At 44.2% G+C, this 144,179-nt stretch overlaps 3 protein-coding genes across 3 annotated transcripts in view; 2 read left to right on the forward strand and 1 right to left on the reverse strand.

The window, feature by feature from the left end:
- Window positions 1-1,326: 1,326 nt before the first annotated feature.
- On the forward strand, window positions 1,327-30,508 carry GDI2 (GDP dissociation inhibitor 2). Its single transcript, XM_044228902.1, has 11 exons — window positions 1,327-1,596; window positions 9,901-10,008; window positions 11,612-11,711; window positions 15,017-15,151; window positions 20,225-20,423; window positions 20,614-20,745; window positions 26,412-26,511; window positions 27,806-27,977; window positions 29,142-29,286; window positions 29,464-29,518; window positions 29,614-30,508. Exons 1-11 carry the CDS (start codon window positions 1,552-1,554, stop codon window positions 29,758-29,760), a joined length of 1,338 nt encoding a protein of 445 aa, XP_044084837.1. The 5' UTR covers window positions 1,327-1,551; the 3' UTR covers window positions 29,761-30,508.
- A 910-nt stretch (window positions 30,509-31,418) lies between these two features.
- Window positions 31,419-111,539, reverse strand: TASOR2 (transcription activation suppressor family member 2). The gene is made up of 23 exons (XM_044228900.1): window positions 111,075-111,539; window positions 84,517-84,650; window positions 80,430-80,575; window positions 80,051-80,146; window positions 78,942-79,014; window positions 75,267-75,358; window positions 73,261-73,398; window positions 72,988-73,112; window positions 72,889-72,908; window positions 72,699-72,798; window positions 69,538-69,638; window positions 68,531-68,634; window positions 65,114-65,186; window positions 64,956-65,018; window positions 60,537-61,256; window positions 52,306-53,185; window positions 50,263-50,692; window positions 43,010-46,825; window positions 36,968-37,093; window positions 36,225-36,378; window positions 35,421-35,526; window positions 33,014-33,195; window positions 31,419-32,598 (listed from the first exon to the last, which is right to left on the reverse strand). The coding sequence occupies exons 8-23, from the start codon at window positions 73,011-73,013 to the stop codon at window positions 32,480-32,482; spliced, it is 7,020 nt and encodes a 2,339-aa protein (XP_044084835.1). The 5' UTR covers window positions 73,014-73,112; window positions 73,261-73,398; window positions 75,267-75,358; window positions 78,942-79,014; window positions 80,051-80,146; window positions 80,430-80,575; window positions 84,517-84,650; window positions 111,075-111,539; the 3' UTR covers window positions 31,419-32,479.
- A 29,102-nt stretch (window positions 111,540-140,641) lies between these two features.
- The window catches only part of ASB13 (ankyrin repeat and SOCS box containing 13), a 17,469-nt gene continuing 13,931 nt past the window's right edge, over window positions 140,642-144,179 (forward strand). The window contains exon 1 of the mRNA XM_044226968.1: window positions 140,642-140,698. Coding sequence (XP_044082903.1) covers window positions 140,656-140,698 — 43 coding nt within the window. The 5' untranslated portion in view covers window positions 140,642-140,655. The remainder of the gene's footprint in view (window positions 140,699-144,179) is intronic.

Consider the following 144,179-nt stretch of genomic DNA (forward strand, 5'->3'; position numbering starts at 1 on the left):
AACACCTTCTTTAACTCTTTCTGGGGTGAAAAAACGTTGTACAACACTGTTACATTATTTCCGGAATCTGAGCGATTTAAATATGAAGGAAGTTCTGGCTACCGAGATTCACTTCGAATAGTCCTTCTCTAGCTGTTTCAGAGTAACTCCAGAAGGAAACACCAACTCTGGTCTGAGCGCGGCGCACCTTACAGGCTGCAGACCCCGCTGCCCGGGGCTTTGCGGGGACCCCTTGCCCAGATCGCCTCTATAGGGTCCCCTCTCTTTGGTTGAGAACACAAGCCTCTCCTTACATCCATCTCTTTACCCAAAGTGGAGATTCCAGTAGGAATCCTAAAAAGGCGGGTGGGTGGGAGCGGGCAGGAGCAGGGGAGAAGGAAGGCGCACACCGTTGCTCCCACCTGCGGGCCTAACCGCACGTCTGCGGCCCTAACCGCACGCCTGCGGCCAGCTACGATCTCTAGAGCCGCCAAGCTGCGGCGCTCAGAAGGCGCAGACCTGCTTCCACATCAGATCCAGCCTTCCCTTTCGTTTGGGCGAAGGGGTAGTTTTTTAGAAGGTTTTTTTTTTTCTTTTTTTTTTTCCTTTTTATTAAATTCATTCGGGCCGCACAGGGGGCGAGGCGGCAAGCACGACCCAGGGCGGGAAATACGATAAAGCCCGCGACCTCCGGCCGGCTCCGCGGGCGGCGGGGGCTCCCTGCGCTCAGAAAAAGGAGGCCGGATGGGAGGAAACACAAAGCCAGCCGCCAGCGACAGGGGCGGGCGCGGTCGCGCTGGACGCCGGCCCCGGCCTGCATTGCGCTCGGGCCGCAGCCGGAGTCGGGCCACGAGACGAGCCCCGCCGCTGCGAGGCGCGGAGTGCGGGGCCCGAGGCGGCTGCCCGCGTCCCCAGCGCACCCCGCGCCAGCGGCTCAGGCGCACGTGGCCGCCACGGGCTCAAAGTCCAAGGGCGGCGGGAGGTCCCGGGGCCCCGGGCGCGCCTCGGTTCCCCACCACGGCGGGAGGAACGAAGCCGACCGCCGTGCTCCGGCCACCCGCGCGCTGCCACCCCAAGGAAGGCCCTCAGGGGCCCGCGCCCGGCCGCCTCCTCCGCCCCCAACCACGGTGGCAGCAAGCCGGGCGGGGAACCGGAACCGCCGGCGGAACGGCCCGCCCTCCTCTCGCGAGAGGCGGGAAAGGACGCAGGTTGGTCGGGCGACGGGGGCGCAGCCAATGAGCGGGCGGGAAGGCTGTGACAGACGGCCCTCCGAGCGCCGTCTCTAAGCCCCGCCCCGGCTGCGGAGGCCCGGGTCGCCGCCCGCCTTTCCTTGCCCTCCCCGTCTTCCCTCCCCTCCCCGCCCCGCTCTTCTCTTCCCGTCTGAGGTGGCGGCCGGCCTCCCTCCTCTCCAGCTCCGTTCCGGCTCCAGCCCTGGCTCCCCGTTCCCGTCGGGCCCCGACACCGGCCTGAGCGCTTCCCCCGTGGCTCCAGGGCGGCCGCATCGCCGCTGGCCCCGCCAGTCCCCGCCGCGCTTGTGCTCTCCCTGGGCCTCGGTCCTCGCCGCCCCCCGCCATGAATGAGGAGTACGACGTGATCGTGCTGGGCACCGGCCTGACGGTGAGTCCCCTCCCCCCGCCGCGCGCGCCGCGGGAGGCCCGGGCCGCCGCGCGGGGCCGCTCCGTGCCGGCCGGCGTCCCCGTGCGCGCGGGCGGGTGTCGTCGTGGGAGGGGGGTGCGCTGCGACCGGCGGGGGGCGCGACCCGGGGCGCCGGGGGCCTGCGGCGGAGCGGAGCCGGCCGCGCGGGCGGGGGCTGGGGGCCCCGGCTCGGCCCCGGACGTGCAAGGACAGACCCGGGGCCGGCGAGCCCGGTCCGGGGGGCGGCCTGATGCCGGGCGACCGGGAAGCAGAAGTGGGTGGGGAGCGAGGGCAGCCGCCCGCTGGGCGTGTGGGGGCCCCTCCGCCGCCGCCGCGGCTGGACGGCCTCTCCCGGTTGGAAACGGAAAAGCACCAGGCGGGGTGGGGGAGGGCGGGAGCGCTCGCAGCTGCGCTTCCTCCTTCGGCCCCAGCCGCGGCGCGTGGGTCTCGGCCTGCCGGAGCGGGGCGCGAGATTTTGTGACAAGTCCTTGGAGAAGCACCGTCCTGTAACTGCTGCAGCTCAGTGAACTTAGAGAAAATGAGCTTTTTACCCGCCCCCCCCCAACTTCAGAGGAGGAGCTTGCACATTCCTTGGAACGCTCCCATCCCAATTCCTGAGCATCTGCAGAGAATTGGAAACGAGTGTCCTCAGAGCCTGTCCGTCGGCGGCCTTCTCCGCTGACCGTTGCCATCGTCTCCCCTGGGGGCTTTCCCCTGAGAAGTGGACCCTGCTGGGCCGCTGGAGGCCGGGTTCCCTCCTACGGGGAGTCCGAAGCCGACCTGTGCCTGGCTAGGAAGTAGTACCGAACGGATGAGGTCACTTACCTAGAAAACTAGTCATTTTGAATGCAAGGGATTTGGTCGAATTTCTTTTTAGGTGGTGAGTTGGCAAACGGTTGGGTGCCTAAATGAACAGGCCTGCCAGCTGCGGGGCTGGTTTCCCTCAGTGAGCGTTTTTAATTAGGTGTCTGATTGGGGTTCTGAGCTTCGTAGTCCGTGCGGGGTTGCCCCCGTTGAAATGGGCCCGGTTGCTGCCAGGGTGTTGTAAGAGTCAGTTGTGTGTTTTCTATGGTTCTTGCTGGTCTTTCAGATTTGCTCTTGCTTAGGTCAGTTGGACGTGGACAAAGGAGCGCAGATCTGTCCTGCAGGTTTCTACAGGGTTGGTACAGAAGCATCGCTTTGTGTCGAAGATCAGCATACTCTTGCTCTGTAACAACCAAGTGAAGAAAATGCACTTTATTCAAGTATTCATTTGGGTTAATTGTGACCTTTTTGATGAGCATTAGGCACATAACTGGAAATCAGACCAGTTTCTGCTCTCACTTTGCAGCTGTGATAACTTTAATCCCTATGAGCCTTCTCATAAAGCTGCTGTTTGAGAATTCTGTCCATGCAGAGCATCCACAGCCTTCCCATCATTGATAGGAGTAGTGATGGCAGGAGGATTGGGTAGTGCTGAAGGTGTAGCCTCCTTTCTCGTGACGCAGACTGCTCACCGTTAAGATCAGCAAAGTTAAAAACCCTCAAGTCAGAATTGACCATTTCAAGTGAATATACTACTTCATTTTCTTAATGTTTGACTTACAAATACCTAGTTCCAGAGAGTCAAGAACCTAAAAACAGGCACAATCTACCAGTTATGGGTGCAAACTATTAGAGGATGGCTGTAGGTACTTGTAGTACTATTAACTTGTTACTTTTAAAGAAGTGTAGTGTCGGAGTTACTTTGTTGCCTGAAGTGGGCACTGTTCTGTATCTAAAATGAAGGTCGGGTGATCCACAAATGTTAATTGTAATTTAAATAAATAAGACATAAAACGTGTAACCTGGAACAAAATCATTCTCTATCCGGGAGAAATGGAATATTCTGTATAATTGAATTTTCTAAGGAATTGAGGATTATCACTTTAAAGAACCACCAGTTTCTGGGGGAAAAAAAACCAAAACTTTCCTATTGATATCACAACTTCTTTACCAAACTAAGTAACATAATTTGCTTGATTAGTAAGACTTCACTTCAGGAGGAGTAGTTATTGTGTTGATGCTTTAACAATGAAACTGCTGAGACACCTGGTAAATACTCTCAGCCTGCATCCTTTGTGAGTTAGTTCTTCCGTCTGCTCCTCATTTTCTCCTCCTCCTCTTGCTGTTAGGCTGGTGATTTTACTTTTCTTTGATTTCAGCGTGAACAGACAACATCTGACCACCTAATACACTGCTTCTAATTGACTTTGGGATTGGCAATAAATTCTTCAATCTTCTAAAAATAGTGTAAAAAAAAAAAGAGGGTAACTAGTTCCACAGCTTATTTGTGGCTAGCAGGTATTTGTGTTGTTTTGTTCTACATAGTAATTCTGGTCCAGAATTACAAATAGAAACATGTACTTTAGTGAGAGTTAACCGGTATTCCCAGTATTAAGATGTTTGGAAATTATTTTACATCCCAGACATAAAATTTTACCCTTTTTCTTTATTAAAACTTTGTGATTTAAAAGAGTTTTTAATATCTGATTTAAAAATCTTAAATTGCCTCTCAGATTTGCTCCTTGAAAATCCTGGCCATTGCTATGTTAGAGTTTTGTAGGTGAAGGACTTTCTATCCACCACAGTAGTGATCATAGGGCCAATATGTACAAATGTCTTATTTTTGGAAGGTATAAATGTCTTGTTGGCAGTCTGTATTTTAAATCAATTTCAAGCATACTGGCCCCTTAGGATAGAAGTAAAATCAGACACATTTTTAGCATCTAGAAGTAGTAGTGAGATAAACCACTAACTAGTGAAAAACCACTAACTAAATGTTTTTACTCACATCCATGAAAATTAGCAGTCCCCTGTATCTTCCTTCCCCTTATTCCTGATTAAAGGCTCTTCCTGGACTTCTGGCTTATCCAGTTTCAGTTATTTAAACTGTGACTGTTGTGATCAGTTAATGGACATTACATCTGCATGAAGGATGGAGCTCGTGAGTTACGGTGAGGAGGTACTAGGTGCTGTAGTGGGCTGCCCGCACGAGAATTCAGACAGGGCAATCAGGGAAACCTTCACAAAGAAGGTGTGTAAGCTGGATTTTAAAAATATTGGTAAGCTTTGAGCAGGAGGCATGATTTTCTGGGCAGAGTGAGCAGGGTGGATTGGTATTGAGAACAGGATGTACATAATGGGGAGTTTTTGCCTGAAACAGAAGGTATGAAGAGGCAGATTGGGAAATTGAGTTGGAGAGAGGGCTTTCACTAATGTTGAATGCTAAGAAATTTTAACTTTATCTTTCAGGCAGTGGGAAAGGATTTTGAGCAGGAAAGATAGAATTAGAGCCAATTTCAAGAAAAATGATCTTTTTTTTTTTTTAAAGATTTTATTTATTTATTTGACAGAGAGATAACACAAGCAGATGGAGAGGCAGGCAGAGAGAGAGAGAGAGAGAGAGAGAGAGAGAAGCAGGCTCCCCGCTGAGCAGAGAGCCCGATGCGGGACTTGATCCCAGGACCCTGAGATCATGACCTGAGCCGAAGGCAGCGGCTTAACCCACTGAGCCACCCAGGCGCCCAAGAAAAATGATCTTTTGACAGCATTTAATCACATGCATTCAAGGGACAGATACTTAAAAGAACATTCTGCTGAAAACAATTATTTTTACTGTGTTGTTGCTGACATATAAAACAGATTAACTGATTTTAAAATGTTCTTGTTAATGCATTTTCCCCATAGTTCTAGGTAAGTAGCTTTCAAAAGTCATTTTTCTTTAGTATTAGTGTTCAGGTACCTTGTTTTCTTTATCACATTTTTGTGGGCATTTATTTCCTGTTTGGGTTTTTTGTTGTTGTTGTCATTTATATTTTGTTTTTCCTTGTAACTTTGTAATTCAGTTGGATTTAGAGTTCCGGTGGGTGCTTAGTTTGGTCACTTGGAGGCTCTATCGGAACACTGTACTCAGGCTCTGTTCTCTTCAATTCCTGCTCTCGAAGGAATCTCTGAGACCAGGGTAGTGTCTCGTACCACTGACCTGGGAAGTACTGTGTAGGTTGATCACAGTTCGCACACATAAAGGAACACCGTGCACGCCCCTTCGGGACTTTAGAGGTATTTTGCCTTAATGTATTTAGGTGCTTTCCAAGTAAGTTACGCTGATTATTGCAACTCTGGTGATACGTGCAGGGTGCTGAAGGGAAGTGACCTTCACACCACTGGTCGGGCCCTTCCTCACTCCCACATGTCTATCCTTGCTAGGACTTGGCTGCCACTGACCTTTAAACTATTTGATCTGGTTACCTCTTTTTATGTAGGAGAACATGAAATGCCAGGTAAGTGGCAGATGCCATTATCCTAAAGAAGTTGTATTCTGAAGATGGTTTTATCAGTTACTCTGGGTATGAGTTTGTGTTCTCTCCTGCTCAGGTAATTTGTGGGTGAGTTTGAATTAAATGTGGTGTACTCTAATCTGGTAGATTTAAAACTAATATGTTGGTTAATATTCACTAATAAATAGATTTTTTTCTGGTCAGAGTTATCAGTATTATTGATATATATGATGGGTGGACAGGGCTTTCTAGTGCAAAAAAAGGAAATTCATTTAGAGTATTTTTTCTGGCTTTAATGTGCTTTGCTTGTTATTCTTTATTCATCAGATAGGTAGCAGTACTGGATTTTAATTTCGAGTTAATTTTGTAAGATATTAAAATTTAAGGATCATTAATGTGTACCCGATGCCCAGATATGATTGACAGATTTTATCAGCAAATTAGTTCATCCCATGCTTTAAAGCAAAATGTAAAGTATTACACTGTGCTACTATGTATTTTATTCTTTTGGCAATGGAAAAGCAATCTTTTATAGATGGGCTTAGGAGAACCCATGAACCTGCAGATTTAACTAGCTTTTCTCAACATTTATTCCAAACGGTGCCTCTAAAGGTGGTTTTGTTAGCAGCTCTTTGGACTTCAGTGAATCTTTAAATTACTGAGCCTTTCACTTTAGGCCTCCATCTTTATTACTTGCTTTAGAGCCGTTGCCCAGTGAGTGGATCATGCTTATTTGCAGGGAAGCGTGGAAAGTTATACATAGAAGATATGCAACACTCAGAGTTGCTTGCTGTGATTTTGCTTCCAAAAGTTGGACTCTGGAGTCTACCTTTGTTGGCTGGACACAGGACTGTTTCATCTTCTCTCTTTATGTCCTAATCTGTTTTTATGAAGGCAGATTTTTTTTTTTTACCTTTGCGTAATATGTTGAACCATATATGTCGGTGCTTCTTTGGATTTTTTTTTTTTTTTTTGACAAGTGAATTGCTTTTGAAAAGATTAGGGTTGATTTTTGTAATTATAAAATGCCTTCAGTTCTCTTTATCAAGACACTGTTAAGAAAGTGGACAGGCAAGCAAGCCATGGAATGGGAGAAGTTTGCAGTGCACAGAACCAGTAAGGCACTTTTCTCTATCCAGAATATAAAAAGAACTTTAATATTGCTATAAGAAAAAGAAACCCATTTTTTAAAAAGGGCAAATAATTTGAATAGGCATTTATCAAAAGAAGATACCATAATTATCAGTAGACTATAAACTAAAAAAGTGCTCAACCTCCTTAGTTGTCAGGAAATGCAAATTAAACCACATCCTAACTACACAATGGCTAAAATTAAAAAGACACAAGTGTTGGGCAAGGATTTGAAACAACAGGAACTTTCATACCCTTCTGGGACGGAAGAATAAATTAGTACAAGCCCTTTGGAAAGCAGTTTGGGAGTTACTTGCTGAAGTTGAACATAATGGTGCTTTCCTTGATATATATCCAACAAACGCATAATAAAAGCAGGTTGAGAATATTCATAGAGCATTGTTTATAAGAGTCAAAAACTGGCAACTGATCCAGATGTCCATTAATAGTAGGAGGGATAAATGATTGTGTAGTCATGTGGTGTAGTCATTCAAGTAAAGCCTCCACCACTTTGTTATACAAACCTTCGTTCTTGAATCAACTGCTTTGAAGCAATACCTGAGAACTTACTAGAACTGCAGAAGGTTAGGGCTCACGCTGAGTATACTGAATCAAAATCAGATCCCCAGTTTTTTGTTTTGTTTTGAAGTAGGCTCTGAGTTCAGTGGTGGGGCCTGAACTCGCATGATCCAGTGATCACGAGTGCCGTGCTCTAGCGACGGAGCCAGCCACGACCCCTAGCGTGACCCCCAGTTGATTCTTAGTAACGTTGGAGCAGCGCTGCTTTAGTAATGATTCTTGAAATTGGTCCTGGACCAGCCTCATTAACATCGCCTGGGAAATCATGAGAAAAACGAATTCTCAGCCCCGACCCGGTTCTGTGGGTGTGAGTTCCACAGTCTGTTTTAAGGAGACCTCTGGGTGATGGGGATGCAGAGTGAAGTTTGAGAATCTGCTCAGAATTGACATTTCAAACACGCTCACAGGTGGCACTGAATTGGGAAGCACCCCTTGAGATCCAGCCACTGCTTGCAGGGTCAGACAGACCTTCTAGAAAGGTCCATGTAGGAAACTACCTACATGGTACAACTACCCTTCCACTGTAGTACGGTGAAAACAAATGTGGACAATATATAAATGAATGGGGATGGGTGTTTACCAATAAATCTTTATTTGTGAAATCACATGTCCACTGGAGTTGGCCCCTGTACTTTGGGGACCCCTGCCCGGTAGCAGTAAGAATCAGTACATCTCAGGAATGCACAAAACAGAATTTGGATGAGTCTTGTAAACATAATGTTGAATAAACATGATGTATAAACAGGATATAGTGCATGATGCCATTTATTCAGAGTTTAAAAACAGCAGATCTGCACTTTTAGAAATCATGAGGGGGGGCGTTGGGGGTGTGGTTAGGACTGGAATAGGCCATGAAGTGGTCTTCTGGAGCGCTCCTGGTGTTTGGTGTCTTGATATAAATAAGAAATGACACATCTTCCTAGAGTAAAATTTGACATTATACTAAAATGAATAGATACATTTTGGAGTAAGATTAGAAATAATGAATTTTAAAAATAAAGGTATCAAATCAGACTTCTAGGGGAGTGGGATTGTTCTCTCTTACCTGGGCTCTTTGGGGTAAATTTGAAACCCCCTAAGGATTAATGAGGATACGTGGAATTTCCGTTTTCTTTTAAAAACAATAAAGCCTTGGGCGCCTGGGTGGCTCAGTGGGTTAAGCCGCTGCCTTCGGCTCAGGTCATGATCTCGGAGTCCTGGGATCAAGTCCCACATCGGGCTCTCTGCTCAGCAGGGAGCCTGCTTCCTCCTCTCTCTCTGCCTGCCTCTCTGCCTACTTGTAATCTCTTTCTGTCAAATAAATAAATAAAATCTTTAAAAAAAAAAAAGCCTTGATCACCAAAACCCTGTTTGAGTTTTGAATGAATATGTATCCCATCTCTGTGATAATTCTCACATAAAACAATACTCATATTCTTTTTTGATTTTCCTCCCTCTATCTTGATAGAGTATATCTTAGTATATACATGTTTTATCTACCTTTTTCCTGAGACTGGACATTTATAATCTATTTATGGTTGTCCTGGATGCTTCCTTTAGAGCTCTTGTTCTCAGACTCTTTGGCTTTGGGATATATTCTTAAAAAGTAAGGACCTTGAAGAGTTTTGTTTAGAGGGTATATATATATATATTTATCAATCATTAGAAATCAACACTGAAAATTTTTAAAAATTACTAATTAACTTAATGATAAACCCATTATATGTTAACATGAATAAGCTTTACAAAGTGTAATTGTATCTTACAAAGTGAAAATATTGTGAGAAGAGTATCATTGTTTTACATTTTTAAAAAGATTTATTTATTTTTAAAGATTTTATTTAATTTAGAAAGTGGGCATGTGCAAGTGGGGGTGGGCAGAGGAGAGGGAAAGTCTTTTTTTTTTTTTTTTTCTTAAAGATTTTATGTATTTGAGAGGGAGAGTGAAGGGGGGGGAGAGAGAGAGAGAGAGAACCCAAGCAGGAAGGGAGAGGGAGAAGCAGACTCCCCGCTGAGCAGGCGGCCCGATGTAGGGCCAAAGGCAGACGCATAACCAACGGAGCCACCCAGGCACCCTGAGGGAGAGTCTTAGTTAAGCAGACTCCTTGCTGAGCACGGACCATGCCACAGAACTCGATCTCACAGCCCTGGGATCACAACTTGAGCCAGAACCAAGAGTGTGATGCTGGAGGGACTGAGTTGCCCAGGTGCCCTTAAGAGGGGCTTTTTATAAAAAAGTATCTGTTTGAAACGTGGTAATACTTCACTTCTTTTGAAGATGCTTATGCTTTCCCTGTAGGAATGTATCCTCTCAGGTATAATGTCAGTGAACGGGAAGAAAGTTCTTCACATGGATAGAAACCCGTATTATGGAGGAGAAAGTGCATCTATAACACCTCTGGAAGATGTAAGTATTAGAGCAAATTAGGATGCCTTGCATTCTTTGAAGCTTTTACTTGTGAATCTCCACTCTACTCCTTGTAGATAGGTTTAATTTTGTTTTATTAACTAGATTATCTCTAGCATCCTATTTTTTCCGGGACTGTGGGTTTTAAGGCGTGTGGACGTTCGAGTTGTGATGGTACTGCCATCTGGAGCAGTTACCTGTGATCTCTCCACGGGAAGGGTGTAGACTCAGTGGAGGTCTAACATAGGCCAAGCTCCCCAGCTGGTTTCGCTCAGTGACTCAGAGTTTTATCCCCAGTTTCCAGATGACAAAGTAGTCTGTTGTTAAAATCACAGGGTTGTGAACCAGATTGTCAGACTCTAGAGCTTTGGCTCTTTTTGGTCTACTCCGTTGCTTCCTGCGTTTTTAGACTAGATGCACGAAGCATTTCCAATATATCAGTATTTATCATTTTGCTGTTTTGCTGAATCTTTCTCTGAGGTTTGTTCAGCATCCAGATGCATGGCCGCGAGCTGTGCTGTGTTATTGGGGATGCACGGGCATCGTCAATTGCTGTCCATCGTGACTGCTTAAATGGACTTCATCTTTTTTCCAAATTTGTTTTGTATTCAGGCCTGTAGAAAAGTTGAAAGAATAATACCAGTGGGTCAACCTTCCATCTGGATTTAGCAGTTAACATTTTGCAGTACTTGCTTTATGTCTTTTTTTGTTACTGGTTTGAATCCTTGAAAGTAACAGACATCATGATACTGGACCCAAATATTTCAGCATCCACTGGCTAAGAATAACATTCTCCTACGTGATCATAGTATCATTTTTACCACATTTAAGGAAATTAACAGTAATATCCAGACCACAGTCAAATTTCCCAGTGATGCCAAGAATGTCTTACATTGGGTGCGGTGGCAGTGTTTTTCTTTTCTTTCTTTTTTTTTTTTAAACTACTTTAAACATTGTCTTTGGTGTTTCTCTTTATTCTTTTAATCTACAGAAATCTCCCCACTTTTTTTTCTTTTGAAAAGTCCAAGTTAGCGTCTAATAAGAAAGCATCATTGTGTAGTTCATACTGCATCACGTCAGGAAGCATATTCCCAAATTTTAGACCATAAGCTTCTTTTTATCCAGAGCTCCTACTCGATTCACATAAATTTTAAATTAGCTGGAGCTAACTTTTTTTTCATTTGAAGAATCCAGAATTTATTTTTGACTCCTTATATAACTACGGAAGCAAAATTGCTTTAGCTAGTAAAGTTAGCTTTTTACCCAGGAGAGAGTGAGTTTAAATGATTTCTACAAATGGTGTATCTGCAGAGTAGTGTATCATTGACAAATTGTTATATAGTCTTGCTTATCTGTTAGCAAAAAATACTACCTCTGTAATACTTACTTTAGCATTCATTAGTCTAGTAGTGTATTTAACTTAGATGTATATTGGAATTTCTCTAAAAATTATATCTAATTAAAAATGAAATGTCGCTGTTATGCTTTACCTCATCTGCTGGTGGTCAGTTACTACGCCGGCACCAGGTCTTGGACGAATAGGTGCATAGCATAACGAAGAGTAGATTTTGTTACATTATGGTAATCTTTGTTTTGGTCCTAGTTATACAAAAGATTTAAAATACCAGGAGCACCACCAGCATCCATGGGAAGAGGAAGAGACTGGAATGTGGACTTAATCCCTAAGTTCCTCATGGCCAACGGTAAAGCCTTCTCACATTTTTGGTGGTACATTGAATCCGATTTAAAAGTAGACTCTAGCTCTTGACACAGTGTTAGTCCAGGGATGTGAAAGTAGATTTTGTTGATGGCAACAGTTGGGTGAGTAGACTGTGGCCATTAGAGGTGTCTGGAGTCAGTAAGAATGGAGGTGGGGTGCCTCCTTCCCAATTGGTTCTGGAGACATCAAGCTAGGACATGGCACAGTGTGTATGGAAACTGGAAATGTCTACAACCTCTTCTCTCGGGGCTTCCCTGACAGTCTGATATCTGGGTCTTTAGAAGCAGCGTTTTCCCTAGTTTGGAGGCTTTTAAATTTATTTTTTCACATTTTTCTCCTTTTTAATTAGGGGAGCTAAACTGCTGTGATATTAATGCCTTTTTCTGAAATTACATTAAAAATTAGGTTGTTGGTATGAAGTCTGTTTATGTCCCATCAATTAAAGTATGAACTACCCTTTGCCATTTTTGAGTTTTGTTTGTTTCTTCGTTTTGAGTTTATATTCTAGTTTCTTTTAGTGGAAAGATCTTATTTGCATTTTCTCTGAAATTTGTTTATTTAAAAAGATTTTATTTATGTGAGAGAGAGAGCACAAACGGGGAGCAGCAGGCAGAGGGAGAAGCGGACTCCATGCTGAGCAGGGAGCCTGTTGTGGGACTGCATCCCGGGAACCCGGGATCATGACCCGAACCGAAGACCGATGCTTAACCGACTGAGCCACCCAGGCTAGGCTGTGTGTGTGTTGAATCTCCCCACACCCCCCAGACATGTATTGAGGGGAGAGAGGCAGTGAGTTTTTAAGGCTTTTGTTTTCTGTTGCCTGATCTGACTCTTGCCAATAGCCCCTTTCCCACCGCCTTTACTAAATCTGAGTATTCTTCATTTTAATTAAAAAACAAATTTATTTATTTGAGAGAAAGAGGGTGCCTGCACACAAGCTGGGAGAGTGGAGAGGAGGAGGGAGAGAGGATCTGAAGCAGACCCCCGCCCAGCTGAGCACAGAACGGATGCAAGGCTTGATCTCATGGCTCTGGGATCATAACTTGAGCCAAAACCGAGAGTTGGATGCTTAACCTACGGAGGCACCCCGGCACCCCGTCTTCATTTTAATTTTTGTCACTTTGCCATACCTGAAGCCAAAATAATAGATTGATTATTTTTAAGTTGGCTCCATGCTCAACGTGGGGCTTGGACTCATGAGCCAAGATGAAGAGTCGCGTGCTGCAAGCCCTGAGCCAGCCGGTGCCCGTGGAGTTTGTAACAGTATCTGTTTGTTAGAGAGAGAAATGATTTCTCAATGTTCATTGCCTTTCGTATTGGCCAGCCTTGGGCTTTATACGTTTTTCTTTTGAGGTTTTTACATTTTCCCTTATCGATATGAAAGAGTTCTTTATAAAGACTGTGAAATAAATACTCTTAATGTATTTGAAGATACCTTTTCCAGTCTGTGATTGGCTTTATAAGTAGCTGTGCTGTATTTTTCTTTCAAACATAAGCTTTTACTTTTCATGTAGCTATATAGATTGATTTTTCTTCTTTTTATTTTTGATTTGGAAGGCTATGCTTAATTTTCATCTTTACCTCAAGGTTATAAAAATACTAATATTTGCTGTTAATGGTTTTATAGTTTAATTTTTTCATTGTAAAAATAAATTCACCTGTTTTACTGTGTAAGTTGATTTATTTGTTATCCTGTCTGAGGCTAAATATCTTTAGTTTTTTTGTTTGTTTGTTTTTAAGATTTTATTTATTTAATAGAGATCACAAGTAGGCAGAGAGGCAGGCAGAGAGTGCGGGTGGGAAGCAGGCTCTCACCTGAGCAGGGAGCCCGATGCGGGGCTCGAGTCGATCCCAGGACCTGAGATCATGACCTGAGCTGAGGGCAGAGGCTTTAACCCAGTGAGCAGCCCAGGTGCCCCTGTTGTTGTTTTTAAAGTAATCTCTGCACCCAGCATGGGGCTCAAATTTAGGACCTGAGATCGAGAGTCACAAGCTCTTTCAACCGTGTCAGCCAGGTGCCCCCTCTGTTAACCTGTTTGAGAAGTACACATTGAGATTTAATTTTTCAGAATGGTTACTCAGTTGTTCCTCAGCACCATTTATCTTTTCCACTTTGGTTTGAACTTTTATAAATATATTAAGTTCTTAGACATGGGTCTCTTTTTTTCCCCACTAATTTGGTTGATTAATCAGTATAACTGTATAATTTAGTACCTGGCTGGGTAAAGCTCTCTTCATTATTTTTTGTTTTCAAAAAATTTTTTTAGAGGTGCCTGGGTGGCTCAATCGATTTAAATGTCTGACTTTAGCTGACGTCATGATCTCAGGGTCCTGGGACCAAGCCCCACATCGGGCTCTGAGTTTAGTGGGGCATCTGCTTGTCCTTCTCCCTCTGCCCCCACCCACTTGCTTGTGTGTGCAATCTCTCACTCTAAATAAATAAATCTTATATATATATATATAATTTTTTTTTTTTGCCCTAGTGTTTCTGTCCTTTCAAATGAGCTTTAAAGTAATTTTGTTTAGTTTCTCAAAAAGTTTTCTATTAAAAAAGAAAGTTTCCTATTTTAGTATACCAAATTTCTTGGCTTATAGGCAGATAATATTTTTAATTATATACCTGAAATTCATCTGAAATTAATGTTCATTTTATTTTTTATTTATTTTTCAAAAGGTTTATTTATTTATTTTAGGGAGGGAGGGGGTTGGGGAGAGGGAAAGAGAGAATCCCAGGCAGGCTCCATGCAGAGCTTGGATCCTGTGGTGGGGCTTGATCTCATGCCCCTGAGATCATGACCTGAGCTGAAATCAAGAGTCAGACGCTCAAGTGAGTGAGCCACCCAGGTGCCCATGAAATTAATATTCATTTTAAGTAGTACAGGTTGAATAATATAAACTGAATAGCACAAATTCTTGAAAATTTTTGCCTATTAGTTGCTTCTCTTTACAATAGTAACTTAACGGAAACTCAAGCCCATTTTCAATAGTACTATAATTCTAAACTTCATACCTCTAATAATAATTAACATAGATTTTAGAAAAGCAAGTTGATAAAGTTATTACTCTTGAAGTTGTAACATTAAAAAAGCGCTTCTAAAGATGTTCCGCAGTAGGTGTGCATTCTGATTGTGCCATTTAGAACATAGGATTCAAGAGTTTTTGGAAGGGGTTGGACAATGTTAGAAAAAACTGGGAAGTGATGAATACAAGTCAACAATGAATGTATTTCTGCTGGTTTTTGAAGATACTAAGACTTAAGTTTCAGTTTGGAGTGTTGGACTTTTTTAGGTCAGCTGGTGAAGATGCTGCTTTATACAGAGGTCACTCGCTATCTGGATTTCAAAGTGACTGAAGGGAGCTTTGTCTATAAGGGTGGAAAGATCTACAAGGTTCCATCCACTGAAGCAGAAGCTCTGGCATCTAGTAAGTCATTTTATTTTATTTTCTCAGAACCCTGAGATTTCATAATGGAAGGGAATCTTAGAGACCACATTTAATGTCCCTGTCCTGCCAGCCGTCACTCCTCCAGTCGGCACTATTCACCGAGTGTCTGTTGCTTGCCAGACCCCGAGAGGACATCAGTGAAGAGAATGTTCAAAAACCCCTGCCTCTGAAGCTGGGAGAGGCTTCAAGTGGCTTGTCTCCCCCCATGGAACTCGGTCCTGGTGTGGGTCAGGCAGTGCTCTTGTCGTGCTAGTAAGAATTCGTAAGAGCCGTTGTTCGGCCGGGGGATGGGGGTTTCTGTGTGCTAGGCTCTGTGCAAAACACTTCCACATTCATTGTCTTATTTGACGTTGGAAACAGCTTTACAGGGTAGGATTTCCATTTTATAGATGAGGGAACTCTGGCCTGAATTCACGTAGGTAAGTGGCAAGACGAGTGGAAACTGGTATTACCACTGTAGCGCCCGTGGACATAATCCGTGCGCTGAGCGGGCCACCGACCCAGCTTAGCCATCCTGCCAAAGAAGAAACTCTGTTCTGGCGAAACCTTATCTTTTAATTGATGCTGTTGTCATTGTCTGCAGTCTCTGATTTTAGGAATTTCTGGTGAGTAGGGAGTGATTTTATTCTTTGCCCCAAAAGATTTCCTCTCGGCTCAAGCTAAGGTTCCTGGTTAACATTTTCTTTTTCTTTTTCTTTTTTTTTTTTTAAAGCTTTTATTTATTTATTTGACAGAGCTCACAAGTAGGCAGAGAGGCAGGCAGAGAGAGAGGGAGAGGGAAGCAGGCTCCCTGCTGAGCAGAGAACCTGATGTGGGACTCGATCCCAGGACCCTGAGATCATGACCTGAGCTGAAGGCAGAGGCTTAACCCACTGAGCCACCCAGGCGCCCCTGGTTAACATTTTCTATTCCTACCTCTTTTCAAGAGCAAACATCCCTGAAAAAGACCTTCTGTCCTTGAAGGTGTTTGAGTTACTGCGCAGAGCAGTTTGAGAAAGGGTGAATTTGGAGTGCTCACTGGTGGATGAGTTTTCCGCAGTACAGGCTCCAGGAGGAGCTTAGGAGAGGGAGCTGTTTGGATTGGGCACAGAGACGTGCCAGTAGATTCTCAGAATTGTTTTGGCGGGAGAGTGGGAAAGTTCCCTCACCTTAAAATGTAATTTGAATTACTTTGGCAGCTTCTCTAACTCCATTTATTTCCTTCTTGCTATGGGGAGAAAATGTTGAAGGCACTCTAGCCAGAAAGAAAGAAGTCAGCACAGAGATTTGTGGCTAAGTTAGGGTTAACAACCAGAAAGGGAATGGAATGGCTCATACTTAAATTGAGGGCGTTAGTGGTATAATCATGGGTTAGAAATTATTTTAAATGACAACATAAATTTTATTCCAAAGAAATAAGAGTTCAGCAGTTTGAAGACAATCTTTTACAACAGAGTTTGTGTTCTAAACTTTGGTTTACACTCTGCGCTCTTACCTATGTTAATAGCTTCGCTTCCTGCCTCCATTAAACAAAAATTTAAGGATGTACCTCGTAACAGTTTTATTTTCCCTTTCTGATTTAATTTTTTCAAATATGTAGAACATTTACATGACTGGAAAGTCAACATTGTATCAAAAGACGCTCTCGTCCTCATTCTCGTTTCACTTGATTGTGTTTGTTTCCGGTTTGTCCTTCTCATGGTCCCCTATCCCCCAAGTAAGCAAGTATGTTTATGTATCTGTTTTTATGGTTAGGTTTATTGAGGTATAATTTAGATAGAGTAGAATTTACCTGTTTTAGTACACACTTGTATGAATTTTTACCAGATCCTTACCTTCTCAGCAGCTGTTTTCCTGTTAATGAATAGGATCTCGAAGTCCGAAGGCAGGCAGGAAAACCCTCGGCAGAATGAACGGGATAAGGGAAGGTGTAGAAGTGGAGAAGTTCATGTGCAACCTCAGGGTTCCAGTAAATATTTGTTGATTGGTCAAGTGTTACTTGAATCACATCAGTGAGAAGGATCTTTGGTCTCTAAAGTCATGTTGAACATAGATAAGTTCAGGAATGTTTCGAGAAGTTTTCATGAATGGCTTGGAAATGGGTCCAGCAAAATCTTCTGTCTTAATTTAAATCTCTCGCTTGTGTATTTGTTCTGACCCTGAACTGCCGCGAGCCCCGTGTTCACACAGGCCACCTTTGCCATCAGCGAGGGCGTCCCCTTTCCTGGTGCAGAGCGGCGAGACCTCCGGGCCGCCGGCCGGGAGCAGCCGGAGTGAGGTCTGGGCGCACCGGCAGCGGGTGTACCGCGTGCTCTCCTTCAGGAATGTTCTTTGACATTGATCTCCACTCTCACTTTTTTTTTTTTATGCTACGGTCAAAAGTTTGTTCTGTTTTTTCCCCCTTAATTGAAGCATGGTTGACACACACGGCTACATTAGTTTCGGGCGTGGAACACGGTGACTCAGCACGTCTCTGCCCTCCGCGCTGCCAAGTGGGGCTGCCGGCTGCCGCCCCGCGCTGGTGCAGCTCTTGGGCCCACACCTCCCGCTGCCCTTCACCCGTTATCCCAGCCTCCACCCCGGCGCCCGTCCGTTTGTGTTCTGTATCTGTGGGTCTGCTGCTGCTTTTTTAGGTTTGTTCATCCATTTATTCTGTTTTTATGTTCCACTTGGAAGTGAAATCCTATATTTTTCTTTTTCTTACTTCACTTAACATAATACCCTCTGGGTCCCTCCGCGTTGTCACAGATGGCAAGATGGCTTTGCAGTCTTGATTTGCATTTCCCTGATGACGGCCAGTGATGGGGGCAGCTTCTCTTGTGTCTGTCTATCTTCTGAAGTAGAAGTTCTGTTGAGCTCCTCTGCCCATTTTTGATCAGATTATTACTTTTTGAGTGTGCTGAGTTGTGTAAGTTAAGTTCTTTATGTATTTTGGATTTAGCCCCTTCTCAAATACATCATTTGCGCGTACTTTCTCTCATTCCGTAGGCTGCCTTTTTGCTTCGTTAATGGTTTCCTTTCCTGGGCAGAAGCTGTCTGTGTTGGTATGGCCCAGCATGTAGAGGACTGTTGCTATGGCCAGTGTCCGAGAAGTCCCTGCCTGTCTTTTCTTCTAGATGTTCTGTGGTTTCCTGTGTGCATTTTTTTGTGTGTGGTGTGCATGTGGCTGTCCCATGTTCCCGGAAGCATGTGTTGAAGAGACCGTCTTTTCCCCACTGGATACCCTTGCCTCCTTTGTCACGGATTAATTGCTTGCACAGGTGTGGCTCTATTTTGGGGCTCTCTGTGCGGATGCGCCGATCTGTGGGTCTCTTCGTGCCAGTACCAGACTGTTTTGATCATTACAGTTTTGTCATAAATCTTGAAACCTGGGATTGTGTGATAGTGTCCGCTTTCTTCTTTCTCACGGTCGCTCCGGCTGTTCAGGGTCTCTGTGGTTCTGTACCAGTTTTAGTATTTTATTCTAGTTCTGTGAAAAATGTGTTTGGTATTTTGGTAGGGATCCCATTGAACCTGTAGATTGTTTTGGGTAAGTATGGGCATTTTAAGTGTTCTTCCCATTCTCTGTGGTCAGATCTTAAACCTGTTGGAAACTTTCATTTATTCTCTCCATGAAACTGCTCTGGATTTTGTCACTTTTAATGTTTTAAATGTCTTGACGTAAGGTTTTTGTTTTTGTTTTTGTTCTCTAAATAAACCTCAGTGTGCAAGTGAATGAAGGAAGGTGAAATATTTGAAATGATGTTAAGGTACTACTCAGGAAACCAAGTAACTTGGAAAAAGATTTTTTTCTAACCCTTTTATGATATAGTTGAACATTTTTCTTTCCAAATTGTATATCCAGTACGTGAGTAATTCGACTTCTTTTACAGTTGCTTGCATCAGACCGTATACGAGTTGAATGCGGAGCACATGTTACGTGCCACGCACTCTTCTAGGTTTGGGGCAGGGAGGCTTCAGCAGAAGGGGAAAGCAAACAACCAGCCTCAATTAGTGGGAGACAGGCCATGAAAAAGGAAGAGTTCATCAGATGGTGATAATGCTGTGCGGACAGAGGGAGGAAGGGGCACAGTTTCACATAGGGTGATCAGGAAAGGCATCATCAGAGAGAAGTAGCTAAAAATTGAACTGTTTTCTCTCGGCGATCTTATTTTTACCCTGACAACTAAATGTAAGTTCGTGCTTGTGAGGTCATAGAATATATTTTTTTAGCCTTATACCATTACTGTGTATGCATTCTGTCCCATTTTTTTGTTTTTTAATTTTTTAAAAATTATTTTTTCATTCATGTAAAAGCTAGCTCCATATCCAGTGTGGGGCTTGAACTTAAGACCCTGAGATCAAGAGTCCCAGGCTCTACTGACTGCACCCAGGGGCCCCATCCCATTTTTTAAAATTAGGTTGTAAATACAGTTTAAACATGTTAAATGTAGTCAGCTCTCATTAATGGCCTCACGATCATTTTAATTTTCAGTTTTGTTGATTTCATCTGTAGTCTTGGGGGAAGTAATATCCAAAATACCAAAACAGTACACTGTTCTGTGAGAGGGTTGTTTTTAAAACCGTCGTACGGTTTAGGGAGATCAAGCCAGAACGGTGTTTTCCTTTGGCCTTGTCTCTCTAGCAGCTGGGCACTCCAGGAGGACTCCTGACTAGTAAGAGAACGGAGCGTTTATAAAGTAGTCTGTACCTGTCTACTCAGCTTTTTTTAGTATAAAAAGCGGTTAACTGATTAGCTAGAACTTTATTAAAGTAAGAGACTGGCAGCATAATCCTCCTTTCCTGAAATGCCGGAGTGAACGTTAGCATACCGAGAAGGGAGGAGCGTTCAGAATTTTCGGCAGTTGGCGGGTACAGAGCAGACTCGTCAGAAGAACGTCAGGTGGGCGCCCTCGCGGCTCAGTCTTCCAAGGTCACGTTCTCCTTGTATCACGCGGTTGGTGTGGAAGCGCGGGGACGGCAGGAGCGGCGGGAGAGGGGCCTCGGAGCCGGCCTGGCGTGTTGAACCTGGCCTCTCTCGCTCTTTTCCTCAGTGTCCTCGTGTGAATGTTTGCTTTCTGACCAATTCTTTAGGCTTAATGGGCCTGTTTGAAAAACGTCGCTTCAGAAAATTCCTAGTGTACGTTGCCAACTTCGATGAAAACGATGCCCGAACTTTTGAGGGCGTCGATCCTAAGAAGACCGCCATGCGAGAGGTGTACAAGAAATTCGACTTGGGACAAGATGTCATAGACTTTACCGGCCACGCCCTGGCTCTCTACAGAACCGATGAGTAAGTCTTCCGCGGTGCAGATTTCTGTTTTTCTTGGGACCGTCCCTGAATTTCTCAGTTCTCTAAAAAGGAAGTTCTGACAAAATGAGTAGTTAGAACCTTTTAGGTAAAATACGAAAGTAGTGAAATAAAATGATTAGAGAAAAACACTTAAATACTTATTTTCTAATATTTATTTCCTTTATTTTAGCTATCTAGATCAGCCATGTTGTGAAACCATTAATAGGATCAAACTTTACAGTGAGTCTCTGGCAAGATATGGCAAAAGCCCGTACCTTTACCCCCTCTATGGCCTTGGAGAGCTGCCCCAGGGATTTGCAAGGTCAGTGCCCGTCGCTAACGTGGTCCCCCCTTCTGCAGGAAGACGGGTGCGCCGTTGGGAGGGGTGAGAGGTCTGTGAGCTGTGAGGTGCTTTTCTTTTTATTGGAATAAACTTTATATAACGAAACCACAGAGGTACTGTAAGAAGTTCAGTTTGGGTGTACAGACGTGTGTGACCAACACGACACTCAAGAGAAGCAAACGTGGAGTCCGGGAAGCTTGCTTGTGTCCCCTCATGAGTGTCCCCCCCCCCGCGGCCGCTCTGTCTGTGACTTCTTTCTCCTCCGTCCCCCCGTTTAGTTCTTCCTGCACCATTCCTGAGAAGACTTTTCCAGTTGTGTTGGTGCCTTTGTGGCGAGTCATTTGGCCACAGATACGTACAGAGCTGTTCTGTTCCATCACTTTTCTTAAGATTTTATTTATTTAGTTGAGAGGGGGAGCACCAGCCAGGGGTGGGGGTGCAGGGTGTGGGGGGCAGAGAGAGAGGGAGAAGCCGACTCACTGCTGAGCAGGGAGCCCGCCGCAGGGCTCCATCCCGGGTCTGAGCCGAACGAAGGCGGAGGCTTCACCCACTGAGCCACCCAGGTGCCCTTCAAGACCATTTTTATTTTTAAGTAATCTCTACACCCAGCCTGGGCCTCAAACTCCAAACCCGCAGATCAGGAGTCGCCTGCTGCACGGACGGAGCCAGCCAGGCTCCCCCGGATTATTCTAGGTTTACATTGAGTTGTAAAAGCAAGTAATGAAAATCCGCTCCATTTTTTTTTTTTTTTTCCCAAAATTGTTTTGGCTCTTCTAGGTCCTTTGCATTTCCCTATACATTTTGGGACAGCTTGTCAATTTCTAGGCAAACAGTGCTGGGATTTTACTGGGATTGAATTTAAATGTACAGGCCAGCTGGGGCTGACGTTAGCTTACTACCGTTTTCCAACCCCCGAAGGTGCTGCTCGCTCTGTGGACTTAGGTGTCGTCTCAGCAGTGTTCTGAGGCTTTCATTGTAGGGATCTAGCACCTAGTTCACGGTGGTTCATAAGTATTTTATGTTACTTAAATGCTGCTGTTAATGAAACTGTCTCAATTTTATTGTCAAGTTGTTTGCTGTTGAGAATGAACATTCCTGCTTTATTACTAAATTTTTTTTATAGGGTTTTTGTCGATGGCTTTGTCAATGAATTCCTTCTTACTCTTGGCTGGCTGGGAGTTTTCTTAAGAGTGGGTGTTGACATTAAGTTAATAATGCACATTTTCTTTATGCATTACTGTGCTGAACTGTGGATTGATTTTGGGATGTTAAACTGGCCTTGCATTCCCAGGGTAAACAACACTTACTCATGATGTATTTTCCTTTTAATTTATCGTTGGATGTAATTTGCGTGCATGTGCGTACACACACATGAATTAGAAATCGGGCTACTCAGATGTCCCATTCAGTTCATCTCTTGTGTTTTACAAGAAATTTGACCATTTCAGGGCACCGGGGTGGCTCACTGGGTTAAGCCTCTGCCTTCGGCTTAGGTCATGATCTCAGGGTCCTGGGATTGAGCCCCGCATCGGGCTCTCTGCTCAGCGGGGAGCCTGCTCCCCCGCCCCCCGCCTGCCTCTCTGCCTGCTTGTGATCTCTGTCTCTCTGCGTCAAATAAAAAAATCTTAAAAAAAAAAAAAAAAAAAAAGAAATTTGACCATTTCACGTAAGTTCTTGAATTTTCTGTTGTCCATAATAGATGTATGTATTTTAAAGATTTTATTTGAGAACAAGAAGACACAGGCATGGGGAGGGGCAGAGGCAGAGGGAGAAGCAGGCTTCCCACTTAGGAAGGAGCCTGACACCACGCCAGACTCGATCCCACAGCCCTGGAATCATGACTTGGGCTGAAGACAGACATTTAACTCACTGAGCCACCCAGCCGCTCCATAATATATATATATATATTTTTTTTTTTTTTTTTAAAGATTTTATTTATTTATTTGACAGAGAGAAATCACAAGTAGATGGAGAGGCAGGCAGAGAGAGAGAGGGAAGCAGGCTTCCTGCTGAGCAGAGAGCCCAATGCGGGCCTCGATCCCAGGACCCTGAGATCATGACCTGAGCCGAAGGCAGCGGCTTAACCCACCGAGCCACCCAGGCGCCCTCCATAATATATTTTTAATTATCCTTTCAGTGTCTACGATCTGTAGTGAAGTTCCCACCTTCCATTGTTGTGATTGGTCATTTGTATTTTCTTCTTTTTTGGTAGGATTTTATCAGCTATGAATCCTTTCAAAGTACCAGATTCTTAGTTTTATTATTTATTTCTTCTGTGGCTTATTTTCGATTTTATTTTGTTCTTAATTTCTTTTCCCTTCATAGGTTTAATTTTCTTTTAGTTTTCTAGAGTTGAAACACGTCATTGGTTATACTTAGTCTCTAACATGAGGATTTAAAAGGTTTAAAATTTCTCTCTAAATATGTATCATTCATTATGGTACCCTGTTTCTTCTTCTTCTTTTTTTTTTTTTTGCTTTAATCCTTGGGTTTTTTTTTGAAGGTGTAGTGTTTAATTGCTAAACATTTGGAGATGTTTCTAAATATCATATTGTTACGGACATCTAATTTTAATTCCATTATGATCAGAGAACAAACTTGTAAGATTTTAATTTTTGAAATCAAGGCATAATTTTTGGTCAGTTTTTTTTTTTTTTTTAATTTTATTTATTTATCTGACAGAGATCACAGGTAGGCAGAGAAGCAGGCAGAGAGAGAGAGCGGGGAAGCAGGTTCCCTGCTGAGCAGGGAGACCGATGCAGGGCTCGATCCCATGAATCTGAGATCATGACCTGAGCCGAAGGCAGAGGCTTAACCCACTGAGCACCCAGGCGCCCCTATGGTCAGATTTTTAAAAATGGTTTTTAAAAGATTATTTTAGAGAATGTGTGCAGAGATGGGGCAAGGGCAGAGAGGGGTAGAGGGGACTCGCACAGACTCCCCGTTGAACGTGGAGCCCACTGCAGGGTTCGCTTTTGCAACCCTCGTAAGCAGCCGAGCCATCCAGGGGCCCCAGCGTCGGCGGTCACGTCAGTGACCTGTTTTGGGGAGTGAATGAGCCGTTGCGGGGAGCTCGCGGCCTGCAGGTGTCACGCAGCGTGCAGTAGCAGGAGCCCATGGAGCAGCTCGCGTGTGTCCGCGCTGGTGGTGTGTCCCGTTCGGTGGGTGTGTCTCCCGCCGGAGCAGGAGCTCCCGTTCCTCGGTGCAGGCCCATCCGCGCAAAGCTTTTTTGCCAGCTGATGCTCCTTTCCACTGTTAGACGGTAAATACCACCTTACCCGTTTGCTTTTCCTTTTGTATTTTTTGTCACTCTTTTACTTTCGGACGCTTGTCTAGCTAAGTGAGTCTCTTGTAGAAGCAGATAGCTGAATATTGCTTTTTTACCCGGTGCGACAACTCTGGCCTTTAACGGGATTGTTTAGCTCATTTATGTTTAGTACAATTACTGGTATTGTCGGGATTAGATCTGTTGTCTTGTTCATTGTCTTTTTCTCCCCCCATTTCTGTTCCTCTTTCTTTGGATTCATCACTTTTTCATCATTTTTTATGATTCTAGACTAACTCCTGTAGTGGCTTTGTGGCCTTGCCTTTTTATTTGTCATAGTTCTGTGCTCCGCACACTCTGGCGTGCATCCTGTCGGCTTCTTTGCAGTCAACGCCGTGCTCAGCACCGTGCGCGCAGTCGGAGCAGGCTGCAGCCTCCTCTGCGCTGTCGCGGTCACGGCCGCGGTCACGTCTCTGCGCTCAGGTCACTGGCACGGCTCAGCCCCTGGTCTGGCGGTGCCGTTTCTGCCCTGAATGTCACTGAAGGAAGTGACGAGGGAAGGAAAAGGAACCATTTTCCCACGTTACCGTGTTTGCTGCTCTTCTTTCTTAAAAATCCTGATTTCTGTCTCGTGACATTTGTCTTCAGCCCGCTGTGGCGTGCTTGTAGTCGAAGGGCTGCTGGTGCCGGGTTCCGTCACCTTCACTTCTGCAGGACTTTCCCTGGCCTGAGAGGTTTCCAGGCAGCACGTCCCAGCCACCGCCCGTCACTTGCGTCCCGCGCCGCTGTCGCACTGTCCCACGCATGGAGACGTTGCGGCTTTCCCTCCAGCTGCTTTCCGAGAATCCCTTCCCTTTCGGGCAGTGTCCCGAGGCTCTGCCTCTGTGGTTTTGCTCGGGCCTTGCTGAGCTGCTCAGATGCGTGCGTTCGTGTCAGATCGGGAATTTCAAAATCCATTATCCGCCTCAGACGTTTCTTTCCGTTTCCTCTGCCCTCTCCCTCTGGGACGGTTCTGTCGCGCGGGATGCCGGGTAGTATCCGTCGCCGCTGCAGAGCTTTTCTTTCCTATTTCGTCTTTTGGTTTCTCCATGCTTCATATCAGATGATGCCTGTTGATGAGTCTTCAAGTTCACGGACTCCTTTTTCTGTTTCCCAAGACTGTTAATCCCATTCAGTGAGTTTTAACTTTTTTTTTCCTGGTACTGGACTTTCTGCATGTAGAACTTCAAGTTTGTAAAGCACATTGTTTTTGAGATTGTTTACTTACTATGGCCCCACTGAATATATTTGTAATAACGTGTTCTTGAACGCGGGTGTCTGTCTGTCCTCGAAGAGATCTGTAATAGCTGCCTTTAGTCCCCTTCGTATCACAGCATCCGGAATCTGGGTACCAGTTTGTCCCGACAGCTTTTCCTAAATCTACTTTGAATCCCGTTTCTTGCTTCCTCACTTGGCTAGTGTCGTGTGTGTACATGTGTGTACATGTGTGTACAGGGCCTGGTGACTGGCACACTCTAGAGAGGCCGGGCTCGCTCTCTGGGGGGTGATTCTGTTGGAGTCCGCGGGGAAATCATCGGCCCCTCACCTGGGACTTGGGGAAGTTTGACCTGACCCCTTACTGGGCGGGGAGGGCTGTGTTTGTTCGGGCGGAGTCCTCTGCCAGGCAGTGGGCTGTGCGGCTCCGGGGCCGGAGGGGCCGCTCCCGGCGGGAACCGGCTGTCAGACGCGAGCGTTAGCGCCGCGGGCCCTCGGCTCGCCTGTGCTCGGCTGCGGCCCCGCTCAGCTGTTGCTCCTTGCTGCGTTCCTTGCGCTCTTGCTGAGCCCTTCTGCAGTTAGTTACGGATTTGAAGAGATTTTATAGATTTGGTTGCTCCCCTTTTTGTGGTATCCCCCCCCCCCCAGCTTTCTTCTACTGTCCTGCGGCACCTTGAATCCGCAGGACCGCGGCTTCCTGCTCCTGCTGGAGGCGCTCCTGCTACAGGGACCGGGGTGGTTCCTTCGGGGCAGGCGCCCCAGAAGCCACGCACCCAGCTGCCTCGCTCCTTCGGTCTCTTCTCCAGTGTCTGCTGCTTTGACTCCCTCTCCACGGACTCCGCATTGGTGTTATTTTATTATTTTATTTCTGTGCAGGAAGATCAGACCGACATGAGCTGTTTCCCCATCACTGGTCAATGCTTTTTTTGGACTTGGTATTCCGAACTGTGAATGGGAGACTTCGTTTCTGGTTCTCACGCTCTCCTGTAATCGTAGCTTTAATGACATTTAAGTGAACACCTTCTGGAAGGAAATTGAGCAAATATACATTGCCTATAACTCAAGATCTAAGAAAAACTTTAGTAGTTGACACAGTTAAAAATTGTCACCTCTAACATTTTTTTAGGCTAAGTGCCATTTATGGTGGTACATACATGCTCAATAAACCCATTGAAGAAATCATCGTGCAGGATGGAAAAGTGATTGGTGTGAAATCTGAAGGAGAGGTAAGTAGCGTTTTCGTAATTTAAAAAATACTATGTTCTTGTGAAGAAAATGTGGGCTGATGTAGTGTGGTTTGGGCATCAATGCTGGATTTCACTTTTTATGGTTTGTTATACTAAGGACGAGCTAAAGATGCAGTTTTATTATTTTTTTTATCTTACTACTTTCTATAATGTTGATTATTGCTTAAGACTGAGAAATACAGTATGGATAAAGTCTTAGTGGTACATGTTCTGTGTTTATGTAGTGTGGGTTGGTGCCTGTCTCCTGGATTTTCATTTAAATTTAGCTTTATTTATACCATTTAAAATTTATTGGTTGAATTTGGGGTTGATGGTTACTGAGCATTTTATTATTTAATAAGGGTTTTAGCTGTGGGGCTGGCCAGGTGGAGTTTCAAGTAGCATTTCCCAGATGCAAAGTGAGTATCGATGAACTCACAACTCTTACAGATAGTTAGAGCTGCTCCAGAGCTATGGCTAGAAAAATATTGGTGTCCCTGAACAGTATTCCATGGGTTAGGTCCACGTAGCCTGTACTCACTGGTTGGCCCTCTGAGCGAACCTTCATTACTGCGATCTTTTGTAACTCCCTCGTGCGTCCGGCCGGATGGGTGTTAGGGAACAGGGACCTGTCGGGAGGAGTCCGTCTGTACCTGAGGACTTCTCAGTGCAGCGGCATCCCATTTTGTTTCCCACACCTCTTCCTCTCTGGCGATCAAAGAATTTTTTTCCTAGGCGCAGTCACATATGACAATGGCCCTTAAATAGAGTATTTCATTGAATCCTAACAATGACGTTTGAGGTTAGGGACAGCCAGCATTTGAAAGCTGTCTGCCTGATTCTGAAACCTGTAACTTCGTAACACTGTGCACGGTTCCCTCACACCTGAGCAGGGCTCCGAATCCATGGATCTTTCCCAGGAGAGTTTGTTGGGATTGTTGGCAAAACTAGTTTTAGGTTACCTGTAGTTCAAGAATAACTTCCGGTTAGGGGCGCCTGGGTGGCTCAGTGGGTTAAAGCCGCTGCCTTCGGCTCAGGTTGTGACCTCAGGGTCCTGGGATCGAGCCCCACATCAGGCTCTCTGCTCGGCGGGGAGCCTGCTTCCTCCCTCTCTCTCTGCCTGCCTCTCTGCCTACTTGTGATCTCTGTCTGTCAAATAAAAAAAAAAAAAAAAAACTTCCGGTTAACCTTATGAAGGTGACAGATGGTATTAAAAGGGACAGTGGCACTAGTATTCTATCTAGAAACTTTGGACACTGATTATTGTCAATGGGACCTCAATGTTTCGGTACAGGTTGCTCGCTGTAAGCAGCTCATCTGTGACCCCAGCTATGTCAAAGACCGGGTCGAGAAGGTGGGCCAGGTGATCAGAGTCATCTGCATCCTCAGCCACCCGATCAAGAACACCAACGACGCCAACTCCTGCCAGATCATCATTCCCCAGAACCAGGTCAATCGGAAGTCAGGTGAGTTTGGAAGAGCAGCAGATGTTTGTAGGAGAGTTCCTTAGAATTTGCTGTGTGTTTCATCCCGGATTTTTAATTTTGTTTGCTCTGTGAAGAGACCCGTGGGAAACAAGATGTGATGGATTTAGCTCAGAGAGATCCTAAGTCCTCCCCATGAAAGGCACACACGAGTCCTGGAGCCCTGCCTCGCCCTCCCTAGTCCCTCATCGTGGACCTCCAGTCTCTCGTTCTAGAAGGATGAACTCAGGCTGGACTGGATGAGCTCGCAGTGTCTCCTGGCCCGAGCACTGGCCTGCGGGGGTTTCTTGCTTATGAGGTGACCCAGTCCCACTGTGGTTTTGAGCCAGTGACTGTGCTTTTAGGTCATTATTTGTCGAGCTCATACTTAAATTTGAGTTTAGCAGTGTGCCGGCAAACAGCTTCCTCTGGTTGGAATCGGGACTGACTTCTAAAACTGTAATTCCTCATCTCTTTGCGTTGAGCGGTTATTTTCGTCTCCCCTACCTTTTCCCACCATTCTTTCAGGCGGAAGCCTAACTTTTTTATTTATTGAAGATTAAACTAAAAAGGGTTATCAGCTTTTAAACCGAGCTGTCTGTATTTATTTTTCCATGTAAGAAACCAGAGTCACCTAAGATTAGGATTGCAACGAAGGGATGTTCAGGGGCCCAGGCAGACCCCAGGGTTGAGGAGAAGCCTCGAGAGAGGAGGAGCTGGCGGCGCCCTTCCAAGGGGGGTGGGGGTGAGGCTCTTACTGAGCCGCGCGCGGACAGGGAGAACCCGTGGGACCCAAGAACATCCTGTGCTGATCTGCGGGTTGCTTGAGAAACTTGGTCCTTTATGTAAATCCCTTCTTAGCTGTTGGAAAGCCTTTCTAGATGCTGGCCTTGGGGAGGAAGACTCCAGAGCAGTCAGGTTTGGGCGGCGTCTGGGTAGCGGTCCATGCCCAGCAGCTCCCGGCTTGGGAGAGCCGTGGCCCGCCGTCGGCGAGAAGCGGCTGGATCCCGGCATACTTCCCGGAGGGCCCCGCCGGCCTCCGCCTGTCCCTGCAGCTGAAGGCTCGGCTCGATGGAATCGGCCGGGCGGGAGGCTGGGGCCGGGCGGGAGGCTGGGGCCGGGCGGGAGGCTGGGGCCGGGCGGTGAGGTGGCCTTTCTCGCCCGCAGATATCTACGTCTGCATGATCTCCTCCGCGCACAACGTGGCCGCGCAGGGCAAGTACATCGCCATAGTCAGCACCACCGTGGAGACCAAGGAGCCCGAGAAGGAAATCAGACCAGCTTTGGAGCTTTTGGAACCCATCGAGCAGAAGTGAGGGACGGCTTTCCGGAGATGGGCTCCGACGCCACACGGGTTCCGACTCGGCGGCAGCGTGAGCCCGGGCGGCTGCTGGGCCGCCGGCCGCGTGCGGGGAGTTGGGAATTGCGGGCGGGGCCGACGGTGGACTTGGCAGTCGGCTCACGCGCGGCCTCCGTGTCCTCCCTCCAGGTTTGTGAGCATCAGTGACCTCCTCGTACCGAAAGACCTGGGCACGGAGAGCCAGGTGAGTGTGCGGGCTGGGGCGGGCGCTGGGCACGGCTGTCGCGGGCCTGTCGTCGGGCTGTCGTCGCCACGTCCGTGTCTCCGATGTCACTTCAGATCTTTATTTCCCGCACCTACGACGCGACCACTCACTTCGAGACCACCTGTGACGACATCAAGGACATCTACAAGAGGATGACCGGGTCTGAGTTCGACTTTGAGGAAATGAAGCGCAAGAAAAACGACATCTACGGGGAAGACTAAGCGATGAGCGCGCCCGTCTGACAGACGCAGGTGGCGCGGGCCGCGCACCGTCCGCAGTGGCTGTTGTGTCCCAGTCCGTACTCCTCCCCTTCCTAATATCATGTATTAACTCGTTCTCACGGCCTGGCTCCTCCGAATTGGCAGGTTACCGCATTCTGTTCAGTTTAACCGATACTGGCTTTTTTCTTAGTGAAGGATCAGTTTGAAGACGACCCTGTGACCCTGACACAGAGCACCGATACAGTATTTGTATCTTTTAATCAGTGTAGCCTCCGCGGTCGTGTGCTTCTGCCGCTTGAGAGCCGGAGCGGCCCCATTCACGTGCCATCTGTCCCACTGGCATTGCGAGGCCCACCAGATAGTCCGTGACTTGGGACAGCATCCCTGCGTGGCCCCGCCCCTCTACGTCTGTGTCCCGTCAGCTGTTAGGACAGGGCCACGGAACACAGCCACAGGTGGGGGTCACGCGGGCCCACAATTCTAACCCAACTCCAGACCCGAGCGTCATTCCGAGGGAAGCCTCTGTGCGGTGTTTTCACCTGGTAAAATTGGTAAGAGCAAAGGGGAAAGAAATCTGTGGTACAGCAGGTAAACGTAGAAGCTTCTTTTGTACCCCAGGTGTGGCTTCCTCAACGGACCAAGCTGCGACGCAGTATTGATTTGACAGAGCCTCCGCTTCAGGGATGTCTGTCTCAGACGGCTCCAGATGATTTCTGTACTGCAAAATAAAGCCAAACTCTGGAAACCACTTCCTTCTCGGGTGCTCTGTTTGCGTCCTGGTGTTAAGAGTGTGAGTATCGTCCTGGCCCTGGCCTGGTGGCTCGCGGCCCCCTATCCCGCCCCGCGTGGCTGACGGACACCGCATGGGCGGCTGCGCTCCATCTCCGACCACAGGGGGAGGCGCAAGTCTAGACGGATCCGAACAGCCTTGCGTGCTGTCTGGCTTGGCTGTGAGTAGACCCCAAATGACGTTCTTGACACAGCTCTTGAGGCACAGAGCGGCCCCAGTGGAGAAACCTCTGCTTTTACTGACAGGATCTGTAACCCCAGCAAGCCTCTCTTTCCCTTAATTCTTCAAGCCGTCAGCCTGGGATGTAGGCAGAGGCGCACGCCGGGCCACAAGTACAAAGAAAAAATAGCAGGAGCTCTCCAGTCCTGTCCCACGCGTCTTGAACACCTGTGCTGCTCAGGTACCAGGCCGTGGGGAGCAGGGAGGGCGAGGGCGTCGGGAAGAGCCGACGGTGCAGAGAGCTACACTCTGGCGTGGTTAGTGTAAAAATGGGAAAAGGGGCTGTGGACACAGAGCCTTGGGCCTTGTTGGAGGGTCTTTGGCAAGAGGGAGAGTAGACCCGAGGCGCCATCGAAAGATGAGCCAGCAGCAGGTGCTTACGTCCCTTGTCCATCATTTCCGGTTCAGCACGCCCCGTCCGGTCACCGTCCTCTCATCAGATAAAGTGACCGGGCTTCCAAGCCAGAAACAATCACGTGGGCACCACTTGGCTAGCGGGTAGAGAGCCGGCGAAAGGCTTGCAAAAACCTGTGCATCCCGGCTCAGCGCTCCTGCTCCTGGAGGAAACAGTCCGTTCCGTTAAATGGCCGACAGAGGGCCACAGCATTCCCCACAAACTCAAATTTTGCTTTAAAGAAATCCCAGAGGGTTGATTTTTTTAGTTGTCTTTATTTTAAAAAATGAAACAAATTAGTTACAAAAATTTGTTCCAAATAGATACTATGTATCTACTTTTTTTTGCTTGGTTTTGAGTTCAAAGATTATGGTAGAAATTATTTAATACCATAAATAAAAGATTTTCTTCCTTAGAGGGTTGATTTTTGTAGTGCAATATTTACAAAACGTGAGTAAGTGGAAACTGACAATTTATAGATCTGTAACAGAACTTACTGTAGTGTTGCTAGAACACCCGCGTGTGCACCGCGCGAGATCCCAGCTTGTCGAGGGCGGTGAAGCCTGGAACACAAACTGTAACATGCGCTACCTACGCCTTTCAGACAGGAACATGCAAAAACAAAGCTATCTGTTAAAATAGACTTATTTTTGCTACAACTAAGTAAACGTGTTTGTAAAATTCTTTTTAACAGTGAGCTTAATTAAGTTTTGAAGGCTCTCTGTAAAAATGGAAAATAATTTAAACCAGTATGACCACTGCAGCCGAACGCTCGTGGACAGCTGGCGTCCCGCTGTGAACGAAGGCCAAGATTTTACAAGGTATAAAGAAACGAAGGAAAACTCTCAAGTTGGAGAACAGTGATTTTTCAAATATGAGAAAACTGCTGTTTATCGAAAAAGTTTTCAAGTAAAAGGAAACGGAATTGGTTGGTGGCAGCGGTGTGCTCCAGGCCCGCTGATCACCTGGACAAATACAAAATTGATGATTTCATCTTTAAATAGAACAGTCAAGAAAGGTTTTTAGAAACAGGAGGCCGTCTCACGGGGACTTATGCGTGTTCTCTTCCGTCCTGGGAACAAGGTGAACTGCAGGCGACGACTGGGGTCCTTAAGAAAAAACGGGCTCCTCTGAAGCACGTGGCTCCTTCCGAAATTCCCACTTAGGCCAAACCGACAGCAATTCCGCCCCTAACAGACCGAAAATTTACAGCATGATGTGGAAGGTGAAGAGCAGTTCGCCAACAGCAGCTTTCCTCAGACACGAATGTCAGCGTCTGTCATGCCCCGTAAACAGGAGAGTTCTGGAAGGCGTTCTTACCAATAGCTGCTCTTAAACGGAGCTGCTATTTTGGGCACGTTTTCAATGAAGTTATTTACATCCGTAACAAGGATGCCACTATTTTCAAAGACTTCTCTGGAGACAGTTGGCTTTTCTGTGAAGAGAAGAAGAAAACCTTTTTTGGTGAAAAATTCTTTGACGTATACTTCTGAAGCATCAGAGCTTTTATTTAAAAAAAACAGTAACAAACTTCCATGGAACTGCATTTAACCCGTGGAGGGAGAGGAGGGAGGAGGGAGGAGGGCCCCAGGGAGGAAGGTGCGCGGCTTTGCGAGCAGGCGCCGGGGTGGGGCCGGGGAGGCCGAGCAGCTGCGGAACCAACCGCCCTCCGGAGCCGAGAAGCTGCGTCACTGTCCCCGGGAACCGTCAGTACGCACGGGGGGCTGCACGCTCCCACCGCAGCGTCTACGCGAACACGGCAGGCAAACACTGGGTGGACACGGATCTCCGGCCTCCGAGCCCCGTGTGCAGACGATTCTAGAGTCGCCAGCCGAAGGCCGTGCGTCTACCTGTTAGGAAGACCGCGAAGCGGGTGTGGACGTGCTGGATTTGCAGGTTTAGCAGGCATTTGAAATGTTCGGCTTTCGGGGGTGCTCGGCAGTCACACTGGTGGTAAGGAAGCGGCTCGATGAGCCCTGCGCTCTGACAGGATTTCAGGGTCAAGTTCTTCCTGCGAGCGACCGGGTCCACCCTGCCACAGACACGGAAACGCACACCAAATTCAGGTTCAGTGTGAACTTGCGGTTTACTTTTCCCCGTATCTTAGTTTTTAGCTGTTTTACTCCTCCACGTCCTGCCTTCACCGTACTTCACAGTTCGACCTCTTCCCCTTAAAGCCCTCCGCACTCCCGCGCTGCTGCTAACCTCGGTTCTTCCCCACGACACACCTGGCCTCGCAGACGTCACCGCGGTCCTGTCCGCTTCCCTCAGAACACTGTATGCTCGCTGACTCCCCTGGCGACGCAGGTTTTTACGGAGTACAAGCCTCGTGCCGAGCAAGAGGGACGTGGACCTGTTCGTGCAGCCACGCGGCTTGGCCAGCCTTGGGCCGTTCCTACTGGGCCTCTGGCCGCACGCCGTACCCTACGCCAACGCCTCCAGACCCTGTTCTGTGGTGGCCGCGCTCTTAGATCAACAGCTAAACTAAGGAAATTCCCACTGCTACATAACTGTCATTTCTCCCCTCCCTTAAAAAAAAGATGTTAAGATTCTTTTTAGAACTCGTGCATGCATGCGCCGGTGCCAGGGGCAGCAGGAGGGAGAGAGAAACTTGAACAGAATCTGTGCTCAGCACAGACCCCAAGGTGGGGCTCGATCTCCGGACCCTGAGATCACAACCAGACCTGAAATCGAGTCAGACGTTTAACCGACTGAGCCGCGCAGATGCCCTATGACCTCCCTTAGAATGTTGCAACTACCTCTTTTCTTCCTCTTTTAGTGGAAAATACCTAACCTGTAAATGTCTCTCCATCTGCTCTCCTGTCCTCTGTCCGTCTCTCCTGCCCACTGAAGGAAAGCAAACTCCCCCAGGTCCCCGCACTCCAGGGACAAGCACTGTCTGGGTCACTGGGCTGCATTTTCCCCTTCGTACACGCAGATTTATGTGACTGGCATCACACCGCATGCTTTTATAAATATATTTTGCATTTGTTTTAAAATTATATACGTATGGAATCCCTGTATCTGTCGCATTTGCCTAGAAATAGATCTGAGGATGGTTTTGTAGTCACTGATAATCACCCATGGCTATAAATATCTTTTAGAAACAGCAGTTTCTAAAAGCTAGGTGTGTTTTTGGTTTTAAGTTTTAGATAAATGTCTCCAGAGGCCACAGGACATGTTGTTTTTGGATGAGTTCCTACTACACTCGCTCTCAAATGTGAGTCTGGTACCATCTGGAGGGCCTGTTAACGGGGCCAGCAGCAGCGTCCCTATTCGTTTACCTCAAGTCCTCTGAATGTGAAATTAATGGATACTTGCCAGTTTTATAGGTGTACCGTGGTACCTCGGAGCTTGATTCGTGAACTTGAACCTTTCCTCTGAAGTGCTGGCTAGCCACCTCAAACTCCCAGTTGGCCTCTGCCCCTCCCCCCAGCTCCACCCGGGCAAATCCCTCCCAGCCGTGACAGCATCAGCTCTGAGGTCCACTCAGACCTCCTGGCTGGCTTTTTCTCCCACACTGGTTCTAGGTATTGCCTCTCCCAGACCTCTGCTCTTGGCCACGTCCCTTTTGAGATCTCAGGGTCAGGCTTACGTTTGTCCTTGGGAGGGAGATAGGAGAGAGCAGTCATGTTAGAGGTGAACATTCTGGGCTCAGAGCCCAGCGTCACAACTCCTTGTCTGACCTGGATCAGCTCTGTTGTCCCCATACTTCAAGTTCCCCATCGTGACGGTGGGTTTTTACTGTCCGTCTACGCTGTAGGAGGCCAGGCGGGGGCTGCCTGACGGGGGCTGCCACTCGCTTCACGGGCGGCTTGTCGATCTCGCGGCCCCACACCACGTCCGCTCCCGTCCCCGCCTCACTGCAGCCCGGGGCACCCACACACCCCGGGTCTCTGCAGCCAGGCAATCGATTAAAAAATACTTAGGCAAAATGCAGCTGTACATTGCTTCCTGAGGGGTAAAACATTCTGATCTCAACGTTTCCATCCCTGTGACTGTGGCAGCCTGGTATCCGCACAAGCCAGCCCCCGCCGCAGGTCTAGTGTTGCGTTCCCGCGGGTTCGCGCTAGGAGAGCAGAGCTTCCGCGGACCGACACGTCGGGACTCGGCACGGGCCTCAGACTGGCAGGGGCCGCTCCAGCCCACACGCCTTCCCCGTCAGCCCCGCGGCAGCAAAGGCTGGAACCCACCTGTGCACCTGCCCCCAGGCCCCCGGGGGAAGCCCGAAGGCAGCCCCGCGCCCCGAGGCCTCACCTGGCGTCTTCTCTTAGCTTCTTGTTTTCCCTGTGGTGAAGCAGCCACTTCCACCTCCCGTTTCTGTTCAGCTTCTCCAGGGTCCTGACCACGTCCTTCAGCTGAGCTGCAGACAGAAGAGACGAGGTCGGTTGGAGGCCGGGAACGGGGACTCGCAGGGAGGCAGAACGCACCAGCCCTGCTGCCCGTCCGCCGCCCCAACCCGGGACACCTGTCGCGTTCATGTGACCAGCGGGAAGTCCAGCGGCAACAGAAGACACTGGTCTAGCTTGCAAAACCCGTCCACTCTGGTCTCCACACGGAACTCACGCTTGTGGGGTCCACACGCCTTCTCTGAGCCAGGCGCGGCGTGCGCAGGGGCCGCCCGCGACATCAGCGCGGCAGGTGTCGCTCACTGGCCCAGGGCTGCGCTACCCTCCCTCTGCCGAACCGCTGCCCGCAGAGAAGGGAACTAGGAGTGTTCGGCACGTAACTGAGCCTTGTTTCTGATTTCCAGAACATCACCAAGGCGGCAGCGGCGAGGGCTGCGGGGCAGGCGCACGAGCGGAGGCGCAGAGGAGCGGGTGGGAGCCGCGGGTGATCCCGGGACACCGGGAGGCTCAGGGCACGGGCCCGGGGATGCATGACGCAATCCAGACGCAAACTGCTTAGCCGGGCCGCAGCAAGAATGAGGGCCTCAAAAGGTGGTGGCTGATACTACGTTTGAGTTCATTTCTCTTTGAGATGAAGTAGTACTTGGGCCACTGGGTGAAGGATGTACTAGATTTCAGAGACAGAAACAAGGAAGGGAAATAAAAGACCGACCTAATGTCACGGTTTCTAGGATCTTGTCGTCCGAGACCACGAAGCCGCCCGTCTGGAGGAGCTCCTGGTAGGTGTGCTTCAGCACGTCCTCGGGGCCGTCCACTCCGGCGAAGAGGACGCTGGGGAAGTGCTTCAGCTTCAGCAGGAAGGGGATCTGCAAACACGACAGGACCCGCGGGGAGCGGGGGTTGCTGGGGTCCCTTTTAGCCAAGGGCTCCAAGGTTCAGTTAGCCGGGATGACTGCAGATTCTGCGACCCCTGCCCAGAGCCCAGCAGCACCTCCAGGAACCTGGACTCCGCAAACTCCCTAGAACTCGTGCGTGACCAGCGGCCTCTCGAACCCAGGCTGGAGACCCTGAGCGAGGGCAGAGCGCCGCTCAGCCGCGGGGCCCGTGACGCGGGAAGCAGGGGACGGGCTCCGCTCCCGCCCCGTGGGCGCCGGCCTGGGCCTCGGGGGAGGCGTCCCCTTTTATTCAACATCAATATCCTCACGCCAACTTCAGAAACCCTTCACAAGGCCTTTTAGAGCAAGATGTGCTGCCGTTAGGTGTGAAGAGCTGCAGGGTTATACCTGGGCCGAGGAAATGTCCCGACTCCCTCTTCGTGGCTCGTCCCCAGCTCGGAGCCGTGCCGTGCCCCACAAATGCCTCGCTATGTACACTGGCCTGCGGGACGCCCCCTCGGGACACCCCAGAAAATGCCGGGGACACCCTTCTTCGTTAGAAACGGACGGCCGGACGTACCTGGTGCAGGCGCGACGCCGTATCCTCGTTTCTGATGATGACCAGGAGCGTGTCGTTCTCTCTGTGGACGGCCTGACAGAAATGCTGAGGTTCAATTTCCGTGTGGCCCCCTTTCCGCAGGACGCTCTGGAAGAGGTGCGGACGGCGTTACTGCGGGAGGCGCCGGCGCACAGGCCCTCCCCGTCCCCTCGGCAGGCACATCCCGTCCGCTCAGCGGTCCCAGCGGGCGGCGCCGGGGCAGCCGGTCCTGCTTCCAAGTGAGCTTTCACGTGTCGAACACGTGGCCCCTGGCACTGCCACCAGCTGACTGAGCGGTCGTGTCAAAGGCAAAGCACTTTGTAACCGACCTGTATGCCCACGAAGTGGCCGAGGCGGACTCCCCAAGGCACAGACACGGGGCTCCCGTCCGGCCTGTGGCAGCGAGGTACCTGCGGACGCACATTCACTCTAGAAACACCACCTCCGGTCACACAGTTTCTAGCACTTTTGGAAACCAAGTGACAGCTCTGTGTCACGTGGAGTGCCGTGACAGCTGTGGCGCGAGCCCCTGGGGGCGGCGGGGAGAGGCGACTGGCCGCCCACCTGTCGCCAGCCTGACTGGCGGCCTCAGCACGTCTGCTGACAGACAGTCCTTCCCTCTGTCCCCCTTGGCGATGCCGCCGCTGTTTCTGTCTGAAGGGTTCTGGAGGTTTCCCCCACACTCTCTGACGTTCCTCCTTGCCGGGGGCACATGGACTCAGACCACACTTGTCACTCCCTTTGTGGAAGTACCGTGTCACCTCCCCTGGACGCAACATGACTCAAACCTGATTATTTCGCTTCTTCGCTCAAAACACACGGCAACGTATCTTCAAAGAAACTCCTCCAGATCTTTCATCAAAGAGCCCGCTGAAACATTTTAAGTATAAATCTTCAGCTCTGACTTAATTTAGCAATCAACTACGTGAATGAATACATTTTCTGAGACGGTCAACACCCTCGCCACGTGCCTCGGAGTCCGGGCTAGTCTGTCACCACCCGGCAGGCCTGCAGTCACAGCGGCAGAGTCACACACACCTCCCGCAGCGTCATCTCACGGAGCGGTGGGGCCCGACTTCCCGTCTCCCCTGAATGCCTCCGGCTTCTCCGGGACGCAAACCTTCTGCAGGGTGGTTCTCTAGATTACCTGGCTAGTACTTTATTCCGAAGCTGATTTTATACCGGGTCCCCTTCTCACTTGAAGATTACTTTTTTTTTTTTTAAACATTTTATTTATTTGACAGACAGAGATCACAAATAGGCAGAAACAGGAGGAAGCGGGCTCCCCGCCGAGCAGAGAGCCCGATGCGGGGCTCGATCCCAGGACCCTGAGATCATGACCAAAACTGAAGGCAGAGGCTTAACCCACTGAGCCGCCAGGCACCCCCTGAAGTGACTTTCATCTTTGCACAAACTTCGTTATTTTCTGTCGTAAGCAGCAGCCACAGGATAAACAGGGTCGCGAGGCACGTGTGCGCTGGAAGGCCGCGCGGCACCCCAGGTCCCGCCGCTGTGCGAACGGGGCCCGGCGACCCCGCTCCCTGTCCCGCGCGGGAGCCCGCACCCCCTCGCTCTGTCGGGGCGTGAACGGCTCCGAAACACCGGGCATCTCACTCACTGTGGCTTGATGCTACGGAGTCGGCCCCGGACGCATTTCAGCGCCAGTCAAGGCACAGTACATGTCATCAGCCAAACAAAATTAACTTCAGTTCAAGGCAAAAAAAACCCCAATTCATTTTAAGTGACTTTCAGAGGCCAAGCACCTAAAACCACGCTTCACTGTTTCCAACTACACGGCGTACCACAGCGACACGGAGACTGGAACAAAGACCAACCTTGGAAAACCAAAGGATCCTTGATGGGGAGTAAGAATCTGACTCTTTAAATAATCTAAAATCATTTAAATGGCACAAAAGAGGAGCCACGGGCCACCTCAGAGCAGGCGACGTGTCTGGCCGCAGCGCCCCGCGCCTGCCCGGCAGCGGCCACGTCTCCAGCCCTTCCCCGCGCTGCAGCCCGAGTTCGCTCCCCGACACCAACAGGACGTTGTTTTCCCGTAACAAGTCTTGTTCGCGGCCTCCCCACCGACCTCAGGCGGGGCCCAGGGCTTCGGGACCTGCAGCCCGTGCACACCTCCAGCCGCAGCTCCGGACACGGGCGTGATGCCCCCCGCACCCCCGCCTGCCCCACAAAGGCCCGCAGGGCCACCAGGCAGCTGCCACCAGGTGGCCTTCCAGAGCTTCACACCCGCAGAACGGGCCTCCCCTACCGCGCCCTGCCACAGTGACGGTCACAAACACCTTCCGACGTTTACTGTTAGCAGCTCAACATGCGTGGGTTTGCCAAGCGACGCGTGCGACGGATACGCCGGACTCCCCGGAGGTGCTGGCATAAGCGAACTCTGAAACAAAGCTGGGCCAATGTTTAGGACGACGACACGTAGGGAGTCTGGCTGTCCACACCTCGTTCCAGAGGTCAGTGTCGCCTCCTTAAGAAAGAGGCCCGACCTTCCTGACGAGGCCTCTGGCCCCACATCCGCGCTCGAGCCCTTGCCCTGGCCGAGGCCCGGCCCGGCCTGCTGACCTGGCACTGATCCGGCTGCTTTTATCGGTGTTCGGCAGCTTTCCTCAGTTTACACGACGGTTTACACTGGCTGCAGGGATCACGACGGGCACGCGCGGATGTCCGTCCCCCACACGCCGGGACTCGAGAGCGTGTCCGAAGGTTTCTGCCGTCCGCTGAGCCAGCTTCTGCTGCGAGCGAGCAGGGCTGAGGGAGGCGGCGTGTTTGGGGAGCGCTTTGGGTGGGTGCCCCAGGCCGTGAGGAGGGGGCGACGTGCGGGTCGGAGCGGGGTGACGCCGCAGGGTGGCGGATGTGTCTGGGATGACGGGAGCGGCTGTGACCCGGGGGGAGAGCTGCTCCTCGGCAAAGGGAGCCAGGACAAGCCTCCTGGAGCTGGCCTGGCCCCCGGGGATGCAGGTGCGCGCGTTTCAGTTTTGTGAACACATCCACAGCTTTCCTGCTGCTGCGAGGGCCGAGCGGCAGTGACACCCAGTGCCACGGGGTTCCCCCAGGGCCCAGCTACTGAGTCCAGATGCTGTTCCTCCCGTAAAAGAATCCACACTCCGTAGGGAAATGGCAGACGTTAAGGCTGGGGCAAGGCAGGCAGGAGGGCAATCTGAACATGGAGTCGTACCACAAAGGAAGAAAGGATAAAGATCCAAACAATGATGGGGACTTGCCGGAAGGACACAGAAGTCCCTGTGAAGGGCTCCCACTGGCTGGATCTGGGGCAATCTGGCATTTCCATAACTAGTGAAGGACCCAAACAAATACTGTTAAAATGTCCATACGACCTAAAGCCATCTACACATTTACTTCAATCCTTATCAAAATACCAACCGCATTGCTCCCAGAACTCCAACCAAGAACCACGGAGCCACAGGAGACCCGGAATAGCCAAAAGCGATCTTGAAAAGGAAAAACAAAGCTGGAGGCGTCACAATTCCAGATTTCAAGTTACATTACTAAACAGCAGTGATTAAAACAACAGAGCACTGGCACAAAAACAGACACACAGATCAACGGAACAGAATAGAAAACCCAGAAATAAACCCACAACTATATAACCAATCAATCTTTGACAAAGCAGGAAAGAATATTTAGTGGGAAAAAGACTCTTCAACAAATGGTGCTGGGAAAACTGGACAGCCACACGCAGAAGAATGAACCGGACCACTTTCTTACACCACACACAAAAACACATTCCACGTGGATTAAAGACCTAACTAAATGTGAGACCTAAATGTGAGAAAAAAGAAAACCTAGAAGCAAGCACAGGCAGTAACCTTTTTCACATCAGTCATAACAACTTCATAGACACATCTCCTGAGTCACGGGAAACAAAAGCAAAAACAAACTATTTTGACTACCTCAAGATAAAAAGCTTCTGGACAATGAAGGAAACAATCAACGAAACTAAAAGGCAACCTACTCAATGGGAGAAAATACTTGCAAATGACATCTCTGACATAGGGTTAGTATCCAAAATATATAAAGAACTTACCAAACTCAACACTCCAAAAAAACAAATAATCCAAGTATAAAATGGTCAGAAAGCACGAACAATAATTTCCCCAAAGACATACACAGAGCCAACAGACCCATGAAAAGATGCTCAACATCACCCACCAGCAGGGAAAGGCAAATCAGAATGACAAGGAGATACCCCCTCACACACGTCAGAATGGCTGGACCCAACAACACAAGAGGGGTGACTGGCTGGCTCAGCAGGAGGACTGTGCAACTCCTGACCTTGGGGTTGTGAGTTTGAACCCCATATTGGGTGTTGAGATTAATGAAATTAATAATAATAAAAACCTTAAAAAATAACCCCACAAGAAAAAAGTGCTGGCAAGGATGTGGAGAAAGGGGAGTCCTCGTGCCCTGCTGGTGGGAACGCAAACTGGTGGAGCAGCCACTCCGGAAGACAGTAAGGAGGCTCCGTAGAAAGTTCGAACTAGGACTGCCCTCCGATCCAGCAATCTCACTACTGGGTATTAACCTACAGAACACAAAAGCACTAAATCAAAGGGACACGTGCACCCTATGTTTACTGTACCATTATCTCCAACAGCCAAATTACAAAGCAGTGCAAGCATCCGGGGACGGGTGAACGGGTGTGTGGACACACGTGCACACGGGGTATGACTCCGCCATGAAATCTGGCCACGGTCCTGATGCGGGGGAGCCTGAGGGGATCACGCCGAGTGAAGCACATCCGTCCTAGAAGGAGAAGTAGCTCAGGATCTCACTCACATGTGGGTTTAAGAAACAAAACAAACACGGAAAGGAAAAAAAAGAAACAAACCAGCTAACAGACTCTGAGCTGCAGGGAACACACTCCTGGTCGCTGGGGGGGGAAGGCTGGGAGGCGGGGTTAGGGAGCACACCTGCGACACCTGCGACACCTGCGACACCTACGACACCTGCGACGAACACACACAAGGGCCTGGACGGTAACTCTGAGTAAACGAACATGGAGCGGGTCCACGGGGTATAAATAAGCAAGTGGGGGAGACGGGAAAGCTCTCCCTTGCACACCGCCTCTAATAAACGTGCGAGGAAGATGGAATTTGACCCCCCACCATATTAGCAGCTGCTTTAGGCAAGAATCGTCAATGGATATTAACCCGGGGGAGGGGGGCGAAAGTCTGATGAAGAATAGGGTATTTATGGGGCGCCTGGGTGGCTCAGTGGGTTAAGCCGCTGCCTTCGGCTCAGGTCATGATCTCAGGGTCCTGGGATCGAGCCCCGCATCGGGCTCTCTGCTCGGCGGGGAGCCTGCTTCCTCCTCTCTCTCTGCCTGCCTCTCTGCCTACTTGTGATCTGTCAAATAAATAAATAAAATCTTAAAAAAAAAAAAAGAATAGGGTATTTATATATATCCTAGTCTACCTCCCCACTCACAAATAATCATTAATAATTATGAATAAATGATAAATTTATATTATATCAATATACTATGAATAATTCCTTTATAATAATAAGTTAATTAGTGTAAAGTTATTTATGAGCTTTACATTGGAGGCGGAGGAACCCGGCAGAAACCATGTTCACACAAAGGCCACGACTACACCGCGACGGGCCGCCTCCTACGACGCACTCAGGAGAACAGCGGCCGTGGCTGTTCTCCCCCCAAATGCGTAAATCCCGCGGCAACAGGAGGTGCCCTGAACCGACGCCAACTCTCGCGTCCCCGGCCCACACTCCTCCACGCTGTGCAGGGCAGCCAAGGTCACACGGAAAACGGACACACGACAAGCACAGGTGGCGCGGGCGCCGGGCCCACGCGGGGCCGTGACCTCCGCGGCGGAGCGGCCGGTGTGCGGGGAAGACGCGGCTGTCGGACCCCGAGGCCCCCTCCCGTCGCTGCTCTCTGGAGCCAAGCAGGGGGACCCGAGAGCTCGGAGCCCGCCACCGACGGCGACGGGGTCGCGCGCGCTCGAGGCGGCGGGCACGTACCTTTGTTCTCGCAGAGAACGACGGGTCGTCGGTGTCCACGAGGTAGAAGCGGCAGGGGCTGCGACAGGCCTGGCTGACCACGCTCAGCAGGCGCGCGCGCAGGCCGGCGCACAGGTCCGCCACCAGGTCCTCGTAGGAGGCCGCCCGCGGGAAGGCCTCCCCGGGGGCCCCGCCGCGCCCCCCGTCCGGGCCAAGCGCCGGCCTGCTGGTCGCCACCACCGTGTTGAATTCGGCGCATTCGCCGAGGAGAAGTGGGATGTCGTTCCGCGATTCTCTGAAACTGGAGCTGTACCTCAGCCTGTTGAGGTGGCGCGAAGCCGCCCGCTTTCTCTCGGAGTCCGCCCGCGGAGCTCCACCGCGGCCGCCGCTCTCCCTCCGCGAGGAGGAGCCGTCCCAGCTGCCGGCCGCGTGGCCTCTCCCGCGCGGGCTCTGCCGCCGCGCGCCCGACTGCACCACCGTTACCACCAGGGGACTCCGGCTCCGGGACGCGGGCGGCAGAGCCGGGGACGCGCGGCCGCTGGTCAGGGGGAGAGCCCCCGGCGCGGTCTGGAGCGGGGCCTCCTTTGCAAAGACACCGGTGGAGGAGGCACAAGGCCGAGAACCTCCCTTCCTCACAGTTTGTTTTAGCTTATGTGCAAAACGCAGATACTCCAGATCCAAAGTGCTCTGGGTGAGGTCATCTGCCACCTGCCAGGTGTTGGTCCAGGAGCTGAGCAAGCCACACTTCGCAGTGAAATTGGGGTGCCGCCTCAGGCTGTGCAAAGTTCTCGTGGTATCCGTCAGCTCTTTCGTTACGGTGAAATTAGCGTAAGTCCTGGGGATGCCGTGGAGGTCTCGGATCTGGATATACGAGGGCACATACCTGTCTTCTTTCTTGAACCCAACGAGCCAGCGTCTGGGAGCAGTGCCCGTCTCCAGCCCTGGGGCAGGGGGAGAGTAGCCCCACTCTTCATTATCACTGTTATTTAGGCTCGGGAAAGAGTCATAATCATCTTTCGAAGTATCTTCTTCTTTCTTGGTTTGACTACACCTCAAAGGGCAGGAACTCTCTACCTCTGATTTGGGATTTCTACAGCCCCCGCAAGAGTCCTGATCAGACTCTCCAGAAAGCGGCTCATACTGGATCTCAGAATTCACACGGACCTCCACGTCTCTACCCACGGTCCCCGAGTCCTCCTCGGCTCTGAGCCCCTCACCAGAGGCCTGACTTGCTGTCTGCTCTTCGGAGACTCCACAAACAAGAGGGGCACAAGGCTCTCTACTGGTATTTTCACCAGTGATGGCTGTTTTATGGTATGAATCCGCAGGTACACACATGGGGAAAAGCCCAGCGTCCAGCAGATCTTTGGTTTCACACACTGCCCGATCTTGCAGCACATGAACTGTGTCTGGTTTGTCTTCCGGACATGTGGCGCTTGACTGGGAGTCAACACCTCCTAGATCTGTGGCTTCTTCATGGAACGTGGCCTCAGCATCACTATTCTTAAGCAAACTGGCCATTTTGACCACTGAGATTTCCTGTGTCTGGACCCCGGTCTCTGTGTCCGTGGGTCTGGGACAGCGGGCTAAGGCAGCCCCATCTGAGGGAAAAGCCAGTCTGGGGCTCTCTGAGTGCCCACGCGTCTGTGTATCAGCCCCGCCGGCTGAGCAAGAGCTCAAGGACTGAGCCTGCAGGTAGAGGCCTTCATCTGTCTTCACACCACCGCTGAAGAGATGATTCCCGATACTTTCAGGGCTGGTCTGCTCTTTTACTGCCACATTCACTGTACCACTTGGAGCAGTTGTAGAAACAAATGTGTCCACTAAAGACTTATTTTCAATCATCTTTGTAGGACTCCATGGAGGCTCATTGGTCTCCAAGACAAGAGAACTGAAATTCCTGTTTTGGATGCTAATAGGCTGCAGTGGGTTTCCTGATGGCACCGGTTGTTCTGGAGAAAGCTTGACATCCTCTCTGTATCTGGCAGCCACGGCTGGCTGGCCCAGCTCCGCAGCACGGAACGGCAGCTTTTCTGAGACAGAGAAACCCTCGCCATGCTCCCCGGGGCCAGTCTCCTCAGTTAGCTCACCAGGCAGGGTCAGACAGCCGTCTCTTCTTTCTGGATGCTTACTTCCTAGGACAGGCATCTCAGCACAGAGCTGCGTCTGTTGTACTCCACGTAGGTTACCTTGTTCCACCGGATAAGTAGGACCAACAAAAGAATGTTCTTTCTCCGTCAAGGCCAAGTTTACAGACTCCATCCGGGAGAATCTGTCCTTTCCCTCACCCAGTGTACTGGCCAGCTGCAGACCACACAGAGACAAGGCCTGAGGTGGATGTGCTGCTTCGACCGGATCCTGGCGGTCAGGACTGGAAGCTGGTGACACTTCCTCAATTAAAGAAGCAAAAGGAAAGTCTGAGGTGACATTCACTTCCTCTGCGATCTCAAGGGCGCAAGTTTCTTTAGAAAGTATTAAGGTAACGGTTTGTAAACTATCACCTTTCCTCTCCTTACTTTCTAACGACTTCTCAGGCATCGCAGGGAACATGGAGGTATAATTCGCAGAATCTACCTCTGGGTCTTCTAGGAGAGTCACCGCTTCTGGCCCAATGATCTCTTCAGTCGCGTCCTGAAGTTCCAGACTTGCCGCGGGGGTCTGCCCCGGTCCCCCGGCCGGCACCCCTCCTCTGGGGCTGGTGGGCGGCGATATCGTGAGACTGAGGTCGATGTCGGAATCCTCGTCCGAGAACTCCAGGCTGGCCTCCTCTCTGCTCCCTGAGAGGCCGGTTTGTTCGGTTTGTTTGGTACAAGCGGTACGAAAGGATTCCAAGTTCCTCTGCTCACTCTTCAGCCCGCGCCCGCCCCGCACGGGCTCCGAGGAGCCGTCTGCGGCGCCACCCGCCGGCGGAGCGCGGCCGCGCGCGGGACCGTGTCCCAGGGCGGCAGAGGCGGCGGGCGAGACCGCGTCTTTCACCTGGGACGGCTCTATGATCTCTTCCGCAGATATGCCAAGGAGACTCGGGGTGTGCAGGAAAAGCTCTGGAGAGGGCTTCGTCTCTTCTCCGGCTGCCGGGTCATGAGAACCTTCAAAGGACGACAACGCCTCCGCCACCACCAAGCGGCCGGATGGAACCGGAAGCCCTTTGCGCAGCGCACACATTTCTTCCGCGGGCCCCTCTTCGCTGAGTGAGGCGACACAAAGGTACTTAGTACCTTTCTGCGTGGACACTGTGGGAGAGGGACCGTTCCTAAGGCCTTGTGTTTGTGCCTTTTCAAAAGCAGACACAGGACGCCTCAGACTCCCGGCAGGTGACACCGGTGTAATCCACTCCGGATGAAAGGCTGTCGGTTCGCCGCCTGTATTTACAACGTCCGTCTGCACTGGGACGTCTGTCTGTACTGGGACGTAGGTATTTTTTTCAAAAGTGAAGGTAACTGGTTCCAGATTAATCATCACATACTCTGGGTCATCCTTCCTCTCCAGGGCTGGCTGACAGTGTCCGCTCAGGGGGCCGCTCTGCCGGATGAGGCCCTGGAGAGCACTGGGTTCTGCTTGCGCCGCTGCGTGGAAGACATCCCCCGCGCTGTCAAGGGCGCCGTATACAGATTTCTGACAGATCACCAGCGGATCGCCGAGCCCATCGTAAGTCCGGCTGAATGTGGTCTGTGTGACAGTATCGTTGTAAGTCGCTCCTGTGCTATCAAGTGGCTCAAAGGTTTTGTCTTCGCCGGGAATGGCAGGTCCATTAGCCTGGGTACTTCCAATACTAGCAAGAACAAGATCGGAAGTCTCCAGCTTATCTGATGGGCCTCGTTCAGCTTCTTCCCCAATGATCTGAAATGACAAAAAGAAAAATCAAGAGTCAAACACACTCTTTTTCACGTTTACATGTGGAGAAGAACAGAGTGGACAAGAATCAGTGTCAGTTTGCTCTTTCGAATCTTCTAATTTTAAAGACTATCACAGGGTAGAAATCAAGCAAACTGCTCTTTTTTTAGATACTTACAACAGCCCCAAATAGGAATTTTTCTATAAATAAATATACACACAAATGAGAGCTTCAAACCTTCAACTGCATAGCCTTCCTTTTTTTTTTTTTTTTTAATTGCCCTTTGGGAAGAAAAGCGGCCAGACCAATGACGATACAAAGACCTGAAAGTGCAGCCTGTTTGCTAACCACACTGCCTGATGCAGAAATGCAGTACTAGAGAAAAAAGGACTCAGTTTTAAGTGCTTCTTTTTAAGATTAAAAGATAGTTTTTAAAGCCAAGAACAACTTAAACACCAGCTTTCTTTTTTTTTTTTTTTAAAGGATTTATTTATTTGACAGAGAAAGATCACAAGTAGGCAGAGAGGCAGGCAGAGAGAGAGGAGGAAGCAGGCTCCCCGCTGAGCAGAGAGCCCGACGCGGGACTTGATCCCAGGACCCTGAGATCATGACCTGAGCCGAAGGCAGTGGCTTAACTCACTGAGCCACCCAGGCACCCTAAACACCAGCTTTCAATCAGAATAAAATACACTGCCATTTGGAACTTTCCCATGAGGAAAGAGTAAATTAGGATCCCTTGTATGAAGTAGGACTGATCGGCAGTTCTTCCGAGTTGTCAACCTCCGTTCTGGTAAATAAAGATCTACTCCTTAGCCTTCTTCTTTGCTTGTAACTGGAGGTCAAGTCTCGTTTTAGTGCCTCCTACTCAACAGAACAACAGAAAACAATGCAGCCTGCATTGCCGAACTGAACCAAAAGGACTGCAGGAAGGATTTAGGTTAAACATCAGCAGAAAATCTCTGGACATTCCGATGACCTCATCGGAATGGGTCTGTTTTAAGGCTGTTTTAAGGCTGAAGCATGGTCTTGTCCAGAATATGGTAAAATGGACTGATCATCACTGTCCATACACCTGTAATTTTTGGAACATGATTGGTCACAGATTTCCTGCCACGCCTTCAGACGATCATGCTGAAAGTCAAGATCTGGGCTTCAAGTCTGTTAAAAAGACCTTCTGTCTTACAGAAAGGCACTGACCCATATACATGGCAGGGTAGAGCGAAGACTCCATTTTAAGAGGAACTGACTGACCAGACACAAAGCACAGGAAAGTCTTGATGGTAAGAGTCATTCTGAAACCTTCCCGTGACCCTTCAGTCACAACGTGGCTGCCAATCTCACCGTGCCTGCAGACTTAGTGAAATGCAAATTGTCACCAGCTTCCTGTGTGCGTACGGACACTATTTAAAAAGATTTTATTTATTTATTTGACAAAGATCACAAGGAGGCAGAGAGGCAGGCAGAGAGAGAGAGGAGGAAGCGGACTCCCTGTTGAGCAGAGAGCCCAATGTGGGGCTCAATCCCAGGACCCTGAGATCATGACCTGAGCTGAAGCCAGAGGCTCAACCCAGTGAGGCATCCAGTGCCCCGATACTTCCTTTTTTTAACCATTGGTGAAGTATAATGTGTTTAAACATAAAGAACTTTTTATTTTATTTGGTTCTTTTTATTCACACACAAAATCAAACACATGACTATGAGCAACATGTCAACGGTTTCTCACGCCTGTGGTGCTGGGGTGTTTGACACACCTAGTGCGCCCACGTGGGGAAGGAACAGGGGATAGTGCCTGTGCGCACGCCCTTCAAGTACAGGCGTAGCAACCAAGGAGATGATGGGAAAAAACTCCAGTATGTGCCACAGAAATGAATTTTAATGCTCTTTCTACTTCTTAATTCTTGGTTTCACATTTGCAAAAACATCATTTTTAGAATTAGTAATGATGATAGCTAATTACAGATTAAAACAACAAAAAATACTTCATCGGGTAGTAAACAGTCTTCTAAACTTTATTTTCTTATTCTAAGGTAGAGACTCTTTTTTTTATTTTTTTCAAAGACTTTATTTATTTATTTACTTATTTATTTGACAGAGACAAAGAGATCACAAGCAGGCAGAGAAAGAGGGGGAAGCAGGCTCCCCACAGAGCAGGTAGCCTGACCTGGGGCTAAATCCCAGGACCCTGGGATCATGACCTGAGCCAAAGGCAGAAGCTTAACCCACTGAGCCCCCCAGGCGCCCCAAGATTCTTTTTTTAAAAAGATATATTTATTTATTCATTTCAGAGAGCGAGCACAAGCGGGGGAAGGGGCAGGGGGTGAGAGAGCAGCAGACTTAGTCTCCTCGATCTGTGAGAGAGGGGCGCGGCCCTCTTGCCTCCGGCTGTGTGAGACTGAGCTCCCGGGAGCAGAAGGCGCAGACCAGTGTGGGGCTCGTTTCATTTCCACACAGACAAGCATGGCTCTCTGAGGCTTGCCCCTTGACCCGCAATTCCCCAAGTAATCCCAAGTACAGAAATGCGGCCGACTCAATGTTAAACCAGGCACTGCAGGGCCCAAACCACGGCAAAAATATTCTGGAAGAGAGGGACACTGAGACCTTAAAGAGGCCCATGTTTTGTTTCCTTACAGACTTTTGATACAACTCTTTTATCTGCTCCAGTTAAAATGTGATGATCTGCTGTTGCTGAACATTAGCTGAGAACCATGGAGGAAACAAAATATATTTTCCATATTTATAAATAGTTACTGACAGACCTAGGGGAGCTGGAACAAATGTTCCAGCATTTGTTTTCACAAATAATTTTTAAATATTCCATTTCAGTTTGAGGTTTATCAAAGACTTCTAATATTTTGCATTTGATCCTTAAAAACTATTCTATGGTGTCTGAGTGGCTCAGTCGGTGAAGCATCTGCCTTTGGCTCACGTTATGATGTCACGATGTCACGGTCCTGGGATCAAGCCCTGTGTTAGGCTCCCTGCTCAGTAGGGAGTCTGCTTCTCCCTCTCTCTCTGCACCCCCCACCCTGCTCCTATTCTCTCAAAAAAAAAAACAAACAAAAAAACTATTCTAAGTAACAACAGGTATTATTTAATTTCTTTTAAAGGATAAGACAGTATGCTCAGAGATAACAAGTAATTTGTCCCAAATTATACAGCTAAGAAGTGATACCGTTATGGCTGGCCCCACACCCATGTGACTCCCATGGTTTGTTTCTACGTCTGCTTCTTCAGTCAGGATGGAGAAAATCTCCACCTGCAGACAATCCAGAGCAATATTTATGGAAACGAAGTTTTTGGTATTATTTATCCTTTACATAGATATAGAGAATGCACCTTCCTAAAAGAAACCAATGGTACGTTTTGAATGTGATTTTACATCAAGGAGAAAAAAGAAATTTCTTCAAAAATGTCAGCACGTAGAGTGTTGGGTTTTCCTTACCTCGTTATGACAAGAATAAACGAAATTCTGGCTTTCTGGGGGATCCGGATGACCTTCTCTGGCAAATGTGTCTTTCTGTTCATTCTGCACCCAGAACTGTAAGCCTCCTGCGGGTGGTGGTTTCATGAAGGGAAGCAAGGAGTCCGTGTCGGGGAAGGACACATTGGCAGCGTGACCTCTGGGAGGTTCACTGGTCTCCAACAGCGGGTCCACAGAATATCTTTCCCCGCTGGAGGACTCCTCGATTTCACTGAATTCAAAAGATTCTAATGTGCTATTTATAGACACGTATTTTGCTGGGTTGCTGTGTTCGACCACTTTTCGGGATGACCGGAGGACTTTGTTTTGATTGCTGTAAAACAGAGCTACCCACATGTGCAGTAAAAGCTTCACTTCTTCCACATTGTCAGGCAAGTCAGTGTTCCAGGGCCTGAGATTTTAAAGAGAAAACATGCAAAAAAAATCACTGAAACTGGTGATTTTAATCTTAGTTTTAAAGGTGCTCATTTTTATATTAAAAATACATGAACATGAAATAATGAATAAGACAAAAATGAGGTTAATGTAACAAATAATGACAGTGAATCTAATTCCCTCACTTAACAGAGGCAGAAGAGGGAACTGGAAATCAGAGCTTTGAAAGGTAACTTCTTTTAGATCATAAAACCCTTACGCAGCAGAGCCACAAATGGAGCATAGGTCTCCAGGGTCCTGGTCTTGGATTTTTCTTTTACTCCACTCTAGCCTGTCTGGACACAGTACACCTATTATGTGAAGCATGGCTCCAGCAACCACCCAAATCCTCATTTCTGGCAAGCCTGGCCAAATCATTTCTTTTCTATTTCTGTGTGTCTCTTCTCATAACTGGAAAGTCTGAAAATTAAAATATCTCTCTAGGCAATTCAGCAGAACTACACTATTTTCACATGATAGTCCTGGAAAATCTCCTGAAACCACACAGTGAGAAAACGTCTCTGGCCAGTGGCCCGGGAACACTGTCAGCAGAGAGCGCCCACGAGACGGGTCCGAGGGTCGCAGAGCTGGGCTTCAGGTAAGCAGGATGAAGGTTAAGGAATGACCCCAAGCAGACGGGAACGAGAAGAGTGTGCTCCCGTGAGTGCGAGCTGGCGACCAGTGCGTGGACAGGAGTCTGATACGACTCAGTCGCTGCTCGGGAGCGCTCCACAGAGAGGTCACCGAGCGCCATTCCCAGCCGCGGCTCCTCGCGGACAGTGGCGACCAGCACTTACTAACAGGTGCCAGTCACTGCGCCAAACCCTCAGGCACACAGCAGCAGCCTGACCTGTAGCTGTTACTGACCCGGACTCAAGGGTTCCCCACGGACGGCCATCCTCCACTGGCATCCCCTGGAAATGTTAGAAACACAGACTCGCAGGCCCTGTCCCAAACAGACTTGAGTCACGACCAGCACCTCAGTGAGGTCCCTAGATAAGCTGCCCCCACAGTCAAGACCGAGAAGCACAGGAACCTCTTCCAGGTCACAGAAGCCAGGTGAGTGGGAGAACCCACGCTAACCCCGCGTCGGCCCACGCTCCAAAGCCCGTGCTTCCAGCCCCTCTGCTGTCCCTGCCTCGGCCCCTGAAGGCTTTACAGAACAACCCTACGTAAACCTGCTCGCTCAGAGCAACCTGACCAGCTTAACAAACCAGAAGTAAACCTTGAAATGTTTCTTCCAGAATTCAGTCTGTAAAGCATTATTTCTCTGTCTCACGATTTTCCATTAAGATCTCACTTAAATACTGTAATTCAAGACCACAAAGGCTTATGTAGGAACATCTCAAAATGGAAAGCTGTTCACGGGGCCCATGTCAGCTTGCAAAAGGTCTCCATGGGACCACCGAGAGCGGCAAAACCAGCGTCATTTTCTCGGTTGTCAGTAGCCACGCCTGCCTGATACCACGAAGCTCCCGGAGTCACTACAGTACGTCTCCGTCCCCAACGTCTGACGCGAGGGCTCCTCCCCACTGTGCTCATCTCAACACCCAACGCCACGTCCACTTCATGGAGCGTCCCCCTACTCACCCATGCAGTGCTCTGATGACGGTCTTCTCCAGGGGGTTGTTGGTGTATTTGCTGTCCAAGCTGAATACGTACTCCGTGTCACATCTGAAAGTGACCTTATAGGAGCCGTCACAGCTGAACACGGTATGAGAGCAACGGGAGTCCCTCAGGCTGGAGGACAGCAGCCTACCCCTGTGCTTGAGCGCCGGGTCCTCGCACAGCTTCTGCAGCGGGGAGGTGCTCTGCTGGTGCCGGAAAGGCATCACTTTCCCCACGGGGGTTCCCGCTTCAGGGCCTTTGGGGCCGTTCTTGGCGAAAGCGGGGCTGGGGATCCCTCTCTGCTGTAGATATCTCTTCGAATGCTCCGCAAGGAGCAGGGCATAGGAATGTTCCACGGCAACAAAAGAGCTTTGGCTGGCATCGTGGGTTTCCAGTGTCTCCTCGGGAAGGGCTGATGGGACTGCCACGGGGGCCGGACTGGCGGGAGCCAAGCTCTCCTCCTCTTGGCTGACGGGGCAGTCGGACGCCGGACTACTCTTCTTCTCAGAGGCGGGCTTAGGGAACAGTCCACCTTTTTTATTTTTAACTCCTCTGTGATATTCATGGTCAGACGTACCACGTACAGAACGTTCTTTAGAAAGCAAAGCATCGTTTTGCGGTGATTCAGAGGAACAGGGCAAGCGTCTGGGCTCAGACGGCGGCGCGGCAGAAGTAGCGGCACTCAGTGCTAGGTCAGCTAGCATATTCAGGGCTTGGGAGTCACAGGCGACCATGGAGTTCTCGGGCAGATCTCTCGGAGCCACCGAGCTGTCTTCCGTCAGAGCTGCCTCGGTGCTAGTAACATCCTCCTGGCCAACCGACGAGATTTCTGATGGAAGCTGTGAACCAGCTTCTCCTTTTGCTTCAGTATAAAAGGAAAAGACATGTAACATTTGATGGCCATATACTTTCTCCGCTATATTACTACTATGGCTTAGCAAAAATCACGGTTAAGTCAATATATTCAAGAAGAACCTCTGGACAGGTTACACAGATTATATGTTGAGATTTTACTATCAGACAGGTTTCTTCCAACTGCCAGTTCTAATGTAATGTATTTACCACGGGAACAAATCTTAAGGACTGTGCATACTGATTTAAAAAGAAATCACCTTCCAAAAGGCAGGTGCTGAACTACATACAAGGTACACTGCTCAGCTAGAGAAATATACAGAGGGGGGAAAAAAAGAATAAAAAACAAGAGGACTGTCCTTAGAGAGCTTACAGTGTAATGAGAACATAAGAATTTCTAACTTTGAACTGTATAATATCGTACATTAACACACTTTCAGAAATTGTGCCCCTTAACAAGTGCTTTGTTAGAGAAATCACCTAAGTTAAACCTAGAAACAACTTTTCGCCACACTGATGTTTCATTAGAGCATGTAATGACACAAATAAAAAAATCAGAAGAGTCGTAGGATCATTCATTCAGAATCAGTGATTCCATCACCTAAAACTTTAATTTCTGTACTGAAGATATTTCCTCTCCTGTCTGCAAATAGCAAATCTCCTTGTCTATCGATAATTCTCCTTCCTGCAGGTGATCCAATCCACCCACCTGCCTTTGAGCAGAAAGCCAGCCTTCTACAGTGGCCTACTTGCATTCTCAGGAAGTCAGTCCGGCCTCCTGAGACACTGCTATCATGAAGGACAAAGTTCACAACAACACTTGGCATCGATTCCCTGCAGCACGTGCACGAACAGAAAAGCCAACTGTGTTCTTCTTTATAACATCGGCAGCAAGTCTAAAATGAATTATTAACCTGCCTGCAAAGGCCAATGACGAATCCATTTAAAGAGAAAACCCTGGCCTGTGAGGTCATCAAGCAGAATGAGAAGGGGTGTGTGTGTGGTGGGAAGGATAAAAGTAATCAACCACTGTCTGCTTATGTAAACAGCAAAACTCCACGGGATTACGTAGAAAAGGATGACCCAAAGCAGAGAATCACTTCACCAGCCCCAAGGATCTACTGGAAACATAAAATCCATTTTGTGATCTGATGTGTTTATTCACACTCATTACACTCCATTGTCGTTAATCTTATGGCTCTTCCACGGGGTATCGTGTATGAGTAAAGCCTGATATAAAGAACACCACACTGAGGAAAAAGGCTTCATTTTAACAAATATATGTCTCAGGTCAATCACTGAATTACTGACTTCTCAATCAGAAGATGATCAGAATATCTGATATTCAGAATATCAGAATATTCTGATCAGATGATCAGAATACTGATCATCTCTTTTAAAAAATACAAGACAACACCAAATAAAATATATAAAAAATTCAGAGTTCAATAAAGAAAAGCTATGCTGAAAACTTTAAAAGGGGAAGAAAACCATTCATTTCAGTAACAAAAATGAGCTTTCTCTAAATTCTGTACTTGAAGTATCAGAAATGATTAAACAGATTAGTGACTAAGAAATAAAAGAAAAATTAAGATATTTAAAAGGTGGCAATCTTAACATTTTAACTCGGAATGTGGCTGCCCAATAAATATAGATGTTTATAATACAAACCAGACTGATTCGGAACACATATTTTAAAACTTTTCATTTTCTGGGCGCACCTTTCTGCTAATACCCAACTGCATTCCTCCCATGAATCCATGAGTCTACAAATATCTACAAATATTTGTACCAATTTGGTACAAATAATTCGAATGACACGGCTAAGCACACAGGCATTTATATGTGTATCTATGCTCATAATGTTTGCAAATTCATTCATAATGTTTACAATTTCATTTGAAATCAAATTATAAATTCCACTGGAAAGACAGGACCAAGACACATCAAATGATTAGGGAGGAGTATGGACTTGGCTCCACAGTGTTCTCAAAAACCCAGAAGGAACGAAAGAAACAGAGAGCTGAGGGAAGATCAGAAAATCGGGAAAGGCCTCTGGAGGCAGGGCCTCGCTGTGCAGAATGTGGTGGAGGGCAAGTGCACAGAGCAGAAATCGGGCGACACGTGAGGGGAAGTGCAGAGTGTGTGGCAGGGCAGGGCCACACCCAGCGAGCGAGAAACAGCAGGAGGGAGGAGGGGAGGTGTGGGCAAGGCCTCCTTATGAACCGCCCAAGAGACGAGTGGAGTTTGCATTTGGTAGGTGTGTGTCTCAAAACCGCAATCAATGGGTTTTCAAATCACAGGACAAGCTCTTAAAAAAAACTGTCACTCATCGAAAACTAAACAAAACGCACAAAAAATCCTTCTGTCATAAAACAGTATGAAAGATACAGAAAAAACCCAGAGTTATCCTTAATACCCAAACCAGCAAAACAATGTTTTCTAAATTCCCACTAACCGGGAGTTTTTTTTTAAAAATCTAAAAATAGGTGAGGGAGAAAGCAGAATTAGACAGAAAACTGATAGGTATACAAAGGTATAAGGACATTACATTTTGTTAAAACAAGAAAAACCACACACATGCACCCAGCAGGCCTCAATACGGAAGATGAAGTAGAGTTAGACACGCCGGAGGCTGGAAGCAACACGCTGCGCGGCCACACAGATGCGGGGGAGATAGGACAGGGACGCCACGTGCATCTGCGTGGGAGGTGAAGTCCACGGGGACAGCGGGGCTTTCTGTCTGGCAGTTCAAAATACGGAACTGGAGCAGTCGGGCATTTATTCATACAACTAAACTTTATTATTCACTGAAGCAAAACTAGGAAAAGTAAAACTGCTTTTAAAATTAATCTAATGCCTTTTAAAACCAAACACAGGGTTCTGGATCACTGAGTGTCTTCAAAAATCTCTAACTCCGTTTGGACACATAAACTTAACACCTTCTACTTTTTTAACTGATTATGGCCCAGAAAAATATTGTCCGCTACTGCCTGTGTGCATTTAGTTATAAGAAAGCCTCTCTACCCTGACACTCTCGTAAGACCACTCACATTCAGGCTTTATGCAAGCCAAAAAGCAGGGTCTATTTTGTGAAGGCCTGAACCTGCATGTAACAGATTTATTTACAACAGGGAGCCCACCTACTTAGCCCATTTAGCATCCGAACTCAAGGAAATAGCAGGAACCGTTGGTAAATTTCAGCTGTTCTTAGATTATGTCAATACACTATCTTGCGATCTCAGTTAGTTCGCATTGCGGTGTTTAAGTCGAAGGAAGAGTGTTTCTTACCAGGTTGTGGCTGCTTCCTGATTCTGGGATTCTGATTGCCTTTTACTAGATTTACCCTCTGCTTTTGTGGAGATTTCTTCACGGGAGGCTTAGGCCTGGGAACAGTTTCGACTGGAGATTTCTCTTGTTTCCTTGCCCTTTTAGCATTCGTTGCTACTGGAGCATCGTTAGAAATGGGAGCGTCTTGGTTTTTCCTATCCAATTTGGTTGTCCGTACAAAGTGTGCAGCCAGCACGTCAGCACCTTGTGTAGAAAACATAGCGTGTTTTAAGGGGTAGGGGCTCCAATATTTATCAGCAATAGCTTCTCCTTTGACTTCTTTTGTTTTCACAGGGAGGGGGTAACTTTAGCAATAGAGAAGAAAATATAAATTTGGGGTAGTTCATTAAAAGATTTTTTTTTTTTTAACAAAGCATGAGTTAAAAGATCTCAGATAAATGGAAGAATAGGATTTTTCTAAGGGTTGGACTATATATAGCCTGTCAGGTGAAGAAGAATGTCAAAGTATTAATTTTATAAAAACAAGGCATGACTTAACTAAAGAAAAAAAGTTCTCCATAATCTTTCCTGACTGATGGGGCAGGTGAAGGCTGAAGAAGGTAGTTCACTGCACTGGAGAGCAGAGAATTCAATTTATAGAAAACAACACAGCTCCCATGAGGTAATGTAGATGAAACTGCAACTGCACTGCAGAGAAGAGAACCAGCTTCCAGACTTCACTTGACTATTCCTAAATACCCAAGTCTTAGCACCACTGGAAAAATCATCTTTACAGAGCAGACAGAGGAAGGTCCACTAAAGAATCCTTCACCTGATTTTTAACTCCCTATAAGTCTCTTATGATGGCTCATCTCTCTTACAAGGTGCTTCGCTTTGCTTCTTACATGGAAGGGAACAGCTAGGAGGCAAGTACAAAAAAAAAGCCTCGTAACTACCTGCTAATTGAACAACAGAAAGTGTTTCAACCTTTTAAGAGTTTAAAAAAAAAAAAAAAAGGTATGTTCCCTTTGAAAACTTTTCTTACTTTCAGCTGTTGCCACCAAAAAATTTAGTCCCAAAGGTATCAATAAAAATATCACACAAGTGTTGGTAAATATTTTAAAATTACGTTGTACAGAAAACACTGCAGTTGATTCTTGAACAACAAGGTTTGAATGGATTCCTTTTTAATAAATCTAAGTACACTGCTGTAAATGTACTATCTTCCTTTTGAGTTTCTTTTTAAAGATGTATTATTTGAGGGACGCCTGGGTGGCTCAGTTTGTTAAGCGGCTGCCTTCGGCTCAGGTCATGATCCCAGCATCCTGGGATCGAGTCCCACATCGGGCTCCTTGCTTGGCAGGGAGCCTGCTTCTCCCTCTGCCTCTGCCTGCCACTCTGTCTGCCTGTGCTTGCTCTCGCTTCTCTCTCTATGACAAATAAATAAATAAATAAAATCTTAAAAAAAAAAAAAAAAAAACCTTTAAAGATGTATTATTTGAGAGAGTGCACACGCATGTGTGGAGGGATGGGATGGGAGGCAGAGGGGAAACGGAGACAGTCTTACACAGACTCCACACTAAATGCAGAGCCCATCGTGGGGCTCAATCCCACGACCACGATCATGACCTGAGCTAAAATCAAGGGTCACGTGCTTAATTGACTGCACCATCCAGGCGCCCCCCCCTTATGATTTTTTTTTTGAAGATTTGATTTATTTATTTGAGAGACAGAGTGCAAGTGAGAGCGAGGGGGCGTGGCACAGAGGAAGGAGAGAGAGAATCTCAAGCGGACTCCCGCTGAGCGGGGCTTGATCTCCCAACCCTGAGATCTCCACCTGAGTTGAAACCAAGAGTTGGATGCTTCACTGGCTGAGCCATCCCAGGGGCAACCCGTCTTGTGATTTTCTTATAGCACTTTCTTTTTTCCCGTTTACATAATTGTAAGAATACCAAGTATAATATCTAAGACATACAGAGTACGTGTCAATCAGTGACTTGTGTTATCAGTGAGCTCCTGGTCAACAGGAGGTCATCAGGAATTAAGTTCGGGAACACAAAAGCTATCGAGATCTTTCCACTGCATGGGAGGTCAGTTGATGCCCCTGAAGTCCATGTTGTTCAAGGATCAACTGTATCTCTAATTGAGAAAAGGGAACATGCTACTAGTTTAGTAAGGTGTGATGACTGTTAGTGAAATGTAGAAAAGAGACCAATTTCATTTCATTCCTTTGGAAACTGAGAAAGGAGTGTTTTTTAAAAAAAAAAAAAAAAAAAAGCTCACACATCTTTTAACGTGGTACACTTCCCCGGGTCTAGTTCCTGTCCTCCCTACTCAACTATTAAAAAAGCAACATGTGTTTCATTTCAAGACTTCTCATTCTACTCCAGCTATTTTCTAAAAATTTTAGCACAAAAAGGCAAAATATAAATCAAGTAGGGAAACAGTTGAGAATAAATTGAGAAGAGAAAGAAAACAGGATGAGAGGGCCGAGCGCTCGGGGAGGCTCCCAGCAGCTGCACAGGCAGGAAGACCGCACACAACCCAGGTCTGGGAGGGAAAGAGAAACACGGCACGAGGTGACCCTACAGGGACCATTTGCATCAGTCAGTGCCATGTTTCTCAAACTTGCAGGCACAAGTCATTGGTGGACTGTAAAATAAGTTTAATCGGTTGCAACCAGAATCCTTTCTTAAATGAAACAGAAGAGAAAATGCTAAACTGCACTAAGAGAAAATGCTAGATTGGGGTGAATGTTCTTTGAAATTTTTGTTTCAGTGAATCATGTACGTATTTGAACGCACTAGACTGTATGACATAAAACACTTCTTACAGGGATGAAATTAAAAACACTAGAGAGACAGTGACAACATGTACGCTGGTGACAGACTATCTGGCAGCTCGGAGGAAACTGGTTCGTGCGCCGCGGAAACCGAGCATGGCGGCCGGGAGCGCACTCGGAGCAGCCGTACAGTCCGAGTCACCGCTTTATGCCGCCGTGCCTGCCTCGTCCTCACACGCGTGTGCGAGTGCACACACACGCCTCATCTCTCAAGCTACAGTAAGCCAGAAATAACTGTCTATTAAAGTGCAGGGCACAGCCTGGATTATCTAGAATCCTGAGGATCTAGAGAGCTCTGATGTTTTCCTCTTTAGACACCCACATTTCTAAACCCAAACATTGTGCGTCCGGTTAGCACGCCTTCTCTGCGGAGGGCCGGCAGCATGCACTTTCAGCTTTGGTCTCAGTCACAGCTGCTCGCGTGTGCCAGCAGGTGTGCAGTGGCCAGAGACAACAGGTAAACACTTGGGGGGCCGGTGCCACAGTGGGTTGACCCCTTCTGTAAGGGGCCACGAAGCATGTGGTTCCCTGCTTTTAAGCAAACTACACTGCACAGAACTAAGACGACTCTAAGCCAGAATCACGTGGTTTGCTGCGCTGTTCGCCTCGGTGCATCTGACTAGACACTAAGTGGCTCTAGACGCTGGTTCTCGCCCGACTGACGGGGGGGGAACAAGCCACTTGTAGGACTGTGTCAACATACAGGTCTCTAGGCCTGTTTCCATAGGTCTACGGCAGGATCCAGCTGACTATTTTTAAAAGTCTGATACACAACACACCAAGGACAGGGTATCTTGCCCCAGGCTGCTTTAGGTTTGGAGAGTCCAGCATTCAATTTCCCTCTTTACACAAGCGCCAACTACTGGTTATCACTTCCCGCCGCGCTCGGGGAGCCTGGTCTTTGAAGACCCTCTCCTTCCATCCGTTCTCCCTCCTCCCAGGACAGCTTGGACACTGAGCCGCCACGGCCTAGAATGCAGCGGAAACAAGGGAGTGAAGGCTGGAAGCACTTCGCAAATGAAACACGAGCCTTCGGTGAGGGCGCTTTCAAGGTATCTAACAGTTTTTCCTATTTCTTGATCTTCATCTGCCATCTAGATCGGTGCTACTCAAGTACACAAATCCCCCGGAGAGAAATGGTGGTGTTTCCACCAAACCCAGCTGGGGGCGCGCCATCAGACAGGACCCGAGCCGAAAGCACCATAGCTACTACTCAGGCTCATTTCCGAGCCCCAGAAACCGTACTGACCTCTTTTTCTTTTCGGAAGCAGCGGTCCTTTAACTAACTTGAGAGTTGGTGGAGAGCTCGAACCCTTGCTCGCTCCGGCGGGATTTCTTTTGGGGAAGGGACGGCACAAGCGCACCCTCTTGCTCTGCACAGCGGGCGGCGTGCTTGCCTTTCTCTTAGGCTGAACTCTCAGGTTGGATGCTGCACTTAACGGAACCAGAGATCCCCGCCTGGCTTTAAACATTTCTTCAGGATTTTTTTTGGTTTCCGTTTCTTTTCTTACTTCCACCTCGGAGTCCAGAAGTTCAGGATCTGGAGTCGTAACTAAAGAGAACCCGGCATCACAAGCTCCATCTGAGATGCAAGGGGACTGAGGATGCTCTGTCAAGAAATCTAACGCAGCAGACACGTCCAAAACGTACCCACTGGGATCTGAAAAATAAGACTTCAACTGAGTTAAAGACTGTAAAGGGCACTTTTCTGCTGGAGGAACCAAGTCAAAGCCATTGGACAGTTGGCCAAAGAATGCAGTCTCTTGAATTCCATCTTGGGAAGCAGCAGTCAACGGAGGGCCTTTGTCTGCCTTGCACAGTTCTTGGAAACTACGCTTTACTAATGTGTTTGGACAGACTCCTTCTTCAGTAAATGACTTCTTTGCTTCTAGCAGGGCACAATTAAGGGCAGGTATAATAGGTGTCACCTTCGATGAGATGTCATCTTCAACTTTCAATTCTCTCAGCCCTAAAACATATACACATACATTCAAGCCTCAAGTTTTTTTGTTTTTTTTCCCCAATTTTACAAAAGCATGCAGGAAGAAGATGCTTTAGTTTACAAGACTATGGGATGGTTAAACATGGTAGTGTTTCAGATGGGAACTTAACTGACAATTAACAGAAGACCTATGGGTACATTTAATAAATATATGTATCCATTTACATGAAATCACTCTCACACACGCACGCATGCTCGCGAATCAAAAATGAGTGATTCCAGTGCGACCACTGGGTTAGAGTGAGGAAGGCAGCTCCATTTCATCTGACCAGGAGCCCAGCATGAGCTCAGGGGCCATTGCAGATTTGCTTTAAAGTACTTTCAGTGCTCATATCCTGCTTTTAAAATCGGTCTTATTTTATCTTACCTATTTAACTTGCTTCAAATTCTTTTTAAAAAGTTACAATGCAAACTTACTGACCTACAAAAAATAAAATCCTTAAGTAACCCCAAAATTTCATGGTCACTATTGGCATTAAAATGAAATAAGCATTTTTTAAAAAATAAGTTAACTAAACTGACTAGGTCTTGTGTTCTACTCTCTTTCCTTGGCTCACTCTGACTGAAATGTTACTTTTTCAGCAAATCAATAACCTAAAGGAAAATAAATAGTAAGAGGGGGATAAAAGGGAAAAGGTCAGATCACTGGGGAAGTGGCTTATCAAGTCCTAGAAAAGGGAAGACATCAGTAACTCTTAGATTAAAAACCAAAAACAAAAACCAGAGATGGGCTGCCTTGGTGGCTTACTCGGTTAAGCATCTGCCTTCAGCTCAGGTCATGATCCCAGGGTTCTGGGCTTGAGTCCAGCATTGGCTCCCTGCTGAGCAAGGGTACCTGCTTCTCTCCCTCCCTCTGCCTGCCGCTCTGCCTACTGTGCTCTTTGTCTCTGTCAAGTAAATAAAATCTTTTTTTTAGACTTTATTTATTTGATAGAGAAATCACAAATAGGTAGAGAGGCAGGCAGAGAGAGAGGGGGAAGCAGGCTCCCTGATGAGCAGAGAGCCCAATGTGGGGCTCGATCCCAGGACCCTGAGATCATGACCTGAGCCGAAGGCTGAGGCTTAACCCACTGAGTCACCCAGGTGCCCCAAATAAATAACATCTTAAGGGAAAAAAACCCACAGGCAACAAAGGCCTCATGTTAACTGAACTGAGTCATGCCACTCTTTTTAAAGAAAAAGTAACTGCAAAATTAAGAAACACCAAGTTAGTCCTTGCAGAATACACTTGACCTTGAGCCTGTATTATGAAAAGGAAAAGAAGAGTAAATAACAATAAACAAGAAAATGTAGCTAGACATTAAAATAAAAATCCCTTTCTTTGAGTAGTTCATCATTTAAAAAGTAACAAGTGAAGGAAACAAAGTTCTTACATGGAACTGACAGTTCAAAGTCAAGTAGTATTTTTCTAGACAACTTTGTTATTTCAAGAAGGTATTTTAAGAAGGAAACAAAGTAATTTGTAATAAACTTAACAAATGTATGAAAAGGAACTTTTAAAGTCAGCTAGGCAAAGTGTGCATTTAAAACCACCACAGGGGCCGCCTGGGTGACTCAGTCTTTGAGCATCTGCTTTCAGCTTGGGTCACGATGCTGAGGTCCTGGAATCAAGCCCTGCATCAGGCTCCCTGGTCAGTGGGGAGCCTGCTTCTCCCTCTCCCTCTGCAACTCCCCCCTGCTTGTGTTCCCTCTCTCGCTGTGTCTCTGTCAAATAAATCAATAAAAAATCTTCGAACCTCTGAATGCTCCCATGTATCTCAAGGACCACAGAGGAGGATGTGAGCAGAGCAGAGCAGCCATCCACTGTGCGCCGTCAGGAGCCCTGTGCTGCGCCACTGCTGGTGGCGTGGGGACCGGTGTTCCTCATTTGGCTGGAAGTATGTTTAAAAATAAGGTTGGGGGTGCCTGGGTGGTTCAGTGGGTTAAGCCTCTGCCTTCGGCTCGGGTCATGATCCCAGGATCCTGGGATCCAGCCGTGCATCGGGCTCTCTGCTCTGCAGGGAGCCTGCTTCCTCCTCTCTCTCTGCCTGCCTCTGCCTACCTGTGATCTCGGTCTAATAAATAAATAAAATCTTCAAAAATAAATAAATAAGTAAATAAATAAAATAAAATAAAAATAAGGATGAAGTCCGAGCTCACAGGTGAGGGGGACAGTGCGGGATCGGGGCTGGAAGGCAGCTCAGGAGTCTGCTGTCTGACCGTGGGCAAAGCCAGGTCTCAGTCCGTCTGCTCTGCACAGCCCTTATGTGCAGACCTGTTGTCAGAGGCACTGAGTCAGCCAGCCCTGCAATGACGGCAGACACGGCAGAGCACGGCAGAGCTTGAGAACGGCGCAGAGCTACTACTGCTACGTTCTTATACCTGGTAATGTTGGTCTTCGTCCAAACTGATGCCCAGGATGGTACAGTTCTCTGCTTTGAGTAACTGAACACAATTCCTAACAAATCAACTTTAAAAACATTTTTGTATTGGTTGTAGCTTTATAAATGCTATATAGAACTTTGGGTTTAAAGATATACAATGTGGGGCACCTGAGTGGCTCAGTGGGTTGAGCCTCTGCCTTCACCTCAGGTCATGATCTCAGGGTCCAGGGATCGAGCCCCACATTGGGCTCTCTGCTCAGTGGGGAGCCTGCTTCCCCCATCGCCAACCCCCTGCCTCTCTGCCTACTTGTGATCTCTCTGTCAAATAAATAAAATCTTAAAAAAAAAAAAAAGATATACAGTGCGATTATAAAATATGAAGCAAATATCCTCATAGGACAAATAGAAGCGACTCATTTACTTTCACTTATTTGTTCAGCAAACATATATATTTTTTTTAAGCTTATTTACTTTTTTTTAGTACTCTATACCCAACACGGGGCTTGAACTCACAACCCTGAGATCAAGAGTCCTGTGCACGTCCGACTGAGTCAAAAGGGCCCTGACATTTGCTATTTTTCAGCTGCCTGGCGCCAGTAGGTGATAGGGATACAGTAAACTACAAGAAAGGCAAGCATTAAATAATTATACAAAGATATACTGAAATGATTCTACTGATAAGCCTGGAGGTCGCACTGAGGGAAGAGCGGTGGCTGGAAGCAGGAGCGCAATATTAAGGGGACCTGACAGAGTAACAGGCTCAAGGGGTGCTTCTCTGATTTTAGTCCTTATGTCCCCCTGCTGCAGAGCCCTTTCAGACTTGGGTTTCCTGACTGCCCTCTGAAATTTCAATACCGCAGTTACACCTATTTATACACTGTAGGAGTAACGTTTTTTTGGTCCCATGAGCCAATCTGTGGTCCCATAGGGCTCAACTTCAGCTGACGAAGGGGAGGTAGAGGAGGCGTCTGGACAGAGGGAGCTGTGCCTGTGCAGGTCCCATCTGCTAGGTCGATGGTGATGACCGAATCCCACAGCTTCTGCTGCTAACTCGCAGGGAGAGCCACTCAGGGCGTGCTGAATTTGAGGATCACCCGCGACATCTAAGTGAACATGTCAACAGGCACCTGAGTTTGGGCATGTAAAGCTCAGAGGAAAGGCTGGGTGTGCAGAGGAGAGAAAGAGGGATCACCCAGGGAGGTTCAAGGAGAGTGGCTTCAGAGCAGAAAACAGCAGGGTCAAGTGGTGCTCAAGAGTCACGATGAAGACTGAAAAACATCCCCCAGACTGCGAGTGTCCTTACCTGCTGGAAGGGACGGATGGGATAAATGTAACCCACACAGACCCATCTGCTCGTCTCTAAAATCTACACAGAATGAACATCATAAGAAAGTTAGGCTGTTGACCTTATAAAACAAAAATGAACATACTGAAAAAGGTTTTCAAAAAAGTTGTCCTTACTTGTTTCTGGTATTAAGGCTGACGAGGTAAATAAGATGAAAAGCCCCGAATCTTCTAAGCATTTGATGATTGCCTTAAACATTGGGGGGAAAAAAAAGGTGAAAAAGGTTCAGTCCCTCTCTCCTTCTCCCTCTACCACACTCTGCAAAACAATTCTTGAAATGTTAGTGTTTGTAAGAATCAGGAGAAATTTTGTCCCCAGTAACAGAAACTGCAAATTCATTACTGCTCAAATAATCTTGGCCCTGTGAGACCTACATATAAGAACTGGAACATCAAGGCTGGTTTTAGCACAGTGTTCAACTATGTAACAAATCAATTAGAAACGACACCTCAGTTTTTTCATTAAGATGCTTGACATTTCCTCCCGCTGTCCAAATAGTCAATCTGTACCTTCAGCCACTACAAATTCAAGGTGACTCAGACCTGAGATTAGCGATTTAAGCTCATGTTTACACAAAAAATATCACAGAATCCTGGAACTCAAGACTGGAAGACGCCAGCCAATAAAATAATTCTTTCTATTGCATCGTAAGAGAAGGAAATAACATAATTAGGTCCTGTGGCAACACGAGATGCAGATAAAAATAAATTCTTCTTGTTTCCCTCTACGACAGTCTTCAGGGGTTCAAGGAAAAAAAAAATCCTGAAATTTTCATGTTTCCAGTAACTCTGGGAATTTTCCCCCAGATAGTGGGGAAGTTACCTAAAATCTGCCATTGTAAATCATAAAGATAACAGCTTTTCCATTCATCACCATCTCAAAAGTATGTCCATAACAAAGAGAAAATCCAATATTCATATAGTAATTTTTCAGTTAAAAAAGAAACCTAAACAAAATACACCATTTTGTTTTTTTAGAATACAGTGAGAAAACATTCTTTTTCAAAATTTGATAGGTCATAAAGCCTACAAATATGGGGAATCAACACATTACTCAATAACAAAGTATGAAAAAAAAGACTTCTGATGATTACATCCACAAGAATAATCACTTCATAGGCTTCTGTAATAGTCCCTGGACACCTGACATTTTCTGTTTTGTTTCCTCCAGTCTTACACATTCTTTGATGGTAGGGACTGTATTTGTATCTGTGCTTCTGATGCACAGAAGGGGCTAAAGAAAGAATTACTGAATAAATACACCAGTAGTTATATATACACAGAGCTTTGGTATCTAGTAAATTGTAGGTATAATTCTGGCTTCCATTTTCTACTGCTGTAAAAAGTGATAAGGGAGTTAGCTCTACATTGTTCTGCATTTTAGTTTTGGGATACAGACGAAATGTGCAAATAAAACAGAAGTATGTATCTTATTCATCTCTCAGAATATGTACTGTAAGGGCTAAACTTCCTATTTTAACCTCTGTGGGGAGAAATCATACATTTATGTATCTACTGGACTCTTCCATTTACACTCAGAAAAATACAGCCATACATGTCCTTAACACCCTGTTAAAAAGAGGCCTTAGGCCCTGGTCTGCACCATTCTTGAAGGTCAGTGTTCCAGGTACAAGCCCACATACACTTTATTTAAAGGGCATCTATTGCTTACCCTCTATACACAGATACTTAAGATATGATAACTGCCCTTAAGAAACTCAATGTCTAGGTGGGGGGCCAGATATGTAAGAATTATTCATACAGTGATGAGGCAAGAAAAAAAAGCACGGGAGCTAGAGACTATAGTGCTAAGTGAAATCAGTCAGAGAAAGACAAACACTTAATGATTTCACCCAATGTGTGGAATTTAAGAAACAAAACAAGTAAGCAAAGGGGAAAGAGACAGAAACAAAACAAGAAACGGGACTCTTAACGCTAGAGAACACACTGCTGGGTGTGGTGGGGGGAGGGGAAATCGCTGCCGGGGATGAGGGAGCGCACCTGTTGTGACGAGCACCGGGTGTTGTATGGAAGGGCTGAGTCACTATACTGTACCCCTGAAACTAATATTACACTGTATGTTAACCAACTGAAATTAAAATAAAAACTTAAATATATATATATATATATATATATATATATATATATATATATATATATATAAAAAGAAGAAGAAGAAGAAGAAGAAGAAGCACAGAGACTGAGGAGGAAGGACGTGATGGGACTGAGCTGTGATGTGTGCATCAGGTCGCTGCTACTCTGGATATCATCCGCACTGAGAAAGTCACTTCATGAATGTTCTGAAAACATCCCGGGACTCTCTTCCGTTTAATTTCCAAACAGAAAACGGACTGTGCTACTGCAGAACAACACAGCCTCCGTCCCCCGGCAGACGCTCGGCGGCCACCCGCTCAGCATCGGCCGCGCCCAGCCGGTTCCTCTGCGCTGAGGGGCAGCACCACAGATCCGCAGGACCGACCCCGGACCCCGTGTTGGCAGGTGGGCTCGGATGCCCTGCGCAGGTCAGGGCACCCCACTCCCTGTCAACTACTGGACGAGGGACATGCAGATGACACACACCGGCCTAATGAAACTGAAGTGAAGGTAGGAGGGGCTCCCGTGCATCTCCGGACGCACAGAGGAAGCACGTTGCCCCGGGCAGCGGCCGCAGGACAAACTAGCGTAAGAGCAGGGGGAGGTGAAACCCAGAGGCCTGAGCAAACCGTGCTTGAACTGGCCTTACCACCTAGAACTGAAAAGAAGCCTCTTCAGTCCTGTTACTGTTTAAGCCAGCTTGAGTCACCCTCACAAGTAACTCCAAGTGGCCCAAGACCCTTTATCTTCACAGCCTGTCCATGGGTCTTATTGTCACTTCTGATTTCTTGCTGTCTACTCCGGGGACAGTCCAGCCTGCCACTAACGGGTACACATGTTTAGATCGCCATCCCACACTCACACCATCTTCCCTGGGATGCTGAGGTCTCACCCATAAAAGGTCAGCATCTACTCATTCCCCACACTGAGGAGCCCTGGTTCACAAAAGGGACAGAAGTCTCTGGATTGTTACATATGTCTCACTTCACTAGCATGTTACTTTCTACAATATGGAAATGGTGGGAACACCAGCGTTTGATTTCTCTTTTTTCCTTACATACCTATAGATCAACACAGGTCACTTTTAAAGAAGCGACTCACAAATGGTCCTTTGATTAATTCAGAAACGCTAGGGATCTACTCAATTCTTCTGTCATAAAACAACAACAACAATAACAACAAAGGATTTGGAGAAAACTGTCCTCTAATTCTTAAAATCAGGAGTACAAACTGACCAGTGAGACATGAAAGTAAACTGAGACACAAAGGGGGATGGAAATATTGGACAATAACTGTTAAGAATATGTCACATACTGAATGATGAAAATCCTTTCAGCTAACTAAAAGAAGTCACTCCAGGCCTAGTCAACGAATAATGAGATAGCAATTTCTTCATTCAAGGAAAAAATAATAATTCCATTTTAAATCGGTGATTCTTACCAATTCCTTATTTTTGATGTACTCTGTTAGTTTATCGACTTTTCCCCCGCATTTGTTCGCCAGCTCCACCTCATACGTCCTGAAGCACAAATCTCGGCAACAGACTATGGAGCGAATCAGAAAAATGGAACATTTCTTACTTTAAAATGCTCTTGTGCTTTTTTTTTTTTTTTTTTTTTTTTTAAAGATTTTATTTATTTATTTGAGAGAGAGAGACAGTGAGAGAGAGCATGAGCGAGGAGAAGGTCAGAGAGCGAAGCAGACTCCCCATGGAGCTGGGAGCCCGATGCGGGACTCGATCCCGGGACTCCAGGATCACGCCCTGAGCCGAAGGCAGTCGTCCAACCAACTGAGCCACCCAGGCGTCCCTGCTCTTGTGCTTTTTTAATAACCAAGTTTTTCATTTTATATGTTAAAGATGAAAGAACTAGAAATACTCCTTAAAAAACATTTAACATTCAATGGTCTTTGTTACAAAACTCCTCAATAAGAAGTTACTGTGTCAAGTATGTGAAACAGTGCTTTCAGTAACATGGACTCTACTTGTATAACAAGACAGTTATATACTATATAAATAAGATAAACATCAATGTTCCATGAATTAATCTAAATGACCAGGAAATTTCCTTTGCATGTTTTCTGCTTTTTTTCTTCAGTTAGAAGTACATAAATAAATAAACACCATCACCACAAAACTTCTGTTCTCCTTCAAAGGCTTTGTTATGAGTTTCCAACTGTTTTAAGCATTTCTCTGCTGAACTCCCTCAGGGTCCCATAGTAAAGCTAGTCTCTGCCACCTTAGATGAAACTACCTTTTGGTTTCTAGTTAGCCTCCAAGGAACTAAATCACGGCAACCCTACAACTCTGACGAAAGGCCCTTCTGCAAATCACTTAGACCTTAAAATCACTTAAAACCACAACGGAGTGTGTATGCATGTATACGTGACCTAGGAAAAAAACTGAACAAAGCCCAGGGTGTGCAGTGTATCATTACATCTGAACAGACCTTTTTGCTCCAGGTAATTCTGTTTTCTAAAGGCAGCTTCTGGTAGTTTTTTCTTCAAAGATGACACTTTCATTACATACTTAAAATCTAGTTCGCGTGGTCTAAAACAAAACAATACCATGCAATTTAATGAACATTTAAACCACAGCTTCACAATTTTTTATTTTCTAATATAAATGCAAACAAAAATATCATAACAAGAAAAGTCCTTAAATTGATAAAATCTGAATCAAATGTGAATATTTGTAAGTATTATATATTTTCAAATATATGACCCCACAGACCATAGTCTTCAAATATGTTTGCATTTTTTGAATGTGTATATTTTTGAGATTAACAAAATATCTAGATGAATCAGAAATTATGCATACTAGAATGAGAATCTTCAAATAACTACGCTATGTAAGAGTTAACAACTTTTGACGATAGTGAACTGCTTATCGTGCCGTCCCACTGAATGAACCACATCCAGGCTTTTGTACCACTTCCCCTGACTTTTCTTTGAAAACTCACTTTCAAATACTTGTAGATTTGTAAATGCCCTCCCTTGCTCCCTAACTATGTCTCTGTGTCTTTAAAAAAGGACATTTGCTTATGTGACCACAGAACAATTAACAAAATCAAGAAATTAATAATGATAGGGTTCCATTAATTAACTTATAGACCTAATTCAAATTTTGCCACCTATCTCACTAAGGGGCTTTATAACAAAAGAAAACGAATTTTCTTCTGTTTTACCATCCAGTCCAGGATTACACACTGCATGTAGTTAGGTCTTTTTAATCACCTTCAATCTGGACAGTCTCTTGATCTTTATCTTTAATGACCTTAGTATTTCTGAAGAATAGACCATGTATTTTGCAGAATGTCCCTCAATCTGGGTATGTCTGATGTTTCCTGCTGATTAGATTGGCAGGAATACCACCCAAGTGACACTGTGTCATTCTCAATGCATAGTTAGGAAACACAGGACATTTATTCCACTGCTGGCTATGTTAACCATTTAGTTAATGGTTCTAGCCACTTCTCCCTATACTCATTAGCTGTACTCCGCAGTGACAATGAACTTTCCCAGCTCTCCCATTTATTTATTTACAGAATTTGGTTCTTTCTTTGTTTTGCTTTGTTTTGAGGGAGAACGTGTGCTGGTGCAGGGGGTGGAGAGTGGGAGTCACGGTCAGAGGGAGAGGGAGAGAATCTTAAGCAGGCTCCATGCCCAGCACAGAGTCGAATGCAGGGCTCGATCTTACAGCTCTGGCATCACGACCTGAGCCAAAATCAAGAATCGGTCAGCCAACTGAGCCACCCTGGGACCCCTATTCACAGAATTCTTACTTTACTCTCTGGATTGTAATAATCTTCAGTCCTCCCTCTTAAAACAGGTCAGTCAACAGAAAGAAAATAAATTCTGATAGCACAACTGTTTTCAGCTTGTATTTCAACAAAACAGGTATATCGTTCAATAGTTTGGGGTGCAAACTAAGAATAGACTAAATAAAAACATTTCATAAGATGCCCTTCACAGAGCCCCAGAAGCCCTAAGTCAGTAAAATGCAAATATATGTAATAGCTACCCTACTTAATAGTGGTCTAGGAAAATCGCTCCTGCAACTTTTTTTTTTTTAAAGAGTTTATTTGACAGACGGAGATCACAAGTAGGCAGAGAGGCAGGTGGGGTGGGGGGGAAGCAGGCTCCCCGCTGAGCAGAGAGCCGGATGCAGGGCTTGATCCCAGGATCCTGGGATCATGACCTGAACCCTAACCCACTGAGCCTCCCAGGCGCCCCCTCCTGCAACTCTTTTTTTTTTTTTTCCAATTTATTTATTTTCAGAAAAACATTATTCATTATTTTTTCACCACACCCAGTGCTCCATGCAAGCCGTGCCCTCTATAATACCCACCACCTGGTACCCCAACCTCCCACCCCCCTGCCACTTCAAACCCCTCAGATTGTTTTTCAGAGTCCATAGTCTCTCATGGTTCACCTCCCCTTCCCATTTACCCAAATTCCCTACTCCTCTCTAACGCCCCTTGTCCTCCCTGCTATTTGTTATGCTCCACAAATAAGTGAAACCATATGATAACTGACTCTCTCTGCTTGACTTATTTCACTCAGCATAATCTCTTCCAGTCCTGTCCATGTTGCTACAAAAGTTGGGTATTCGTCCTTTCTGATGGAGGCATAATCCTCCATAGTGTATATGGACCACATCTTCCTTATCCATTCATCCGTTGAAGGGCATCTTGATTCTTTCCATAGTTTGGCGACCGTGGCCATTGCTGCTATAAACATTGGGGTACAGACGGCCCCTCTTTTCACGACATCTGTGTCATTGGGGTAAATACCCAGGAGTGCAACTGCAGGGTCATAGGGAAGCTCTATTTTTAATTTCGTGAGGAATCTCCACACTGTTCTCCAAAGAGGCTGCACCAACTTGCATTCCCACCAACAGTGTAAGAGGGTTCCCCTTTCTCCACATCCTCTCCAACACATGTTGTTTCCTGTTTTGTTAATTTTGGCCATTCTAACTGGTGTAAGGTGATATCTCAATGTGGTTTAATAAGAAGCCAGTAATAGGGCCTATCCGCTGCATCTGCTATCTAGGCAAATCCAGTCTGTGTCTTGGGGAAGTCAAACATCTAGCAACAATTCAGTTCTGTCTGTGAGGTCATATTCTCATGAGTGGATTAAGACACTAAAACTTCCAAAGTGACTTGTCAAAGATTAATAGATTATAAAACTATTTCAAAGCCAAGGTCAGAATTTGGACCTGAATATAAGTTTCCTGTGCTCTATACATCAACCCCAAAGTACTCTAATTAAAAATCAAGTACAGGGGCGCCTGGGTGGCTCAGTGGTTTAAGCCTCTGCCTTCAGCTCGGATCATGATCTCAGGGTCCTGGGATCAAGCCCCACATCGGGCTCTCTGCTCGGCGGGGAGCCTGCTTCCCCCTCTCTCTCTGCCTGCCTTCTGCCTACTTGTGATCTCTATCAAATAAATAAATTAATTAATTAATTAAAAATCTTAAAAAAAAAAAAAAATCAAGTACAATCGCTTTGTTTCACACCAGTACGGACAAGACTTCAAAATGAGAATTTAAACAAAAACAAAAACAAACAACAAACAGTAAAGGACATGGACTCAGGACTCAATACTTACAGTTGTGTTGGAACAGCTGTACCGTCAGAGGACCAAAGAGTTATATCACACAGTAGACAGCCTTGAACAATTAATTTGCCTTGCCATGAAGAGGACAGAGCTTTAAGAAATGAGGAAGAAAGAAACTGATTATTTATGAGCAAAACATTTACTTAAAAAACATAAAAGAACCAATTAAACAATGTCTTACCATTTTCACTGAGTTCAAATCTAGGGAAAAAGGAAAGGCATGTTTATAAGAGCAAACAGAACAGATCCAGTAAAACAAAGTATGTGCATAATTACTTACATGCTTTTATGGGCTGATGCTGCCATCCTTTTAGGCTCCCTGTACTGGAAAGCTACAATAATATAAGGACAGACCTGCCTGGGTCGCTCAGTAACAGAGCTGCCTGAAACTTCATAGAGGTAATACTGAAAGAAAAGAAATACGGATTATCAGAGTAGCACTGTGGAACGCTGTCGGCACCAAGTTTCTCTCTCAACTCCACCCAGTCCTGACATTTAATACATTAGATTCAGAAATGTAACTCGGGAATAATTTATTCCCAGGTGACTATACCTGACTCAGTTCAAATGCGCGAAAATGACTCGTCTTGTGAGAAACCTTGTTAGTATTTGCAGCCACGTGGCAATCATAGCCAGAAGATGGGCTAGTATAGTTAGTGGTATAATTCTCAGACACAAACTTGACTCTTCCCTAGAATAAAAATATTAAGACTAATCAGATGGCTTCAAAAGGCAATAATCTTACTCTAGGATTCATTTAAAAGTAGCCTAATAAGTAAGGATGTGGATGTGTTTCAAACAAATTGTATTAACAACTATGGTTCTTAGAGAATTGTCTTAAGGCCAACAATAGTTTCAATTACGTGTTAGTCTCTTAAAACTGCATTTAAAAATTTGGTATGCATGGGCATCTTTCTGAGGTAAATGATCACAGCTTTTATCACATCATGAATCATCCCAATTTAAGAGAACCATTTCAGTAAAAGAAAAATTATAGAGCCCACCAACTGAACAGATTAGCTTAGTCAATGACTGTAACATAAAAGGTGACAAATGAAATCTAAAATTTCACAAGATGAGTTCTCAAACTGAAGTATTAAGATACCAATTATAGTTTTTAGATAAAGGTATTTCTATCATGCCAGGACCCAGTAAATCAGCAAGGAGCAAATATACAGTAAAGTGTTTAGCCGGACCGATAACTGAACAGTCGATAGTTCTTCCGATTACAGATTTCTCTTCATCAAGAGTTACGTGTCTTTTGGCGTGAAGGAGGGAAAGGCAGTCAAGATTTCCAGACAATGAAATAACACACAATGATTTTAAAAGCTGTTGTGAGTACTATAATGACATGGAAAATACACAAAATATATACCAAAATGAGGTAAAATTATAGGGAACTTTTATTTTTATCTTTATAGGAAGAATCTAATTTGGGGGTGGAGGGGTGTTCAGGTCGTGCCTCTTCATTCATAGGACCACCAGGGGCAATAATAAGAAGCCAAAGAATACAAACGGTAGTTCTCAGTGAGCAATCACAACCTGTACCTTCACCCTCTCTGACACTTTATGTGGCCGGTATGTCGGGCATGGCTGGCTTTTGAGCAGTAAAGTAAGGAGAACGGAGAGCATATAGGTAAAAACTGACCAGCAGTAGCCACCAGACAGGGGGTTACAGGGCCAAGGATCCCAGCACGAAGCACAACTGACAGAGGCACGACACGGAACGAGGATTATGGGAGCCGCAGCCCATCTACTCCACTAGCTCCCCTGCGGGAGGACAGAGGGAGCAGGAGCAGGGATCCCCTGCCAGTGTGATACCGCCGTCCCTCCAGTTCTCGGGGACAAACTTTAGAATATGAACAGTTCACATACAAAAAAACACATCAGTAGTATTGGTTTATAATCAGAGAACTCAGGACAGTAAGAAAACTAAAAATGAAGCAAAAAACAAAACAAGACCAAAGAGTATGTTCTCACAAAGCCCAGCACTCTCTAGGGTCAGAGTTTTCCTAGGAACTACTTGAGTAAAAACTATTAAATTTTGTGATTCACTCATACTAAACTATTTGAGAGTATTTAAGAATTTCTGAGATCAGCAGTTATAGACACCACATAAAACTGGGAACAGGTCTGGATGCTGTAGGGATAAAGGAAATAAGGTTCTCTTACATCAACAATTTAAACCAGAAAAGGAAAAGTTCCTTTCTAAATTCCTCTTGTAACTGTAATCACATTGTTTTTACAGGTTGCAACTTATGTTATTTAACATTTAAAAAGTGACCACTGTGGGCCAGGATGAGAGGAATGCTTTTTACTGATTACCTTATGTATTATTTTGAAAGCTGTTTTGTTTTTTAAAGACATATTCATAGATCATCTATCAAACGAACAAAAAAGCTTTATCTTTAAAGGAAAGCAAGAATAGCAGTTATCTTTTCTGAATTTATAGCTGTCTCTGGTGACTATGATGCAAATGATCTGCAAAGAACATTATCACAGACTGATAACCTTTAGTTGTTAATAGAAAAATTACATAGAAGTACATTTGGGCTTTACCTTAATTAGGTTAAAAATTACAACATAACCAGACTTCCCATGATACCACGGTCTTGCATGAAGATAGTCTGAGTATTTGGAAATATACACACCTATAAAAGTATAAGATAAAGATTATTTCACACTTTAAAAGGACTGTTTACACAAGTACATTTCACACGTAAGGCTACCTGTAACTAAACAAGACAACACAGAAGACAAAGAAAAGTCAACAGTAAATTGTTTTGAAACTGCTTACCTTTTAAAAACTGTTCAAGATATTCTACAGGTATGGAAACATTAGCGCTAAGACAAGACAGGATGTTATCTGACGGACAACCAATGCTCTAGCTGGGTACAAGAACTAAAAAGGGATACAAGTATCACAATTCTTGGTAAATTCTAAGTTTTGTTTTTTTTTTTTTTAAGGCAATCATTCAATGAAAAGTCCTAACTATAGCACTCCGATTCTCAAGCTATTTTTTGCAAAGAACCTCTTACAAGGACTCTTCTTTAATAATTAGCGCTAAGGTCTGCTACCTGGCAGGTTGTGCTGGGCAGCGGTGGCACCGAAGTAAAGAGAACAAGGTCCTGCCTTGAAGCAGCGAATGCCGCTCGTCTGTGAATTTCCGGTTCAGGCGATCATCACATTTGTTCTATCCTCCACTGCAGCCCGCCGCCGCCCAGCATGTAGTCGGTACTTAACTCTCTGTCAGACACACGTAGCCCAGGACACAAAGAAATGGAAATAAGCGATTATTTATCTCCTTAGAAAAGGAGCTCTTGAAACAGAGGAACGAAGTTCTCAGAGAACAGTGAGCCCAAGCATGGAAGCGTAACCGATTATCAACTGTGCAGGAGGGCGGGCCGCAGTGTGGGGAGCCGGGGAGAACGTACAGGAAACTGAGGCTGAAGGGGAAGCGTGGAACTGAGCGGTGATGATCTTTGCGGGACTTGCTCTTCAGGGGAGACCTCGCCCCGCCGGCAGCAGAGACCCTCAGGCGTTTTCGGGGCAGACTGCCAGACTGCCGCTTCCACGACACTGGAGTCTCAAGGCGGGAGAGAGGCCAGAGGCAAGGCCAGCTGGGAAGCTACTGTCAGAGCTGAGACAGCAGAGGAGGGTCCCCAGGGGGCAGCAGCAGGGGAATGGCGAGAGAAGAACACATCCCACAGAGATTCCTAAACTGAGGCAGCTCTCGAAATACCAGACACAGGCGAGACACTGGCGAGAGCACTTGGATATCCTGGAGAGATCAATGAACTTGTGGTCAGAAGCTTGGGTTCCGGCACCAAGTCATTCACTTCCTACTAATAACCATGCGACTGAGGAGCAGGTAACCTGGTTGGGGGGCGGGGAGGCTTGGACACCTAAGCTACAGAGTCCTCAGGAAGATTTAAAAGATCCATAAACTCTGTACTACATTCATAAAATATTACTATGACACACAGAACTAACCATTTCTATTTGAGCCCCAAACTATAAAATACACGTGGGCAGGGGCACCTGGGTGGCTCAGTGTGTTAAGCCGCTGCCTTCGGCTTAGGTCATGATCTCAGGGTCCTGGGATCGAGCCCCGCATCAGGCTCTCTGCTCAGCAGGGAGCCTGCTTCCTCCTCTCTCTCTGTCTGCCTCCCTGCCTACTTATGATCTCTGTCAAATAAATAAATAAAATCTTTTAAAAAAATAAAATAAAATGAAATACACATGGGCAGCAGTGCTATTTTCTTACCCACCCCAGAACGTGGTTAAGAAGAAATAACGGTACATGTATTTGTTAGGAATAATTCGGTTTCTACTCCGACACCCCACTGAAGCCAGCCTCTTAAACATCAACCATATGACCAGGGATTAGAGTCATGTAGAACAAGGGCCTTATGTTTTAGAGATGAAAGCTAAAGTATTTACTTGTAATTTACTTTCCCATTCTTTAACAACAAGATTTTGTTAGCCAAATGGAGGAATAATGCAAACCAGATCTGTTAGCCCTAGGGGGTCGGTACACTACACCACCCTCTGCTCCTGCATTAGTTCTGTCTTATGCGTGAGTTATGTTAGTTATGTTGCAATGAAAAAGAGTAGGGGTAAGAGAAGGTTTTATGGAAGATGTTATCAGGGTTATGAATGTATTCCCCGTCACGGCCTTTAGAAGATGTGAATGTAGTTTTAAAGCACTTTTGTGTCACACAAAGTGACCCCCAAACCCAGCAATCCCACTGCTGCGTCTAGACCTAAAAGACGGCAAAACACACGTCTCCACAAAAGCCTGTACACGAAGGCACACAGCTGCGCCTCCCTGACGGCCAAGAAGTGCAAACCACCACAGGTCCCTCAAGCCCTGAAAGAATAAAGAAAACGTGGCAAAACCACGCAACGGGCTATCACCGAGCCAAAGGGCAGATGAAGTACGGGTGCGGACTGCAGCGTGGATGGGCCCTGAACACACTGAACGGGGAAAAGGAGTCACAGAGCAGCACGGAGGCGTCCGTTCACGCGGAACGTCTGAATGAGGCGGACCCGGCTGCTGGCGAGCAGGTGCGCGGCTGCCTCGGCCGGCCGTGGCGGGGAATGGCTTGTCACTGGGAACAGGCACAGACTTCTTTTTCGGGGACGAAAAGAGTCTGTGCTAACAGTAGCACTGCTCTATGAATACATTAAGAAAAGCTGACCTGTATACTTGAAATGAGTGAATTACAGGCTGCGTGAATTTTATCTCGACAGAGCTGTGAAAAAGTCAGCAGGAAGCAAGCCACTCCTGACCTCCACGCTAGTAGCACCCAACCGTGCTAAATACCCGTGCTCCTCCCCAGTTCTTCCTCCCCTGGACTTTCTCCTTCCCCGCTGGCCCCCAGGTCCCACACCCACCCACAGTCCTGTTCTTTCCCTTCAATACGGTCTCACACAACAGTACCTTTGGCTTCAACCAACACCTAGTCCTGCCGCTTTGCCCCCATCTCCAGTTCTAATCCTTTTTTCCAGCTTTTTTTCTTTTTAAACCATCAGCAGGGTATCTCCCAGAACACCTAGGAAATCCACTATTTCTCAAATTTAATTCATGGAAGTAGTAGCGTCCATTTACCGGGAGCTAAGCGCTTCCCGTAGCCTCCCACGACCCTCCCAGCAGATCTCAAAGACAGTTTTATCTATTTCACAGATGAGGAACTTGAAGCTCAAAGAAATTTAGTGCTAATCCACATTCTTAACCATAAGATCACCTTTCCCTTCTAACGCCTCAGCTTCCCTGCCGATCTCCTGCCCTTCTGTGTCTCTTCTCCACTGACAACATCACCGAAGTGTGAGCTGACAAGCTTATACCTGATTATTCCTTCTCTCACTCCTCACATTCCACAGTTGCCAAGTCTGGCCAGTTCCATCGATTCTCTATTCCTGCCGCCATTATGATAGCTCAGAAGACGTCCTCATTAGCCCGGGAAGACTGCACTAGTCTCTTGGTACCGAAAGCTATTTTTAGTATCTCTTCTAGGCCAACCACCTTTAAGAAAAAGTTCTGATCAGGTACTCCTACTGGAAAATCTTAGGTCTTAGACTTGAAGCTCATTTCTATGTTTAAAGCACTGATTCTAAAGATTACGATTTATCATTGATGAAACTGGCTTTTAATGCAAGTATCCTATGAAATGAACCAAACCTCACTTCACCTCATGAAAGAAGAGATTCTCTTTTCCGCTCAGACTTACCTTTGGCTGGGTCACCAAGTGTGGTAATAGTACTGTAGCCCACACAGAGTCCGCGCTCACATACTGACTTTGCCTTTAAATAAAAGACAGTACTTTGCTTATCATGTCAGTCTTAGGAGAGACAATGAAATAACACTATGATCTACAAGCTTTCCAATAAATACAGAATCTGTGCACAGTATCTACGTATGGCACAAAGCAAGCTTGTGTGAGGCAACTGTGTTTGGTTAATAGTTCACGAAATTTTAATCATTTAACAAAAGCGTCATCAGCAAAACCAAATTAAACAAGCTCCCAGATTAAGCCCTCTCTTGAAGATCTCGATTATAGCTCTGGAATCACTAAATTTGAGAATGTCTTATCCACTAGTGCCTTTTTTAGTATGAATCCATAATGTATTTTATTTGTAAGTAGATGATTAAATAAATGAACTCTTCTGGTATTACTATATAATCCTTATGTTATATGCTAACGTTAAGTATTCTGTAAGCAAGTCTACCCTTGTTCTTTAAAAATCATGAGCTCAATCAAAATATTAAATTATTTAAGTTGAATTATAAATTCTGGTATTATTAAAACTGTAACTAGCAAGCCACATACATCTTTGGGGACACGGTCCACCCAGTAGTTTCCTTCTCTCACAATTTGGGTACAAGCAACAGTACAGAAGCTCCAATTTCAAGTAAGGCAACTGCTGGAAGTTTTCACTTTATCCCCAAAAAACATGTAACTGAAACTTGAAAAACCTCTACAAGAAACAAAGGATCTACGTGAACAATGATCCAGAATGAAGAAATATCATTTACTCCATTAAAAGGCATTACCAATACTTAGGAAATCCGCATTAATTCAAATTTCACCCTGAGGTGACAAATGTATTTACAATGAAACTACAGAGGGCCTGTGAAAAGGCACAGGAATCCAATCACTTTCAGGACTAGCTGTCACGATCATTCCCACTGCCACCAGACACAGCAACAAAAAAGACTGGAGAACTGGTAATTTTATAAATCTTAGAGAAGTAAAATGCCAATATTTAAGTTTAATGAGATTATTAATTTTATATATTAATATCACAAAATTAATGTTCTGTGACCCAATTCCCTTACCTGATTTTCAGTTTCAAACAGAAGAAACCCGTAAGTCTCTTGAAGTTCTTCCTGAGTATAATTACTTGCTTTTTTTTCTTGGTAAAAAGTTTTGTACTGTATAAAAGAGAATAATCAAATGCTATAAACATTATTTTGCCTTGCAAATTAATTTTTTAAAATGCATCATCTGAATTCCTCCTGTTAAAGGACTACCAAAACTTATTTTTCTTCTATTCCCTAGAATATATTCTTAATTACCTTCCAAGGATTTCTCATCTCATCTGAAAGTGACAGCTGAGAAGAATTAGCTAGGCTTTTATACCAAAAATGATGGGTCTATTTCTTTAGAACTAAAATAAAACTAACACACAGACACAGTGTGTACCAGGCACCTCACCTCATTTAAGAAAATGTCATTTTTCACCAAAGTCACTTGACTGTACTGAAAACCATGCTCAGATGCAGAGTCCAAGTAAGAAGTATGAAGAATTGAAACTGCCCTCTGGAAGAGAGAGTCTGAACTCAAGGACACTGTCTCAAAAACTGTAAAACACAAACAAAAATAATGCAACTGTTTAAGATTACCAAAGGATGGGGTTAAAACCGGCATTCTAAATATCACTGAATACTTCATCTATTTCCTTCCTGTAAAACTCAGACATATTGTGTTTGGGCTCCATTACATGCACTATCTTAAAAGACCTCTCACGTGAAGAGCATGATCTACGGGAGGTGAGTTACTGAGGGTGAATCACTTTCAATACAGGAGTAAAATAAACCCTGCCAGATGCCTTGGGCCTTCTGGTTGAAAGCCGTGTGTTGTAACCACAGCGGGGACAAGCAGATCAAATACGGCAGCATCAAGGTAGTGGTCAGCAAATCAGAACAATGTTCCTGGTCTACACTAAGGCCACATTTTGATAAACTTACCCTTCCTGTCTTCTTATCAAATCCCCCAAGTAAGCCCGTTAGGTTTTCTTTTAAGGGGCCTACTACTGCACACTCAACACTCAAACACATTAGAAATTCTTCTGTCTTTGGGGCTTCCTCATGGCCTAGACACATCTGTTAGACTTTACCTTGTATGGGTTATATTATGAAATCATTACTTCTTTTCATTTCACAAAAATAAAACTTTATTACTTTTAGAAAGTGCTTTTTTCAAACCCTACCCACGTGCTATCCCAGAAATTCTGACATGACCCTCCCGAGAGGCATGTTTCCTATTTGAGAATTACTAACTTGACCCAATGATTCTCTTGGTTGAGGCTTTGTGCCTTTTGTCTTACAAGTTTTTACTTTAGCGAGACTTGAGCCTAATGAATTCTTGTAATATTTAAATCTGATTTGGTTACCCCCTTATATTTGTGTCTTCTCTATGCTCTTTAACCAGATCAAGACAGTGAGGTAACAAACTATTTATAAATAATAAAGAGAATGGACTAATATACAAGCACTGGAAGTTTTGGTGATCTAATATAAATAAATAAAAACATTAACACGGCTTCCTGCTTTTACCAGAACACTGCCAATTACATTAAGGTTCAAAAGCTAAAGGAAAGACAAGCATCTTAATTAAAATTAACTTATGAACAACAGTAAAAAACTAAACTATCATAGAAATGAAAACAAACATTTCAGTGAAGTTAATTTGGACGAAACTGTCCTAACACTTCAATTATCCAAGTAATTTAAACATGCTTTAATAAACTGCCTAGTATCAAAAGTCAAACACTTAAGTAGCAAGGAAGGAAAGAGGATGAAACATTTAAGAATATCCTGAAGTTCCTACATCTGATCCACATCGATTTTTTTTCCCTCAGTTTCACGTTTTCCTTCAAAATCAGTGTATGAATGCTATTAAAAATATGGATATTCTAAAGAGGTTCAAATAGCAAAACAACAGGCAGGATAATTAAAATGATGCCTTTTTAGCTGCATTACCTTCTTTAGCTACATTGGCTTAAAACAAACTAGGAGGCCTATGCACTTGTGACTCCATCTTTAAAATAAGCTGCACCACTGGCCCAAATGCAAGTCGGGAGTCCTCTAAAAATCCTAATATGGGAAACCTTGTATTTAATATTTGTAAAAAATCAAAATAATATTTAAAAATCTAAGGTTCAATATTTGAGCAATAGGTTGCTTACAGAGAAAGACAGAAGTTGTCAGAGCTTTGGAAATGACCATTCTATGGCTATCAACTCTTAAATTCCACATAATGTTAATATGAAGACACAGGTTTTAACTTCTGGAGTACCAAATACGACATACGTCCACATTTTTGATGGCCAATGCACAGTAATAAATGAAAAACTATGAAAAATAATGTACTCTGAAAAGCAAACAAAAACAGCCAATCTAACCCCGTGTCTGCCAAATACAGGTGGTCAGAGAACATTTTATTGACCAGTATGAGGAATACTGTTCTCATAAAGCTATAAGCAGAGATGACAGCCTAAAATACACATAGGAAATGATTTTGTGCTAACATATTTTTATTCCTAAAACTCTTGATAGTTAAAAATGCTTCCCCTTTAGGTCAGCTTTCTCCAAACAGCAATATATTTATACAAGTAACCATTTTACAGTTAGCAGAAGGAAAAGCATGTCCAAAGCGAAAACTGATAGAAATCCACGGTAAATCTGGATTAGTTCATCTCACGATTTCGTAATAGAATGATGTCAGTTACACTCTAGAAAGCACAAGTTTCCTGCTATATAACTAAGCAGATAGGTGAACATTTTATCAAGATATTATCTCTTCTTGCACAATCATTTAAGAGTCAAACTAGTATACAGAAGAGTATGGGCACTAAATTAATGGGCGGCTGCATTTTTGCTGAGCAATACACGTGCTTCACTTAGACATTCAAGATTGTCAGAATATTAAGAGAATGAGGAGGGGGCTATTCTACAGAGAAATACTAAAACAACTTGAAAAGTACCTGTCTGTAAAGTGTAAGGTGTCCCTTAGAGCTTAAGTGACCAAGAGAGAACAAGTAGGGAAAATTCAAGTTCAATAACAATACTTCTAGAAACTGAGTTAATATTCTTTCCTTTAGCACCTAGCTTTGGGCATATTTCTCCACTGTCTGTGGATTCAGTCTTTAAAAGGTTAAGTCCAGCTGGACAGAAGCTGGATTCTGTTCAAAGTGCCCTGAGATGATCTCCCCTTTCTCAAAATCCATCAGTGATATGGAATGTCTGCTTTGGGCACTTGTTTCTCTACTTAACTTCTAATAAGTAAGAGGGATTAGAAAATTATAAACTGATCTCTGATGCTATGGCACATGTATGTGTTTTCCATTATCTAAGCATCTGGCCTGAAAGAAAATAATGAGATGAACTAATGCCAACAACTTAGGTGTCACAATAATTCTGACACAAATTAGCCACTTCTACATCTCCCTGGGACTTTCATGACCACTTCTCCTATTTGTACATTATACAGTGGCACTCATCAATGACAGAAACACTCAGAACCCAACAGTATCTGCCATTATAGGCCCTTATTATTTTTTCCTACAGACGGACTGCAACCTACCTCCATTAACACTGTCGATGCCTACATATTTGGCCTAGTCTAAGTAGGTCCTTTTAGAGTTGTTAAAGAGCCCATTCCTTAATCATCTAATCCCAGAATGTATTGCCTTTATTTTTAAGACATTGAGGGATTGCCAGTTGAAGGTAAATACAACCTTTTTACAGCACAACTTGGAAGACCTAACAAAAACTTAAATGTGTGCACCTAATAACCTTTCCATTTCTGGCAATCTATTCCTTAGGAATACTAGCATGAGTACACAGGAGATAACGGACAAGGCTACTCCACGCACTGGCATCTAGAAGAGCAAAAACACTTGGAATAACCCAAACTGACATCAATAAGGAAACACCTTACAACTACTACATAAATACCAAGTGAATCTATATACTTTGACATATAAAGATATCTACTCTACCACCGAGTAAATAACACACATCATATAATGTCATTTTGGTTTAAAAAAAAAAAAAAAAGAAAGAAAATTATGTGTTTGAAAGTTTACAGAAAAAGATCCAGAAAGATGGGAAACCAAATTGTTAATGGTGTCTAAACCAACGGTTATTCAAATGGAAGTGGATAAAGGTGAACTCAAACATTTTACCTTATATATATTACTATAATTTAGGTTTTTCTTACACAGTATGTATTACTTCTAGTATTTAAAATATCTCAACTCAAAATCAAGTAAAATGAATCATAATTTCAAAGAAATACAAATAGAGAAATGTGACGATTTCCCCTGAACCTTTTCTGATGGAATTTGAAAATTTAATCACCTATTAATTTTGGATCAGTGAAATTTGTAGTCACTGGAAATTGTAAATTTTTTTTAAATGTCCTTTCATTTTACATGATCTCAATTAAAATTTTTTAAATTGTACTGCTCTACTTGAATTCATTAGTAATAACTCATAGCATTTAGTTTAATACCCACTCTTTTCTGATATGAACCCTGGCTCGGTCTTCTCTAAGAGAGAATGTAGCTGGGAGGATGGTCTTAATTCATTTTCACCAAGTATACCCCCAGAATTCTCGACATAGTCCTGTCCTCTGTTAATGTCATAAATGCTAAAATGAGAAAAGAAAAAATTAAATCATAAAGTGAATAGTTCTATTTACGGTGTATTTACCACACACGTCTACTGAACATCTAATTTACATTAGGTACAATTCTATAATGTTTACCTCCTTTGACAAATCTCCAGAGCTAAGGCTAAATTTATTTTATAAGCAGTAACACATAAAATGAAATGCTTTTCCTTCGATATTTAAAGAAAATCTTCACAGAAGATTCACAGAAATAAGATATGCTTATTGGAATCACTACTGCCTCAAAATAAAAAATAGAGATTATAGAACCACATTCATGTTCTACTGGTTGAAAATAACAAAATCAAACAGAACACAAATAAAATCTCTTCCCACTCCCAAATTAGCATATAACCCATCCCTTTTTTTTTTTTTAAGATTTATTTAGTTTAGAGAAAGAGATGGGGGAGGAGCAGAGGGAGAGAATCTCCAGCAGACTCCCTGTGGAGTGTGGAGCCTGATGCACCATTCAATCCTACAACCCCAAGATAACAACCCAAGCTGAAGGCAAGAGTCAGAGGTTCAACTGACTGAGCCACAAGTGCCCCGACCCATGTATCCTTAAAAACAAACAAACAAACAAACAAAAAACTATTAGTGGTGCCTATTATATATACAGTACCATGCTATACCCTGGATTCATCAAGAAAAATGAGAAACCATCTCTACAACAGAGGCTCAGACTAGAAAAGGAAGACAAACCTATACAAAAACCAGTACTATAAATGCCGGGGGGTGGGGGAGATCTAGAACATGATGCAGTGGACGCAGAATAGGGATTTCATTAAAACAGGGAAATGTTGAGAAGTTTCAGAGGCATCATACTTGAAATCTGAGTAGATATTCAAATAATGAAGGAGGCAAAAAAGGGACCAGCCCACATGTTCTCTAGGCAACAGAAACAGTAGAAGCAGAGGTAGAAACATTATACATATAAGGAACCCCAAGCACTTTATTTGAAGAATTCAATATGCTTCACATATAAAATCAGCATGTCTACTTTTATAATAGTATACCTCTTTTCAAAAAGGATTTGACGCAGAATTATATGGATATATTCAAAATTCTAGGGAAAAGGTAGCAATATTGGTAATATTCATTCATTAAACAAATAGGTTATTTATGTCAAGAGGGGAAAATGACACTGGGAATCAGGAGACCAGGAGTCTCATGTAGGTCCACCACTACCTTGTTCTGACACATTAGTGTGAGGACACTGTGGACTGCCTTCCTAATAATCATGCTCCATTTTCTTTTAATCCCCCAAACCATAATTTTGTTTAGGTACTGGGTGATCCCATGTTTTAGGAGAAGCCTGGGAAGGGTGTGTGTGTGTGTGTGTGTGTATTTGAGAAAGAGAGAATTTAAGCTTATTATGGTTTTTGGCCCATGTGATGTGAAAGGACGTCAGCAGAGAGAACTCTGGGAAAGCTTTCTTACAAAAGCACTGGAAGAAAAGATGCAATCTCCCTGTCTCCATCTAGACTTTGGCCTTGTCTTTTTTTTAATTAAAAGATTTTATTTATTTGAGAGAGAGAGTGCGTGCACACGAAGTGGAGGAGACAGAGTGAGAGGGAGAAAGAGATTCGCACTATGCAGGGAGCCAGACGCGGGGCTGGATCCCAGGACTCCGGGATCGTGACCGGAGCTGAAGGCAGCTGCTTAACCAAGTGAGCCACAGAGGTGCCCCTGGCCTTGTCTTATATGTGTTCGTTGCCTGGAATTCCTCGTAACCAAGAGGGGACTGACCAGCTGACATACTGAGAGTGGAACAAAACAGAAGATCCATCCCTGATGAAGTCCCTGAACCGCTAAACAAACGCACCACGAGCGGCCCTGCCTCTGAGTCTCCTGAGATATGAAATACTTTATTTAGATTTTATTTATATATTTGACAGAGAGAAAAAGATCACAAGTGGGCAGAGAGACAGGTAGAGGGAGAGGAGGAAGGAGGCTCCCCGCTGAACAGAGACCCCCTGATGCGGGGCTTGAAGCCAGGACCCTGAGATCATGACCTGAGCTGAAGGCAGAGGCTTAACCCACTGAGTCACCCAGGCGCCCCTGTTTAAACCACTTTTGTTGGCAAATGAAAACACACTATGAACTTTGTTACATTATTTACTCCAAAGCCTCATGTAGTTGGAATTCTTTCAGTTCGAACACAGTGACTTTCCAGACTGCCTTCCTTAAGACCTCTTATGTAGAAGGCTTTATGCATGGCACTAGATAATTTATCAAGTCCCTCTCTTATCTGCTACCATGCCTGGAGACATTTATCCTAGTATTTATTGGTAAGAAATCACAAAAGCTTATATAACTGCTGTGAAAACTCGAAACCTAAAATATAAGGATATTTAAAGCCTCTGATTCCCACCTACTCAAAAAAAGTCTATCTCCCTCTCACACACAAAGGAAAAATGCCCAACTCAGAGCACTCCTGATGTAATTTCCCTCATTAGTTCCACAAAATCGGATATTCACACTCCTCCCCCACTTCATGTCTAAATAGTCCTCATGTTTAAAGCTTCCCCCCAAATCTAGCTGTTCTGAGGACTTAAGATTTCTCCACCCTGCATTAATCATTCTTCACCTTTGTCCTGCAGTTCTTTACTGTAGTCCTGTTGTATGTATGGCTCTGGGCTAGAGCTAGGGAATACAGGAAAACAAAACAAAACAAAACAAAACAAAACAAAACACCAAAAAAGCAGGAGACCATGTGTCTATCTGAAAGAGTGATCTTTTTTTTTTTTTAGATTTATTTATTTATTTGACAGACAGAGATCACAAGTAGGCGCAGAGAGGCAGACAGAGAGAGAGAGGAGGAAGCAGGCTCCCTGCTGAGCAGAGAGCCCGATGTGGGGCTCGATCCCAGGACCCTGAGATCATGACCTGAGCCGAAGGCAGCGGCTTAACCCACTGAGCCACCCAGGCGCCCCTGAAAGAGTGATCTTTAACACTGAGGTCATAATTTCAGAATTGTGTGTGAAACAGTTATGTTCAGGACAAGGGCTTCTTCAGACTCAAGGAAAGGAGTAGAATGAGTGGTCAAGGGAATAGACTGTAAACAGAAGGACTTGGCAAGCCAGGACTTTGAACCTAGGTCTTTGTGACTTTGAGAAAGCTACTTGATCTTTCTTCCCCTTACTTTTTAAAATAAATTTCAACAAAGCATAGACACAAAATAAAAAGCCAAAGACCACTAGGTTTATCAGTCACTGTCCCCACCCTCCCAGGGAGCCTCAATTTCCATCCCTCTTAGTTGACCACTTTCAACTTTTGCTATATCTTTTTTTTTTTTTTTAAAGATTTTATTTATTTATTTGAGAGAGAGAGACAGTGAGAGAGAGCATGAGCGAGGAGAAGGTCAGAGAGCGAAGCAGACTCCCCATGGAGCTGGGAGCCTGATGCGGGACTCGATCCCGGGACTCCAGGATCACGCCCTGAGCCGAAGGCAGTCGTCCAACCAACTGAGCCACCCAGGCGTCCCGAACTTTTGCTATATCTTCTGGTGTAACTCCATTTTTCTAAATAAAATGCCATAGAAACTCATATCCCTAATTTTGCTATATCAGTATTCAATGTTTCACTAAATTGTATGCACTAATCACAGCTGGGCCACACTGGGTAATTTCCTTTCTTACAGGATGTTTCATTTCGTTTTTTTTTTTTTAAGATTTTATTTATTTATTTGACAGAGAGAGATCACAAGTAGGCAGAGAGAGGGAGGGGGAAGCAGGCTCCCTGCTGAGCAGAGAGCCTGATGCGGGGCTCGATCCCAGGACCCTGGGATCATGACCTGAGCCTAAGGCAGAGGCTTTAACCCACTGAGCCACCCAGGCGCCCCAGGATGTTTCGTTTTATTCAATTTCAAATTGTCTCTGCTTAATTTTCAGTTACCAATCATTAATTCAGCCTAGAATTCTAAAGAACCAAAAATCTCCTCTGAACAGATAGAAACATCAAGTGTTTTTGGAGACATCCTTTGTGGAGCATGATATTATCCAGCTTCGGTCTGAACCTGTGCTCTCCAATAACTTGGGAGAGCTTTGTGACCTTGCTGGGAGATGCTGAGATACAACAGTGAAACATAAATGTTCCCCATATTCCCAATCTGCAGAAATTGATGACCTGATTCTGAACCTTGCAATCAAAGGATACAGAACAGCCAGAACAATTTTAGAAAAGAACAAAGTTAAAAGACTCACCACTTGATTTCAAGAATTACTACAAAGAGAAACTCAGTCTAAATTGTGGCGTTGATGTGTAAAGATAATATATACAGATCAGTGGAACAGCACGAGAGTTCATTTTTGGCAACACTGCCAGTATCATTCAAAGGGAAAGAATATTTTTACAACAGATGGTTCTATAACAACCCAAACAGAAAAAAAAAACCATGAACTTCAACCCCTACCTCAAACCATAAAATTCAACTGGAAATGAATTACAGACATAAACGTAAGAGCTAAAACTGTAAGATTTCTAGAAAAAAAATCACAGGGAAAAAATCCAGACTATGAGGCAGATGACAATTGCTTAGGGTACAAAAATCAGTTGCCATTAAAGAAAAACTCATACACTGGACTTTATGAAATTAAAACCTTCTGAGCTTCAAAAGGCATCATTAAGAAAAATATTTGCAAAGCACTTGTGTCCAGAATATACAAAGAACTCTTAAACACACCACAAAGAACTAATGGTAAGTAAGTACACAGGAACATAGTCAATGTTATTAGTTATTAGGGAGTGATGCTTGCCCACTAGAATGGCTAAAATTAAAAAGACAGAAAATGCTAAGTGTTGGCAAGAATGAGGAACTCTCCTAGATTCCTGGTAGGAATATAAAGCTAGATAGTCAACTGGGAAAAGTTTTGTCGGCTTCTTATAAAGTCAAACATACACTTGGTTCACAGCCAAGCAGTTCTACTCTTAGAAATCTACCCAAGAAAAATGAAACATTATGTCCGTAAAAGGATTTGTACATGAACCTTCAGAGAAGCATTATTCCCAGAAGGTAAAACTGGAAATCTACATGTTCATGATAGGCGATTGGACGGATAAACAAACTGTGGCCTATTCATGTAACGTACTACTACTCAGCAATACAAAAGGACAACTGCTGAGGCATGCATGAAACTCAAAAACGTAACTGGGACAAAAGAAAGCAGACATTAAAAAAGTACACAATATAGGATTCCATATTTGTTCAATTTATATATGTGCGCGCGCGCATGTTAAAGTTCTAGAATTAGCAAAACTAATCTAAAGCGATAAAGAGCCCACCAGGGGTTGCTGAGGTAGGAATAAGAAAACTGGAAGTGAAGTAGGCACAAAGGAACTTTCTGGGGTGAGAGAGTCTATTTTTATTGGTTTGCTGGTTACAGGATACACAGATTTACCAAAATTCACTGAACTATATATACTTGAACTGTGTTTGGCACCAAATACTGATACAGTATAGAAAACAATTTCTGACCAAGATCTAGTAAAATTATAATATGATCATAGAAAAATTAATCTCAAGAGCCCTGTGTTAAAACAAAACAAAACAAAACAAAACAAAACAGGGGAGCCTGAGTGGCTCAGTGGGTTAAAGCCTCTGCCTTCAGCTCAGGTCAAGAACTCAGGGTTCTGGGATCGAGCCCCGCATCAGGCTCTCTGCTCAGAGGGAAGCCTGCTTCCCCCTCTCTCTCTGCCTGCCTCTCTGCTACTTGTGATTTGTCTGTCAAATAAATAAATAAAATCTTAAAAAAAAATAAAACCTACTTATATATGACTCACAAGTTAAATTATAATGAAATTTAAAATGGGTAAATGACAATGAAAAGTACCATCTAAATTTAGATACATGTAAAATGTAAGAAAAAAATCTACCAAAAAAAACCCTATTAATTTTAAATGTAAATATTAAAGAAAAACGCTGGAAAATCAGTGAATTAAAGTCAATTCAAGAACTCAGAAAACATACGAACAGTAAATTAATAAGAGAATAAGGAAAGGAAATAAAGGGTAAGGATCAGAAGTTAATTAAACAGAAGAAAAAAGAAACACAGAGCAGGGAAAAATAAAGATTACTTCTTCGAAAAAAAAAAATCGGGGTTCCTGAGTGGTCCAACTGGTTACATGTCCGACTCTTGATCTCTGCTCAAGTCTTGATCTCAGGGTTAGTTCAAGCCCTGAGCCTACTGTTTGCTGGCATTGTTTCTGTTCTGCCACCAAGCTGATTTTCTCTCCTTTTGTCAGTCCCCAAATTTTTACCAGAGTATGTCTCAGGGCTGGGTCAGTTTTCCTTGGAATACATGGTGCATTCTTTCAAAAGGTACATTCAAAAAATAAATTATTTCTTTTTACAGAAATATTTGAATTATGCTTTAAGATATCTGACTAATTATACTATTTTGATTTTCTTCTTTGGGGGCTCCAAGTTTGCAAGTATATTTTGGATCTCTTTTGGCGATCTCCTATATTAATATCTCAGTATTTTCTTTTTAGAGATCAATTTGTTTGCTTTTAATCACTTTTCTCATGTTATCTTTGGTTCTGTTTTACACAGTAAAAATCAAAGTAAAATAAGCATAACATTTCAAGTCTAATCTTTAGATTTGCCATGGTACCTAGTCTCTCATGTGCCTCCTATTTTACTCTGTTTCTGAAACAGTTTAATCTTTTTCTTCCTTTTCTTTTCTGTTCTGCTAATGCCCATTTCACATCCTCCTATGGTCTGGCTATCTCTTCCTCAAATTGTTTTTTTTTTAAAGATTTTATTTATTTATTTGACAGACAGCACAAGTGGGCAGAGAGGCAGGCAGAGAGAGAGGAAGGGAAGCAGGCTCCCCACTGAGCAGAAAGCCTGATGCGGGGCTCGATCCCAGGACCCTGGGATCATGACTCGAGCCGAAGGCAGAGGCTTTAACCCACAAAGCCACCCAGGCGCCCCTCTTCCTCAAATTCTTATAATTCTGCTTTGTGGTCTTCGTTTTTTGTGTTCATTTATTTTATTTTTTAATACTTTATTGAGATACAGCTCATGGCATACAATTTACCCACCTAAAATGTACAATTCAATGGCTTTCGTCTATTCAGACCTATGCAAACATCAGTACTATCAATTTTAGACCATCTTGTCACTCCAAAAAGAAGCTGTGTACCCCTCAGCCACTATCCACACCCTTCAATGCTTCCTAACCCAGGCCCAGGTAACCATTAATTTACTTTCTGTCTGTACAGATTTGCCTATATTGGACCATTTTATGTAAATGGAATGCCTGGCTTCCCTCACACAGCATCATGTTTTCGGGGTTCATCCATATGGTGGAATGTACTTCACTCACATTTCATTTTCATTGGCTCATTTAGAGGAAAATGATACTTTCTGGATATACCACATTTTCTTTTATCCAATCACCAACTGATGGACATTTGGGATGTTTCAACTTTTGGGGTATTATTTACAATACTATGAATGTTAATGTACAAGTTTCTGTGCGGACATTTTTTCATTTCTCCTGAGTATATACCTAAGAGAACGGCTGAACCATGATAAATCTATGTTTAACCATTTGGAGAACTGCTATTCTGTTTTCCAAAGTGACTGCACCATTTTACCTTCTCATTAGCAGTGCATGGAAAGTTCTACTTTCTCCACATCACTGCTGACACTTGTTACTATCCTTCCATCCAAATAAGTGTGGAGCTTATTTTTAAGTTTATGTTCGGATTTTAGGTCACTTTTCATCTACTTCAAGAGGTCCACAAGCTTCTTCATGAAGGGCCAGACAGTAAATATTTTAGGACTGTGAGCACACAGTCTCTGTTACAAAGACTCAGTTCTGCTGGTGAAGCATAAAAGCAGCCACAGACAATGTGTAAATGAATGGAAAAGTGACTAGGTTCTAATAAAACTTTATTTAAAAACAGGCAAATGCAGTCACTTGCCCAGCCCTGATCTACACTTACCAGTATTCGGGGCTTTTCTTGTCATCTGTAGAAAACTGTGTGTGATGCACATCCCCCCCCCCACCTTAGCCTTTTCTTATACATTTCTATCAGTTAACTACTGCTTAGTAACAAACCATCTCAAAATTCAGTAGCTTATAGTCACAATCATCTACTACTGCTCACACTTCTACAACGTGGCTGAATTAGGCTTAGCTCAGCTGGGGCAGCCCTGCTACGTCTCCTACGTTCCTTCAACCAATAAGCTAGGGAGGCATGTTTTTCTCATGGAAATGGCAGAGGTACAGAGAATAAGTGGAGAATACCCAAGTCCTTTTAAGGTTTATTAGGCCTGAAACTAATATACTATCACGTCTACCTGACATTATTGCCCAAAGCTAGTCATATGGCCAAACTCAAAGTCAAGGGGGAGAGAAAAAAGCCCTGGGGTTCACAGCGCCAACTCATCGTGGTAATGACTGTACACCTTGTGAATATACTAAAAACCAATGAATTCTACCTCAATATTAAAAATATTATGTTACAAAAAAACAAAAACAAACCAACAAAGAAATGCAATTGCCACTGTATCGCTGTAAGGACGTTGTACATATTCTTTCTGGGGTTTTTTTTGTATTCGAACAAGAAGATTCAGGGTGTAGGGAGGGATCAGAGAAGTTTTTAGGTTTCTTAATTTAAGAGCTCCCCCCCCCTTCTCTGTTCCTGCATCCAAGGATTTTTGAAAAAATAATACTTGTTGTTGCCAATCCTCTTGTAACCTGCAAGTGTAATCTGGTTCAGGAGGGCCTATTAATTCCAGCTCAGTTTCCTCTTCAAGATTACTACAAGACCCACATCCCTTGCTTTCCAAGGTCATATACTCACTTCTAGGGGTATTTCGCTAGCACATTCTAAGATCTCTGGGCCACTCAGGCACTTTCCAATTTCTCTCTGCTTTCCTTAATGGACACCGTCCAGCTGTTCGGTCTTAGCCTGGTACTTAGCAATTCTCTCTTAAGACGGGACTGTTTCTGGACTAAACAGCTGCTGGTCATTTCTGAGCTATGCCCCCTCTGCACAACTCCGCCTTTCTCACAGAACTGTTGGGGCTTCCCAACAGTACTTACATATAATTTCAAGTTTACAGGGTTTCTTTTATTCCTGCCCTTGTTCAAAGTGTAGTTTGGGCACGGCACCTCCCCTCCTTCCCATTTTTTTTTTTCTGGAAGTACAATGATGAAGAACTAATCTGGTCTTCTTCCTTCTGGAACTAAAGGTTCGGTCTGGTGATTTGATTTGGTTTTGTTCTCCTGTTTTCTTCTTCAGGACACCAGACAGAAGACCCATTCAACCAGACGCTCACCTCTTCCAGTTCCGGGACTTAAATAATGGTTTCCTCCCACTGTATAAGACAAAAGACCTCTTTGGTTCTCCACTTTTATTTATTCACTCTTATTTTCTAACTCTTGTGGCTATTTTATTTTGGGGGAGAATTCTTCAGCTTTATTATCCAATCATTATATATTTTCTTCTGCTCTCACAGAGACCTTTTCTGTTTCCTGAATAATTTCACTTTTTTAAAAAATAGAACCTCTTCTTTCACAGATGTCATTTCTTTTCTCTCTAAAGGTACCACAGTTTTATTTGGTTCAAGTTTCTTCTGTTTCTTCTGCAGTAAATCTATTTCTACCAAGATCCTTTTATTTCCTACTTGTATATTCCTGCTTGCTTGCTTGCTTGCTTTCTTTCTATTTATTTGTTTGAAAGAGTGAGTGAGTACCAGCAGGGGGAGGAGCAGAGGGAGAAGCAAACTGCCCACTGAGCAGAAAACCCTACCCGGGCTCAATCCAGGGACCCTGGGATCATGACCTGAGCCAAAGACAGAGCCTTAACCGACTGAGCCCCCCGGGCAGCCCTCCTGTTTGGTTTCTTTCATGTTAGAGACCCCCCCCAAACGGCTGGTGATCCTTCGCTGTCCGCACGTGAGGCACTTACAGCTGACGACGAGGCCGGCCCACGAACAGGGTCTCTGAGCAGCTGCTCTCGCACTCGCTCTCTTTCTCTCTCTCCCATGATCTGATGGTGATGCAGCTATTTAATTAGGTGAACTCCCAAAGACGGTATCCGCTAAATATTTTACCAGGGTTGATGTTTCCCCAGGAAAGAACCCTTCGAGATCTTGTTTAGGAGGAGCACAAGCCCGACCCCGGGCTCTGAGGAGTCACGCAGCCAGCAGCTCTGGCCTCCCTGCTCAGTCCGGCGACTTCACTCAGCGCTCATCCTGGTGTCCGCGCTCTGCTCCACCCCAGCTGCCTCGGCCCCCTGAATGGGATCGCCTCCCGCGGGTGAGCTGTCGGTGCCCTGTCTGGGTAGGAGACAGCTAAGCAACTGTGTAGAGGCGAGGAGCAGGGGAGTCTAGAGCATCAAAACTACCAAAATCACTACTTAATCGTTCTACCTCTGTGCCACCCTATCATCTTGCCTTGAGAAGTACTTGTAACTTCCAAATCCTGAGCTGCTGCCGGAAGCCCGCTGGGAGTCCGCTGGCTTCTTGCCCACTGACTGCTCTTCGGCTTTCGGCAGCCCCACTCCATAAAGCAACACAGGACTCGCCATCTCCATGCTAGTTCCCCAAAGCTGACTGTACCTGGCATCTACTTTCCCATTCTTTTTGTCAGTTTGTATCTTTACTCTTTTACTGCCACCTCAGTGGGATTTCCAGAGGGTGTATACAACTGGACATGTTAAACTAGAAGTGTCTACTTAAACTAAGTCTTAATTTCTTCATTAAAAAAATGTGGAATAGACCCTCTAACTCTGGTAGCTATGACTACCAGTATTTTTTATTTTAACTTCTACAATAATGAAGACTTTGTTTTATTTACCACATACCAAAGTGCACATCAAATCTTCAATAAATGTTTCATTTAAAATGAATTACCTTTTAGTGCATATGTACTCAATAAGCATGTCCTCAAATACAGAAAAAGTACAATCTCCAGAAGTTCTTCAATTTCTTTCGAAAGCACTCTGTTCCTTTCTTTGAGAGTACTTGTCATGATTTATAACTACATATTCATAACTACTTCATTAATGGCTAATTCCCTAATAAACCTGCCCCTGTAAGGGCAGAAACCATTTCTGTTTTGTTTACCTCTGATTGCTTAGCAGCCAGCCCAATGTCTGGCATATAGTAAACATGTATTTGGTGACTAAATGAAAGAGTAAATAATATTTATGCTATTTAATCTGTACCAAAACTCAGTAAAAGGAATAAAGCTTCCCAACTTTTTAATAAAGCAGCTAAATGTAGTACCAAAATCTGACAAAATCTAAAAAAGGAAATTAAAAAGTTCTCTCTAGTATGAATATTAATGCTAAAATCCTAAAATATATGCACTGGCAAAGAGAATCTATCCCAAGATTAAAATAACAGAGATTAATTCAGATTCATCACAGGATTGTTAAGAATTGGTTCAATAGGGCGCCTGGGTGGCTCAGTGGGTTAAGCCGCTGCCTTCGGCTCAGGTCATGATCTCAGGGTCCTGGGATCGAGTCCCGTATCGGGCTCTCTGCTCAGCAGGGAGCCTGCTTCTCTCTCTCTCTCTCTCTCTCTGCCTGCCTCTCCATCTGCTTGTGATATCTCTCTGTCAAATAAATAAATAAAATCTTTAAAAAAAAAAAAAAGAATTGGTTCAATAAACAGGAAATCCATAAATTTAACTAACCACATTAATAAATCAAAGTAAAACAATCACAGAGGGGCCACTGATTGTGGGATAAGGTAGGAGAGCCAAATGTCAGACTGTCAAAACAAAGTTACTATATACGTATTTATATTATGCCTTATAATGTGTAAATTTTTGTTGCTGCAGAGTATTTTTAAAATTTATGCACTTTTTGCCATACTTAATCTAAAAATCAAATTAAGATGCTCCCAAATAAAAGCTGTTGATTTAATAACATAGAAAAACACCCTACCACACCAAAAGAAAGCTGGAGTAGCCAAATTTATATGGGACAAACAAGATTTTAAGCCCAAGACTGTAACAAGAAATGAAGAAGGGCCCATCACGAAGCTATACCAACTGTAAATATTTATGCACCCAACTTGGGAGCACCCAGATATACCAAACAATCAATAACAAACATAAAGAAACTCATTGATAATAATATAGTAATAGTAAGGAACTTTAACACCCCACTCACCATAATGGACAGATACCTAAGCAGAAAATCAAAAAGGAAACTATGGCTTTGAAACATACTGGGTCAGATGGACTTATGAGATATATTTAGAACATTTCATCCTAAAGCAACAAAAATATACATTCTTCTTACCTGCACAAGGAACTTTCACCAGAACAGATCACATACTGGGTCACAAATCAGCCCTCAACAAGCACAAAAAGACTGAGATCATACCATGTATATTTACAGACCACAACACTATGAAATTTGAAGTCAACCACAGGAAAAAAATTTGGAAAGACAGATACACGGAGATTAAAAAACATCCTACTAAAGAATGAATAGGTTAACTGGGAAATTAAAGAAAAACTAAAAAAAAAAAAAAAAAAAAAACATGGAAGCAAATGGAAATGAAAAGATGACAGTCGAATACCCTTGGGATGCAGCAAAGGCAGTCCCTAAGAAGAAAGTATATCACAATACAGGCCTACCTCAAGAACCAAGAAAAATCTCAAATATACAACCTAACCTTACACCTTAAGAGGCAAGAAAAGGAACAGCAAATAAAGCCTAAACGCACCAAAAGGGAAATAAGATTACAGAAGAAATAAATGATAAAGAAACAACAAACAAAACAGGTTTTGTTGAAACCAAGAACTGGTTCCTTGTACAGAAATCTGTTGCATTCCTGTACACCGATAATAAAGCAGCAGAAAGGAATAAAGGAATCAATCCCATTTACAACTGCACCAAACAAAAACAGTAAAACACCTAAGACTTAACCAAAGAGGTAAAAGACCTGTACTCTGAAAACTATAGAACATTTATGAAAGAAACGGGAAAAAAAACCTACATGCTCATGGATTAGAAAAATAAAGACTGTTAAAATGTCTGCACTACCCAAAGCAATCTGCACATTTAATGCAATCCGTATCAAAATACAAACTATCAAAAAGAGCATTTTTCAGAGCTAGAATAACCAACCCTAAAATTTCTAGGGAACCACAAAAGACCTTGAATAGCCAAAGTAATCCTGAAAAAGAAGAGCAAAGCTGGAGGCATCATGATTCTGGACTTAAAGCTACATTACAAAGCTCTAGTCATCAAGACAGTAAGGCACTGGCACAAAAACAGACACATGGAACAGTGGAACAGAACAGAAAGCCCGGAAATAGACCCTCAGCTCTATGGCCGACTGATCCTGCGCAAAGCAGGGAAGAACGTCTACTGGGAAAAAGAGAGTCTCTTCAACAATGTTGCTGGGAAAACTGCACAGCTATATACATGCAAAAGAATAAAACTGGACCATTTCCTTACACCATACACAAAAAGAAATTCACAATGGATTAAAGTTCTAAATGTGAGACAGGAAACCATCAAAATCCTAGAGGAGAACACAGACAGCAACCTTTTTGACCTCGGCTGGAGCAACTTCCTACTTGATACATCACTGGAGGCAAAGAAAACAAAAGCAAAAATAAACTCTTGGGACACAGAGATAAAATGCTGCACAGCAAAGGAAATAATCAACAAAATTAAAAGGCGGCCTATGGAATGAGATAACGGAAATTACGTATCTGATAAAGGGTTAGTATCCAAAATCTATAAGGAACTTCTCAAACTCAACACCCAAGAAACAAATAACCCCATTAAGAATTAGACAGAAGACATGAATAAACACTTTTCCAAAGCCATCCAGACGGCTAAAAGACATGAAAAGATGCTCAAATTACTCATTATCAGGGAAATACAAATCAAAACCACCATGAGATGGGCGCCTAGGGGGGTTCAGTCAGTTAAGTGGCTGCCTTCAGCTCTGGTCATGATCTCAGGGTCCTGGGATCAAACCCCGTGTCGGGCTTCCTGTTCAGCAGAATCTGCTTCTCCCTCTCCCTCTCCTGCTTCTGTTCCCTCCCCTGGCCCCTCTCAAATAAATAAATAAAATCTTAAAAAAAAAAAAAAAAAAAGATGAGATACCACCTCACACCTATCAGAATGGCTAAAATTAACAAAACAGGCCAACAGGTGTTGGCAAGAATGTGCAGAAAGGGGAACCCTCCTACACCGCTGTTGGGAATGCAAACTGGTGCAGCCGCTCTGGAGAACAGTGTGGAGGTTCCTCAAAAAGTTAAAAATAGAGCTACCCTATGACCCAGCAATTGTACTGCTAGGTATTTACCCAAAGATACAAAAACACAGATTTGAAGGGGCACATGTTTATAGCAGCATTATCAACAACAGCCAAATTATGGACATTATGGAAAGAGCCCCAGTGTCCATCGAATGATGAATGGATAAAGAAGTTGTGTTATATATATTTACATGGAATATTACTAAGTTATCAAAAAGAATGAAATCTTGCTATTTGCAATGATGTGGATGAAGCTAGTTTATATTCGCTAAGCAAAGTAAGTTAGAGAAAGACAAATACCATATGATTTCACTCGTATGTGGAATTTAGGAAACAAAACAGATACACATACAGGAAGGGGGGAAAAGGGAGAGAGAGAGGGAGAAGGAAGCAAACCATAAGAGACTGTTAAGAATAAAAAACAAACCAAGAGTTGATGGAGGGAGGTGGGTAGAAGATGGGTATTAAGGAGGGCGCCTGTTATGATGAGCACTGGGTGTCGTATGTAAGTGATGAAGCACTGTATTCTACTGAAACCACTATTATATGTTAACTAACCAGAATTTAAATAAAAATTACAAAAGAAAAAAAAAGATTTCTATAATAACATTAAAAAAATAAAGTAACTTAAGACACCTGGGTGGCTCAGTGGGTTAAGCCTCTGTCTTCAGCTCAGGTCATGATCTCAGGGTCCTGGGATCCAGCCCCATATTGGGCTCTCTGCTCAGCAGGGAGCCTGCTTCCCCCTCTCTCTCTCTGTCTGCCTCTCTGCCTACTTGTGATCTCTCTCTGTCAAATAAATAAATAAAATCTTTTTTTAAAAAAAAGAAAATACTGTAGAATAAGAGTTTCATAAAATTTTTTAAAAATATAAAGAAATTTGCCATGTGCAAAAGTTTAAATGTTTTCTAACGCACAGATAATCATACACACAAGGAATAAAAACCAATGACCTTTGCTATAAGGGCAAAATACGGGTACTCACTGTTTTACATTTCAAAAGATGACCTAGAATACTGTAAATCTAGACCCCAGCAGAGCTGTAAGGAGGCAAGGCTTTCCTCACTCGGACACTCAGAGAATCCAGTGAGGAGCTGGGAGCAAAGGAGTTCGGTAACCCTGTCCGTACCATCCAACCTGTCCTGGCGGCCCCACCGAAGCTTCACTCCGAAGGTCAAACACCGAGTCTGTCCCCCTCCCAGCCTCCTCTGCACCCAGCTCTAAGGAAGACCGCCCGCTGGCCGGGTCGGGTGTCCTGGCAGCAGCGGGGAGCCTCACCTCATGGTGCGTGGGGGAGGGGGCTGCGCCTCTGCCGCCGGCCTGTCGGCCCCCTCCCACCAGCGAAGTCCAGTGCGGTGGCCGGGGCCGCGCGGGGCGGCACCTTTTAAAAGTCAACGAGGGCCGCCGACCGCGAGCCCGCGGAAGGCAGGCGCAGACCCCAGAACCTCAGCCACAGAACCGGGTAGGGGGTTCGTGGGAGCTGCAATCTAGTTCGAGGGCTGGTCGAACAAGCAGAGTGCCCTTGGTCTTCCTTCCTCTGAGGTCTCCCAATGCCCTCTCTCGGGTGTTTGCTATTTTACGGGGCGTGCTCCCAGCTTCAATTCCTTCAAGGATCTTGCCCACAGGCTCTCAGGAATGATGCTATAATGATGACGGATTGCAAGTCCCGGACCTAATCTGACACCCACATCCGTACACTACAGTGATCCCCAATTACTCTGAATCGGTGCCCCTATAAACCGTTCCCATTATCGTCTATATAAATTCACCAGCTACAGTTTCATGGGGCTTTGCTGTATGATTTACAAAAACAGAAGGTCCACTGAATGATTTTAAGCGCTCCACAGATCCCCGGGAGATGCTGGTATCAGCACTTGTGGTCAGGATGGGGTGCTCACCCACTAAGCCAGGCAGCCCCAACAAAACCTACAAAAAATAAAACTATTCGGGGGCATGAAGTATTTGGTCTGACCTAAGGACATCTTTACTTTTGGCTCATGCTTTAACAAAGTTACTGAAGACATGTACCTGCATTTCCTGACCATATCTGCATTTGCTAGAGGAAAATCTGTTCAGGAGATCCTAGAAAATCATTACCACCATTATGCTGTACATATAGAAAACACAGAGGGAAAATCTTAACTCACAAAATTCACTTAAATTCATAAAGAATCATGTAGACTGACTATGTACTATTTAAAATAGCAAACACACTTTGAGTATTTAGTATATCCAAAGGAAAAGAAATCGTTTTTTGAAAAAACATTTTCGGAGGATTATATCCATTGTGTAAAATGAGACATACCCATGTACTATGACTTTTTCATTTAACTGTGGCATATTTACTTTTGGACTTAATATTCAAATACTGAAGATTGTTTTAACAATCCTCAGAATCCAACCTCACAGTAAAAAGTATTTTTATATAGTAAATAGATGCTTATAATCTTATATCTGCTGAGTTTTCTCTCTTGCTACGCTACGTAAACTCTTTAGAGACCATACTTTCCACATTCATGTTATGCACCTTTCATTGTAACTATTTCAAAGTTTATATGTGTCATTTTTAGACGTAACTGACCTTTTTCTGGCTCCTTATCAAACTGGATTTACTAATTTGTGCTTTATTTTTTTAAAAAGGGTTTTATTTATTTATTTGAGGCAGGGAGCACAAGCTGGGGGAGAGGCAGAGAGAAAGGGAGAAGCGTCTGCTTCCCCACCCAGCAGGGAGCCTTGAGATCGTGACCTGAGCCCAAGGCAGACACTCAACTGAATGAGCCACACGGGCGCTCCTAATCTGTGCTTTAAACTATCAGCTTGCAGCGAGATGGCTGCATTAAACGCACCAATGTATTTTATTGCAAGGACACTGCTAAGTAATTTTGTACCTCTTTTTAAAAAAAAATTTTATTTATTCATTTGACAGAGAGAGACACAGCGAGAGAGGAACACAAGAAGGGGGAGTAGGAGAGGGAGAAGCAGGCTTCCCACTAAGCAGGGAGCCCGATTCCGGGCTTGATCCCAGGACCCCAGGATCATGACCAGAGCCGAAGGCAGATGCTTAACCAGTTTTGTACCTTTTAAAAGAAAATCCTAACAATAAATTTTTCTCAGGGACAATTACATTTTAAAACCTGCTTTGGATTCTTTTGATTACAGATGATGAAAGAGAAAGTGACCTAACGCATGCCATAAAAGGATGACTTTTTTTTACTGCTCACACCCCTAGAAATATCCCATCCTGAAAGTCCTGGGCAAAGAATAGGCCTGTTCACTGACAGTGGCTCACAGAGAAGTAGGGGATCACCTAAAGCAAACAGTCACACTGGTCAAACTAAATCCCGGAAGTTGGGGCCTCGAGCATTCTTCTAACCAGGCAGGGAGCAGGTGTGTATTCAAAGGTTCTAAACAGGGTCTATTTCACCATGCCAAGGAAGGTAGTGAGTCTTTTTTTTAAAAAAGATTTTATTTATTTATTTAACAGAGAGAAATCACAAGTAGATGGAGAGGCAGGCAGAGAGAGAGAGAGAGAGAGGGAAGCAGGCTCCCTGCTGAGCAGAGAGCCCGAGGGGGACTCGATCCCAGGACCCTGAGATCATGACCTGAGCTGAAGGCAGCACCTTAACCCACTGAGCCACCCAGGCGCCCCGGTAGTGAGTCTTTACACAGAATATAAGCAAGGGATTTAATTCTCCAATTCTCCTTCCCTTGTTAAGGGAAAACAAAGTAGGCTCCAGACACATTTCTTATGCTAAAAGCAGTAATGTTAAAAAGAGAAGCTAAATTTAAAACAAAAACAAAAGGCCAACTGAGTTAACCAATAAAAATAAAAACTGTTACTTTTAGAATAAATGAAATAATCTCTTAGCAAATATATTCAAAAAAGAAAAATTAAAAAGCAAAACAAAAGATTATTATCACAAATACAGAGAAAGCATTTCTAAAATTATAAATGTCATACACAATTTATACTAATCAATTTGAAAACTATAAAAATATAATTTGCCAACACTGATTGAAACAAAAGAAACATCTAAATAAACCAATTATGATGAAAAAACTGAAAGAGGAGTCCTAGTCCTACCCCTTCCCCCAAAAGACTAGGTCTAGAGTTTTATTGTCAGATTTTACTTCTCACTTATCAGATTATCAGGTATCCACAAGTCTGGCAATGCATTCTGTTGGTGGAACTGTGGGAAACAAAGTGAAGAGAAAAGCAAAAGGACAGGAAAAAATACATACTATGTAGATGAAAAAAGACTGATTTATACTTTTATACGGACAGGTCAGCAGAAATGGAAATTCACAGTTCAGGATTTATGAATAGCTAATAAACACATTTCAAAATACCTCCCGTTTACAGATATAAGAAGCCAAACAATCCCCAGCAAGGTAAAGATACACTGCATTGAACTAGCACAGCGCTGAACACAAAGAGAATACCAAAGTAGCCAGATACACCTCATTGAACTAGCACAGCGCTGAACACAAAGAGAAGAATACCAAAGTAGCCAGAGAAAAAACAACTGAGACACAGCTGACTTCTCAGGGGCAATAGTGGAAAAGACAAACAAAAGAGGGATAAGATGTACGAGTATGCTCAGCAGCAGCCGACCTAAACCGCATTACTGAGCAGAAGCATCTTCCGCAAACGACAGTGAAACAGAGATACTTTCAGGTAAACAAAACTGGAAAGAGTTCATCACCAAGCAATCCTTCAACAACAAAAAAGCCATCCCAAAGGATATGCTTTGAGCAGAAGGAAAATGGCCCTAAACTGATGTTCTAAAAGATAAAAGAAGCCATAGAGAAAAGAAGTTAAAATGTGGGAAATGTAAATAAGCACTGACTGTAAAACACAACAATAATTCTAAACAGGCCCCCTTCTGTCCAGTAAGAATAGTGCTTAAAAATATTAAAACGTATGATAACATATAAGCCATGAAGGGACTGAATGAAGTCAAGCTTCTACAGTTCTGGTACCATCTAAGAGGAAGGTAAAACTATTGGGGTTTTTTGTTTGGCTGGTTGTGTTTTTTTGTTTTTGTTTTTGTATTTTTAGATTTTTGAAAAGTCAAGAATGCATGATATTTCTAAGAGAATTATAAAAACCAAAAAAGAGAGCCTATTTTCCAAACTAGTACATGGGGAAAACGGAATGCTAGAGATATTAAATCGATATTTAAAAAATAACAGAAGGTGGGGCGCCTGGGTGGCTCAGTGGGTTAAGCCGCTGCCTTTGGCTCAGGTCATGATCTCAGGCTCCTGGGATCGAGTCTGCTCAGCAGGGAGCCTGCTTCCCTCTCTCTCTCTCTCTCTGCCTGCCTCTCTGCCTGCTTGTGATCTCTATATGTCAAATAAACAAATAAACAAATAAAATCTTAAAAAAAAAAATAACAGAAGGGGGGGGCGCCTGGGTGACTCAGTCAGCTAAGTGGCTGTCTTGGGCTCAGATTGTGATCCCAGGGTTCTGGGATCGAGTCACACTTGGGGATCCTTACTCAGCAAGGAGCTTGCTTCTCCCTCTGCCTGTTGCTCCCTTTGCTTGTGTGCTCGTGCGTGCGCTTTCTCTGACAAAAAAAAATTTTTTTAATTTCAAAAAATAAAAAACTAACAGGAGAAAGAAATATAGACTAGCCAGGGCAAAAAGAAAGCACAAAATAAGAGTAATTACAGTGAGTGTAAATCGGCTAGATGTCTCAGCTGAAATGCTTTAAAACTGCATTAAAAAATTCCAACAGATGCTCTTAAAAGAGACATCTAAAACATACAAGTGCATGACTCTACAGCTATTTCAAAATAAATGAATTTAAAAAACACAAAAAGAAATGCATTAAAGAGAAAATTACAAAGCACAAGTGATAAACTACAAGCAAGATGAATTAACAGCACAGAAGGGAGAAATATTCAATACCAAAACTGAGAAAAGGAGACATAATTACATATGCTTCACACATTAAAGATAGCACGAGCGCACTGTTAACAACCATAAATATTAAAAATTCAGACAAAACAGAGACCTAAAAAATCTAAGTAACTGTGACAATTCTTTTCAAATCTTGAGTAAACCATGTAACCACTAAAAAAAATTAAATCACTAGTCAAAAATTTGCCACCCAAAAAACTTCAGACCTAAGTGGATTCAATGGTAAATTCTACCACGACTGGTTATCTACCTGAGAATAAAGTTAAATTTTATTTATACTCCTATCTACCCACGATTAACAATTCCAAATAGATAGACACAAAATGAAAATCTTTAAAATTAACTTCAATTCATCAAAAAACATCACAAAAAGAGAGAGAAAAGGTATTTGCAACCCATTTAACTACCTAAGGATTAGTACCCAGAGCATGTAAAAAAGTCCAGGGAGAGGGGCGCCTGGGTGGCTCAGTGGGTTAAGCCGCTGCCTTCAGCTCGGGTCATGATCTCAGGGTCCTGGGATAGAGTCCCACATCAGGTTCTGAGCTCAGCAGGGAGCCTGCGTCCCTCTCCCTCTCTTTCTGCCTGCCTCTCTGCCTATCTGTGATCTCTCTGTCAAATAAATAAATAAAACCTTAAAAAAAAAAAAAAGTCCAGGGATACTGGGTGGCTCAGTCCATTAAGCATCTGCTTTTAGTTCAGGTCCTAATCCCAGGGTCCTGGCATCAAGTCCTGCATTGGGCTCCTTGCTCAGCAGGGAGTCCGCTTCTCCCTCTGCCTGCTGATCCCCCTGCTTATTCTCTCTCTGACAAATAAAGAAATAAATAAAATCCTTAAAAAAAAAAATGTCCAATAGTCCAACGACCCCAAGAAATGGGGGCACCTGGGTGGCTCAGTCAGTGAAGCGTCTGCCTTCGGCTCGGGTCATGATCCCAGGGTCCTGAGGCTCCCTGCTCTGCAGAAAGCCTGCTTCTCCCTCTCCCACTCCCTCTGCTTGTGTTCCCTCTCTTGCTGTCTCTCTCTCTGTGAAATAAATAAATAAAATCTTAAAAAAAAAAAAAGAAATGGACAAGGGACATGAATAGTACACAGAGGGGGGGAAAAGGCCTCTAAACATATGAAAAGATGTTCAAACTCAGTCATAATTATCCGTAAACTGATTTATCAAACTACCAAAGAACACAAGTTGAACAAGGCATCATTGCAATACACTGCAGGTAAACATGCAAAATTCCAAGAAAAAGCAGTTTGGCAGTATTTCTCAAAATTTCAAAGGCATTTAACCTTTAACTCAGTACCACCACTCTGGAAATTAGTGGTACAGAAATAGCTGCTCACATACAAAATGACAACTATACAAAAATTCTCCATGCACCATTGTTTTTAACAGCAAAAGACCAGAAACTGATTATCTACTACAGACCAGTTAAATAAACTGGTACAGCCACACAATGAGAAACTGTTTTCCTATGCTGTCGAATAAGCATGCTACCTATACACTGCTTTGTGAAGATTTCCAGAATCTGATAAATGGAAGGGAAAAAATGTAGCATAGAACAAATCAGGTTAAGAGAAATAAAAAAACACTGGGGAATGAGTTGGATAGGCACAGGAAAGAAAAGATTTTTCTTCGTATGATCTTTATGTATTTTTTAATTGTGAAAATAAATTATTCTAGTAATTTTTTAAGCAACAGGAAGAGTTCAACGAGCATATATAACAGATGTTTTAAAAATTCATACAGGGGCGCCTGCGTGGCTCAGTGGGTTAAAGCCTCTGCCTTCGGCCCAAGTCATGATCTCAGGGTCCTGGGATGGAGCCCCGCATCAGGCTCTCTGCTCAGCGGGGAGCCTGCTTCCCCTTCTCTGCCTGCCTCTCTGCCTATCTGTGATCTCTCTCTGTCAAATAAATAAATAAAATATTAAAAAGTAAAAAATAAAAATTTATACATATTAATAAAACAAGTACCCAATAGAAAAAGTGGCAAAAACATGACTAAACATTACACAGAAGAAAATATTTAACTTGTTTTCTGTAATCTCAGAAATGCAGTTGAAAGCCACAATAATATTTCCATGAGACCAGCAAAAAGTAAAAAGCTGGACAATGCCATACATGGAGAGAATGGGAAGTAATGGGAGGTTTCATTCAAAATTAGTGGTGTATAAATCAGAAATACCATTTGGGAAAAGTTAGACATTTATCTAATGAAATTGAACATGCACATACCCTCCTAACGGATCCAGCAATTCCACTACTAACATGTCCAAGTATCATATATATGCAGTTGAGGATGACAAGAATATTTATGGCAGCACTAATTATAATAGCCCCATGTTGTAAATAACCATTATGTTCATAAAGAATAAAACAACTAAGTATATAATCCATTTATAATATGTTCTTAGAGTAGACCATCGTTCTACAATGAAAATTGTGAATTGTAGCAGTGGTTCCCAAAGTGGTGATGGTACTTGGGTGGGTTTTCTGATCTCTACTGAAATGTGTCATCATCTGAGAGATCTACAGAACTCAAAGAACTAGTATTTACCATTTGATCAATGTGTGGATGAAAGAACCCTTCAAAGTGCAAGACAGACCAATGGGTTTTCATGTCACAGAGTTTGAGAAGTTCACTGACATGGCTTCAAATTTTACACTGCAGCTAACCTTTAAAGAAACTGTTAGTTTTATTTTTATCTGATATTCGCTGAAACCTATAAGTTTATGAAAACATGCCTCCCTTTTCTAAATACACAGATGAGTCTGGATTTTCTTCATATACTTTCAACCATAACAATATATTGCAACAGACTGAATGCAGAAGCAGACATGAAACTAAATCGTTAAAAATTTTTGTGAAAACAGGGGCTCCTGGGTGGCTCAGTGGGTTAAGCGTCTGCCCTCAGCTCAGGTCATAGGCTCAGGGTCCTGGGATCGAGCCCCGCATTGGGCTCCCTGCTCAGTGAGGAGTCTTCTTGTCCCTCTCCCTCTGCTCTCCCCCTGCTTCTGCTCCCCTTCTTTCTCCTTCACTCTCTCTCTCAAATAAAATCTTTATTTAAGGGCACCTAGATGGCTCAGTGGGTTGGGCCTCTGCCTTTGGCTCAGGTCATGAGCTCAGGGTTCTGGGATCAAGGCCCCCATCAGGCTCTCTGATCAGTGGGGAGCCTGCTTCCCCCCGCCCCGCCCCGCCTCCTTCTCTGCCTACCTGTGACCTCTTTCTCTCTCAAATAAATAAATAAAATCTTTTAAAAAAAATTGTGAAAATGGGACACCTGGGTGGCTCAGTGAGTTAAGCCTCTGCCTTCGGCTCAGGTCATGATCTTGGGGTCCTGGGATGGAGCCCCACATTGGGTGGGTCCTCAGCAGGGAGCCTGCTTCCTCCCCACCCCGCCTGCCTCTCTGCTTACTTGTCATCTCTGTCAAATAAATAAATAAATAAAATCTTTAAAAATATATATATTTGTGAAAATGTTAAAACAATGCCACTCGTGACTAATTTTTTTGGAAAAGTCTTTTCATTAAAATGTTATTTACATTAAGATGTAGCAGGTGTGTCATTTTTTAAGAGGTACCAATAAATACACCAATACATGCCATATCTACGATATTTAAGATCAATCAGTTTTAGTATCTAATGATATAACCAACATAAATGAAAGATCTTTAAGGTTCTCAATAGTTTTTAAAATCATAAAGGAAGTCGTAAGACCAAAAAGCTTCTCAACTGCTGAACTACAGACATATGCTTCAGCAATGATGAATCTCAAAAACCCAATATTTACGTAATTCACAGATAAAGCTCAAAAACAGGGGAAAGAAAACAAACAGCTTGATTTAAAAAAATATATATGTGAAAAAACTGTACAGAAAGGCCAGAGAAAAATTGAGGATGACCAGTGTGACGGCAGTAGCAATACACTGCTTCTGGGGAGAGGTACACACCAAAGCTTCTAAGGCACTTAGATATCCTTTTAAGCTACGTACACAGATATACTTAAAACAAACAAAAAACTTGTACATAAAAACGGTAACTTCACAACAAAAATTTTAATAGAAGAAACAAAGAGACATACCTACTATCCTAGAAGGAAAAACTCAAATGCATTTTCTCAAATTAATCTATAAATTCAAAGCAATCACAAACAATATCCCAACAAGATTGTTTACGGAACTTGGAAAGATGGTTCTAAACATCATCTGGAAGAAAAATGCCAAGGAACGCCCAAAGCTTTTTTCAAAAGAAAGCAGCAAGATATATTACAAAAGTACAATAATTAAAATGGTGTGGTAATAGGTAAATGGGTCAAAAAAAATTCACAATGCAATTTTTAAAAAAAGGATATGACCCAGTCAAGATATTTCTTTTTTATCACCCAAAGAAGATAAAAATTAAAATGAGAAGTTACTTCCAGTTATTAGAAAAATTAGTAAGATGTTAAAGAAATACTGTTACCATTCGTGCTGGTTGGCAGCGAGATAAGGCATAGCTTTTGAGAGTGGATTTTATTAAAGGGTAGGATATTTGAGAAGAATGCCACAGCATCGTTCTCCAGCATTTTCATAGGGAACCAACTCTACAGAAATACTATCATTGTTAGTTATAGAGGAAAACTCGACGATAAATATCCAGCAAAAATTAAAGACTGGTTTGATAAAGATAGCACACCTACTTTATTATACTAAGCAGATATCAAAACTACATTTTTAGAGGCGCCTGGGTGGCTCAGTGGGTTAGAGTTTCTGCCTTCGGCTCAGGTCATAGTCCCAGGGTCCTGGGATGGAGCCCCGCATCGGGCTCTCTGCTCGGCCGGGAGCCTGCTTCCCCCTCAGCTCACTCCGCCTGCCTCTCTGCCTACCTGTGATCTCTGTCTGTCAAATAAGTAAAATCTTTAATAAAAACAAAACAAAACACAACTACACTTGTTAAACACTATGTCTCAGGCAACTTTTTAGGCACTTTGGGGATTTTAATTCATGTAAGCATCTATGTCTGGAGCACAGGAGATGCTCCTAATGGAGTTCTTTTCAAAGAGAACTGGTTACATTCGGGTCAACGTCCTGAAAACCCCCAACTTCAAACGCTGTTCTCGGTCTTCCTCGGGAGAATGAAGGGCACCTGTCCCTTGTTCCTTCTCTCCACCGGGGGCTCTCGCCCGCTGCGCCGGACACATCGCGGGGCGCTCTCGGCTCTGGAAGGCAGCTTTTCAACAGAAAACCTTCTCGGGCTGCTCAGGAGGGTCTGCGGTGTCAAAAACTCCGGGGCGGGCTGACCGCCGACCTCAGAGCCTCTGCATTCGCGTCACGCCCTTGCCCCTTCCAGAGCTTCCCCAGGAGAACACCGCGGGCGGCCCCACCAGGGGCGACGGCAACGTCCAGTCGCTCAGCAGCGAAGCCCACCGCGTCCTCCACGGCCCGCCGTCCGGCCGCACCGGGGAAAAGCCGCGTGGGACACGTGCGCCTGAACTCCTGCGCTTCGGAGCGACAGGCACGGAGTCAAACCAGAGGGTTTCCCAAGCGTCTGCCTCGAGGTCCGAGCTTAACCTCCACGCTCGTCTACACCGGCTGCCGGGTGGCGCTTCGGCTAACCGCGGGGTGGGGGGCACGGCCCCCCGGAGCGACGGCCCCCGGTGCACTCCCTGACCTTTCTGCTCCACGACCCCCGCCCCCGGGGCAGACCCTTCCTTCCCTCGAGAACGACTGTGAAGGAGAAACGTGGGTCCACGACCGCGCCAGCCCCGAGACGCGGACGCGGGGGGCAGCCTTGCCCTCAGGCCGGTCCACAGTGCTCCGACCGGCCACTCGGCCGCGCGGCTTCGGCGGTGCGGACGCCCTGCCTCCAGGGGAAGGACGGGCTCCCGCCGCGCGAAGTTCGGACGTCGCAGAGTCAAGCCCGGGTGGAAGCGTGAGCGACAGCGGGAACCGCCACGGGCTGTGACCAAGTCGGCTCATCCCGTCCGCCGCTCCGCCGAGGCCGCGCTGAAAGCCGGCGCCCGCGCCCGCGCCGTCACCCCGAGAACAGCGCGAGCCGGCCAGGCAGCAGCACCACGGGAGCGCGCCGCGCCGCTCGCAGCGTGGACGGCTCTGTGCGAGGCAGCCGCGGGGCCCCGGCCGACCCCCACCGAGGCCCACGCGCTAGCCGAGCCCTGCGCCCGGCAGGTGGGGGCCGCTGCGACCCCGCCCCGGGGCACCAGCAGCAGCGGCCCCGGCGGCGAAGGCTTACCTGTCCCCCGCGCGGCCGCCGCCCCCGGGGATCTGACGCCGCTGCCCAGGCTCTTCCCCATGCTCCCGGCGTCCGCGTCTCCACGCGTGCACGTCCCCTCTCGGTCCCCCGCGGCCAAACGTGACAGGCGCGGCCGCGCTCCAGCAGGCACCGGCCGCGCTCCGCCCGCTGCCCGACCCGGAGCGACCCTCCGCCCGCGGGCTCTCCAGCGGGCGCCCTCGGCGCCGTCTGCTCCGGCGCTTCAGGGGCGCGCAGGACCCTCCACGTCGCCGCCCGGGCTTCCCCTCGGCCCCAGAGCCGGGAGCGCCCGGCGGCCCCGAGACGCCGGCGCGGGGCACGCGAGCCTGGCGCCCAGGCTCCCAGCCCGCAGGCACCACCGCGCTCGTCAGCCAGACGTCGTTCTTCTCGCGCACGGTCCTAGGAAGGAACGCTCCCCGGGACACGCCGCCGCCTGAGAGAACATGCCGATTATCCGAGACACAGATGCAGAAAACCGGAAGTGAAACCTCTGGCCCCGGGAAAAGAAGGGGGGGAGAGGGGGGAGAGGGGGGAGGGAAAAAAAAGAGAAAGTGAAAACTAAACCGTGGCAAACGGCGGGAGCCAATCACTGAGGAGAAGCCAAAGCGCAGGCGCGGACTGCGGCCGGCGTCCACGCGGCGCTCGCCTCTCTCCGGTGCGCAGGCGCGAGGCTGCAGCGCGCCCTGGGATTGGAGGACTGAGTCCGGCCTGGGTAGCTGGGGGCGGGACGAAGCAGGGCCTGGTGTCTCCAGGAGTTGGTGCGTGGCCGGATGCGGAAGACGTAGAGAAGACCTGTAGTCGCCGTGAGGAGTTTGCGTGGGTTCCAGCAGCTGGTTCCCTGGGGGCTGTGGTGTTTGGCCCTATTGTGTCTCCTAAGGGTGCACTGATGAGAATTGTCTTGACCCAAAGTGACATCAGTAAAATCTTTTAATTTAGTAACTCAAGAATAACCTTGAAAGAGTGTTAGCCTTAAAAATAGAGGGGACTAGAGATTATGCTGAAATAAATCAAGCAGAGAAAGTTATATCGTTTCACTTACTTGTGGGACATGAGGAATAACACGGAGGACATTAGAAGAAGGAAAGGAAAAGTGAGTTGGGGGAAATCGGAGGGGGAGAGGAACCATGAGGGGCTCTGGACTCTGAGAAACAAACAGGGTTTGGAGGGGAGGGGAGTGGAGGGCTGGGTGAGCCTGGTGGAGGGTATTAAGGAGGGCAGCTATTGCGTGGAGCACTGGGTGTGGTGCGTAAACAATGAGTCTTGGAACTCTGAAAAAATATATTAAATTCAAAAAGAAAAAAAAAGAGGGACGCCTGGGTGGCTCAGTTGGTTGGACGACTGCCTTCGGCTCAGGGCGTGATCCTGGAGTCCCGGGATCGAGTCCCGCATCGGGCTCCCAGCTCCATGGGGAGTCTGCTTCGCTCTCTGACCTTCTCCTCGCTTGTGCTCTCTCTCACTGTCTCTCTCTCTCTCAAATAAATAAATAAAATCTTTAAAAAAAAAAAAAAAGAAAGAAACGCCAGTAATGTTACCAGACTTGCTTATAAACAGAGGAACTGTAGTCCTGCATATGTAGAGTATATCGACCACGGGTGAACCCGAAGGAAAAAGGGGGAAGTTGGGAGAGGTGGTTCTGACAGTTGATTGGAGGAGAGCCGGAGTTTAGGGTTGTGGTGGCTTCTCATTGGCTAATTGTGCCACTTTCTCATTGGCTGGGTTGTTGCCAGCAAGGAGAAAATCATTCTGGTGGGGGAAGCTAGCTTCCAGCAGTGGTGCTTAATTGAGCACCTTTCCTTGACTCCATTTTGAATTTGGTTTCTTTCCATTTTCACACATGAAATGTTTAAGTGCTCATTCCCTAGGAAAACGGCTCTAGAAGTTGTTTATCCGCGCAGAGAGCTAAGGGACCACATATGGCATTAATTCTACAAATGGGAGAGATTAAGTACTGCAGACACTTACCATGAGCGAGGCATATACTACATGCTGGAGATAGGGGTTTATTAATTCAGTAGCAGCCTTTACTATTTCCTCTGGCCAGCTAGCAAGTAAGCACTAGGATTACGGTTGTGAACAAGCCACACAAGCACCCGGCACATAACAGAACTTACTCCAGAAGTAGGTAACAAAAATTAACAAGTAAACCACCGCCACAACAAAAATAGGATTTCATTTAACAGTACACCTGTGAAAGCAAGCTGAAAATGCTGGAGAATGGGGTTGGAGGCTGGAGGCCAGGAACAGAAGAGACAGAGCTGCCAGATCTCACTGCATAAGGGACATTTGAAGTCAAACCTCAGGAGTAAAAGCAGACCAAACCAGTCCTCAGAAGATGTGGAGGAAGAGCTTTCCAAGCAAAGCTTGTGCAAAGTGCAAGCGCAGAGTTACTAGAAGTGAAACTAGGGTGTGTTCAAAAATTGAAGAGGGTTGGGTGTAGAAACTAAACAATACAACTTATAAGTACACAAAACCAAAATGTACAACTCCCTGATTTATCACAAAGCAAATATTCGTGAAATGACCACCAAGGTGAGGTAAAAAAATGGAATGTTGCCAAAACTCCAGAAGTTCCATCTTATGTCAACTCCAATCATCCCTACCATGATACCTAACCACAAATCTAACTTCCATGGTAATCTCTATCTTACCTGTCGTATTAAGTTTGTTGCCTAAACATACATACCTAAACTTCGACATTTAGTTTTGCCTGTGGTTTGAACTTCATATAAATTGAATATGTTGTGCCTAGTTTCTTTGGGGAAACATTGTTAGTAAGACATGTTTTCATGGGTACTTATTCTTTTGTTTTCATTGCTATATATGTAGATGTAGCTGTAGGACATTTTATTTTATTATTTTTTAAGATTTTATTTATTTATTTGACAGAGATCACAAGTAGGCAGAGAGGCAGGCAGAGAGAGAGGAAGAGAAGCAGGCTCTCTGCTGAGCAGAGAGTCCAACTTGGGGCTTGATCCCAGGACCCTGGGATCATGACCTGAGCTGAAGGCAGAGGCTTTAACCCACTGAGCCACCCAGGTGCCCCCACATTTTCTTTATCCATTTTACTGTAGGTGTTTTATTTTTGTTTTTATTTATTTATTTTTTAATGTAGGTACCATGCCCAACATGGGACTTGAACTCACACCCTGAGATTAAGAGTTGCATGATCAGGGTGCCTGGGTAGCTCAACTGGTTAAGTGCCTTGTCTGCCTTTGGCTCAGGTCAGTCCCAGCATCCTGAGATCAAGCCCTGTGTTGGGCTCCATGCTCAGCAGAGAGTCTCCTTTTCCCTCTCTTTTTGCCCTTCCCCCCACAAATGAATAAATAAAATCTTAAAAAAAAAAGATTAAAAAAAAAAAAAAGAGCTGCATGCTCTACAAACTGAGCCAGCCAGGCACCTGTCCATTGTACTGTTGATAGACATTTGGATTGTTGCAGGTTCTTGGCTACTATGAAAATTCTACCCAAACAGTACACATGTGCATCATTTCTGTTGGGTGTATACCACACTGGATAATTTGGAATTGTTTCAGCAAGTATTCATTCTCTCCCCCTTCTGCTGTTGACCAAATTTACTTCTCTACTCCTTTGATAACTGCTCTTGGCCATGTGAATATTTTTGGCTGATAGAATATTAGCAGACATGATAGGAGCAGTAGTCTTAAGTATTCATATGTAGTTCATTTAACTCTTGAGTTCCAGTAATGTACACAAGGAGACCATGTCTCAAATAGCTATGCTCCTTCAGCCTGGGCCTACAGAACAAACATGTGGAGCAGATGGGAATCCAACCTGTGGCATAAACAAACCCACCTTAGATTTACAGAATGTTAGACCTCCTGAAAATTGATGAGTATGAGAATTAATGCTGTTGTCCTAAGCCACTGAATTTGAGGTAGTTTATTATGCAGCATTATTGTGGCAATAAAAAAGACCTAAGTTCAACTTCAGTAGATAATACCAAATTTTTGCAAATTGGTTTTACCAAGTTACATTCCCACAAGCAACATATGAGAAGTCTAATTGCCCTACGTTTTTGGCAACACTTTCAGTTACTCTGGAGGGTGTGGTATGGCTTCAATTTGCATGACCTCCAAGTTTGTTCTTTTTCATATATGTTTTGGATATTCTAAGTCTTCTGAATTTTCACATAAATTTTAGAATTAATTTATTTTCTGTCTAAAAAAATGCTACAGTTTGATTTGGGCTTGTGTTGAAAATATAGATCAATTTAGGGAGAATTACCATCTTAATAGTCCATCTTCATATTCATGAACATGATATCTCTACTTATCTCTATCTCTTTTAAAATTTCTCTAGGCAATATTTAACGCTTAAAATGTACAGGTGCTATGCACATTGTCATATTTATCTCTTTACATTTTTTTAATTTTTTTTCAATTTATTTTCAGAAAAACATTATTCATTATTTTTTATCTCTTTACATTTTTGATGGCATTTAAAAATACATTACAATGGCTTGTTGCTGATACATAGAAATACAATTGATATTTCCATATTAGCTTTTTACCTGCAACTTGCTGAACTCACTTATTGATCTGAAAGCTATTAGTGTGTATATGTATATTTTTTAAAATTTTCTAAGACCTACATACTGACTTCAAATAATAATACTTTTCTTTGTTTCCAATCTGTAATATCCTTGTTACATTAAGGCCTCTAATGCAATGAGGAATAGAAGAGATAAGAACAAACATCTTTATATATCACTGATCTTAGAGGAAAGGCATTCAGTTTTTGGCCATTAAGCATAATGTTGGCTTTGATGTTTTATATCCTTCTTTAGGTTGAGAATTTTCCCTTTTATTCCTAGCTTTTGAGAGCTTTTATTATAAATAAGTGCTGAATTTTGTCTGCCTCTGTTGGAGATTATATAGTTTTCTTTTTTAGTCTATTAATTTGGTGAATTACAGTAATTGATTTTCAAATGTTAAGCCAACCTTGAATTCCTGGGATAAACCAATTTAAATTAGGATGCATCATTCTCTTTATATATTACTGGCCATGATTTGCAGATATTTTGTTAAGAATTTTGGCATTTACATTCAGGAGGGATATTGGTCTCTAGATTTTACTTTTCTTGTAATATCTTAGTTTTGTTATTGGGTGACTCTAGCTCACAGAATTACTTGATAAGTATTCCTTCCTCTTTTAATTTCCAGAATACATTGATTAAAATTGCTAATATTTCTTGCAAAAATATTTAATAGAATTAACTAGTGAAGTCATCAGGGTCTGTTTTTCCTTTATAAAAAGGTTTTTAAGTATAATTTTTTACTATTAATATATTAATATACCAATAATATGATTACTATATATAGTATGCTAGTATACTAATAGATATTAAGAATACCTATTTCAGAGGAAGATAGCTTTACCAATATGACTGTCATACCAGGATATGACACACCCAAAGCTATGGCTCCCGAGGAGGAATAACAGAAGCTTCACACTTTGTGTGTGGGGAAATAGGTATCACTAAAATAATCCAGCAAGTCACTACACAAATAAGCAAATAATAGTAACAAGACCAAAAGGGAGGAGGAAAGACCAATACACAGAATTGAGGAAACTTACTATGTAAAAGATAGTTTTCAACCAAAAATTATGAGACGTGAAAAAAAACAGGAAAGTATGACCTAGGCACACAAAAAAACCAAGCAACAAAACTACTATGAGAGTGACTAATGTTGGCTTTAACAGAGACTACAAGTAGCCATTATAAATATGTTCAACAAACTAAAGGAAAATATGATAAAAGAAATAGATATGATGACAGTGTCATGTGAAATAGAGAATACCAATAAAAATAAATTATCTTAAAAGAGCCAAATGGAGAATGTGGAATTGACAAGTACAGTACTGATATAAAAAAACACTAGAGGGGCTCAACAACATATTTGAACTGGAGAAAGAATTAGCAAATTTGAAGATAGGTCAATAGACACTATGTAAGCTAAAAAAAAAAAACAGAAAAAAAGAATGGAGAAAAATTTTAAACCTCACAGAACTTCGGGAGAACATTAAGTACACCAATACATGTGTGATGGGAGGACCAGGAGAAAGAAGAAAAAATATTTGAAGAAAGAATGGCTGAAAACTCTCCCAAATTTATTTTTTAAAATGATATACACATCCAGGAAGCTCAATGGACTCCAAGTGGGATGAATTCAAAGAGTTTTGCAAACATACGTATCATAGTAACAATGCTAAAAGTCAAAGACAAGGACAAAAATTTGAAAGCAGCAATAGAAAAAAAAGCTTGCCACTTGCAAGTGACACCCAATAAGATTAAAAGCTTACTTAGCAGAAATAATGGAATCTAGAAGAGAGTGGGATGACATATTCAAAGTGCTCAAAGGGAAAAACTGTCAACCAAGAATCTTATATACAGCACATCTATCAGAATGAAGGTGAATAAAAGACTGTCCCAGATAAACAAAACTGAAATATGTTGTAGGCAGATCTGCCTTACAAAAAATATAATGAAGTTATTCAGGTTGAAACCAAGTGACCCTAGATGGTAATATGAATCCATGTGAAAAAACAGAGAATACTGGTAAAGTTAATTATGTAATGATACAAAAAAGTATAAGTGCATATTTTCTCCTTTATTCTAATTAATTTTAAAAGCTGTGAAATAATATGTATATAATATTGGGTTTATTGGGTTTGTAACATACAGAAATATATGTACACTATATCTACTAAAAAAAAAAGCACAAAGAAGGTAGGTGGGAGCAAAGCTCTATCTGGCTAAATAAATAACAACAGATAGTAAAGTAATAATTATAATAATAGGTTGTTGGGCTTTAACATTAATAACAATAATACCACAAAAGAGGGGAGAAAGGATTAGAGCTATATAGGAGCAGAATTTCTCTTCATCATTGGAATTAAGCTAGTATAATTTTGATCTGATTCTAATAAGATGTATATGGGAAACTCTAGAGCAACCATTAAAAAAAAGTAAAATTAAAGAAATAAAAATGATAAAATAGAAAATTTTCCCTTAATGAAAATGAAAGCAATAAAGGAGGAATAGAAGAACTTATAAGACATGAAACATAGAAAGCAAAAAATAAAATGTGAGACATATGTCCACCTATGTCAAAAATAACATGGGAATGGATTTAACAATCCAATCAAAATGCAGAGATCAATACAATGGATTAAAAATGCTCCAACTATAAATGATCCAACTGCAGATCCAATGATCTGCAGAAGATGCATATTTGGATTTGCAAGATATTGGATTTAAAGATATAAATATTTTGAGTAAAAGGATTCAGATATATCACGAAGATAGCATCCATAAGACAGCTGAAATGACTGTATTAAGATAATATACTTTAGGGGCGCCTGGGTGGCTCACTGGGTTAAAGCCTCTGCCTTCAGTTCAGGTCATAATCCCAGGGTCCTGGGATGGAGCCCTGCATGGGGCTCTATGCTCGGCAGGGAGCCTGCCTCCCCCTCTCTCTGTGCTTGCCTCTCTGCCTACTTGTGATTTCTGTTTGTCAAATAAATAAATAAAATCTTTTTTAAAAATATTTAAAAAAGATAATATACTTTAAAACAAAAAAAGTTACTAGAACTAAAGAGGAAAATTTTATGATGATAAAAGGGTCAACCTCTAAGGAAAATCTAATATAAATAGATATGCACCTAATAACAGAACTATAAAATACATGAAGCCCAAATTGCAGAAATGAAGGGAGAAATAGACAATAATAGTTGGAGGCCTCAATACTCCACTTTTGATAATGGAGAGAATAAATAAAGACAGCAGTAGAAGACTTGAACTATATTACAAGCCAACTAGACCTAACAGACTTTTGTAGAACACTCAACAACAGCATATAAATTCTTCTCAAGTGCATGTGGAACATTCTATGGAATAGACTATTGGGTCATAAAACAAACCTTATTAAATTTAATATATTTCCCTGAGCAGAATGGAATGAAATTTGCAATCAATAGCCAGAAAAATAATTAGGAAACATAAAAATGTGTAAATTAATACACTCCTAAGTAGCCAATGGATTTAAGGATAAATCAAAAGGGAATTAAAAGACATATTTTGGGTTGAGTGAAAATTAAGACACTAGATGCCAAAACCTGTGGGATGCAATTAAAGAAATACTTAGAGGGAAATTTATACCTGTAAATGCCTATATTAAGAAATAAAATCTCAAATCAATAATCTAACCCCCACCTTAAGAGACTCATAAAATTAGAGCAAACTAAACCATAAACAGTAAGATAGAAATAATAAAAATTCACACAGAAATTAAGGAAATAGTGTGTATATAACTTTTTTTTACACTGCTCTCAGGTCCCAGACTGTCAAAAGGAAATGGAAAATCTGGTCACATTCAGCACTTTTCGGATGTAAAGCTATATACACATAAGTATATATAAATATGAATATATACATATATAATACATGATATACATAATAGTATCATAAATAGATTTTCACACAAATATAAATGTATGTGTATGTATAAACTAACATTTGTATTATTCATAGCTCAAAACCTCTAAGAACAGTAGCACTAAAAAAACACCAGCAGCACTTAAAAAATTCATAAAGTAAAAACAATGAAAGTTAGCACTTACTTGCAGAAAGAATAATATTAGATTTTTTTGTCTAAGATTTATTTGGGGGGCACTTGTGTGGCTCAGTTGGTTAAGTGTCTGCCTTTGGCTCAGGTCATGATCCCACGGTCCTGGAACTGAGCCTTTCATCAGGCTCCCAGCGCAGTAGGAAGTGTGCTTCCCTTTCCCTCTGTCCCTCCCCCTGCTAATGCTTTCTCTCGCGCTCAGTCTTCTGCTTAAATAAAATCTTTTTTTTTTTTTTAAAGGATTTTAGAGAAAGAAAGCATGTCCGATGGGTGGAGGGGCAGAGGGAAAGGGAGAGAGAGAGAATCTCAAGCAGACTCCCCACTGAGCCAAAGCCTACTGTGGGACTCAATCCCACAACCCTGAGATCATGACCTGCTGAAATCAAGAGTTAAATGCTTAACCAGCTGAGGCACCCAGATGCCCCTGGATATTTTTCCTTTGAATAAGAGAATAATTCTCATTTGGAAATGACTTTGAAAGAAGTTGCTTAATATTACTTATGACTATTTTCCTAACAAGAGTCAATATTATTTTGTATGCTTTAGAAGGCACTTTGAGAGCTGACTCTGTTTACCTTTTCATCCTCATAATCATACTTATACCTGTTTTGCTTAGAAGTCTGGCTATGGCCTTATTTTTGTTCTTTCATTTGGGATACATCCCCCTGTATTTCATTTTGTCTGTCTCTGTCTTCTCTGTATTAGGCCATTTCTATCTCCTGCTCCTGAAAGCAATGACCTTATGAAGGAGAGGTCTATCGTATCCAGTGTCTGCTGCTTCAGGGAATGTCTCCAGTGTGTATTGTGTGCACTCCGCTGTTGTGTTCTGGCTGCTCTGTCCTTCAGGCCAGTTTTCTGCAGACTCCATCCTTACCTAGTGTGCGCAGTGTTTTGCTCCTTTTCCTGAATGTGGCGAGTTTTAACTAGGTGTGCATTGGTCTGCTTGTGAAATGAGATGTGTCACTACCTCCACCAGAACCGAGGGCCTACAAAACTCTCTGATCAGGAGATGTGGTGTGGGCAGGGGTTTGTGCTGGTCTTCCAGAGGAGGAGTCTGCCACACTGGCATTGAGGCAAGCTTGACTTGAGAGGGACAGTCCCACCAGAGCACTCAGGAGTTGGGCTTGGTATAAGTTGGTTAGACAGCCAGTGTCAGTGCTGTGCTGCTTCCCTTCCACAGGTGTTTATGTCAAGGGGTGGAGGAGGGAAATGGTGCCAGCCATGTTCCCAGAGTGGTCTCTCTGTGAGTGCTTCTTCTCAGGTATGTGCTCAGAGAAGAACTAATACCCTCCCTGATGTGTTCCCTGGGAGCTCTTCAGATGGCTGTTCCCTCACTGTCTGCCCCTGCATTGTTTGCCTGCCTTCTCTTCAGGAACATCCCAGTACCCTCTGGGATCTATGCCCTGCCAAGCTTGCTGACCTTTAGAACTCCAGGCTTTAAGCCCCACTGGTTATAAAACCTTATGAAATTTGGCCTTTGTCATTTTCCAAGCCAATGGCTATGGGGAAACATTCTCCTTGTGCGTTCCCCTGTGTGTTCCACTCTCTTTCACCCTTCTCTGCAGCCATGGTTCCCTCCCCTCTGCAGCAGCCAGGATCTGTTTCTTTCCCAAGCCTCATTTCCACACTTCCGACCTTCTTTGATGTGGCCTTTTCTCTCCATTTGCAGAGTTTGTTCTGCCAGTCCTCAGGATGATTTCTGGGGTACTTAGGATGGTTTGATAGTTATCTAGTTGTACTCATCAGACTAGGGTCTTCCTACTCTGCCATCTCCCTGTCTCTCCCCAAAGAAGCCCACTCTTATTAGGAGATTCAACATGTGCCCTCTACATTGCAAGCCAGAGCTACCATCAGGACATTGTGGCCTCTTGTAACCAGAGAGCAGCAGGTGAGAAGTGTCAGTATCTTGACAGTGGCAATTGGCACTGACCAGCAAGAGGCGGTAGGGCTGTTTTTAACCACAGGAATACCTTTTACCCCACCAGCCAGTTGGGTGTGTCTTGGTCCTCCCATGCCCTGTTATAACTGCTGTTCCAATGTAATCATAGAAGTGATTACTGTGGATGCAGACCACTCAAGATTCAAGGTCCGAGTCACATCACCAAGTGAGCCGTAGCAACCTATCGAAAGGATAGCTGACAGGGAGGGATGACTGAGACCTTTAAAGTGAACAGTGGAAGAAAAAATGAACAGCGGAGGAGGAAAAGGTGAGACTAACTGCACAGACAGAAGCTGTAGTGTATCCTATAAATTTTCTAAGTTCCCCTTGAGAGATCCCCGGTACCAGTGGAGGAACTGCTCCTCAACTATGTGTTGAGGAATGGCTCTGTGTGGTGCAAGGCTTAGACTGTGGTAACAGGAGAAGTGATCTCCTTCGAGAACCTGCTGTGGAAGCACAGGTGACTCAAGGACTCCAACTGCCAACCCATTGGACCCCATCATGGCATTCAAGTTTCCCTCAGGATACTCTCAGATCGTTACAGAGCACATCAGGGTTACTAGTGCTGGCCCATTTCTACCTGACTCCTATAGTGGGTAACTTTTGCTCAGGGACTCTCCATCAACCTGGCTAAGAATCTTTCAGGCCTAAGCTGTCGCCTGAGAATCCTTATCTTCAAACCTTCCTTATCTTTTTTCACAGTTGTTAGACTTACAGCTACATCTGTCGGTTCTCTCTGCCTATCCCTGTGCTCACCCCATTATCCTTTATGGAGTTTCCCCTAATCTCTTGAACATCTATCCCATCTTGGTATCCACTTCCCAGAGGACCCATAGTGGAACACTCTTCAAGAAACTTTTTAGACTCCTAACCCTAACTAATTTTAGCATCTGCTTCCCAGAGAACACAATCAGCACACTTGTGGAGGTTACCCTATCCTAGTGTCATGACAGATTTCTCCTATATAATAGTCACATTTTTGTTTTTTACACGGGGATCTTTAAATCCATCTGGAATTAATTTTTATGTGTCATGTGAGGCGGGACATAAATTTTATTTTATTTTAATTTTTTTTAAGATTTTACTTATTTATTTGACAGACACAGATCACAAGTAGGCAGAGAGGCAGGCAGAGAGAGGGGGAAGCAGGCTCCCCACTGAGCAGAGAGCCCGATGCAGGGCTTGATCCCAGGACCCTGAGATCATGACCTGAGCCGAAGGCAGAGGCTTAATCCCCTGAGCTGCCAAGGTGCCAACAGGATGTAAATTGTAATAATCTTTCTTCACATAGACATCTGACTCAATACAATTTATTAAATGAGTTCCTCTTTCCCATAGATACTTCTTCTATTGAGCACCAGGTTCCCTCACATAAGTGAATCTGTTTCTGGAGAGTTCTCTTACATTCCATGTTATCATGCTATTTTATTTACTGATTTAATGGCCAACTCACAGAAAGTTACCTGGCAGACAATCTAACTCCTTAAGACCTCTCAGTTCATGATTTGTGGGAGTCCTGAATACACTGTTTTCCAAATAGCTGTCTTATCAGATTAAAAAAAATAAAGTTATGATCTTATAAAATGACATTTACTTTTAAAATGTAACAGTTAGGTTAAAAATTGCCTACCTTAAATTAGGTAATCAGTAACTATTCACTAAATAGAACTTTTAATTAATATCATAGATAAGTCTTACAATGGATTTGAATGATCATTGTAAACTTGTAATGGAGTGGGTATAGAGGGAACATACCTCAGCATGATGAAGGCCATATGTGACAAGCCTACAGCCAACATCACACCCAACAGTGAAAAGCTGAAAGCTTCTTCTCTGAGATGAGAAACAACATAAGGATGTCTACTCTTGCCACTTTTATTCAGCATAGTATTGAAAGTTCTAGCCAGAACAATTAGGCAAGAAAAATAAAAGGTATCCAAATTGGAAAGAAGGAGAGAAAATTGTCACTATTTGCAGATGACATATCCTAAAGATTCCACCAAAAAAAACCAACCAAACAAACAAACAAAAAACCAGTCAGAATAAATTCAGTGGAGTTACAAGATACAAAATCAATACACAACGATCTATTGCATTTCTCTGCACTAATAACAAACTATCAGAAAAAAGAATGTAAGAAAACAATTCCATTTACAACCCCATCAAAAAGAATAAAATGCCAAGGAATAAATTGAAGAGTCATTTCACACTCATGGATTGAAGAATTAATATCATTAAAATGCAAATGCAGTCTATAGCTTCAACGCAATTCCTATCAAAATTCCAATGGCATTGTTTCACAGAAATAGAACAAGTCTAAAATTTGTGTGAAACCAAAAAAGACCCTGAATAGCCAATGCAATCTCGAGAAACAACTACAAAGCTGGAGATCTCACACTTCTTGATTTCAAACTCTATTACAAGGCCATGGTAATTAAAACACGATGGCATTAGCATGAAAACAGACATGTAGAAGGATTGCAGGGAAGCCAGCAGAGCGGGAGGACCCTAAGCTCACCTTGTTTCAGGGATACAACAAGACAACACTCACACTAGTGTTTATAAGCCAGACCATGACCTGCAGGCCAGCAAAACAAACTCCACAACGAAATGTAGAGAAGAGGCCGCATCAAAGAGGGTGGGAAGGGCGGGGACACAGTGGGGAGCGAAACAGATCTGAGGGGACTTATCCTGGGAGGGAGGGACCTGCAGGTGCGCAGAGGGGAGAGAAATACATGATCACAGGGAAGACGAATCCCCATCACATCTGAGTTTAAAAAACAGATGGGCTGAGTTTCATGAGTTCTTAACACCAAGAGGGCTTAAAAAACCTTGAATTAACAAAAAAAAAAAAAGAAAAGAAAAGAAAAGTACTTAAGGTGAGCCCGAAGGCAAGAGGCAACTGAGTCCCTGCCCTTAAAGAGACAGCACGGGGAACAGCCACAGAGCTGCCGCCTTTGGAAAAATGCCTGGGCCACAGGAGGAAGGGCTACTTACTAATCTCAGAGCAGGTCCCGGAGAGGCACAGATCCTGGGAGGCTTCTTCAGGAACAAAGGAGCTGGCGGAACTCTTTTCCTCCCCCACCTCCCACCATAAGTACACAGCACCGGTGGGAACCAGTAGCACCTGACGTTCACCACCTAACTCGCTCAGTGTCCCCAGTGCATGCTTTGGCAGATCCAAGCCTCCCCCCTCCCCCGCCCCCAGCCAGGTTGGCCTCCGTCTTGCTGCTGTGGGGCCTCTCCCACAGGGGACCAGCCGCACACAACCCCCCCCCCCAACCAGGCTGCCTAGCCAGCCCATGCCTATTGATGACCTGTGGTTCCAAAACACTCTTGGTCAGAGCCCGTCCAGGGTGGTGCCACAGGCAAGTGGCCCCCACATGGGCCAGTGCCACTGCACAGTGGTTCCTGCCCTAGGGAGAGGGAAAGATAGCCACACACAACAGTCAGACTGGGACCGGCAATGAAATCATGGCAGACCACTGGTCTGACAGCAGGCCCTGCACTCCAGCAGAAGCTTCCCTGGAGAAACACACCCTGCAGTTTAATGCCTTGGCAGCTCTGGCAAATGCCTGGTCGGACTCAGCTCAAGCCCAAGGGAGTCTCAGACTGGCTCTCTAACACCAGAGGGACCAAACCCTGCTCAGGGCAGGCAAAGAGAGCCACGGCCGATAGCAGCAGGGTGCACACAACACACACAGGAGCTGCGTGTGAAGCACCAGGCTCTGGGGATGGGGGACACTGCACTGCAGGGCACTATAGGACCTCTTTCTCCTAAGGCCGTTACTTACAAAAATTCAGATGTAACTGAATTTCCTCACACACAGAAGCAGACAGAGAGGTAGAGAGACAGAGGAATATGTCCCAAATGAAAGAAGAAGGCAAAAATTTAAGCAAGAGATTTAAGTGAAATGGAGACGAGTAAGATGCCTGATAGAGAATTTGAAGCAATGGTCAGAAAGATAGTCCCTGGACTTGAGAAAAGAGTGGAGGTCATCAAATAAGACCTTTGGCAAAGAGATGAAAAAGAACAACTTAGAGATGAAGAACACAATAGGTGAAATTAAAATACACTAGAGGGAATAAATAGCCTCGAGGAAACAGAAGAGTGAATCAGTGACCTCCTGGACAGAGTAATGGAGAGTAATGAAGCTGAGCAGGTGAGATAAAACAAAAATAGGCAAAATGACAACAGACTTAGGGAGCTCAGTGACGCCATCAAACATAATTCACTTTACAGGGATCCCAGAGGGAAAAGAGAGGGAAAAGGGGGCAGAAAATGTATTTGACGAGATAAGAGCTGAAAACTTTCCTAATCTGGGGAGTGAAACAGAAATCCAGGTGACAGTCCATACAAGGGAAGCCCGTAAAGTCTCAGCGGACTCTTTCAGCAGAAACTTTGCAGGCCAGACGTGAGTGGCATGACAGAGTCAAAGCACTGAAAAGGAAAATCTGCCGCCAAGAATGATGTATCTAAAGGCTAGCATTCAGAATAAAGGAAGAGGTAAAGATTTTCCCAAAGAAAAGTTTAAAGGAATTCATCACCACTAAACCTGCTCTACAAGAAATGTTAAAGGGGACTCTTCGAGTGGAAAGGAAAGAGCATAAGTGGGAGTAAGGAAAGTACGAAGGATAAAGGCAGTAAAATAAGTGTGTCTGTAAACATCAGTCAAGAGACTCACAAAATAAAAGGATGTCAAGTATGACACTATATGCCTAAAACATGGTGGGGTGGGGGCTGGTAGGAAGAGGAGAAAAGAATGGATTCTCTTGGGGCGCCTGGGTGGCTCAGTGGGTCAAGCCGCTGCCTTCAGCTCAGGTCATGATCTCGGGGTCCCGGAATCGAGTCCCGCATCGGGCTCTCTGCTCAGCAGGGAGCCTGCTTCCTCCTCTCTCTCTCTCTCTCTGCCTACTTGTAATCTCTTTTTGTCAAATAAATAAATAAAATCTTAAAAAAAAAAAAAAAGAATGGATTCTCTTTTCTATCAGTTGTACCAAAACATCCACTTAACTTGTTTCATTTGTACTGCTCCTTCAAATAAAGTAATTTGGGAAGAATGGGTTCAAACTCCAGTAACTATTGACTTAATACAGACTATGCAGAAGATGCTAAATACATACTTAGTGGTATCCACAAATCAAAAACCAGAAAAAAAAATGAAATAAAGAGAAAAGAATCCAATTATATCACTAAAGAAAGCCAATCTATCATGAAAAAAGAGAGTAAGGGAAGAAAGGAACAGAGAAGAATTACAGAAACAACCATAAAACAACAAAATGGATGGGGCACCTGGGTGGCTCAGTTCTGTCTCCAGCTCAAGTCATGATCCCAGGGTCCTGGGATGGAGCTCTGCATCCGGCTCCCTGCACAGCGGAGAGCCTGCTTCTCCCACTCCCCCTGCCCACTTCCCCTACTGTGTTCCCTCTCCTGCTGTGTCTCTCTCTGTCAAATAAATAAATAAAATCTTTAAAAAAATAACAAGATGGCAATAAATACATACCTGTTAATAATTATTTTGAATGTAAATGGATTAAATGCTCCAATCAAAAGACATGGGGCAACGGAATAGATAAAAAGCAAGACCCATTTTTATGCTGCCTACGAGAGACTCATTTCAGACCTAAAGACACGTGCAGATTGAAAGGGAAGGGACGGAGAAGTGTTTATCATGTAAATGGATGTGAAAAGAAATACGAGGTAACAATACTTATAGCAGACAAAATAGACTTTAAAACAGAGAAAGACAATTGTCATATGATCTCACTGATACGTGCAATTTAAGAAACAAAACAGAGGATCATAGGAGAAGAGAGGGAAAAAAACAAAACAAAACAAAATGAAACCAGAGAGGGTGACAAACCATAAGAGACTCTCACACATAAGAAACAAACTGAGGGTTGCTGGAGGGGCGGTGGGTGGGGGATGGGGTAATTGGGTGACAGGCACTGAGGAGGATACTTGCTCTAATGAGCACTGGGTGTTATCTAAGACCCATTACAGATGTTGAATCACAGACCTGTCCCTCTGAAACCAATAATACATTATATGTTAATTAATTGAATTTAAATTTTAAAAAGTTTATAAAAAAGAAAATAAAACAAAGACTATTGCAAGAAACAAAAAGGGACACTTTATAATCATAAAGGAAAAACCCCAACAAGAAGATATAACAATTATAAATAAAAAATAAACAATTATAAATAAAAAATAAAATTATAACTATTATAAATATTTATGCACCCAACATGAGAGCACCCAAATACTTAAAGCAGCTAATAACAAACATAAAGGAACTAATCAATAGTAATACAATAATAGTAGGAGACTGCTAACCCCTCCTTACATCAATGAACAGATCATTCAAACAGAAAATCAACCAGGTAGCAGTGGCTCTGGAGGACACATGGCATCAGATGGATCTAACAGATATATTCAGAACATGCCATCCCAAAACAGCAGAATATACATTCTTTCCAAGTGCACGTGAACATTCTCCAGAGTAGATCACGTGTTAGGCCACCAAACAAGCCTCAACAAATTAAAAAAGTCCAAAGTCATATGATGCATCTTTTCTGACCACAATGCTATGAAACTAGAAATCAAATAGAAGGAAAAGATCTGGAAAGAGCACAACAAATACATGGATATTAAACACCATACTACTAAACAATACTAAACAATTGAGCAAACAAAAATCAAAGAGGAAATTTCAAAATACCTGGAAACAATGAAAATGAAAACACAACAGTCCAAAACTTTTGGGATGCAGCAAAAGTGTTTCTAAGAGGGAAGTTTATAGCAATACAGACCTACACAAACAACTTAACCTTAGACCTAAAAGAGCTAGAAAAAGAACAAAAGGCAAAACTGACAGTAAGAAGAAAATACTAAAAATTAGAGCAGACATAAATGAAGCGGAAACTAAAAAGATAGAACAGATCAATGAAACCATAAGCTGGTTCTTTGAAAAGATCAAAACAAAATTGATAAAATTTTCACCAGACTGATTAAAAAAAAAAAGGAAAGAAGACTCAAATACTCAAATATACAGTATCAAAGATGGAAGAGGAGAAATAACAATAAACACCACAGAAATATAAAGGATTATAAGAGTATCATGAAAAACTATATGCCAACAAGTTGCACAACCTCGATGAAATGGATAAATTCCTAGAAACAGAACCTACCAAAGCTGAAACAGGAATACAATTTGAACGGACCGATGATCAGCAATGACATGGAATCAGTAATGAAAAAACTCCCAACAAACAAAAGTCCAAGAGGAGACAGCTTCACAGTTGAGTTCTAACAAACATTTAAAGAAGAGTTAACACATATTCTTCTTAAACTATTCTGAAAAATTGAAGAGGTAGGAAAACTTCCGAATTTATTCTGAGGCCAGGATTATCCTGATACCAAAACCAGATAAAGATACCAACCACAAAAGAGAAGTACAGGTCATTATCCCTGATGAATATAGATGCAAAAATCCTGAACAAAATACTAGCAAACTGAATCCAACAATTAAAAAAAAAACAAAAACCATTCACTACAATTGGGTGACATTTATTCCCAGATGCAAGGTGGCTCAATATTCACAAGTTGATCAACATGCTACATCACACCAATGAGAAGGATAAGAACCACATGAATATTTCAATAGATGCAAAAAACACACAACGCCCATTCATGATAAAAACCCTCAATGAGGGGTGCCTGGGTGGCTCAGTGGGTTAAGCCTCTGCCTTCGGCTCAGGTCATGATCTCAGGGTCCTGGGATCAAGTCCCACATTGAGCTTTCTGCTCAGTGGGGAGCCTGCTTCCCCCTCTCTCTCTGCCTGCCGCTCTGCCTACTTGTGATCTCTGTCAAATAAATTAATGAAATCTTTAAACAAAACAAAACAAAAACCCTCAACAAAGTAGGCTTAGAGGGCACATACTTCAACATTAAGGCCGTGTATGAAAACCCACAGCTAACATCATACTCAATGGAGAAAAACTGAGAGCTTTTCCTCTATCAGGTGGAGGATGGCCACTCTTGACACTTTTATTCCCCATAGTATTGGAGGTTCTAGTCACAGCAATCAGACCAAAAAAAAAGGGGGAAAAAGTATAATAATTGGTAAGGAAGGAGTAAATTTTGCACTATTTGCAGATGGCAGGATACTATGCATAGGAATTTTTAAAAAGATTATTTATTTATTTGACAGAGAGAGAGAGAACACAAGCAGAGGGAGTGGATATTGTTAAAATGTCCATTCTACCCAAAGAAATCTACAGATTCAATGTAATCTTTATCAAAATACCAACAGCATTTCTCACAGAACTAGAACAAATAATCCAGAAATTTTTATGGAACCACAAAAGACCCTGAATAGCCAAAGCAATTTTGAAAAAGAAAAAAAAAATCACAATTCCAGATTTCAAGATATACTACAAAGCTGTTATAACTAAACAGTATGGGACTGACACAAAAATAGACACATGGATCAATAGAATAGAATAGAAAGCCCAGAAATGAGGTAAGACTGTGCAATAGGAAAAAGAAAGTCTTTTCAAAAAATGGTGTTGGGAAAACTGGAGAGCGACATGCAAAAGAACGAATATAGACCACTTTCTTACACCATATACAAACTCAACGTGGATTAAGTACCTAAATGTGAGACCTGAAACCATAAAAATCCTAGAAGAAATCACAGGCAGTAATTTCTCTTACATTGGCTATAACAACATTTTTCTAGATATGTCTCCTTTGGCAAGGGAAACAAAAGCAAAAGTAACTATTGGGGCTATGTAAAAAAAAAAAAAAAAAAAAAAGCTTCTGCACAGGGAGTCTGCTAGGAAGATGGTGGAATAGGAGTACCCTAGCTCATCTTGTCCCATTGATACAACAAGATAGCACTCACATCAGCTTACATAATGCAGAAACAATCAAAGACTGGCAGAATGAACTCTACACCCAAAGGTAGAGAAGAGGCCACACAGAAGAAGGTAGGAAATGTGGAGACAGGACTGGAGACCTAAAGGGACTGTGGCTGTCTGCAGATGGGAGGGAGAAGCGAGAGTGGTGAAGGGCAAGAAACAGATGATCCTATTGGGGACCCTGAACAGGGAAGACAAACCCCTATAACATTTGGCTTTAAGAGCAAGAGGAGCTGAATTTCACAAGTTCTTACAACCAACAGGATTTAAAGCCTGGAATTCTTAAAATCAGTGTGCTCAGCTCTGGCAGAGCTCTGAAGGTATTAGGAAGCAGAGTCCTCACCCTTAAAGAGGGGGCAGGACAAGCAGCCTGAGCAGATACATTGTAGAACCAGAAGTTGGGAAAATGCCAGGGGCAGATGGGAGGGAGAGTGGTTTACTCATCACAGAGGTGTCCCAGAGAGATAGGGATCTCAGAAAGACCTCTCCATGAAGAAGGGAGCTGGCAAATGCCATTTCCCTCCCCTGCCCCCCAGCATAAACACAAGGCCACCTGTGGGAACTAATGCCAAGCTACACTTGCTTACATGATGCTCTCCCCCACTTTGGTGGATTCACCCTTTCCAGTCACATATGCCTCCATCCAGCACAGTGGGCCCCTCCCCACAAAGATTAAGGCAAACCTCAGCAGCACTGTGTCTCCCCACTGGCACCTTTTGCAGGCCCTCAGAGGCTGGTGATTCAGAAGTCTGAAACACACCTTGTTAAAAGTTTGGGATCCACCCACATGCCCTTTGCAGAGCTGCTTAGGCTGGCTAGTACAGCAGCTGCGGCTCCAGGTGTCAATTAGCAAGCAGATCAGACTGTACCTTGTTAAAACAACCCCCCCCCATTCCCCAGGGACCAAACACTGCTCACAAGAGGCAGAGAGAGCCACTTGAGATAATTGAACTGAAAAGAGGCAAGAACACAACAGGGCACATGCAACACACACAGGAGTCACTCGATGAAGTGCCAGGTCCTGGGGAACAAGGGACACAGCACAGCAGAGAATTTCAGGACCTCTTTTTCATAAGGCCATTACCTTCAAGAGCAGGAGACATACTGACTTTTCTAATAGAAACAGACATAAAGAGACAAAATGAGGAGACAGAAAAATGTATCCCAAATGGCAGCAAGAGACATAAGTGAAATGAATGTAAGTGATATGCCTGATAGAGAATTTAAAATGATAATCATAATGACTTGAGAAAAGATTGGAGGACATCAGTGAGACCCTTAACAAAGAGATAATAAAGAACCAATCAGAGATGAAGAACTCAATAAATGGAATTAAAAATACACTTGATGGAATAAGCAGCAGACTGAATGAAACAGAGGAATGAATTAGTGACCCAGAAGACAGAGAGTAACAGAAAGTAACCAAGCTGAACATATGAGAGGGAAAAAAATTATGCGATTTGAGAATAGTATTAGGGAACTCAGTGACTCCGTCGAGCGTAATAACATTTGTATTATAGGATCCCAGAAGAAGAGAGAAAAGCTGGTAGAAAATTTATTTGAAGAAATAATAGCTGAAAACTTCCCTAATCTGGGGGAAGAACAGAAATCCAGATCTAGGTGGCAGACATTGTCCCCCACCCCCACCCAACCATCAACCCAAGGAAGTCCACATCAGGACACATTAAAATGGCAGATAAAAAGTAGTTATAAAGTTAAAAGCAGTTATAAAGTAAAAAGTAGTTATAAAAAAATTCTTAAAACCTGCAAGAGAAAAGATGACAGTTACATACAAGGGAAATGCCCACAAGGCTATCAGTAGATTTTTCAGCAGAAACTTTGCAGGCAAGAAGAGGTGGCAAGATATACCCAAAGTACTGAACAAGAAAAATCTACAGCCAAGAATACTTGATCCAGCAAAGTTAACATTCAGAATAGAAGGAAGAGAGTTTTTTTCAGGAAAAAAAAAAAAGCTAAAGGAGTTCATGACCACTAAACCAGCCCTCCAAGAAATACTAAAGGGGACTCCAGGTGGAAAGGAAAGACCATAAATGAGAGTATGAAAAATAAGTGTATCTGTGAAAATCAGTCAAGGGAATAGCAAAATAAAAAGATGCAAAATATGACACTAAATACCTAAAACATGGGGGAGAGGGAGGGGAGAAAAGAATGGGTTCAAATTTAAGTGACCATCAACTTAATGTAGACTGCTATACAGAGAATATTTTACACAAACCTAATGGTAACTACACATTAAAAAACCAGTCATAGATAAACAAAGAATAAAAAGAATTAAAGTATATCATTAAACAAACCTAGAGGGATAAAAAACAGCAAGCCATAAAAGACAGCAAGAGAGGGATCAGGGAAAAACTACAGAAACAACCACAAAACAAGTAACAAAATAGCAATAAATACATACTCATCAATAATTACTTTGAGGGGCACCTGGGTGGCTCGGTGGGTTAAGCCTCTGCCTTTGGCTTCAGTCATTATCTTGGGGTCCTGGGATCGAGGCCCATATTGGGCTACCTGTTCTGTGGGGAGCGTGCTTCCCCCTCTCTCTCTGCCTGGCTTTCTGCCTACTTACGACCTCTGTCTGTTAAATAAATAAAATCTTAAAAAAAATAATTACTTTGAAAGTAAATGGACTAAATGCTTCAAAAGATACAGGGTGACAGAGCAGATTAAAAACAAACAAATAAACAAACAAACAATAAAACCAAGACCCAGGGCAACTAGGGGGCTCAGTCCATTGAGTGTCTGGCTCTTGGTTTCAACTCAGGTCATAGTCTTGGGTTTGTGGGGTTGAGCCCCATATTGGATTCTGTTCTCAGTGCAGAGTCTGCTGGAGATTGTCTCCCTCTCCCTCTACTCCTTCCCTGCTCGTGCATGTTATCTCTCTCTAAAATAAATAAATAAAGTGTAAAAAAAAAAACAAAACCCAAACCTAAAAAACCTCATGAGACCCATTTATATGCCATCTATAAGAAACTCATTTCAGACCTAAAGACATCTGCAGATTGAAAGCAAGGGGATGGAGATATATTTATCATGCACATCGGTGTCAAAAGAAAGCCAAAATGACAATACTTACGTTGAGCAAACTAGACTTCAAAATAAAGACTGTAACAAGAGACAAAGACGGACTCTATTTAATAATGAAGGGGACAATCCAATAAGAAGATATAACAATTGTAAATATTTATGCACGCAACATAGGAGCACCCAAATATATAAAAACAGTTCCTAAAAAACATAAAATAACTAACTGATAGTAATACATTAATAGTAGGGGATTTTAACACCCCATTTACATCAATGGATAGATAATTCAAACAGAAAATCAACAGGATTGAATGACACATTGCACCAGATGGATTTAACAGATACGTTCAAGAACTTCCACCCTAAAACAGAATAAACATTCTTTTCAAGAGCACATGAAACATTGTTTAGATAAAACACATGTGTCACAAGTCTCCACAAATTAAAAAAGATTGAAGTCATACCATGCATCTTTTCTGACCATAATGCTATAAAACTAGAAATCAATTACAAGAAAAAAACTGGAAAGACCACAAATACACAGAGGTTAAATAACATGCTACTAAACAACAAATGGGTCAACAAGAAAGCAAAGAATAAATGAAAAATTACCTGGAAACAATTAAAATGAAAACATAGTGATCCAAAATTTTGGGGATATAGCAACAGTGTTTCTAAGAGGAAAGTTTATAGCAATACAGGCCTACCTCATGAAGCAAGAAAACTCTCAATCTAACCTTATGCCTAAAGGAGCTAGAAAAAGAGCAATGAAACCCAAAACCAGCAGAAGGAAATAATAAAGATTACATCACAAATAAATGAAATAAAAACTAAGAAAAAACATAAGAGAACAGATCAAGAAACCAGGAGTTGGTTGTTTGAAAAAACAGAAAAAATCAACAGGATTGATAAACCTAGCTATAATCATTAAGAAAAAAAGGAAAAGGGCTCAAATAAACAAAATCACAAATGAGAGGAGAAATAACAAACAATGTGGGCGCCTGGGTGGCTCAGTGGGTTAAGCAGCTGCCTTTGGCTCAGGTCATGATCTCAGGGTCCTGGGATCGAGTCCCGCATCGGGCTCTCTGCTCAGCAGGAAGCCTGCTTCCTCCTCTCTCTCTCTGCCTGCCTCTCTGCCTACTTGTGATCTCTCTCTGTCAAATAAATAAATAAAATCTTTAAAAAAAAAAGTAATTACAGAAATACAAGGAATTATAAAATAAAATTATGGTAAATTACATGCCAACAAATTGGACAACCTAGAAGAAATAGATAAATTCCTAAAAATATATAACCTTCCAAAACTGAAATAGGAAGAAACAGAAAATTGGAACAGACCAATTATTAGCAAGGAAATTGAATTAGTAATAAAAAAAAAAACTCCCAACAAACAAATTCCAGGACCAGATAGCTATACAGGGGAATGCTACTACAAGGATGCCCACTCTTGACACTTGTATTGACCATGGCACTGGAAGTCCTAGCCACAGCAATTAGACAAGAAAAAGAAATAAAATGTATTCAAAATGATAAGTAAAAAGCAAAATGCTTAATTGACTGAGTCACCTAAGTGTCCCTCAATATACAGAAATCTGTTGCATTTCTGTATATTACATAATGAAGCAGCAGAAAGAGAAATTAAGAACCCAATCAATTTACAATTGAACCAAAAATAATAAAACATTGGGACACACGGGTGGTTTAGTCAGTTAAGCCTCTGCCTTTGGCTTGGGTTATGATTCCAGGGTCCTAGAATCGAGCCCTGCATTAGGCTTCCTGCTCAGTAGGGGTCTGCTTCTTCCTGTCCCTCTACCCCTCCTCCCTGCTAATGTTCTCTCTCTCTCTCAAATCAATCAATCAATCTTTAAAATAAAAAAAATAATAAATAAATGCATCTTTAAAAAATAATGAAACACCTAGAAATAAACTTATCCAAACAGGTGAAAAAGCTATACTCTGAAAGCTACAAATATTGATGAAGAAAATTCAAGATGACAGAAAAATATGGTAAGATATTCATGCTTGTGGATTGGGCCAACAATATTTTAATGAATATTGTTAAACTGCTACCCAAAGCAATCTGCAGATTCAATGCAATCCCTATTAAAACAAACAAACAAAAAAACCCAGCAGCATTTTGCACAATTAGATTGTTAGAACAAACAATCACAATTGTTAGAACAAACAATCCTAAAGTTTGTATGGACCCAAAGAAGATGTCAAATTGCCAAAGCAATCTTGAAAAAGAAAAAGCAAAGCTGGAGGTATCACAATTCCAGACTTCAAGTCATATTACAAAGCTGTAGTAATCAAAACAATATGATACAGTATGATACTGGCATAAAAATAAACACGTAGATCAGACAGAACAGAACAAAAAACCCAGAAATTAACCCATAACTGTATGGTCAACTAATCTTTGACAAAGCAAAAAAGAAGAGGCAGTGGGAAAAAGACAGCCTCTTCATCAAATGGTGTTGGGAAAACTGGACAGTCACAAGCAGAAAAATGAACTCAACTACTTTCTTACATCAGACACAAAAATGGATTCAACATAGATTAAAGACCTAAATGTGAGACATGAAACCATAAAAATCGCAGAAGAGAGCACAGGCAGTAATGTCTCTGACAATGGCTGAAGCAACATTTTTCCGGATACATCTCCTGAGGCAAGAAAACTAAAAGCAAAAATAAATTATTGGGGCCACATGAAAATAAAATGCTTTTGCACAGCTTTTTGTTCAACAAAACTAAAAGGCAGCCTACAGAATGAGAGAAGATATTTGCAAATGACATATTTCATAAAGGGTAAGTATCCACAAATCTATGAAGACAGAATACAACTCAATACCCCCAAAACAATTAAAAAATGGGCAGAAGTATTAAAAAATATTTTTCCCCAAAGACTACATCCAGATGGCCAACAGGTATATGAAAAGATGCCCAATATCACTCATCACCAAGGAAATGCAAATCAAAACTACAATGAGATATCACCGCATACCTATCAGAATGGCTAAAAGCAAAAGCACAAGAAATAACAAATGTTTGTGAGGATGTGGAGAAATAGGAACTCTCGGGCACTGTTGGTGAGAATGCAAGCTGGTGCAGCTACTGTGGGAGATAGTCTGGGGATTCCTCAAAAAGTGAAAAAGGTAAAAATAGAATTACCCTATGGTCCAGCAAATGCACTACTAGATATTTACCCAGAAAATACAAAACCACTAATTCAAAGGGATATATGCTATGTTTATAGCAGCATTATTTAAGATAGTCAAGTTATGGACGCAGCCCAAGTGTCCATAAATAGATGAATTGATAAAGATTGTGCTGTATAAACATCATGCTGTATATGCACGATGGGATATTATTTAGCCATAAAACAAATGAAATCTTGCCATTTGCAACAACATGGGTGGGGCTAGATAGTACAGTGCTACGTGATATAAGCCAGAGAAAGGCAAATATCATATGATTTCACTCATATATGGTATTTAAGAGACAAAGCAAATGAACAAAGGAAAACAAAAGACAAATCAAGAAACAGACTCTTAACTGTAGACAGCAGATGTTTACCTGAGAGAAGGTGGATGGGGAGATGGGTGAAATAAGGGAAGGGGATTAAGGGTACGTTTATCTTGAGGAGCACTGTGTACTGTGTAGACCTGCTGAATCACTATATTCTACACATGAAACCAGTATAACACAGTATGTTAACTATACTGGAATTGAAAAAAAAAACCTAGATGCATAAATCAGTGGAACAGAATAGCATGCCCAGAAATAAGCCCGTGCATGTATGGCCAATTAATTGACTACTAACGTGTCAAGAATATACCATGGGGAACGGACAGTCCCTCCAACAAATGGTGTTGGGGAAACTGGACGACTCTTATAAAATATACAAAAATCAACTCATAAATGGATTAAAAACTTGAACATAAGATCTGAAACCATAAAACTGCAAGAAGAAAACATAGGCTGTAAGTTCCTTGTCATTGATCTTGGTGATTTTTTTTTTTATTTTGACACCAAAAGCAAAGATAACAAAAACAAAAATAAATAACTAATAAATAATTAATAAATAATTTTGGAATGACTCCAAAATGAAAAACTTCTGCACTGCAAGGGAAACCATCAGCAAAACAAAAAGGCAGTATATTGGATGAGAATAAAATATTTGTTGATCATAGATCTAATAAGGGGTTAATATCCAAAATATATAAAGAACTCCTACAATTCAATAACAAACAAACAAGGTGATGAAAGTGGCTGAGGACCTGAATAGTCCTTTTTCCAAAGATGGCGTACAGACGGCCAATATGTGCATGGAAAGGTGTTCGACATCATTACTCATCAGAGAAATGCAAATCCAAACCACAATGAAATTGCACTTCATGCCTGTTAGAATAGCTATTATCAAAGACAAGAAGTAACAAGCGTTGGTGAGGATGTAGAGAAAGGGAATCCTTGTGCACTACTGGATCAGCCACTCTGCAAAAGAGTAGGGAGGTCCCTCAAAGCATAAAAAATAGAACTACCATATGATCCACCAGCTCCACTTTTGGGTATTTATGTGAAGAACACGAAAACGGTAACTCGATGTGGTATTTTCTTCCAATATAAGGCTGCTCCATCGACGTGTGTAACCTGGGTAGACCCCTTGGTCTTCTCAGCTAGATCTTCTGGAGAACTCGCTGTAGTATCTGCTTGTTGCTTCCCTGGGGCACCTTTATGCTTGGGAAGTAGGTTCTTTCCTTAAACCTCTGCCGGTTTTTCTTCTGCAGCATCCTCACCTGTCAGTCTCCGTGGAATTGCAGAGTCGGAGTCTTGCTCTGGAGGACATCTGGGCTTCTGGGAGTGGTGTGGCTGGTTTGCTCTTCATGTAGACCCCTACAGCCTCACGATCAACATTAAGGCTGTTTGCTTTCTTATCATTTGTGTGTTTGCTGGACAAGCACTTTCAGTTCTCTTCAAGAACTTTGCCTCTGCGTTCACACTTGGCTAATTGTTTTGTACAAGAGGCCTAGCTTTCAGCCCGTCTAGGTTTTTGTTTTTAATTTTATTTGAGAGAGTGAGACAGTGTAAGTGCAAGCAGGTTGGAGGGGCAGAGATGTGGGGCTCGATCCCAGGACCCTGAGATCATGACCTGAGCCAAAGGCCGACCCAGGCGACCCAGCTTTAGATTTAAAGCGAGATGTGGGTGACTCTTCCTTTCACTTGTACACACAGATGCCATTGTAGGGTTATTGATTGGCCTGATTTCAACATTGTTCCATGCAGGGAAGAGAGAGGCCTGAGGACAGGGAGAGTGATGGGAATGGCTGGCGCGGGGAGCGCTCAGAGCACCCGCAATATTTATCAAGTAAGTTTGAGGTCTTACGTGGGTGTGGTTCATGGTGCCCTCAAACAGTTACCACAGTAACATCGAAGACTATTGATCCCAGATCACCATAAATAATGGAAAAACTTTGAAAAACTGCAAAAATTACCAAAAAGTGACACCAAGACACACAATGAGCAAATGCTGTTGGAAAAATGGCATGGACAGACTTGCTCAACACACAAGCCTTCAATTTGTTAAGAAAAAAAAATCTGCAAAGTAAAATCAAGTGAAATGCAAAAAAGGAAATTAACGCAAAAATAAATTACTAGTTAATGATATTTTCAGAACAACTTTATTTCAACTTGGACAAAAATTAAGTTACATCCTATAGATTAAAACAAATTCCAGACTTAAAGACTTAACAGCAGAACAGAACAAAATAATTATAGACATGTTCTGGCTCTTGGTGGGGAAATGCATTCTGACCGTTGGAGAAAGAAGGAACACTCTCAGAGTATGTATTTCTGAATATATATGAAAAGCTAAAACTTTTCTGCAATATTGCAATCAAGCAACAGAATGGAGGGAAATTTACAAAATAAGCTAATTAGGGAAATATCTGCTAATATATTTAAGAAATACATACGTGTCGATGTAGGGACATAAATACAGTATAAATGTGTGTGGTTTATAAATATATATGGTATATACAAATATACAGTCTGTACTAAGATCTAGATGATGCTTTAATCAAGGAAGAGAAATTAAAGAAAATACGAACTATGATTCAAGGCATTGTTATAGAAAAAAGTAACATCCCACAGCAACTAGATTTTAAAAATGTGCATTGAATACAGAATGCAAGAAACTCACAAGAAAAATGCAGGAGCCTAGTTTTGTTTATCAAGTGGCAGTGAGGGTGCGAACACCGCAAACAGGCTCCACGTGTCCTTTGCAGGTCCGGGGCTGGGACTCCCCAGGGGCTTTGGTCAGACAAGCTTCAAACTCCCTTTCCATGCAAAGCCCGCGGTCTGGACGGGAGGAAAGGGTTCGAGTCGTCCAGGGGAGAGAGAACCCTTCTGCTCTCCACGGGTCCTCGTGTATTTCCGCACCGGGTACGTCCTGATATTGCTACGTTCCAGCCCAAACTAACGTCTCCGCGTAGGCTCCGTCCAGGTCGGGGTGGGAGAGGGGTCTCGTGCCGAGGCGACAAGGAACCTGGACGGAGTGAGACCTGCCGAACCGTGCAACCCGCTTCGCACAAGAAGAGCAAAGCGCACCTCGCTACGCGGCCGTCCACCGGGACTTACGCGGACACCCGCGCTTGCGTCCCGCCGCAGGCCCGGGGAAGGCGCGTCTGCTCTGCCCTCGCCCCCAGAAGGGCGCGGGCGGGAAGTGCGGGCGGGTCTTCCCGGACCCAGAGCGGAGCAGCTCCGCAGCGCCGCCCAGCCAGCAGCGCGGGGTACGCCCGGAGCCCCGCCGCCCGCGCTCTGCGCTGGGCCCCGAGCTCCGGGCCGAGTCCCGGGCGCCGGGCCGCGTCCGAACTACAACTCCCGCGGCCCCTCGGGCGACCGCGCCGCGCCCCCATCGGCCCGCCCAGCCCGCGGAGCCCCGCCCAGGTCGCGGGCGCCGGAGTCGCCGGGAGTGCGGGCGCGCGGCGGCGAGCGGGCGGGCGGCATGGAGGCCCGCGGGCCGGACGGCTGCTTTCTGGGCGACGTGGGTAGGTGCGGGCGCGGGTGCGGGGACTGCGGGCGCGGATCGGGCCCCGAAGCAGGGGCCGCCGGGCTGCTCTCGGGCGGGACAGGTGCGTCCGAGGACGCGCGCCCGGCGATCGTGACGCGCGCTGCCTCCGGGGCGCCGGCGGGGCGCTTTGGTGGGCCGGGGCTGGAGCGCCGCGGTTCCCTTTCCCGAGCAGCCTCGGAGATCCCCGAGCATCTCCGGCGCGCTCTGCGTCCGGCTCCTCGACCCCGGCCAGCGCGTCGCGGAGGCAGTCATGGTCGTGACGCGTCAGTCGTGGGACTTCCCGACTGCAGACCCACCGGCGCGCCGCGCACCTTGGGCAAGGCGCGAGGAGGGGGTGGGCATAGTCATGGCCAAGCTCAGAGCACCCGGGAGGTGCCCGGTGTGAGAAGATCGTGGCGCACTGTCATTAGCATCCTACAGGTACACCCAGTTGTCATAGAAGGCATCTGCTCCGGGAGGAGGAGATGCCCTTGCGACAGGTCACCCTGTGTTTAAAAAAAAGAAAAAAAAAAAAAAAAAAAGGAAGGAAGAAAAGAAAAAGAAAAAGAAAAAAACCATCTCGGTTCTTCCCCAAATCTCGCTTACCATCTGGGCTATGGAAGAATAAAATGAATTCGAGGGCAAAGGGACATTCCCTGGGAGAAGCAAACATCTTTGCCAATGAAGTAATACTACAGCAGATGAAATGTGCCCAGAATGCACTTTGAAAACCTAAAAGCCAAAAAAAAAAAAAATTGTCTAAAATACCTTTACCTTAGTAAAAACAGCATTGCCAATAAACGTGGGAAGTCATAAGAGTCAGTTTCGAGTGTGAGGAGTTACAGTCCTAGCAAGGCAGGTGTTTGGTCTTGCAAAACAGCCACCTTCAACCAGATCAAAGGCATTTAATAAGCATCTGGTTTGACCTGGCATTCCACCCCAGGCAGGCACTAGACTTTGACCCCACCAGCGTGATCTGTGTTTGGTTCAGTTAAATAAGCAATGAACAGCTATCCAGGGCAGCCAAAACTAGTTGACATATTTTTGTTCACGTAGAGTGCTTAGTAACAGAGCATTTACTTCTGAGTGCTTTTGTTTTCTTTTTGTGTAGTTTAAGGAATCTTGAAGAGAAAAGCATATTCCAACAATGGATTTACAGCTTCTGAGGTTCATGGATATTTTTGACTGTCATTGTTTTATTTCCCTTAAAAAAATATGCCCTGACACTTTCATTCTCAATGCTAATGAATCAGTTGAATGTATTGGATCTGGGGACCTGCTATCCCAGCAGAAGCAGAGGCCCACTGTAGGAACTGCAACCCATTTTAACATTCTGATCCGAAATTCTAGATGCATAGTATACTTACATTTTCCATTTTTTAATAGAACACCTCAGAGACGTAAAGACTGTACTTATTGAGGCTATATTGTAAGGCTCTGCAGAGAATTTAGGGCAAGTCATCTCCTAAGTGAATCCAATATTCATAACTTTGCAAACCTAATACAGGATGTTATGGACCCAACGTAAGTGTCCATTTGCAAAGTTGAAAAAGTGATCCTATATTCAGGATCTATACTCAAGAGCTGTATTCAAGAGGCTGCCAGAAGACGACAAAGGGGTTCCTTAAGGATTTGGGGGCTCTAAGCCAGATGAACGAATTTTCTCAGTCATTCTTGGCCAAGAACTCCAAACACAGCTCACTACTGTCCAGGGTAATCAGAAGGTCCGATGGAGAGGGAAAAGAGAGTTTCTGGGACCACCGTAAGAGCCCGGATCTGCTACGTTATGTGCCAGCATTTGTCACCTGTCCTGGGGGAGCTGCAGTCAGTCCCCATGTCTGATGATTTAAAGGTACAACTGAGTTCACACAACAAGAAAGAAGCAAGGGTGAAGTTAAACCCTGGAGGATTTTTTCTGGGTTCCTTGTTTTATGCTCAAAGACTCACACCCCTCCCATCAAATACATTCATCTCTAATCAATTTGTAGGGTCACTTGAGTGCTTCCCTCCCACCCCCACCATCCCCAGCAGTAAGTCTCAAGACTGGGCTTAAAATACTCCATAAACTGTGTTGTAAACATATACTTTCTCACCTAGGCTTTGTTGTTCCATTTATAGAGCATGGGAAGAATTGATTTAGCAGAATTCCTAAGGGTTTAGGATTTTTGAAATGTTCCGTGACCACTGGCTTCAACTTGAAGTCCCCAGATTCATTAACCCCTCACCAGAGAGCCCATCTGTCCCCTGAAGCCATGCTCTGACTTCTCCTCTCTAGCTATGAAGGTCCTAGATGAGATCTTCGTCCCTTAGAAACCCGTTTCATCTGCATTGATAATGTTTGCTGTAGCCACCCTTGTTCGTTTTCTTAGCTAGATCTTCTGGACCACATGCCGCTTCACTTGGCATTTTTATGATTTGGAGACGGCTTCTTTCCTTAAACCTCACAAACCAGCTTCTAGCTTCTGTCTTTCTTTTACAGCTTCCTCGCCTCTCACGATTCGTGGAACTAAAGAGAGGTCGGGCCTCGCCCTAGATTGGGTTTTGGCTCAAGGCAATGATGTGGCCGGTTTGATCTTCTGTTCAAACCACCTAGACCTTCTCGGCATCCGCAGTAAGGCTGTCTCATGGTCTTAGCATTCGTGTGTTCACCGGAGTAGCGCTTCTCATTTCCTTCAAGAACTTTTTCTTTGCATCCACAACTTGGCTGTTTGGTGCAAGAGACTTAGCTTTCAGCCTGTCTTAGCCTTCCACATGTCCCCGTTCCTGAGCTTAATCATTTCTCGTTGTTTTTAAAAACATTTTTTTGAAGATTTATTTTAGAGAGAGTGCCAGCGCATGTGTGTGAGTTGGGGGCAAGGGGGACGAGAGAGAATCTCAAGCAGCCTCCCTGTGGGGTGCAGAGCCCACCGTGGGGCTCCGTCTCATGACCCTGAGACCATGCATGGCCTGAACTGAAATAAGAGTCAGGAGTTTAACTGCCTGAGCTACCCAGGGGCCCCTCATTTCTAGCTTTTGATTTAAAGCGAGACATATGGGACCCTTCCTTTCACTTGAACAGAGAGGCTGGCGTGGGGTTATTAGTTGGTCTTAATTTCACTGTGTGGTCTTAGGGAATAGGGAGGCCTGACAAGAGGGGGATGGGGGAGCAGTTGGCTGGGGAAGTCGGGACACCCACATTTGTCCATTAAGCTCCCCGTCTCCTAGGAGCATGGTTTGGGGCATCCCCAGACAGGTAAGTAACACCAAAGGTTATGGATCGCAGGTCACGACAGCAAAGGTGATCAAGTGTGAAATACTGCAGCAATGACCGAAGTGTGACAGGCACAAAGTGAGGTAAAAACCGTTGGAAAAATTGCAACACAGGATTGCCAATGTGTAAAATAAATTAAAAAATTAAAAAAAACAAAAAACCCGAATGACCTGCGAAGTGCAAGAAATCGAAGCCCCCCCCACCCCGCCTTCCTGAGCTGCAGCCCCGT

This window comes from Neovison vison, chromosome 12, assembly GCF_020171115.1.
Source record: "Neovison vison isolate M4711 chromosome 12, ASM_NN_V1, whole genome shotgun sequence".
Classification (NCBI taxonomy): domain Eukaryota; kingdom Metazoa; phylum Chordata; class Mammalia; order Carnivora; family Mustelidae; genus Neogale; species Neogale vison.

Excerpts from the sequence above, each read along its gene's own strand:
- GDI2 (XM_044228902.1), top strand. The coding sequence starts at position 1,552 with ATGAATGAGGAGTACGACGTGATCGTGCTGGGCACCGGCCTGACG. Across the intron at positions 15,152-20,224 it reads AGCAGAAGCTCTGGCATCTA|GCTTAATGGGCCTGTTTGAA; the intron begins GTAAGTCATTTT and ends CCAATTCTTTAG. Across the intron at positions 20,424-20,613 it reads GCTCTCTACAGAACCGATGA|CTATCTAGATCAGCCATGTT; the intron begins GTAAGTCTTCCG and ends CCTTTATTTTAG.
- TASOR2 (XM_044228900.1), bottom strand. The coding sequence starts at position 73,013 with ATGGCAGCATCAGCCCATAAAAGCAT. Across the intron at positions 68,635-69,537 it reads GAATTACCTGGAGCAAAAAG|TCTGTTGCCGAGATTTGTGC; the intron begins GTCTGTTCAGAT and ends TTCGCTCCATAG. Across the intron at positions 61,257-64,955 it reads CCATCCGTCCCTTCCAGCAG|GGCTGAGAGAATTGAAAGTT; the intron begins GTAAGGACACTC and ends TATATGTTTTAG.